The 144179-nt window shown below is 44.6% G+C and overlaps 4 protein-coding genes across 6 annotated transcripts in view; all 4 read right to left on the bottom strand.

Annotated features, from left to right (window-relative positions):
- Window positions 1-18882: 18882 nt before the first annotated feature.
- Window positions 18883-24554, bottom strand: AREG (amphiregulin). Its single transcript, XM_086464579.1, has 6 exons — window positions 24538-24554; window positions 24442-24506; window positions 24139-24321; window positions 21350-21533; window positions 20739-20897; window positions 18883-18970 (listed from the first exon to the last, which is right to left on the bottom strand). Exons 2-6 carry the CDS (start codon window positions 24482-24484, stop codon window positions 18883-18885), a joined length of 657 nt encoding a protein of 218 aa, XP_086320705.1. The 5' UTR covers window positions 24485-24506; window positions 24538-24554.
- A 17597-nt stretch (window positions 24555-42151) lies between these two features.
- Window positions 42152-120492, bottom strand: LOC104354133 (methylenetetrahydrofolate dehydrogenase (NADP+ dependent) 2 like). Of its 3 annotated transcripts, XM_086464162.1 has the most exons (11): window positions 120350-120492; window positions 112608-112792; window positions 111192-111314; window positions 107549-107701; window positions 106641-106748; window positions 101027-101119; window positions 94532-94657; window positions 44529-44612; window positions 43958-44081; window positions 43228-43374; window positions 42152-42212 (listed from the first exon to the last, which is right to left on the bottom strand). In XM_086464162.1, the coding sequence occupies exons 1-11, from the start codon at window positions 120490-120492 to the stop codon at window positions 42152-42154; spliced, it is 1347 nt and encodes a 448-aa protein (XP_086320288.1). The 3 variants fall into 3 exon arrangements, with proteins under 3 accessions (XP_086320288.1, XP_086320290.1, XP_086320289.1); XM_086464163.1 differs by lacking the exons at window positions 42152-42212; window positions 43228-43374; window positions 43958-44081; window positions 44529-44612 and adding an exon at window positions 86451-86563; XM_086464164.1 differs by lacking the exons at window positions 94532-94657; window positions 101027-101119; window positions 106641-106748; ... (2 more) ...; window positions 112608-112792; window positions 120350-120492 and adding an exon at window positions 51295-51340.
- EPGN (epithelial mitogen) lies at window positions 75036-82610 on the bottom strand. The gene is made up of 5 exons (XM_009960943.2): window positions 82574-82610; window positions 81983-82072; window positions 76344-76464; window positions 75432-75584; window positions 75036-75126 (listed from the first exon to the last, which is right to left on the bottom strand). The coding sequence occupies exons 1-5, from the start codon at window positions 82608-82610 to the stop codon at window positions 75072-75074; spliced, it is 456 nt and encodes a 151-aa protein (XP_009959245.1). The 3' UTR covers window positions 75036-75071.
- A 20606-nt stretch (window positions 120493-141098) lies between the features above and the next one.
- The window catches only part of LOC104352134 (alveolar macrophage chemotactic factor-like), a 3086-nt gene continuing 5 nt past the window's right edge, over window positions 141099-144179 (bottom strand). Inside the window, exons 1-4 of the mRNA XM_009958386.2 lie at window positions 144127-144179; window positions 142007-142133; window positions 141772-141855; window positions 141099-141123 (exon numbers count right to left, since the gene is read on the bottom strand). The exon at window positions 144127-144179 is cut by the window's right edge and continues 5 nt beyond it. Of these exons, the coding sequence (XP_009956688.2) occupies window positions 141099-141123; window positions 141772-141855; window positions 142007-142133; window positions 144127-144179 (289 nt within the window). The remainder of the gene's footprint in view (window positions 141124-141771; window positions 141856-142006; window positions 142134-144126) is intronic.

Below are 144179 nucleotides of genomic sequence, written 5' to 3'. Positions count from 1 at the left end.
GAGAGAACAACTTGCCACCAAAAGCTGCATCTGAAGGAAACAAGTGTGGTTGTGTAACTGGCGCCCCTGATCCCAAATGGGGCTTCAAGAGAGGATCATAAAAAAATATGAGATAGCACCTAACAGCTAGAAATACTAGAAATACAAACGCACATGCAAGCACTTATGAAGGGATGCAAGAGCTGATAGAAAAAATCAAAATGGAAAAATGCGGTTTCTTCAGGCTGAAGTGAGAGAGAAGCAGCTCTTGTCTTTCCTGTGCTAACAGTGCTGAGCTGTGCCTTAGAGCATGTCCCAGCTGAGGATCCTCAGAGCAGCTCAGCCAACATGCTTAACCAGATTTTCCACCACACCTTTGGGCTGCAGCACATTGTCATTAAATCATGCATGCCTGAAATATCTCAGTAAAGCTGGGGTAAAGGAACCAAGGGACCCATTTCTGACTTTGCTCTTCAAGCTCTGCATTGCTGCTGCTGGAGGGGTGAGGCCAGCCAGTCCCAAGCACGCAGGAAGACTGGCATCCTAGGGGGTGGCATCTCCCTGCTGTCTCTCGCTGTAAGCAAGCCCAAGCACCTCTGCAGAAGAACTCTACCATTATAGGGCAAGAAAGCGTCCAGGTCGTTGCAGTGCACACAGGGCCTTTCCTTAACTGGGTTCAGCCCGCAACACACGAATCATGTCTGCACACGTGTGGGACAGCGCGTGCAAGCATACTGAGATACGTATGCTCTATTGCTTAATTCCCTTGCAAACAGATTTCAGATGCAGAAGGGGAAAAAAACCCCAAACCCGGACAAACGCAGAGTCCTTGGCCAGTGCGGAATCTATTTGGCTTGATGACGTAAAACTACAAGAAAAAACATATGGTGACTTGTGTGCAACTTGAGAGTTAGCCTTCAGAAGCAAAGGGTGCTCTGCATGCCTTGGACAGATTCCAGTGAAGCCAAGCCCACTGCCTGTACGCACGCCTGCATTAGAACGAGAACACATGGCCTGTCCGTTCCCTCACCCATGTTCTGGATGGCCCCTCACTTCATACCACTTTTCAATCATTTCTGAAAAATTTCGGGTTCTTCCCATTCGTGGAGAAAGGGACTGGGGAATTCACGGCTCATTCTTTTCCCAGCCCAAGCCATGATTATTAATTTGTCTTATTCTCCCAAGACCCATGCAACCCTCTTGATGGAAGAGCATGAGTCTTTCTTTAGGATGAGCCCTGTCATTTCTATCAGGAGATAGTGTCTGGCACTTTCCTCATTCCTTTCTCCTGAGTAATACCTTCTCCTGTAAATAGAGAAAGGAGGGAAGGAAAAAAAGGAAGCCAAGCAATTCCTTCACTGCCTCACAAAATGTTCATATTCCCAGAATATTTGTTTGGGGCTAGTTTGAGGCAAATCAAATGGTTTCGCTTGATCAGGACCAAAGCCTTATTTCAACCTGCAGCCAGGCTGTCACAGTGCCTTTTGATCTCCTTTTTGCAGGACACTCAGACCACTTGTCGCTGTCTGGCTGCAGCACTGTAGGAAACATGGCTGGCCGTGTGGCTTGCCCCTTAGAGCAGAGGAAGGTCAGGCAGCACCGCAGCAACACTGCCACATCCAGCATGAACTAAATGCTTTGGCAACTCCAAGCAGAACCTGCTGGTGCACAAAGCACTGTTCTCCTCACGTTTCTCCAAGGTTAAGCCTGCACAGAAGCACAATTTACAGGACTGAAATCATCTGCCCTCAGCACTAAAGCATTCTCGTGCTGACATGCAGAGGTATCATTCTTGACTCTGACAGTCTCTTTAGTCTCCACCTCTCCACTATCATATTCCTTCTCTGTGGGCCGGCCTTACAGTGCTTGTTATTGCTCCACCTCAGATGTACTTGTCAGGTGGCTTCACCAAGACCCTACCAACCCTATTCCTGCCTTCCCTGCTTTTCAGTGCCATCCCGCCCTGGCTCAGAGTCTTGACATATTACCTCCACACCCAGACTCACAGCAGCTCCTCAGTGTCTTCTACTGAAACCAAGAGCCCATTTGTATCCTGCTTCTGCAGGGCTTGCTCCTCTCAGTCGCCTCTTTCCTGAGATAAGAAAATCCCGGGGATTTGCACACAGACACAATCACAGGGGAAACAAAGAACAAATGAACATCAGGACTCGGTATGCTGCAAATTGCCCAGGTAAAGCCAAAGCGCTCCAATATGAGCTTGGTTTTCTACCTGTACTTTCCTGCCTCCCCAACAGAGGAAAAAAGAACTGCCTAAAACTTTGACAGTACTTGTTATTAAGAGCTTTGGCCTCTTCGGCAATTATGTTGAATATTTAGTTACTAACTGGTATCTGTTAAGCACTTATGCTGGAGACGAGTCAAGCTGCCAGACCTTGCTGTCTCTCACAGCGGTAAAACACTACTGAGTTTGCAAGTGGTGATGGGGCCAGATCCACAATTGCAGAGCCGCATTTTCAAAAGTCTTCCGCATGGGCCCAACTCTGCCCCGTGGAGATCAGTGGGAAAACACCACAGTTAGCAACTTCAGGGTGTGCTCCAGGCTCTTGAAAATTAACCGTAGATTTCAGTATGACTTCTTCTGTCATCTGTGAAACTTGGACCAAACGATGTGGTTACACTGCACCTGTATTTTGTCTCAAAGGATCCCAAACTATTTGTAGTCACTTGTATTTTACTTTGAGGTGTGTTTGGGTGGATAAGCAGCAAGGGCAAAGCAATAGACCTAGGACCTCACTGTAAACAAAGATAGCTTCAAATCCTGTGCAGCACTGAGTGAATGAGCGGGTAGGTACCTGTGTATACCTATTTTGTGTTCTGGCCCCACTGGGCAGCCTGGAGAACTCTCACCTCACAGTGGATATTCCCCTGCCTTCTCATCCACATGAAAACACCCAAAGACAAACTCCAGGTCAAACAAAATGTCATCTTCTACTAATAACAAAACGTTCTGTTTCTTTGAGTGATTTCTTCATTTACAAGAAATGAAAAAAAAATTTCCTTTAAAATGGAACTATCATTTTTAGAACAAATAAAATATTTTTTGATTTAAAAGAGTGAAATTAGACCTTTCTGAAACATTTCTTTCTTCCTGGATGAATTTCACGGATCTGCTAGACAGTCATCCTGACCAGAAGAAAGAAAAGCAGCATGCTCCCTGAAACACCTCTGACCTGTAATCATGGTCAGAGATCAGCAGCCAGGCACTCTACCAATAACCCTGTTTGCTGATCCTAGGGTAGAATTTCCCCTGCAGAGTCTCCCCATGTGAGATTATATGTTAATAAAAGGAGAGCACTTAAAGAATTAAACTGTGTTTCTTTACCTCTAAAGCAAACACACAAGCCTTCAGATCACACCCATTGCTTCGCATACCTGAACCTTCTCACGTGAACTTTAGTACCTCCTGCAGCTGCTGTGTTAACAGCAGGGAGGTCACTCAGGGTCCACGCCGCTAACCCCTGTGCTGCACATCACACCGGCTGTGCTCGGTACGGGGCTCACGGCAGGCCGGTAAGGAAGACCAGCAAAGACAGAGCAAAGCATCCCTTTGTTGACAGTGACGGTTGCCATTTTGCGAACTCCTCAAGAGAGCCCTCACTCTGAGAAGTTTCTCCCGTCTAAGGGCAGAGGTCAGCGAACACACGGCTCATGCACACAAGCACATGTTCCTGATCTCATGGTCTTAGTCAGGCTACGTTCCTCACTGCCCAGCCAGAAGTTGATAAGTGCCACATCATAATAAACTTCTGAATTTTGGTCCATGTCCCATCAATCAGAAAAGGAGAGAAATTCCAAATAATATTGTACAGCAAAGGGAAAACCAAACAAGAAGCCCTCAAGCTATTCCCTCTCCACCACTGACTCCACAGTGGTTCTTAACCACCTCCTAGATCCCTCTACCTTCAGCATCCAAACAGCTGCTCTTAAAGCAAAATCCATTCCGAAAGGTGCCCTGGATCTCAGACACATTGAAATATGGCAGTGGAGAGAGAGTTTTTGTTTTGTTATTTATACTAAAAGACTATGAAGAGCCAGAAGGGCAAAGTCACCTCTATGTCTGTTAACTGAGGCAAAGTGACAGCCAGAGCAGCAGGCAGGTCAGATCTGCGTGCAGGACACAGTAGGTCTTGCAAATTACAAGGGTTTCCTCAGTTTGTTCCTCCTTTTCTGCTGGGAAACGGTGTCTAGGTAGAATATGAGGCCTCTGGATATCTGCCCAGGATTTCTAGATGTCCTACAGATGAGTCAGGGCATCAGATCTCCAGAAATCACAGCCATGTCTGCAACACATGTACAAACCGCCAGCCAGACTATCAATTTCTGAGTCACGGTGAGAGACAGTATCTGTGTTATTTATTTGGCTCTCCTCTGGGTGCTATGCTCTTTAAAAAAGGCAGATTGCTCAGAGGACTGGCTAGACCAAAGATAAGAAAGAGAGGTTTTGCTTTTCCTGTGGGGCAGAAGGAACAGTGCAGTTTACTGGAATCCAGAGCCAGTGAGTTGGCAGAAAGCAAGCCCCTGCAAGGACAGGCGGCAGAGTCTGTGCGTAGCGGGGAGGCATTATGGCCAATAACAGCCCTTATTTTCAACCTGCCCTTTGTACTTTTGGTTTTACTCAAGAAGTTAATTATTCTAGTTTGTGTTCTAATATAACCAGCTTTGGAGTTTTAAAGCTTTGTCGGTCTTCTTCAGAGAATGGTACTTCAGCAATGCATGTGGTGGCATTCCTTTCCACACAGACAGTATTTGCATAGTAATTAACAAGTCAACAGCCTCGGTTGTGACTGCTGCCAGATCCATACAGGTAGCTGACCCCTTCCAGTCATCACCCCCAGGAAACAGGATATGTCACAGCCTTTCCAAGGCAAATGTCTTCTCCCAGAGAAAGAAAGAAACTTTTGCAACACTCCTCTCAGTCTCTTTCCTGCCTTGAGTAAGTTGGGCCCTACAAAGACTGCAGCTGTTGTAACACAACGCGTATTGGCAAATGTCCTGTCACCCCCACCGGAATCAGCCAACCTGTGAAACACACTTGACAACCACAGGACAGCAACTTGCTTACAACGATCCAAGCGTTGCAAATCATTTGATGGCAGCACTGGCCACTGTTCCTGCATGAGTGAATTTTCTAAGTAGCTTGGGATGCAAAAGGACTTAGACACTATCTTCCCTTCAGTGCCAGCAACTCAGCGGGTATCAGGTGGCTGAACCCTTTGGAGCACCCAGCGTTGGGTGTGTTGGAAAATTTTACTGCAGTGCTTCCCCTCCATATTTAATTCATTGATGGAAACAAAAGATGGGATTTCTGTCTGTCTTCCTTTGGAGGCAAGCTAGATCCAATGCAAGGACACCAACCCACCTTTTGCATAGGTCTGCTGCTTGATGTCTCGTCACGCCTCTATCTCCCCGCCTGGATGAAGTGTCGTCCCTGGCTGCACAGCACATTACCAGGTGCTTGCAGAGTGCAGGGACTAAAAAAAAAGCCCAGGATCCTGCCTCTGATGGTGCCTAAAAGGGAGTGGGAGACCACGGATACAGAGCACTGAGCCAAGGAGCCTATAGAGTTCAGTTTCTGCCATTGTGGGTCTCGGGGTCATCTTCAGAGGGAGCCTGTACTTTTATCTTTGCAGTCAGCACCTTTCACTGGAGTTCTCCTTTCACTGGCTCTTTGATTTTAAAGCCATTTATACTCCAAGCCAATCCGTACTAAAAATAGGATACCTTACTAAGAATGGCACTGGCATTACTCACTTTCTGCCTCGTTCTCATCTCACACTACGTTGCCACACCTCCGGCTGGAGGAGTGCGCTGCAGTAATCATCCACAACTATGTGCTTCTGCGAGCAGGTTTTGAACCTTTGCCATCCTTTGGAAGCTCCCACTGTTTTTTCTTTCATGTGCTAATACAGTTCAGTGGCTTATCTCCTTTCACATCCTTGGGGCACACCTCTTCGCAGACTGTATACTGACAACCCAACCAAGTGGGAAAAACACACAGGAGACACAGCTGTCCCCCTTCCTCCCTCTTGCAATTCAGGCCAATCTGCAGTTCTCAGCTGAAAGGGATGCTGTTCCTGCTTGCATTCAGGAAGAAACAATTTGCTCTCCCTGGAAGCTACTGCCTCCTTTGGCTTTGACCATCAGCTGCTCCACTCAAACTGCTCATCAACTACTAGCAAGGAGGCTTTTGGGCTTTCCTAGTGGGAGGTACACTTTTCCAGCTCAGTTTTGCCAGATGCTGAGCATTTCTGCAGAGTATCACTCCTCCTCAACGTGTCTGGAAACCGAAAGGGTGTGGGAGGTGGGCCATACCTCTGGTCAGGTCTCCTAGCTAAATAGATCCTACAGGGGGTTCTGTTTTCTTTTGCACCATTGAGTTTTGTGCACCACTTTCAAGTGCAGGAATGCGTTTCCTCCTGCTGTCCATGTCAGAGGTGCAGCCAGTGCCAGAGCTGACTGTCATTTATTGGCTCTGATAAGGGGTTAAATATGCACAAGTAAACCTGGGCGTATGTTCATAATGCAGGTGGCAGTGATACTTTAAAGGAGGCACCTTTCTTTGTTCCCTTAATGATTCACTCATTGGGAGTGTGGGAATTAACCTATATAAATTTTTGCTACTAAGTAGATACACCTAGATCCTGAAATAGTGGATGGGTGAGAACCAGTTACAGAGACTCTACACATTGTCCTGGTAGCACAGAAAGAAACAAACCCACAACGTTAGGCTGGGAATAAATGACTGCATGGCATTTCTCACGGCAAATTCTCTTCACCTCCTGTTTTCCGGTGACTCACCAAAAATCCTACAGGGCTGCAGCAGGCACCTCTGAGAAAGGCCCAATTTGACTGAGACTTTCAACCAGGCCCTCTCTTTTGGGGCTAAACTCTGACCGCTGGAACTGTGCATGGGTGTAACTGATATGGGTTGGACTCAGCAGTGAGCACAGGCAGCCACACTTCGGTGGCACACCAGCACTGGGAGGCAGGTGTGAGATTGCATCGGGAAGCCGATATGAAAAGGGAAGCTGCAGCTTACAGCTCCTCAGCTGGGAGGTGGAGAAGCAGCAGATTTGTATTTGGGGCACCTCACTAACGCAGAATGTGTCTCTCTCCCACCTAGCTAGAGGAGGAAAGAAACCTTTCTGGGAGGCTGCACAGAGTGGGTTGAAATCTCCAGGCTAACTCCTGTGCTCCTGGTATTTTCTGATTTTCTTGGAAGAACCTTTAAGGCTCAATTAGCAAGAGGTGATCAGTCTAAGATTCTTTACATAGGACAGAGCGATCCTGGTTTATCCACTGGAGGTTATAAATTACATTAGCATCTGAGGAGCTGTGCGGGCTGATGGAAGCATGAGGCAATGGTCAATGCCCTGTTGCTGGTTTCCTACAGCTTTGAAAGGAGGTCACATAGTGCTACTGTTTCCAGTGTGATGAGGTCTTGGTTGCTTAATCTCTTCAAGGTAGGCTCCATAGGGTGAGGTAACACCCCAGACACTGCGAAACCTGCCTGCAACTTGCCGGCATGTCCAGCCAACCTTCCCCTTGCAGCAACAGCCAAGAGGACACCGCTTCGGATGAAATGCAGGGAAGAGCTTAGAGAGCACAAGCCTGAAGGAGACAGCAAAAAGGCCCAGGAGAGGCATCGCCATCACACTGCAGTTGGGCTGAGACATGAGAGAAGTGCTATTACCTAATGGGACCCTTAACGGTCGCAAGTGAATCACAAAGTTAGAAATGCGCACACAGAGCTGAGTCTCAAGGGAGATCCTGCAACGGTCAGGTCTTTGTTCATGCCAGGGGTGAATTCCCCACTTAGCTGTGCTGATTCTCTGAGAAGGCATAGTGCATCTCAGAGATCTGACAAAGGGTGGTGAGAAAAGGATGCTTAAAGGCGTGAAGCACCTCCCATCTCAGCTTCCTAAGGAAGGGAAAGCAGAGGGTTGGGTTTCCTGGGGAAACACGCTGCAACTCACAGCTCAGAGGGACACATGTATTGGAGGGAGCAGCTATTCACACTCACAGCAGTACCACACTGCCTACAGGACAGTGACTACAACAAGGAGGAACAAGAGGTACCAGGAGGCTATACTCCGGGCAGGATAAACCCTTTCTGGCAGGGCAGCACAGAGAAAAAAAACCACCTCCAGTGGCTCTCTCCCGCCCAGTAGTGGGGGACTTGGCAGTGTTAACGGTTGGACTTGATGATCTTCAAGGTCCTTTCCAACCTGAATGATTCTATGATTCTGTGATTGTGCTTGGTGACCCCAATTACATCGGCCAGGCCTCTGAGCTGCAATTAGCCACGTGAGCCACAGCAGTGTATCTGCGGGCTGCGAGTGAGCGTCTTCTGGGACGCCAGGCAGACATGCCACACCAGGTCACGGCAGAAGGCGTGTGGGCACAGCAACCCAATGCAAAGCACTCTCTTGTGTGGCATATCCTGTTTCTCCCCAAGACATCTACAAGGTCACCAGCTTAGCCACGCTCGTGGGTGATCCCATCTGTTTAATCAATGTTCTCTGTGCTACGAAGCCATCCCAGATGCTTTGCATTGGAGACAGCTTCTCCAATAGTAATTAGCAAGGCAGGGGGTTGAAGAAGCAATTGTCAGGCTTCTTTTTGCATAGGTCGTGGCATTAGAATCATAGAATGCAGCAAACTGCCTCCCCCCACCCCGTGTTTCCTCCTCCCCTGGTAACTGTGAGCCTCCCTACACTTTGCTTTGGGAGCTACTGCATAGGACTATTTCACAAACAGGCCTGAGGGTTAGTCTGCTGCCTGTCCTACTTCCTTCAGAGCACCTGAGATCAGCTGGGCTGGAATGTCTGCCCAATATCACGCGCCCGTGGTGCCTGGATGGGAAATGGAAACTTACTGACTGAGGTTGAAGATGGCTTCTCACTCACAGTCTCGGGCTCCCAGCTTAAGCTGTGTTACAGCTGGCAGATGGGCCTCCCAAATCATGACGTTGACTCTAAAAATCAAGAGAGGAAATAAAGTCAGTCCTGCTATCTTCAAAAGTCTTTAGGGTAACATTTGGGTCATTCACTGAGCTTCATCCCTTCTGGTCCTAGGGGCTATAAATGTCCTTGCTTAAAATAGGTATGTGGAACTTTAGGTTCTCAGGCCATGCCTCCATGCCAGGAGCCAGTCCTTTGTGCAATACACCATTAAGCATCACCAGGGACTGGGCCCCTGAAGGGATTACCTCATCTAGTCCTCCACAGAACCAGGCAATTGTAGGTACTTGGATTTGATGTGCATACCTACAAATATGTGTACAAAATACTTTAAGCTCCTCCAGAGCTTCATACTGAAACACTGTTAATATAAAAGACCAAAAACTACAACTGTTTCCTCCCTGAAGCACCATCGCTGATGGAAAGGTTCACAGTGAAGTCACGAGTGCTGATAACCCCGCACAAAGCAGTTGGTCTGAGACAACCTTTCTGAAAGGCTAAAGTGCTTTCCATAAAGTTATCAGTATCATCAGCTGTTAATCAGCACAGACCAATTGATTTCATCTTCCACTAAACAAGGGCCTGGCTCATCCTTGTTTTGGTAGATGCTCACCTGTGATAGTTCTGTAGCCGCGACAGTGGAAGATAGTACAGCTTGGTAGCATCGCTGGTGCTGTTTCACCACCATTTCACTCTGTCACTGGGCTTGAAGCCCAGGGAAGGGTTAATCCCTTCCCTGCTTTTGCCAGGTAACAGCTGTTCTACTTTCAGGATCCCTGGATCACCCAGGCTTTGGTGAGGTAAGTGGATGTCCTGTGGGAGGAGCTTTGGGAAAACCAGTCAGGACTGGTCCCGCCAGCCCCGGGAGCATTCCTGCTCCCATGCTGATGCAACTGGATCCAATCTCCTGGCAGACCAGCTGGCTGCTTTCCGAAGAGCTCCCTCCAGACTGGCTCGCATGCTGAGACCACACCGGGGATGGCTGTGACGAAATGTGAGCGAGGGGACGAAAGGCTTTTGGCCTTCATTAAAGTTGGGAACGCTTGATGAAGATAATGCTTGGTATTAATTGGCTCCTCCCAAGAAAACACGAGATGCCTTGTTTTGCTGCGAGTTTCTATTCTGTGGAGCATCTCCCCAGCACCAGCGAGACTGTGGATGTTGAATCATAGTGTTGAACCGTAGCGCAATCACTTGGGATGTATGAGTGGGGTTCATTTAGAGACTGTGGTGCAACGTCAGTGTGAGACAGTAAAGCACAGAGTTATTTCAGTGGCAACACTCATCCTACTCCCACTCGGGATTCAATGTGTAACAGCTTTATGTGACATGCTCTGCAGCAAAGCGTGTACTTCAATGTATCCTGGAGGTGAAATAGCTGAACAGTGAGCGCAGCTTAACTACACTCCAGAACCAGGTAAAACCAGAAACAGGATTGTAACAGAGAGAAAGATGCAAATTCAAACCATGTGTTTAAACTATATTCCAGATGCACTGGGAAGGCCTCAGTTACCTGAACGAAAGCAGCTATTAGCACAGGCCAAGATAATCTTGACAAAGAGAATTATGAAATGCTTTAATCACGTCTTAAAGCAGAACTTTTCAGACCCCAGCAAAAGGATGGGATCTTCTGGGCACTGCTGTTTTCCTTGAGCTCCCACTAAATCCATGACAAAACTCACACTGATGCTACTGGGACTGAGACTAGACAGCGCTGATGCCTAACAAGCTCCCCGCCAGCACTGTTCACCACCCCTTCCCAACTTTTCTTGAGATATTTTTGCTAACAGACACACATTGTTGAGTCTTGCATTGTTTGCCCATTAGCATTGCAGTAAGTGATTCCTTATGTAAATCATGCCAGCCCACAGAAAAACCAGTTCAATTCCAGGCTGCACTGCTGTGATGGACATAGAACAGAGGAGAAGAAGTGCTAATGATTTTTTTCCCCCTTTTTTTTTTTTAATAGAAAACCAAGGATCAGGTATAAAAGCAGTCATTGCACATCTTCCACTGCAAGCAGGATTACCCTTGCATCTGCAGAGAGACTACTCCAAATACAAAATTCCCCTGGCTATCTATTTGCAAGTGCCATCACTGAGCTTGTATGTACAACAGCAGTTTCTGTGCACCTAATTAAAGGTTTGAAACTGATGAGCATTTCTGTCTGTGGACTTCATGTCTTCTTTCAAATCTTAATGGCAACACCTGTTTTCTATGTGGCATCTCGAAAACTTAAAGACCATAAATGTGACCCAGAAAAATAAGGTGCAGCCAGGCTAAGGGGATCCTTTTCTTCTTACTGCTGCTGCTAATACAAGCTTCTCAAAAGCCTGGGAATGGTTTCTGGTTTTATCCACGTCGCAGCGTGCATCGCTGCGTCAGTACCTCGTCAAGCCTCTCCCCCACTGCAGACAGGTAAGAGGTGCTTACTGCTGAGCCCACAAAAGGCACTGAAACACTGGCACCATGGTACGCACTCACACAGCACAGGGGCCATTCCTTACTTTGCCTTAATACTCCTTGCTATGCCTTTCCTTAATATTTGTAGTGGTATGAGAGAGGTACTGCTTGAATTTAGCACTTTAAGAGCTCCTTCACAGGCGATAACAGAGCTCACGGACGTTATCCTAGGCAAGTCTTTAAAACGGGCAGGGAAGTTACTATTTTTCCATGGCAGGGGTATTTGTGGGGAGTCCTAATGTAAAATCCTGTACTTATTCTGGCCCATTTTGCTCTACTCTGCTACTCTATCCCTCTACCTCACTGCCCCTTAGAGCTGAAATCCCAACTGCTGCTGTCTTTTTCAGGCAATATGCTAGCACTGGTGTAGAACACCTACACAGGACAAAGACACATATCTACTGTTCACATTCTTGAAAAGCTTTCATCATAAATGAGAGGGACTCAGACCTGACATGACATTTGTTGCTCTAAGCCCTGGTTTGGTTTTGCTCCGTTCTGCTCCACCCAAGAGGTGTCTGCCTTTCATCCCTGATAGTACTCATCTCCAGGCAGAGACAGGAAAGAGCCTTTTAACTGGAAGGAGCCAGATCCACAGGAGGCAGATATGGTACGAAGGCAAGGCAGACAGATATCAACGGGAGCAACACTAACTCTGTACCTATGGAAATTGCATTTGAAAGTTTCATTTGCAACTTGTTTTACCCGCATTTGCTGTGAGCACCTTTAATCATTTCTAAACTTTAATCACATCGCTTAGAAATGTGAGGGCAAAGGATGCCAGAGGAAGAGAAGCCTTGTGGCTAGAACTTGGGACAGTTACAAGGTTCAGCTCTTGTTCGACCACCAACAATTCACGTTACCATCCTAGCAGTGAAATAAGGAGTGGAATGCCAATCTGACAGCACATCATACGATCTGGACTGTCTACTGAGGTGCTCAGACCCTACACTGACAGGAGCTGTGGACACTCTGACAGAGACATTTTAAAATATTTTCATTGCTTTAGACACCTAGAAGTGCCTTCTGTTTCCACCGTTTTCTACATAGTTACCTGCAGTGCTGAAGAAATTTCATTTCCTAATCAAAAAGAATGTTAACTGATGCTAAAAGATGGGACTTCCTTATTTTGTGGAAAACTAGCAGGTTTCAAGCACCACCCATGAACTAATTCAGCCTGTAAGTGACCGCTGCCTGATGCCCAAATACAAATTCATTGCCAGCTGCGTGGGAAAATCGCACTCCAAGAAGGAAGCCATTTTCCAAGGTCTGGACCAAAGCATCAATAGGGGAGAATCCCAAGGCAGCTACAAGTCATGATGGTGGCATCTGATTTAGCGTGCGTGAAGTATGACATCTAGGATAAGACATATTGGAAATGCCGGATTAGATCAGACTCTCAGACTATTTAGCTATGCTTTTTGTCCCTAAATGCAAAGTGAACAGACTGCATCATTTCAGTCAAAAAATATTGAGCTGAGAAGTGGCTTTTTTCTCAATTATATGCAAAAAGATATGTCTGACACAGAAAGTCTATGAATGAAAATTTGTTTTTTCTCAAGAAAAACTTCTACTCTCCCTACTAGGAAAATAGATTTTGAAAGCACTTCTTTACCTTGGACTTAAGATGTCCACCTCACAGGTCTCCTTTGGTTGGAAAAGGCACAAATTCTGCTTCCTTGGCTTTGGGCCTAGATCCACAGTAAGCAAACAGTGGCTGTTTCCCTCTGACATACACAGGCGTAGCAGTCTCACGACTCATAGGCAAAGCCAGACCTGCAGTAAACGAGGATTACTCGCTGAAGGAAGGTGTAACCGGCAGAGGAACGATAGGTATGTACAGCTTTGTTCACAAAATGAGAAGGAATCAAGGTTTGCTTGTTAAAGGCCATCTGACCCTTCCGTCCACTGATCTCCCTCAAGTGAACACACTCCAGCACTGACACCGACAACGGGCCCTTGCTCCTTGAGCACGCTCTCTCCCTGCAATCAGTTGTCACCACGAACGCAAAGCCATCACTTCCTATCAAAGATAACGCCTCAAGAGCCAAGTGATTGCAGGATTGTTAACTGAAGCGAGACATACCGTTAGCGCATCGAGAAAAGCTCTTCAAAAAGAGGCAAGCATTTGCCTCAGTTAACAACCTTGCTTTTAGATCTGTTTGCTCACGTAGTTTACTGAAGTATTTGTCATGCAAACAGGCTAGGCAAGTATATTGATATAAAAAACACCCAAAGTTATTTTAAGCACACAAAACTTTAAACCAGTTACTGGAAATGGCATCAAACAACTCAAAGGCGGATTTAGGCAAACGACTGCACAACGTCTACCTGCAGCCACCGCCAGTACAAACACCTTCATAGATGTCTGTGTATATCCAGATTTACCGAGGAAAAGAAAACACCTTAAACTCATACCTTTTCATTACTACAGAGAGCTGGCCTTCCAGCAGGCCAAGATTCACAGTAACATCTGCTGCTGCTCTGAAGGGCATAATTGGGAGGAGGGCAGGAGGAGGGAAGCAAAGCCCCAAAGTAGACAGGAAGCTACTGTGGTCCCAGGCAACTGCAAAACACTCAAAAGCTCCATAAACATGGAATAGAGAAAACCACCGTGCAGTGCTATGGGTTTTTGTACTAAATGCAATTACTACGGACAACAAAACATTTGGGAGAGAGGAAGGAATTGTGCAAGCAGACATGACCCTCACATTACCAGAATTCCTGGATACTGATCTGGATACAGAAAATATCTTGCAAAATCAGCCGTGTGTGCAGAAAATTGTGCAAGAACATCAGGCTACTCTTCCAGGTCTCAGCTGAGGCAGCTGCAAGTGTCAAGGACACAGCAGCTCTCTTGTCAAAGTAGCATTGCCACTGGAAGGCCAAGAAAAATCTGGAGGCACAACTTACTAATAAGACACGGTGCCAGAAAACCAGGCACACTTAACAGAAGGTGAGGGGAGCAGGTAAAAGCCAAATGATCTACCTATACTGAAGAGGAGACCTGGCTGTGCAGGATCAACAGTAAAAATTATCTTTGGCCTTGCCCTGCAGCAGATCAGATTTGCTTGTCACACAATTGTAGCATCCTTGGACAGCAACAGACTTCAAGACATATAGTTTCACCCATCAGTTGTGTGGGGTTTTTTTAAGCAACCAAGCCACTGGACACTGTAGGTCTTGATGGTGCCTGTGCATCAAATTTACATTAGGAAGCTGGCAGCAAGCTGTTATTAGTCAGGGCCATAGCTCAAGTAGAAAACATTACTGCTTGCTAGAAGTTATAACTGGACAACATAACCAAGGCAAATTTTTTTTAAATGCAAAGTTGTACAACAGTTTTGAATCTACATTGATGTGTGTCATTCCTGGACAGGGAGATATGCCCTCAATTCCTTGCACTAAATTTCTCAAAAAGGAATTCCCTCAGCAAACACAGAAAACATTTTACAGTGCTCAGCAAGCCACTGCAGGGAAAACGGGAAGTTCCCTGCCTAGCACAAGACAGCAGTCATCTCTCGGGCACAGAAAAGCTCTGCAAGCAAGCACTATAGCAATGCTGGATCTGATTGACCCATAGCAAAAGCTTTCTCTACAAGGGAGTTGCTGGCTGCCCTGCCTCTCAGAAAATCAGGCTGTAACCTAAACCCCCTTAGAGAAGAACAAGTTTTCTACGAAGCCCACCCTCCACTGTTTCCAGACTTTCAGCTAAGGAGACTCAGCAATGATTTTCCTTCCTGATTACTGACATGAGTTCAAGTCCAAGCCAGGACACCGGTTGATGCTCAAGTTTTCAAGAGTCCAGCCTCCCAGAAAAAGCGCATCTGGGCCTCTCCAGTTCCTAACTGCCTACTTTTAGAAAACACCCTCCAGTCCACTCAGTAACCAGAGTATGAAAAATACCCAACAGGTGGAATTTACAAGTTACACTAGCAGCTTCGCTCGTATCAGGCTTTCAAGCTAGGCACAGGGAAGAGGGGAAACCAGATCAGTTTTCTATGCCAACATTTGTTTAGCCTATCAAGTAAAAGACACCTGATATTTACTCCAGAAAAAAGACCAGAGATAGAAGAGTCTGTAAGTTGTCTCACAGTTTTCAAAGGGGAGTTGTAATCCATCCCCAGTCTCACTAGGCTATGGCTTGGTTATGGCTGAGATTGAGCTTGTTTACTCCAAAGCAAAAAGCTTGGCATGACTGATAGAAATAGCTTTTCTTGCCAGAGCTCTAATAGCAAATGTCTGTGGAAAAGTCTCTTGGAGAAGTGCTGTTTACTTTGGTAATGAAGCAAGTTCCCTGGAATGAAGTCTTGCAATCTTCCCAAGAGATGTTGCAATACATTTACCTGTACCGCAGCTACACACCATACTGGCTACTCTCAGAGTCTGAGAGCTACTGGGCTAGCTTGGAAGGGCAAGACAAATGCATCTCAGCTATGCTGGACAGGACTAGGCTCTACTCCTGCACAGGGTACGCAGCTTGGGTCCTAATTAAAACTGGTTGGGTTTTTTGGCTGTTTTTTAAAATTCTTCTCTGCTTCAAGCTAAGCCACATCCAGCAACGCATCTTGAAGATGCTTTTGAGAAAATGGCCTCAAAACAAGGTTCTCAATCATTTTAATTGTTTCTTTAAAGCCAAACTCACACCCTTGACACTCATTTTTCAGCCTTTCTGAACTTAGACCCCAGCTCACTGCTAGGAGTGTTTAGAGGGAACATCAGCACACAGTTGGACTATTAACTACCTGGGGAAGAAAAACTCAAGGTGGACTGTAGAGGCCAAGGCTCCCTTCCTCTGCAGGGAGTCACTGGCCTAAGGCTATTCTGCTTTTCCTCATTTAAGACCATGTTTCAAGCCACTGCCCGAATTTTCTCCGACCACACAGAGATGAAAGGCTCTCCCCTCTCCAATATTCACAGCTCAAGTCCAGTGCACAGGGGCTACTTGTTTGCTCAAACTTCAGTTTGACACTTTGCTTCCAATGAGGTGGCTCCCTTACTCCCCCCAGTCCATTAACTAAAAGATTCCTTGGTAGTGGAATTAAATGGACTTACTACCGAAAGAGGTACTCACATTTGCACAACTTTGTTTACAAACAACCTGAACTCTTGTGAGAGCACCAAGCTCATACTTCACACATGGCTGTAGTTCTTCACAGCTATACTTTCTGCTCTATAGTGTTGAAATTCCTGCTTTGAGGAGAAACCAAGCCCTAATTTCAGGTGTTTACATGTACTCCCAAGAGCAAGAAAAAAAAATCTTACCATGATTAGGTTATGTAAAAAGTTTAATTATAAAATAAATAAGTTTGTTATGGAAACATTAAATATTAAATACAGTAATAAATATTTACACATTTACAGTTATGACTTGACAATTACTGGTGTTTCTCTGCTACCAGAAGAATTTTGCTCTGTTTATACAGAACACATTCACTCTTCCAAGAAGAAACTGAACTCAAATAATACTCTGTGCTCAAGACTGCATGGACAGTCCAAGAAACCAAGGACGCTTGGGTCAGAAAAGCTTGAGGTAAGTTTAGTTCTTCGCACCAGAAGGTAGAGCACAAGAGACCACTGCTTGCAGCATGTCAGTGCATGAATTTAATTCTTCAAAGGAACAGGTTCTTGGTCAAGGTTCAACTGACTGGATCTGACGTGAAGCATTTTACACATTAAGTGCTGCTTAAAGCAGCATCGAGTAACTGGTTAACAGAAGTAGCTTCGTGCTTCTAACAGATGGGTCCCAGCTTATCAGCTTGTTTGAGCATGGATCTTTTCTTTCAGATACAGAGCTTCAGATCTTGCATTTACTGTCTCAGCATCCTGAGGAGACTAATTTTAACTCCGGCTAGCACACATGCAACTGGATAGCTCCACTCACACAACGAGTCCTACTGAATTCAGAGGGATTACTTTCCACACACACAGTAACAGAACCCAGGTGTGGCTGACAAAGATCTGTCACCAACACACTGCAAGTCAGAACTAGAGATGAAGTTCTTTGAAGGTGATATCAACAGGGTGCACAGTGACAGCAGAAATACGTTTTTCACCCACTGAGGTCTTAAGGAGAGAAGCCATCCCAAGCTCTTCCCTTTTTCACTTTGGGAGAGGGAAGGGAATTTTATCCCCTCCATCCATTCCTGAAAGCTGCGACAAGCTCTCTCCCTTAGAGTTAGAGCTGCCAAAGGACACTTGCTATCAGAAGAAAGTCCATCCACACAACAGCAGACTGGAGCTCCAGCACCGATACAGAGGGCTCAGTAGCAGTAGTCTCCAACAGGTCCTCTATCCCATAGTGGCAGCTCCTTCCACATGATTGTGCCAAGATATAGCGGTAACTGTCCTCCCCAGCAAGCGATTCAGCAGCAAGTGGCATGTTGATGTCTCCTTGCAGCAGCCTCTGTCTTGATGAATCAGGGCTTAGTGGCAACAGCTCCAGCCCAGAGTGTCCAGGTGGATGTGTCAGGTAGCCAGAAGTACCCTGCAGCTTGGCAGTGGCCACGTCAGAATTGTTCTGTAAGGGGTAGACCCAGGCACGTTAATCACCACCCAAGACACGCGCACTCTGCGGTAAAACCACATCAAACCTACATCTGAAGCAGGTAGGTTAAGGATGAGCACACACCCAAGGACACTCTGCTAGATACTCTTCAGCTTCAAGCAAGCTTTGAGCAAAACACTCCAGTTATCACTGGACAAAGCTGGACAAGATCTGTAGCTGACATGTGACAAAGCAAAACTGAGTTCTGCCAGAAGTTCTCAGGACTATCCTTTATAATTTCCTCCTTCAGCTTGTAGCATAACTCCTTTTCAATAAGGGTCCTTCAGTCTGCTGTTAGGTACACTCTTGCTCAGAAGAGACCAACTTGCTTGCTCATTAAAATCCACTAGATTTCTCCCAGGAGGGATCCACCTAGGCCAAGGAGCTTTGGCACTCAGTTGCTACGACAGTATGAAACTCAACTGAGAGGCTATCTACGGTGCTCACAGAATTGGCAGCTTTGTCTTGGTCTACAGCCTCTAAGCACCAGAAATTTCCTGATACCTTGCAAAGAAGGCATGAAAATGCTCAGCACTGCTCTTACAAGAGGCGATGATTCACTTGGCTGCTGCACCATCTTCCATGATGGAAGTCTACCATGGTTTCTTGCACTAAACCTGCCTCTGCCCAGATATTAGGGAGTTTTTCTTTGTAAGTCCACTTATCTCAGCAGAGCTTCCTTTCCTCACTTTTTCTTTAAGACAGCAACCAGAAAGTTAACAGAGCTGTTGAAGAACTTGCACAACTCAGGTGGTTTTGAGAAATCAGAGCCAGTCATTCTATATGTAATCTACGTGTTTCGAGGCATTTCAAGTGTTAAAATATGCATGCAATTCCCATATGGGTAACTGGAACCTGGAAGGACTGGAAGGCATTTCAAGTCAGTTTTCATACCTGCTTTCTCCTCATTTACACACCAACATGGCCATTTCTGTTTTCTTGTCGAAGTTTTTTCCTTTCTTCTTTCTCTTCATACCGAGGACACTTTTTCCTGACCCTGTGGAATTATGGCATGTTAGAAGTCATTTTGAACCCTGATGTATATCCTGTCGTCACCAGTCCCCATGTCCTCTGCAGCATTTAGACTCATGTGCTTTGAATCCTCAAGCAACTCCTCAGCACCAGGAAGTTTCAAGCAAGTTAGTTTTTAAACATTAAGCATCAAGCAGTACTTGACAACAAAATCAAGGGGGCCCCCAACTTAGGCACTGGCAGTTTTTCTTTGCAGAGCCAGGGTTTCTTGGCTTAAGCCCAGTTAGGTTGCAAGATGAAGAGGGTTTATTGCTGGAACTGAGCATAAGCACCAGGAGACTTTCTGGGGGACGGACTTCCAGGTGGCTTTAACAAACAGCTGCAAAGACCTGACTGCCTTCCTTCTCCTCCCGCCACAGCCCTGTGGACTTCAAACATCTCAAGTCCCTTGTCCCCTTGATGTGTCCTTTGAACACATCATAGGCAAGTTCCTTACTGATTTTCTCCTAATTTCTCCAGTCTTTTCTAGTGACTGTTCCTATTAGACCATCTAGTTTCTCTGGGTGAAGGTATAGATTAATGAATCACATGCTTCAAGCCTGTGAGGGTTCAGAGCATGAAACAAATGCAACCCTATTCCATGGCTTGCTCCAGAAACTAGCCATGATCATTTGCTCTTACAGCACTACAGAACTGGTTATCTCTCCTAGCAGCAAGGAGTAAGGCAGTGTTCAGAGAACAAGTGTTCATCCCAGCATTCCTCAAGTTCAGATCTAAATATGAAGCAACAGTGAAGTGACAAATGCACACCTTGTTTCCTGAATTGCAGGGAAGGGTACAGCACGTACCCAATTCAGTTGATGTACTTCATCAAGATCTAAAATTAGACTGAACTTTTGAGCTTCACCTACAACATCCCAAGCCCTAGTGTGGTAAGATGCAGTGTCAGAACTGGAGAACAGCTCCGATACTCAGGACACGCTGGAGCTGGGCTTCCCGTACTGACAACCTAACCTCAGCACAACCTCCAGGTGAAAACGCCGGCACAAAACAAAAGGCAGAGGTGGGTGTAAGCTGCTGTGTACTGATTTTTAGCAGGTACAAAGAAGAGTTTGATATATGGCTTGAAACATGTAGCCAGGAAAGCTCTTTTAATTTATTCCCAACAGGTCCCCAGACTCTGATTACCCACCACACTGCACTGTCAGCAGTTGGTTAGGCTGGAATGATTGCTCCCTCCATCTTAAAAGCAAGAAGTACAGTATTTGGGACTGACAGCATTTCTTTCCCCATTTCCTTTGCTCCCCTCCCCCCCATGTAAGTATTTAAGCCCAGCAACCTCCATTAATGAACGGACAGTTGGAGTGCCCTTTCCTTCCCTCCAGCTGTGTACCCAGCTGTTGGGTAATAGCCACGCATGCGGCTGTTGCATTACTGCTTGCAGGCTTCTCCACAAGGATTAGGGAAGGCACTGCTGTGTCAGCACTAATGCTCCTCCTCCACTTCCTGCTAATGTTCTGCAGCACTAACCATCCTGTGGCAGCAAGAGCAGAAAGGCCCTTGTTGTAAACTGTAAGGGTCACAGGCTGCCCACAGCCAATGGCCAGAAAGGGTAAGGAAACAGTCACTTATGAACTTCTCAGACCTTACTTCTACCCTGTGGGATAAGAACTCAGCCCTTTTGGATGACTGGCACACATGTCATTCAGATGAGCCACACACATTTTGAGGCTACTGTACACAAGCCCCGCTCACGCTTAAGCTAGACAGACACAAAGGAGCATAATACTTACTGCACTATCACAATGATAAGTACAGTAATGAAGCTGATGCTTGAGAGCAGGACAGCTACCACTACCAACACAGTCTTCGAGTAGTCTGCCACATCATTCTTCCTTTGAGTCTTCATGAACTGTTCACCACAGCGCTCACCAAAAAAATCCTGATGACACCTGCAAGTAAACAGTAACACAAGTTCTTATCAGCTCCAGTGCTGTCTGGAGCCAAGGACACCCACACACATTTGAACCTGACTTAGACATCTTCAGAGTTTCCCATGAATCTCAAAATGCTCGCTTCAGAGCGTGTTCATGAAATACAGTCACTGCTCTAGCACAAGGTTTGTCAGCATTTCAACAAGTTGAGATTAGTTTGGGCGTGATGTTCCAGGAAGACACGCCTTTTCATTCTTTTGGTTTGAGTTTATGACCAACTGATGAGTTCAGTGGCTTGTTATGCATCTCAGATTCCATCACCACTTAATTTACATGGCAGAAAGATTCTCAGTCAAAATACGGCAGGAGATGGATCTATGCCAAGTTGACACTGATTTTTTTCCTCTGAGCCCTCGCACGCCACCGGCTCACGCCCATCACACCTAACTCGCAAGGCACAAGAAACTTACTTGCAGGTCACCATCTGGAGATGTTCTAGGTATATGCATTCACCATGGATGCAAAAGTTTTTGTATTCCATTTCACAGGGAGTCCCTTTCTTTTTGTTTTTCCCTTTGTTTTTCTTCCTTCTTGATTTGCCGACATTCTTTTCACCCCCCCTCTTTGTTGGCTTGGGTTTAACCACAGGTTCAACTGAAAAAAGGACAAGATGACTCAGTCTAGCAAAGCTGAAAAGCTAGGTTCTGTGAAAACTGAATTACAGAATTTGGCGAGGGGTAGGGGGATGGTCACTGCAGGAGAACCTGTGACCAGGAAGCATAGGATGCAAGTGAGCATGCGGCTGGGCATTTCACACCCACCACAAAGGCAGCAAGCTTAGAAGCTCAGTAAGCACAACTCTGTCACCATTAAGTCCTGTGCAATGCAGATCAAAAGCAGTAGGAGCAGATATGCTGAGAGCACCACTGGAGATGAAGAACAGCAGAGCTGAAGGACTGACTGCAGCATCTCACAGCATAAGATACTTGAGTGAAACTGTACAGGTTCAAGCAAAGACCTGTAAAGAACACTGAGTTCATGCTGAACCAAGCCATCCACTAGTTCTATATTGACGGATACACAAGGCTAACAGCCTCCACCGCTCTAAACTCTCCATTTGCATCAGTGATGAAAGGTATTATAACGCACTAGATAGTCCAGGGCACTTGCAGAGGCAAGACAGCTAGTTATCCCAGTTAGCATACTTGTTTCTCCCAAATAACCTGCAGTGCTGTCTTCGGCAGAAGATAGTTCGTTTCCAGTTCTGCTACTTTGGGAGATGCCGAGTGCACCAAAGGAGTGAAGGCAGGACAGTCCGCAAGAGTCAGGTTATTTGTTCTCCCGCTTACTGTTGCCCCTCATTATCTCAATTAAGAGAAACCTCTAGAAGAGCATAGTTTAAAATGCCGGTGACTTAGTAGCCTTTGGATTTAAGCAAGGGCAATCATCTTCCTTTCACTGGGGAGAACAAACTGACTAAGGGTCATAAGCTCAGAGGCTGCTCCATGCAGCGGTCAAAGCTCCATAGCGTTATTTTAGAACTGGTTGGTAGAAACCATCCCTTTAGTGCTAGCCGCAAAGCAAGTCTTCTCAGTGCAGCACTGTGCTGTTCAGGAGTAACAGTTAACCAGGTGAGCTTGAACAGGTCTGAAGAACAGTAAAGCTATTTACAATACTCTTCAATTTCTCTATTGTGCTCTGCAGATCTAGTGAAAATAATTCTTGCATTAATAATATTTTACCCAGAGCACTATGCATATAGGCAATCACCACAATAGGACGTAACTGGATCCGACTGCTTCATAACCCTGTATTTCTAGTGACAAGAAGAGAACCTGCACAAAGAAACAAGGTGTAGTTCACTGTTGTCTAGACGGCTGATCATTTTAACTTCTAGAGCAACAAGCCTGGCTTGAAGTTACTTAAAAGCAAAAACGCCTTCAGCAACCAGAAGCCTGATTCAAATGTACTATGTAAACTAGGAACACGGTTCCTGCAGCAAGGTTTCCTGTCCCCATAAGTGTAAGCTTACTCCTGACAGCTGAGGCCTCTGTTCTATCCAGTTTGACTTGATATTTAGGTTCACACTTTCATAGTTGAGGCCTTTTCCATTCTTCCCTCTTCAAGGCTCAGCTTGTCAGTTTGATCTCTGTGTCCCTGTCTGCAAGCTGCATAGCCAGGAAAGCCATCTGCAGTTGAATCATAACAGCTTGAAAGCTCCACAGATAAACCTCATGCCAAGCAGAAGAGCTGGTCTACAAACCAACCACCTTTGGTAACAATTCTGGTTTCTGTGCAGTTATACAACACTTAAGTCACCAAGCCAGTAGTTTTACAGGCTGAACTGCTCAATAACGCTGACATTCCTGTTTCCCCTGGAGGTCTTCAACTCATGAAAAACTTGAGCAAGGGTCCACAAATTCCCTACACTGAGCCTCTGGAGCATGGTCCCCCTTCACCCAAGAGGTCTTTTAGCCTTATACAAGTGTCAGGGTGTTTCCGCAGGAAAAACAGTAGCCAGACCCACCCTACAGGGCAACAGCACCAGCCTACTAACATCTACTGACATTCAAATCACTTGTAGGTACCTGGCTTGTATTACAATTGCACTTCAGCCAGAACCAACAAAATCCTCCCATCCCCACAGTCAGGTGGGCTATTCAGATCTCCTCACAGCTTAACAAGTGGACAAACTACAATAAACCCACACGAGAGCTACTGACCATGAAGTACTGCCTCAAAGATGCTTAACAAACTTTTCTGCAGCCACTTAAGGGGTTTAAGTGTTTGCTTTCCCAGAAATCTTAAGTCAACTGCAACCCAAATAAGCCACCATGAGAAAACACCCTGAAAATCCTTTGAACAAGGACAACCTGATGTAAACCCCACCTTTAGGGCCAAACAGCACCCATAAGCCTCACTGATGCTTCCATGCAGGGCAGGTGGTAGCTCCGCCATGACAGCTCTCCTGTCGGGTTTATCAGGAGGGGAGCAGCACAGCAGGCAAGCAACCAGCTAACCTGCAGCTGCCACACACCCTGCTCGCACTCACTCTGTTTCCATCCCTGGCAGCCTATTTCTAACACAAGTGTCAAGCAGAAGTATGCTTTTGCTCTGCACTAAGTGCAGCAGCCTGACGAGAAAGGTAAGACACAAAGCAGCCGGTGCTCACATACAGAGAGCCCTCAGGCCCGGGGCTGCCGAGCCCATCTCTCACACCTGTCCCCGTCCTCAGGCGCCGGGAGGGCTGCTGACTCACCTCGGATCAAGTCGTCCACGATGTACTGGTGCACGGGCAGCGCCTCCTCGTACTCCTCATCCTCCTCGTAGTCGGGACCCGACACGGCCTCACCCTCGCGGGCCTCCGGCTCCCGCTGGCCAAGGCCCCCCTGCCGCTCCGGCTCTGTGGCGTTGGGCGAGGACCCGGCGACAGGCCGGCAGGCTGTGAAGGAAAAGGGGTCCATGGGCAAGGGGGCAAAGCAACCGCCGCCGCGCGACTCCCCCCTCACCCCCTCCCCTTCCCGCCCTGCGGGGTCCCCTCAGCCGCCCGCCCCACACGCACCTGCCAGCAGAGCCAGCGCGGCGATCAGCGCCACGGCGCGCATCAGCGGTTCCGGGGCGGGCGGGAAGGAGGGAGGGAAGGAGGGAGGGTGACGGCGACAACGACAGAGAGAGAGAGAGGGACGTGTGTCGCGGCGGGGCACAGCGCTCCATGAGGAGCCGCCCGCCGCCGCCGCCCGCTTTATAGGCGGCCGCCGCTCGCGCGCCTGGACGTGGAGCGGCGTCAGCGGGGCGGGGCGGGGCGGCAGGTGAGGGCGGGGAGGGCGGGCGGCGCAGGGGCCTGGGCGGGGGGTAAGGCCGCGGGGAGGGACCCGTACCGGGGGCCGGGGCCGGGGCCGGGGCGGGCGCGGCTCGGTGGTCGCTGCTCTGCGGAGCGGGGAGGCAGAGCAGAGAGGCTATTTTCCCGCAATAAACCTGGTGCTCAGCCTTCGCCCGGGTCCGAGTGCGTTTGGCTGAGCGGCGCATGAGTAACGACTGAGTAAGGAGTGGAAGGGAGGGTGGGCAGGCATCCAGGCGCGGGCAAATGTGCTCCTTGGGGGCACTTGGGCTCCTCATTGCCTCAGTAGCCCTTGGCCTTACCGCTGAGCTGTTGCATAAGAAAGCGTGAAGCAGACTTACTTTTAGGGGAGAAAACCGAGGGCAGCGGGTTGCAACGTGCTGGTGTAGGGTAGGACCCCAGAAAAGGCCTGTGGGGGGGCGAGGGCAAAGGGATCGGGTCCCTGCCACCTCGGTGCCCAGGAACGGCAGGGCGGCAATGCTGCCGAGCGTGGGTAAAGGAGGATCTGAGCGACCTTATCCTCTAACTGAGAGGGGCTGGAACACTACTTACAGCTCGGGAAGCTGACAAAGCCTTTGCTCCAGGTGGCTGGGATCCAAGTTGCTCAGTCATTAAACCTTCTCCCCTCTTCCACACACACTGAAGGAGGATGTGCGGCTCCCGGTGCTGTCTTTGCCAGGTCAATCCCAAGAAGCGATGCCCAAGAGCTCTGAAAAAGAAGTTGCCAAATCGGTTGCTCGGACCTTAACCTGCAGCAAAGACAGCCCCAGCAAACCTCCGTAAGCCCCTTTGTGCGTAGTGCAATTAAAACTGATTGTCATTAGCTGACAGCTTTACTGTTGGGGTTTTTTGTCATTGCGTTTCCCCTCGTTTCCCACGCCTTTTGTCATAGTGTCTACAGCAGAGGAAAGATGAATCCTGCTCAGCTGCTGCAGGCCTGGGACAGAGAGTGCTCGGTCCAGTGGCAGCACCGGCAGGCAGCTGCTGAGCAGCTCCTGGGCCAGAGCACAGTCATCATCTGGGGGAAGCCAGGGTCTTCAGAGGGCCCTTTCTTTCCCCCTCAGACGAGAGTTCCCTTCCCACCAGACCCCTGTAAATCCCAGGGCCTGGTGTTAGCAGAGACCGAGTGTGTGTGAGTGCCTTCTCCAAAGGCAGAGACTATGGGGTTTGGAGTCTTCTGTTGAAATGTGGGGTTGGTTATGTAAGAATGGCCAAAGGGAGGTTTGTAAACTAGGAGTTTTCCGTCCCCCCCCGCCCGCCATGCTCAAGGCCATCTTCCTCAGGGAGGCACTGCAGCTTCCCGCCTGAATTTTCTTTTTTGCAGCCGTTAAAATGAACTGTTTCTGCCAGTTTTTTATTCACTGGAAACACTTCTAATTAATTCTTTTAAGTTCAGTCCGAGGAATATACTGAGCACTGAAAATTTCAGCCCTGTGCACTGTGTGCTATGCTTGGCAAACTGCTAAGCAACTGAAAGGAGCAGCTTAGCAGGGGAAAGGTTGAATGACCCGAGTGCAATTGCCCGTGTTACCTACACTGTTTAGAGACCAAACACAGCATATCCAACGCCTGACTCACTATGTTCCTTCTCTCTTCCAATCTGCGGCTGGTGGCTCCATCTCACCGACTGGCAGCAGCGAGGAATTTGGCTTGGTGTGCTTTGAATTTGTCAGGCATTTTACCGTCTTCCTCCTGCCGCTCCTGCTTCCTTGAAGAAGGGGCAGCCTGGCATCAGCCAGCACCACTCCTTGGCATGCAGAAAACGCAGCAGGGTGGAGATGGCCACCGGCTGTGCACAGAGAAGTTCATGTGGGACATCAGGGGAGCTCTATCCAAATGGCGGTGTCTTGGCAAAGCCCTGCTTGGCTGCTTCTCCAAGAGGACACTCTCCAGAGGCCACGTGTTTCAGGACATTCCAGGTGGGATCCCACTACAAGCCCCAGCTCTGCTGTGTGCTGTCGGGGAGGAGACCTTAAGTTTGGCCGTGGCCACCTTCCAGGGCTGGAAGGACACTAGGACTCTGCCCCCAGGATGAGCTCCCAGAGGATGTCCCCAGGAGTGGTGAAAGGAGAAGAAGCCTTGAGGGGATTGCAAGGCTCACCCCCGTGGGCTGCCCCGCTGCGGCTAGGCCAGTGGGGCAGGTTGCTGGGCCAGCAAGGGCAGGGCTCATCTTTGGGAAGGTGCTGGTTCCCCATGGATGCAGAGTGCCACCTACTGAGCCACCGCTCCCGGCAGCACCCAGGGTTTTCAGGCAGGCCACCCAGGCTGGGGCTGCTGCTCCAAGTGACCTTGCCCACTCCGGCTGGTCCCTCCTGTTGGTCCCAGAGCACAGGGAGCTTCCCCAAAGGCCATCGAGCCCAATGGGGCGCAACTTAGAGATTAGCAGGGAGCCTGTGCAGGGAGCTGCACGCATGGGCACAGCCAGGGTCTTTCCTTGGCATCTGCCCTGAGCCAGACCTCGTTTTCCACGGGCTGGCAGCGCAGTGGGAGGAGATGGGCTAGTGGTACACTGCCCCGTTGTTGCTGGCAGACATGAACACCTTGGGAGCCAGGCTAGTCCTTCCGGTGCCTCAACCGTCGTTGTGCGAGCCTTGAAAACCTTCAGCGCAGCCTGGGCTCAGAGAGCACCCGATGGCACCCAGTGCAGGTGGCGCTGGTGACAACTTTTTTCACCTCTGATCTCCTTCCACATCCGTGGAATACGGCACCACGGCCACGTCAGAGGGGAGGTTTCTCTCCATCAGTCTGCGTCCCTTCTCCCCAGCTCATCTCTGAAAAACATCCCAGGGATGAAGACTGTGGCTGTTTCCTGCGTCATCTGGCTACTTGCATCCACAAGGCCACCCTGGCAAGGCCCTGATGTCCTGAGGCAGCAGTTCAGCACGTCCCACTCTGTGATGAATCCCAGCAAATTTTGCTCGCTTGACATTAATGTGCTCTCTCTCCTTTTGCTTGGCAGCTCCTGGGACCTGCTGTCCTCCTCACTGACCACGGCCTGTCACCTTGAGATGCCTGGGATGTGAAATTACACATTGTAGGCTTTGGTTTGTCCTGGCAGACCCCAGAACAACAGAGTACTCTAATTACATTTCCTTCTGCTCTAACTGTGGGGACCAGGGTGCAAAGCCACCCTGCTCTCACCCCCAACGGGGTGGCCAGCACAGCCTGTCCGTTCCCCAGCCGTGCCGTGGCAATCAGGGGCGGAGGCAGGGACTCGCCGAGGCAAAGTGACATTGATGCTGGATGCTGACAGCTGCCTGGCCTTGGCGGAGCGTGCTTGGGCATCGTGTCTTCCAGAAGAGCCCGAGTGCCAACTGCGATCTTGTTATTCACTCTCTTTACTTTTGATAAAACCCCCGAGAAATGCGTGAAGGGAAAGGAAGTATCTGAAATACCTGCCCATTAATTTTCTTCACTGACATCAAATGTTTATTTTGCAAGGGCGGGCACGGCTGACCTGGGTGTTTGAACATGAGTTATCCTTTCTCATCCATCCAGTTGAGAACAAGTGGAAAAGGGTAATGACTCAAACCGGAGTCGTGTCTGTCTGGGCAGCTCACCAGACTTTCACTTGACTTCTGATCTGCAGACAGCAGTATCTTCTGCTATCAGCAGCTCCCCCATAGGCAGGGAGGAAGCTTTGAAGTGAGACATGTGTGACTCTGGTTCCTGCTGATGTAAATCAAGATTGCTGTACTAAAGAGGATGTAGATGCGTAGCCGGGGTGTTGGGGAGGAGGGAAGGGGAAAGGCCCGGATACTGCCTTTCTGGAAATTGGTACAGATTTTGCTGGCTTCTGAGACAGGCAGGCGTTCAGGTGGACGTTCAACCCTGCCATGAAAGACCTCAGCAGGTAATTTTATTCTAAGACGGTGGCGTTCTCCCTGTGCTCCACTCCTTTCCCCAAGACTTAGGCTGAAGCAGGGATTGCATGATGTGAAATTTGTCCAGAAAGGGAATAATTTATGCACTTGTACGGCACCAGCTGTTCACCCTGGGGAAGTCTGCCCGGTGGCACGTGTTTTCAGTCACTCCACATCTGGCTGCAAGATCTTTTGGAGCATGTCTAAACAGAAAAGCAGAAAGCACAGAATCTGCTGGCCCCCATGATGACAACATCTGGATTTCTCTTTCACTGATACCAATAAAAACAGAAAGCAGTCCCCCTGAAAATCTAAGGGGTACCTTCTCAGCCAGCATACACTCCAGCAACCCCGAGTATCCCTGCTTAACCTGATGAAACATGCAGTGGTGCTAAGGAGTTTAATGCCACCAAATTGCAGTGGTCGGATTTTACACTCGCTTTCCATAGGCTCTCATCAATGGCAGGCAATGGGGAACAAGGCCTGATAATTTGCAAAATATCCTGGGCCACATCGTGGCTCCTGTTGCTGCCTGCTCACTGTCACTAGACACAGCTGAGCAGGACATGCCGGGCTCACTTTTGCTTCGGTGGAGCAGAACATGTTGCAAGCCTGTCTGGAACAGCAGTTCTGCCACGTGCTAGGCGGTTTTTTGGGAAGCTGCCTGCTGTTAGCACGTGGCCCTGGGCTTCGACTGCTCTATTTTCTACACAGCACGCACCGAGCAGCTCTCGGTGTTTGACCAAACACATCCTCCAGCGCTCACCCACTTGTTTTTGTGCAATGGCTCAATTTGCAAATGCTCGGGGGCAGATCCTGACCCCAGCAGTAATTGTAAGGGCCTGAAGCCAGGAGCTGGGCGAAGCAATACTGGATTTACAATAGAATGGGGAGCTGTCCCTCAGCTGACAATCTCCTTCTCTAACACCAAGTCCTGCCATGCTGGAGAGTACAGAAAATTGCTGCCCTTTCTTCTATTTCCTCAGGCAATTCGCAGAAACTTCCCCCAGACTCTGACGAGGGCGGGTTCATGGTCCTACCCATCCCCCCACCCCCCCCACCCCCCCCCCCGCGAAGCAGGCTCCCCACAATACCCCAATGCAAAACCACCCTCCTGACGATGCTTGCCTGATCCTATGGGACAGAAAGGAGTAGGTGCTTTAGATAGGAATCCCTAAAGAAACTGAGGCCAGAGCTCAGCTGTTGTAGTCAGTGCCCTGTACCTTCAATACAATAGTGTTTCATCTGCACTGCACAGTATTTTATATATTGAGCATACCACGTCATTGTGAGATGGGTAAAATCATACTATCATCTCTCTTTTCCATAGTGTTTCCAGGACTGCAGCCCAGCCCAGTCCCTACAGAGGAGAACACCCAGCTCATTGCTTTCCGAAGGTGTCTGTAGCTACTGCATCATTCTGCAAGTGCTCCAGAAGTACTGATCCCAAAAAGAAGAGAAAAAAAATGTTTAAATGTGGAGCTGCACTCAAGGTAGCAAAAGCTGCATGACTGCTGTTCATTAAGTTTTGGTGGTCTCCCAGCTCAATCACAGATCGCACTCGACTTTGAGAATGTGTGAAATTACGTGCTCAGTGTGGCTGGTGGAAAAATTATGTCCATGCTTGGGAAAATAGGCTTTTTTCCCTCCAGTGTCTTAGAGATCAAGCTGAAAAAGAGCCAGAGCAGAAATCTTTGTATTAAGAAAAGCCTCCACAAACTGAAATGCCACTGTGTGGTGGTTTTAAAAGCAAAAAATACCTCTAATACCTGGAACATTAGCTGTGATTCTTCTAGTTTTTTCATTCCATGCCACTTCTGGACAACCACTTTTTTGCTTACTGTAATAAAGTGACTTTCTGTAGGCACAGGTTTTTAATTATCACACGCTGACTGCAGCCTTCTTTTTAAGGAGCACTGCCTACTACAACCAGGGCAAATACAACAGCTAGTTTTAACAGTGGACAAACAATCTTTTATAGTCACAAGGCAAGGCAAACTTCCTTGAGTTGGTCTCGTACAGATGGAGCGGCAACAATTTGGGGTTATCTTTAAGGATCCCCTAAGAGGATCTTGGCCACGGGTCTGGCTGACCCAAAGCGCGTTGGCACCCATGGCAGTTGCAGTGGGTAGTTTGACTAACTGAGTTTGTTACATATCCCTTTCCTCACCTTAGTGGCTTGGGTATGAAGTCACCTTGGAGATGCGTATCACAGCTCCTTTGAAAGCACATGGCATGTGAGTAAATTATACGGTACTGTACATTTTGAGGGATTGCAGCCTCACATGAGGACTGGGAACATGTGACAGAAATAGCGTGATGTTTTCCTTCTGTGTTGCATGTTATTTCCAATAGTGTCCAGGCTAATAGAGAAATAAAGGACATGTGAGCTTTGTTTGGGAATTTTCTCCTGGAAGTGCAGCTAAAGTCTTAGCTTTTCCTTTTATAATCTTCCCTGCACATCAGTTTTTTCAACCTCATTCCCAAGCTGAGCAGCTGGTGAGGCAGGTAAACACACACAGATGAACAGAGCGTGGACATCCTCCTGCGTGAAAGGATTTAATCTCAGCAGTAAAATGCTGTGAGCTGCCTGGATCCGTGCCCTGCAGGAACCCGGGGAAATCCCCTCGGCCAAGAAGGGTCCTCTCCCATCCAAACTGAACTCTTTTTGTCCCGGCATTTTCACAAAGACACATAAAGCCCATGGCGTGAGAGAAGGGCTGCCGTTCTGTTGCTGCACGCCCATTTCTCTGCTCTGCCACATGTGGTTTGTTGGTGCTCACATCCTATCATCTGACGTGAGAACCAAACACAAATTTTAGAAACAAAAAAATGCCCCTGCTCTCATGTCCACTGCTGTTATTGAGGGTCACACACTCTGTCCGTCTCCTGCCTGATAGCAAGTGGATCCAGAGCCCCTGACTCTCTCTGATCTTAGATTAACAGGGGCAGGATGAGGAAAAGGTCAAATTCTGGCCCGGTAAGAGCAAACTGAGCAGAAATGGTGCACAAATAAGTTCTTGATTCTTCCCTGAGCCAGTGTGACTTTTGTCTGGGGCTGATCACTTGCTCCCCGTGAAAAGCCCTTTGCCTGGCTGTTGGAGGGACCCTTTACTGTCAGTCCAAGTCGCGCGCAGGTTTGTGGTGCTGAGCTCCCTGCAGCTGGAGCAGAACTAAGGGTCTTCGGCATAAGCGAGACTCACAGTGTTTCCCCTGACGCAAACGGTTTTCCTTCTGTTTCACCCCACCATCAGGAAGAGGAGGGCATCTGCCTACCTGCCTTACCACAGCTGAGTTTCTGCCTAGTGCCTTCCCATCAGAGCATCAGGTGGTAAATTTTCTTTACCTATTTGAAGTCACTTCGTATGTGAAGAAACAATGAATCACAAAGAGAAGCCTACAGCAATTAGAAACTCCTTTCCTCTCACCTTTGCCAAAGCTAGATTTTTTCCCTAGAACAAAGCCCAGGCAAGCCTTCCTACGCACAACAATGATTACGTAGATCACTCTGGATTTTGTTTTTTTCACAGGCCATGAGCAAGCAAAGCAGCTCAGGAGAACACACTATTTCACGGGCATGTTTGTTATGCTTCCTTGGAAATTCCATTGTTTGCTGGTAGTACCTGCTTTTGGCTACAAGAGCTGTGCCCTCTTGATGTTGGCTGCCTTTAGTTGTGCCAGAGTGCTAGCAAATAAGCATGCAATTTGGCAAACTAAAAAGGTGCCACCGGAATAAGTCAGTCCTGGCAGTCTCAGCATTCATTGCAGCGTGCTGAAGTAGGATCAGTGAGCGAATGCTTTGCAAGGCTGCTTCCAGTCATGCATGTCCATCTGTCAGTGAAACCTGTGCGGGCACTGCACCTCGTGTCCCCTCTTCCTTGCGTGTTGCGTGTCCCCAGCAGGCTGAAGCGTGGGGCCAGCACTTTCCCAGGAGAGGACTGCTGAGACATACCGTATGAGTAAGGTCTTGTTTGCATAAAGATTGCACACTCATGCTGTGAAGGAGGTTTCCTAGGCATGGTCTCATTTCCTTCTGTAGGTAGGTTTGCCTTCTTGTAGGAAAAACCCTATTCTTGAAGCCCTTGAACAGAAACCAGTTTACATTGGCACACCACAACACCGTCCTGGCATGTTTGGGTCCACCCAAGTCTGACTGTGTGGAGGCACACTCTGCACCTGTGAAGCAGAACCAAGCATCCGCTTTGAGTTGGATTCAGCTATCCCACTCGAGGTGAGCTGTGCTTTGCTGACAAGAGGTCTCATTCCATTCCTAAAAGGCTTTTCAATGTCTCCGATGCACCAGTGTCCGCATGGCTCCTCCTCTCCTTGTGGGCTTCCCCCATGAGGAGATCCTGGTAGTGAGAGGGATTTGTACCAAAATCAGCTGCCTGGCAGTGAAAGAGATCATTGTCTCTATTCCCTCTCGCCTGGGTGATGCTGTTCTGAGCTACAGAAGGGCAGGATGGATTTATCTGACCCAGGGACTCCTTTAATATACAAGCTTTTGGTAACAGGATTTCTGCCCCTCTGCCCCCACCCAGTGTCTTCTGAAATCTTTATTCAAGGTTTACCTGCTTCACTGATAATGAATGATCTCATTCATTTTTAACTCCGGGAAGTTATTCCCAAGCTTGATGAAGTTCCCTGGAATGAATGTGTTTCTATGTAAAAACAGAGAAAAATCAATGGCACCTGACTACACTTAAATTATTTTAGGATTTAAAGACATATTGTCTTAACGTGCACGAAATAGGGTCACTAAACATTGCAGCCAGAAAACCATTTTTCCTCCACATTAGAAGAGTTGTGGCAAATAAAATAAAAAACATTTAAAAGAAGGGGCTGAGCTGAAAAAATGCACAAGACTGTATGAAAATTGAGAAATGGCCGTACAGTGTCAGTTCAAGAGTCATGTTTCTAGTATCCTGACCTCTAGGAATGCCAAATTCTTCATTTCACAGGTGTTATGCACTACAACATCAAGCAACACAGCAAGCAAACATTAAATGTGTCGGAAGAAACTGAAAGGAGGAGAGCCGAGGCTGCTCTGGGCCCTACTGACCTACAACAAGCAGCCTCGCACTCAACTTTAGAAATGCCTCTGCAAAAGTGATATTCATGCAGGCTCTGTCCCCTCCCCGCTGCTAAATGCAGAGTCAATATTCTCACAGTGTGCACCCGCAGAGGCAGAGCTGTCATGCCCAGCCCTTAGCCCTCCTGGGGCGGTTGCTCTCACCCCCACAGACCTTCCCCAAAGTCCGACCCCGGGTCTCTGTGAGGTTTTTCAGACTGATGGGGCTTTGCCTGTTAGTCCGGGCACCACGTACCCATCTTGCCATCTCTGTGCTCCGCGGCGCTGCTGAACCGGCTGTCCCTCACCTGGCGATCCCAGGAGCCAGAACTTTGGTGCAGTGAGTGGGGTGTAAAGGCAGCCCCTCCAGGACCCCTGAGCTCTGGTGCTGGAAACGGTGACTCCCTGCTGCATCGCAGGTGAAAATCTGCAAGGGACACAGACAGGCAAAGCATCACTTCATCAGTAAAGGAAGGGGAGTCCGAGGGACAGCTTTCTGTGACACAGCTCCACACCCCACGCTAGGAGAGCCACAAACTGCACACGTGCCGTTTCCTTATCACCCACGACTGCCAAATTACTGCCTCGGCAATCAGAGATCTTGCCATCCTGGGTGTCCGTTGGTGGGCTAAATGCATCAGGGCTGAGGTCATTGCCAAATCCCTGGGAGGACATGGTGACTCTTGCATTCTCAGACCATGAGCTTGAGCAGCTCGTTTTGAAGTTGATGAATTTGCAGGAAGGGCGGCTGTGGGGTGAATAAAATCCATCATATCACTTGACATCACTTCCAGCCTCCGCCGAAGGCAGGCCAAGGTTCAGGGTAGCTGCAGCTCCAAGGGACAAGGCTGACAAAAAAATATGCTCGGTGGCTGCATAGCGCTTCAGCAGCTGATGCCAGCCTTTGGTTTGGAAAGAAAGGACGGCTTTGCTGGTAAATGTCAGGAAACTGAGCCTTGCAGTAATGATTAGTCACTCTAAGGACAGCACACACAAGGAAAGGTGAGAGCCTTCTAGAGATGCTGAGCATTGTAGATCAGGACTGACCAAAGCCACATGTTGGCCCCTTTGGGGAACTCTGGCTTTCCAGCTTGCATTTCTATTCCAAAACAGGGCATCACACCAAAAAAGTCATAATTATTTTTTCCATGTTGGGGTTGGCAATGCTCCAAGTTTTGCAATAAGAAAATGCTGAAAGCCCTAATTTCCACTTTTTTTGATTCATACAAAAATATCAGTTTTCACAAACTCAGAACGTTCTCTGCTGTTTTGAGGATAAACACAGAACGCTGCTTTTCCACAGGAAATTTCCGAGCTAATGCCCCACAGCAGGGAAGCTGCGCTCCCACCCTTCTCAGTCCCTCCTGAACCAAGTCCAATATCTGAGCCCCAGGCACGTCAGCGTAGGATGACACTCGTGATGCCCCACACAAAGAAATCAGCATTTGGAAGTGGGGGGTGTATTCTTCGAGGTGACCACTAGGTGGGAACGAAACCAGTGCCAGAGATGTGGGGCACTGGACCATTCACGAATACTGACTGATGAACGCATTTTTTCCCCCTCTGCTTAATTTAAGCTCATAGGAACAAAAACCGTGGACGAGTTGAAAAAATCCAGCGAGTTTTGACTAGTGGTGAACTGGCTGAGATGAAACATCCCAGTTCAGTTATCCCAGCAGAAGGAAAAACTAAAGAAATAGGTGAATACATTGGGAGAAGAAGCAATCCCAAGTCAGATTACTTGCTCGCTTCAGAACCTGTACTTTCCATGAGAAAAATCCTTCGTGTGGAAAAATTTCCAGCGAAACTTTGCTGCAGAAAGAGCACCCTGCATCTCCACGAGTGGAGCGGCTGTCTTGCCTGGCTATGTCAGCTGTCTGCACAGGGATGTCGTCGTGGAGGCAATGGCTGAGGAGGAATTCCATGAGTCAGGACAAAGGAGCAGTGACCACAGCATTGCCTGGGCCAGGGGGACTGCTCAGAGCAGCGGGAGGCTGGCCAGGGAAGCCAGCAGCACTGGTAGCCCTGACAGCAACCTTTTCCTGGCTGAGCCTCTGCAGCTGATGAGGGGGGTTTAGGAGCACCCTTTTCTGAGGGTTCTTCCCATTTCAAAGACAAACACATTACTAGCAAGAAGGAGAGGAGCTGGTTAGAAACCAGGCTGCCTGAAAAGGATGGCTTGGACTCACCCTGCTGGGTTTTCCAGCCGTTGTAAATCCAGACTGGTTTCTGACATTTGACCTTCCTCCTTTAAATGCTCCTGAATTCCTGGTGAGCTTTCTACAGGGACTGAACCTCGCTGTGCCTTGCCCTGTTGTCTCAATGATGTTTGGTCTTGGCACAGGTGGGATGAGCAGGTGGACCTCCTGAATGAGCTCCAAAAGTCTGGGAAGCCACAGGTGCACTAACTTAGTGAGGTACCGAGTTCTCCTGTTTCCTCCTGACTTCACTACTGTGTCCTTTTTACAGTCAAAAGTCTCACCATCTTTTCTTGCCCTCATCTAAACCCTGTTCTTCCCTGATTCTCCATCCCCTTATTACAACTCTTCAGTCTGGTTTCCACCAGTGACCTGAAGGCTTATTCCCCTGTTGTTGTGTGTATCCAGATGGATATCCATCTCCCATCAGCTAGTCTTCTCTCCTGAAATTACCTCTATTTCCCCACCTCTACCACCTAAATGACAGCAGTTCTGGGAGAGGCAGCTAAACTGGCTTCTCTTCCTCATTTGCTTGGCTTGTACAACTGCCTCGGCTTCCCGTTATAATGAAGGGCATCACCAACCAGCCTGACAAACCAGAATAGAAAGAGCCACTATCACAGGACCCCTGGAGACCACTGACAAATGCCTATGGACAAATAGTGGTTCCCAGCTGGGGCTGGTACCTGTTCACTATTGCATCTTGTCTCCTAAATTCCTCCTGGGTTGTCCTATAAAGAGGCTGATGCCCTCCAGTGACTGGGTCAGAAGGATCAGACTGGCATCCATCAGGGTAGGGCAGAGAGATTTCTCAATATTTTTTGATCAGTTGTTTTAATCTCCCAGTTTGCTGGGAAAGCTTTTAATCATACAGGATGGAATTATATAATGGGAGTGTTGGAGTAATTCAGGTTTGGCACCAGCTTTATTAAAATAATGATGACTATTTGTGCAAGACCAAACTTCTACAGTCACTGATGGAACACCTTCCATCCATCCATCCATCCTTTCTTCCCTCCTTCCATCTGTTCATCAGTCTGTCCATCCATCCATCCAACCATCCTTTCTTCATCATAAACAAAGGATGACTGCTACTGACCCAGCCCAGATTTGCAATGAGTGTGTGATCTGTGCGTCTTTCCAGGCCATTTAACCTCCTCTCTCCTCCCTGTGCTCCATACCTGCCCTCCTCAGGAGCAGCCCCGAGATGAGATGCCAGACGCACTGTGCAATCCGAGGCTTGCCTCAGTGGGGACTAGGACCAGTTGTCCAAACGTCCTCCGCCTCTGTGATGTAACCCAAGACCGTCACGGAGGCTTCCTTCAGCTCTCGGCAAACCTGTGGCATGACCGGCTGACGCACTCCAAGGAAACCCGCTGAGGGGGACACATGACTCACAAAGGGCTGAGATTTCCAAAGCACTTCTAGTGACATTACCGTGAAGCACGCAACAGGCAAGACGGCACCTGGAGAAAGAGAGGTCAGCCTCCCAAGTTAAATGCATTGCCATGTCATCTGTTGTGTGGGCCACCGATGAAGAGTGTACTGAAGGAGGTTTGGTTGTAACCCCTGCGGTAGCCACGGACGTTGTGGTAGTGGTAACGCCAGGTTTGGTAACAGTGGGCACACCACAGATGCTGAAAAAGTTTCTCCCTTGAGAAGTGGTAATGTGATGGATGGCTTCAGTTACCATGACTACTGCCATTCTGATCTCTTTGCAGTTTTGTGGCTGGCTGCTACTTTTGGGAAGATTTTTCTTCTAATGCCTTGTTAAAAAAGGTCGGGTATGTTGTGACCAGGGGAAATATTAACACCAGTACCATTTGCACAAAAGCATAGCATTTCAGAGAGTTTACAGTAAGCTTTACTGCCAAAAAGCACCATCCTTCCACAGAGCACTAAGGGAGGAGTTGTTGCCATTGCTTTCTAGGTCAGACAGCCCCAAGCTTGAAAGCAAGCATTGGTTGTCCTTTGCCTGAATCCCAAGAGGCTGGAATGGGCTTCAGATAAAATACACAGATCTGTGGGCAAGAACCCCACAGCAGGAGCGGGATGGGGTAAGTTTTAAAATGATAGGGAGGTGTCAAATGGAGCACGACTGCAGCTGATGGGAGCTGTGGTTGCCCAGTCCTCCAGAGAGCTGCCAGCAAAAGTGTCCCAGGCAGAGAAACTGCAGAGTGATATGCTGGTGGCCCTGAGGACATGTAGATGGCTGCAGTATCAGGTGGGTCTCTCCAGTACTGGTCTCTAGCCCCTGTCCCCGCCTGTTTCATGCACCTACTCTGTCATGATGCAGTCTGACACTGGGAGAAGTGCCCTGGCAGGAGCCTGTTAACGCTCGTGCAGGAGGCGAAGCCGCTTGGTGAGGAAGGCCTGGGCAGGGCAACCTTGGAGGCACATCGCAGGCACTCTTGCCAGCAGAGAGTTGCAGCCAGAGGTGACTCTGATGGTGGGCGGTGCGGGTGAGGAAGAGCTGCAGCAGAGGGACGGAGGTGGTGCCAGCAGAAACCATGGAAAGAATGAGGGAGGTTCACTCTCTGAGACAGATTATTTGGGGTGTGTCATCAGGACCCGGCTGCGTGGCTGCTGGACTGACAATCTACATCCAGCCGGCCCAAGCTGTTGAGGTGGCAGGCTGGTATGTGGCCCCAAGCTTTTCAGTTGCTCAATCATGTGCAGGAGTGAGAAAAACACAGGGTCTGGAAGCGCTGTTATGGGCTGGGAGTAAGATGAGCAACAGGATAGGTGGAGAAAGCCCAAGCCAAATCAAGACAGTCAGCTAAATGTTAAGACAGATAGAAAAAACCAAACAAATCCTGCACAGGCCTGAAAGTGGACTATTCATCTTAGATTTATCTGACCCAAATAGCTAAAGGCATGATAAACCCCAGGCTGTGGCTGTAACTGCAATTTAAAACTTCTGCAAGTGCAGCAATGGGGATGTGGACCCAAGCGCTGCCACAGAAAGATGCATCTTTAGCTACTGTGGCTGCTCAGGTACAGAGGTGCTGGCAGCAAGCAGGGCAGGGGTAGAATCTGAAGCCTTTTGGCCTCCAGAGCTCTAGTAATGTGACCTCAGATACATGGAGTCATCATTTACAAAAGGTGGGATGGGAGGACGGAGTCCCCCTTTGACATGCTCCTGCCAAGTGGAGCAGAGGAGCAGAAAGGACAGCGTGTGGGAGTCGGAGTAGAAGCATGGCCAGGCTGTGTGTGCCTCTGGGCCAAGTCTCTCCAGGGAGACTAGGAAAAGTTTCTGGAGGATGAACAGGGACCGGGCAGAGCAGCTCACGGACAGGCGGGGAAGCCTGAGGGGGAAACAAAGATGCGTCACCATGTACCCTAAATGGGTCACAGCAAGAATGGAAGAAGGCTCCAAGAATTGATTTTTATCCCATCTTCCCACTGGGAATGGCTGCACTAACAATGAGGTGGGGGTTGCCATTAGCTGTCACCAGTCACCTGGCAGAACAGGTTCCTGTGTGACAACTGGATTACAGAAGGAGAGAGGAAGTGAAAAGCTGAAGAGCAGCTAATAAGGGCCCTGTGACACAGAGTTAACCCAGGTAACTGGGAATGCCCAGCGATCCCCTTCTAACTCGATGCTGAAGGGAGACACAGGGAAATGACCAGGCAGACCACGGTAAAATCTGTACTGACCAGACCCATCTTAAACATTGACTGACCCACAGTAAGGGCTGGATAAGGACTGGTCTGTAGCACTGCCAAAAAACGAGGGCTTAAGTTATCTCAGAAGATGGCAGAAGGCAGCCACAGGCTACCTGCACAGACCCAGCAAGTCGAGCATACAGGATAACCCAGTGTTTGAAGAAGATGAATAAGATATCCCACGGTCAGATCAACACAGGCGGTTCTGTGATAAGACCTCAATTCAAACAGCAAGAGCCAGCTTGCCTGCAGCCATAAGGACACGCGAAGGGGGTCCCTCCTACCCCTACGTTGCCATACTTGATCCGGAAGATTTTCTTGTCTTTAGTCAATGTTGCTTGGCCAAGCTTTCCTCCTGAGAAGTGGCAATGAGCAAAGCATTGCTTACTTTGGCTGAGCAGGCCTAGGTCTTGACTGCGTTTTGTTTACCTGCAGGCCTGCAGCAGGCAGAAGTGACATTGCAGCTGCAACATTCAGAAGCTGGTGGTATACCTGCCAGAGAAAGACAAAGACAGCAGCGTGTGCTAGAAGGTCTGTGGTGAACGCAGCAGAGTGAGCAGCACGGAGAGAAACTGAATGCCAGGCCATGGCCTTGCAACCAGAGCTCACATAGAGCAGCCCAGAGCACCTGAGCTCTCCTGCTGTGTGTTGCTGGAGCAATCTATCATGCGTAACGTGGGTCTGCTCAGATCACACCTTTGTTTTGATAAGCAGACGTTCCTCCTCCTCATCACCTCATGCACTCCCCACTGGGGAGAGAAGTGCCATGAAAACTGGAGGATTCTGGGCAGAGCTGTTTCATCATACCCCAGGTCTGCCTGACCACACCTTTGCTGTGGTTGGTGCTTGTCAGAGGAAAGACAGCGGGGAAAGTAAGTCCAAGCCAGGAAGCGGGTATCAAGCTGGGAAAAAAAGCAGAGCTATCATTTCACATGACTCATCTTCTCCAAAGAGAGGGGTATAGGCCATGTGGCCACAGCAGAGCACATGGGCAAGCCTTTCCCACCTTGCCTTCCAGCCCCAACTGCAGGGATGCTCCTGGGTTCCCATTCACAGCCTCTCTTCTCCGGACACGAGACCAACAGCTACATTCCCAAAGACCACCCCTGGCCGAATGAATTGTCAGAGCCAGCCTCCTTCTGCCGAAGTGCTGCGTGTGTGTGTGCAGACAAGCTCACAGCTTCCCTTTCACAGCAGGTCACAGACAGGCTTTCCTCTACAGGATGCTGCAAGGCAGATTTAAGCCCTGCTACCTACAAGCTCAGCTGAAAACTGTTACCGGAAAACACATAGCAGAAAATCAAGGAAAGTCACTTTTGAGAATAAGATCCCCCCTTTCATTTGCTTGATCTCAAGAGCATCAAATAGAGGAGGGCAGGTTAAGGAGAGAGGGAAAGAGCCAGTTTATTCCTCCATGAGGGCCTCTGGCTGGCTGAGCGCTTCTGAAATAGCACTCGCACTTTGTGATGCCTCAGGTCCCACCACCCTTCATACAAAGATCCTGTTCCACAAGTCAAGATATCACAGGTCTCACACCCATAAACACCAGGCAACGCTGGCTGATGCAGCTTGCAGACCTCTGGCAAAGACCAGGAATGATGTAAAGATTGTGCTTTCTTTCACGTCTTCTGAAAGTGAGAAGCAATGGGATTAATAGGGATGGTTCCAATGCCGCAAGAATCTTCCCTCTTCACAGGGAGCCAGACTCAGGGTACAGCAAAATGCAGCGGGCTATTCTATCATTATTTTATGCCAACAAGATATCTACATGAAGCCCAAACTCAAAAACTTTCTTCTTCCCTGCTCCCAACTGTACGACAGACACTATGGCAGGAACACTACAGGGAGGACTTGAGTGCCGGCACTGGTTCTGAGGGAGGTTTCTTCTGTAGCTACGCTCATACCCTGAGCTGCCATGTGTGACTGTGTTCAGCTGCAGAGACTGATCAACTTGCTGTGCTGCCTCCCTGCTGTAAAACAAAATACACCCAGCACACCCTTCCTGAGGGTGTGGATGAGCGGAGATCCATGCTGCTGTCATGCAGTACATGCTGGATAAAAGCACAGAATTGTCAGAAGGGACCTTAAAGATCTGCACTCTTTCTTCCTGTAAGTCTTCCTCCAATTACGCCAGCTAATTGCTATGTTCCCTAGAACTATGGTGCATTGATACATATTATTAGCAATACTATGGTTTGTCTCTCCAAAAATAACTGCTGGGGCTTCAAACATCCTGCTCAGCCAAGCCATGACAAGTCTCACGTCAGTCAAACCACACAGACATTTTGAATTTGTCTAGAACTTTTATTTCAAGGAGTAGAATTGTTTTGAGCATATTCACAAGAATAAATATAAAATTACTCTTCAGAGTAAGCAGATGAGATTTTATAAAAATATATCTCTATCCCACAGAACCACTTAGGTTGGGTTCTCATTAGGAAATATTATTTAATAAAAAAATAAAACACTGAAAATAAAATGCTTGACCTATACTGATTGGATCACCAAACAATTGAAATCTTTAAAAGGATATAAATATTGTAAATATTGTTAATAAAAATAACATTTAAATAGATAGGAAGCCACTGAGTCCATCCAGATGAACAGAACACTGTAGGAAGCCAACATTTCTTCTACAGGGCACCAACTTCCTTGTATTCGCTGGTGTTAGTTTGTCTCTTCTTGCTCCGGTACCTGGAAGTAGAGAAGAGAAGCGTGAGTTCTGGAAAGCCAGTTGTTCCAAACGGCTTTTTGGGGAGCAAAGGGAGGAAGGGGGTGAAGGAAGAAAAAAAAAAAAATGCTGTATGACCTCCTCATGCTTGTTTTAAATCTCTAGCAGCTAGGCTCTGCGCTCATTTCCAGGTCTGAGATAACTTGCATGCAGAGTCTCTTTTCTCAGCTCTTCACTGAAGATTTCACATCTGCATTAAAGTCTTGCTGCTGGTACTAGGCTTGTCTTTGAGAAATCCTGCTGGATCCTTCCCTGCAATAGGGCTGAGCACCCTAACCAACTAGGCCACCTGTTTGAGACGATGCGCCATCGAGTCTTCAGGTAGGGAAGAGGAATTACAGTGGTTACCAGCTAGTTATGAGATCTGTGAAGCTGAGTTCTCCCTCTGGGGGTTATTCTACCTTCTCAGCTCTCTGACAGCTGCTTACTATTACTTCTCAGCCTGAAGAATGATTCCTGCTGCTTGTGGGTCTGTTAATGGAGAAGACTACTGTCCTCCATGGTAAAGCTGATAAGCTGATAAGGCAATGCTCATGATATCACAGTCAACCCAGTAAGATTTTTGCAGATAAGCAAATTAACTAGTATTAAGCTAGCTGCTCTCCAGTTCCTGATGACTGGGGAAATGGCATTACCAAGAAAAGGAACTAACAATTTTCCTATTCCCTGTCTGCAATCTCCTTCACCCTAACACACCCTCTAAGACAGATGCGAGCTAACCTATACAGTCCTCCATCAGGGTTAAAAGGCATCTGAGGGTGCCGTTGCCCAGCCTGCAATTTGGGTTATGCGATGCAGTCAGTATCCTTCCTTTTTTGAACACTTCACTGAGTGCAGGCTAGCAGGTCTGTATATCAAATGGTCTCCACGCAGTCAAGTGAGTGTAGGTAACCCAGTCTTCCTGGGGGTACTCAGCAGACATCTTACTACACATACAGCTGACTCGCCTTCCCAAGCCACGAAGAAAAACTTTCTTACCTTCTGCAGATGTAGTAGCTTGCAATAGAGACAGCGATGAGGAAAAGCAGAACTGCGATAACTGTCAGTGCCACATACTCCTTACTGAGGGGTTGTCTGACAAGTTCTGAATGCACACATCGGACACCAGAGAAGCCTACGTCACACCTAAGGATAAGAGAGGCAAAATTAGAGACATCACTGTGGGGTTACACTGTAGCAGTCCACAAAGCATGCTATACTGCTGGCCTGCTCTTTTCTCTGGGACAAGCAATTTGAACTGATCTAACTCAAGCCCGTGTGGTCCTAGAAACGGCTGCAAATTCTTCAAGTAAACAAGAACTACCCTTAAAAATGCCTAGACGGTCTTTATTTTGTAGGCTGAATCAAAGGAGAGACCTTGTTGCTTTGCCTGAGATCTGGATCTCACACTACTGTAAATACAGATGAACAGGGAAGCACATCACAACAAGTGCCCCAAGTTTAAGCTGGGTTGGTGACTAATTTCAGGTGTCTAAGACTCTCACCCGTGTTTCACTGGAGCCAGCACATGTGCTTAACACTTGCTTAAATACGGATGAGGTGTATTATAGATGTACTGCTCTCCTTCAAGTTTTTGTGAGCGTTTAAATGCTTTGCTGGATTGATGTTCCAGCTAAGTGTCAACAGCATCAAGATCAAGGGCCACGCACGGTTCATCTCAAAGCCCACCTCAGGGAGGTCTGCAGGACGCATGGCGCCCTGTCCGTACCTGCAATAGTGCTCATCCAAGTCCACTATGTACACGCACTGTCCGTGGAAGCAGTAGTCTTTCATTTCAGGCTTGCATCTAGTTATCCCAACTTGAGCCACACGTGGACTGTTCTCTGTCTGGACTGCAAGCAGATTTCATTAGCATCTCAGCAGTTTTATTTCCCCATTGTATTTCTCAAACAGTGTAAAAGCTTCACAAGTACGACTAACAGTCTCGCTACCAAGAGACCTCCAAGGCAGTAGGCATTAAAGCAGGCGAGCGTAGAGAACAGGGAGAGGATTTTCCCAGGCCAGAGTTATATTGATTTTCCCTTTGGGAGTTCCACAGAAGCTATTTCTGCTTTTACAGCAGAGTTCTCACCTGAGACAGAGCTCTTCTGCTGAGAAAGAAATATTAAAGGAAATGCAGGCTAAAAAATGGGTTTTGTTCAACAATGCTAAGCGCTTTGCAGGATGTTGGCAATGTTGCTCAACAGAAAAATGGTTTCCAAGAGCATCTCACTGAGGCCGCCAGGAAGATGGGAACCAAAGACTTGTTATTTACAATGAGAGCTGTGCAATATACTCACTTAGTGCTGTCGTGCAGTTTTCCATTTCACCAGGCCCACATAACGGGATCACTGTTGTGCCCAGGACTGATTGCAACAGGTAACCTGCAAGAGAATAAAAAGAGTCAAAACTAGGTGCTTTTCAAGTATAGTTAAGTATTTCAGCTGGTGTAGTCACTCAGTTAATACAAGAACAACAGAAGCTTTTTATCTTAGTAGAAAAAAAGAACAGTGTCGTAAGCTCAAAAAAATATAGGTCTGAGAGATATGCTGCCCATATTATATAAGGCAGCCCAAAGAAACAGCTCTGAAATACAAACTTCCAATGTAGAACAGAGATCAAACAGAAACTGGGTGTCTGTGACCACCTCTTACCCACACTGAGTGAAACTGGGCAGGAACAGACTTGGAGAGATCGCACGGGAGACGCAGAAATTAAGCAAACTCTGATTATGTTAGGTTTCCGACTAGTTTGGCATGGCACCTATGCAAGGGACACAGCCAGGGTTCCACAATTAGGCACGACAATCCAGCATTCCTTGCAGGAGGAGTTCTTTTGGTGATCAAAGTCAGATGTCCTTGAGCCACAACAGTCCACGGGCAGAGAATTTCCTAGGACTCAGCAAGTCAGTGCAGCTGCTGAGTCAGCACACCAGGTCAGTGCTGAGCCAGGCTCAGCACCCCACTGCTGGCTTCAGAGACCACATACTGCTTGAGGTAGGCTGAACACAAAAGCTGCTCTTTATCAGCAGCGAGCTTCCTCAGCCCTCTACTTGAAGTAACCACCCCGAAAGGCTGGACAGTTCCTACACTAACACTCACTGGAGTTTTTCAGTTAAACGCCCACTTGCAAAGACAGCTAGCACAGATACCAAACCCTCTTCATCCGGTCACTGGGCTGGAGAGGTTACCTATTGCTTTACAGATCCCGGGCCAGGGTTACCTATCTCAGCACAACCCCAGAAGTAAACAGGTACATTTCTGTCCTTCCTTTGACATCCACACTACAGAAACCCGCAGCTCAGCAGGTTTGATGCGGGTGCCAGACACAATAAGAGACTGCATCACGCAGGCTGAGGCGTTTGGCTGCCAGAGCAGCGGCTGCATTTCCTTGCCTTCCTTTCTCTCAGAAATTCAGCTTATAAAGCATTTTGATATCTTCTGGGCTGTACAGTGCTGCACAGGCACAACTTTCAGGTACTCTACTTGTTAAACAAATTTCCAAGCAGGATTTGAAGGCCAACACAAGTACTTGTAGCTTCACAGCTATCGCATGAGAAACAGCCAATGTTTGTCCCAGCTGGCCATAAAATCCACTTGGCTAACACTCCTGCTGTGGTCACAAACTAACCTGCTCGTGAACTGCTTAGTCATCAGCCCCATTCCACAGAAGTCTTTAATTTGTGTCTTTGGGCTGTTTGCCTCTATTAACTTGTCAGTTCATGCATGTCTAATGGAGGGAGTGTGCCTTCATAATTTCTTGATCACTCTAATTCAACTCCAGTTATTAGAAAGTTTCATTACATCTCAGAGTTAAATCTAGTAGTGATTTATGGACTTCCTGCAGCTCATCTATTTCTGGGTGATTAGTAGGCTTCCTTTAAGCTTTGTTACAGCTAGATACAAAACCAGCAGGAATACCCATCTTAGAGGGACAGGGGGTTTGTGTTTATATTTCTTTAGAAAACACGATTCCTTCTCCTTACCTCCCTCCCCCCCACATTCCTTGCAAAGCTAGTAAGCCAGCTTTCCACCAAGCTTTAGAAGAAAGGACAAAGATTAGGTCCACCAAAGTGAGAGCCACCGTAACAGACCAATGATGATCTCGACTTCATAGAATCATGGAAGGTTTTGGGTCAGAAGGTACCTTTTCAGATCAGTCCAACCCCCTGCCATGGGCAGGGACACCTTCCACTAGACCAGGTTGCTCCAAGCCCCATCCAGCCTGGCCTTGAACACTGTCAGGGAGTGGGCAGCCACAGCCTCTCTGGGCAACCGGTTCCAGTGCCTCACCACTCTTACAGTAAGGAATTTCTTCCTAAGATCTGATCTAAATCTCCCCTCTTTCAGATTGAGACCGTTACCCCTCATCCCATCACTACCCTCCCTGATGAAGAGTCCCCCCCCCACCTTTCCTGTAGCCCCCTTTCAGCACTGGAAGGCTGCTGTAAGGTCTCCCCGGAGCCTTCTCTTCTCCAGGCTGAACAACCCCAACTCTCTCAGCCTGTCCCCACAGGGGAGGTGCTCCAGCCCCCTGAGCATCTTTGCGGCCCTGCTCTGGACTCAGAAGACTAAGCTGGAGACATCTGCACCTGCTAGCAGGACCCAGCAGGACCTGCCTTTCCCTCCAATGGGGCAGGACCAGCATGTTTATTTTCAAGGTGGGATTTTTCTCTTTTTTTTTTTTTTTTTTTTTTTTTGCAACAGCACTGTGCTCACTACAGATTTCATAAGGAGAAGTTTAATACTTCTGTAAGGCCAATTTGAGTCACCATGACATAACGTTTGAATGTTTGAAGGATGAGGCCATCAGCTGAGAGATGGTGGCAGCTGAGTTACTGCTACAATGGCCGGCTTTGAGCTTCAGCCAGGGACCCGTGTCTCAAATGATGCTGGGAAAAGAAGTTTTACCAAGTCAGTCCTTCTTCCCAGGAACTAGAGGGACATTTCAGGAGTGCTCCATGGACTAAGCTGCTCCGTGCCAAGACACAGGACAGCTCCGTCCCACTACGTATACACCATCTCACTGCAAGAAGGGAGCCTGAAATCCAGAGACTAGTGAGAATTAGTGATGCGAGGCCCTGTCTTGTTCCCCACATACTGATGGTATCACCTCTGTGTGACGTGCTATGGCCAGATTTGGTCTGGGGGCCACACAACAGTAATGAACAGAAGTCAAGGCAAACTATGCTAAAGGTACCAGAGACATCTGCTTCTATTCTACTTAGTTAAGCAGATGGATTAAGCTAGCTGACAATCCCTTTTAGCCTATGTAGTGCTGTTTCAGCTGGCATACCTCCTTGATCCGAGCATAATCTGAGCAGTTGCTTTTTAATCTAAAGTTCCCAGTTTGAGAGTTACCAGAACCTGGCTTTTGCATCTGAGAAACTCAAACCTAGGCACATGGAAGAGATGGATCAGCTCTTCTCTTTGCTCCAGGAGGCAGCACTGCTTTGCAGCTAGAACAAAGGCAAAAACTCAGACACCTGTGAGAGACAAATTAAAAATAACCCCCTCCTCCAACACCAAACAAAGGCTTGCCCCATTCCAGCCACGCACAACAACTGATAGCCTCCTCCGCCTGACTGCAGGCCAGAAAGGCTGGAGCACAGGCATGAATATTTGCTGACACCCAGCAGTACCTTCTGCATTCGGGCAAAGTTCTTCCTGCTCCTCACTCTTACATTTTGCCCTTTCCCCCATGCACATATTTCTCCTCTGACGTCAATGGGAGGGCAATCCTGCAGGAGGATAAGGGATCCATGTACAGCAATGGCAAAGGAGAGCCTTTCCCAGAATAATTATCAGATGGTGTATACCAAACATAGAACCTGGGAGAGGTAGTTATATTTTTACTCCTTCGCTATTCACTAAGCAAATACTCTACAGGGCACGAGATAACAGTAATGAGTTGGTGGATATTCATGTGTGCCTCGCAGGAATGCGAGTGCTACACTTATTGCTACACCACTAGCACGCACACGCAATACCATCTGGTACTGCAGGTGTTCCTGTGAGGTTAACACTGATAGCAGTGGCCATTACTCGAGCAGGAATAATGCTGCTGTTTAGTCGTCCTTCCGTGACGGATGAAAGGAAAACGAGGGACAGAGACTGGCTGCCTTCGCTTCCTGCAGCCTTCATCAGAGATGACATGCAAGGGCTAATTATTAGTTCATCCACTGAAAGCCCGCTATAGTTTCCAGTTACAGGATGACTGCTACGGATGAAGGATGCACAAACAGGACACACATAACTGAGAACTCGTCTCTTCGCAAGATTTACACCCATTTTAAAGCGAACCTGTCAGGTTTCTGGGAGGTCAATCATCATTTGAGCTGGCTTTGCCCGTCACCGAGATCACTTGTCTCGTACCAGTTCATCTGAAGAAGACACCATGACGCTACTTCACATTTGGCATCTCTGTGGTCTCTCTGCCACCGCGGTAGCGCCTACACTTTCCAGGGGAGTTGCCCTTTCAAAGCAATGCCAAGTGCAGAGGTGTGCAGGTGACATGCACCTGGAGGATCTCAGCCCATTTTAACTCTAGAGACAGATCAAGGTGGATCCCCGTCACCTGATTTTGGACACTCAGAGCACCACTGACTGCCTAAGGCCTTCTTTGTGTCCTATTGGCTTTGTGAGCATTGCTATTACCACCATTTAACTCTAGTGCATCGCTTTCCTTCTCTCTGCTGCTAACCTCCCTGGCTAGCCGCAGAAGTTTGCGGGCCATCTCAGACAAAGCAACCCGCCTCAAGGCTACGTGGGAGGCCGCGTTTTAGGTGAGGATCACAGAAGTGTAGAGTTAGCCTGGAAAGGCTTGCAAACAGCTCACTCATATTCACAGTTTGGCTGTGTGGTCTCTTTGTGTGTGGCCTGTTGTCTAAATGGAGGCCCCTGATGTGATGCTACTGAGAGACAGGCTCAAATAAATGCCCTTTAGGGCAACTGGACCGAAGTGTCTATACATGTTTCTAGGACATTGCATCCAGGTTTCCCCCTCTTATGCTTTGTACCCATGACTCCAGAACTGCCGACTCAAAATCACGGATGCCCAGGACCAGGTCAGAGCAGCAATAAGGCAGCCCTGGAAACACCAGCCTGTTATGGGAAGACTATCGCTCTGAAAATTGCTACAGGCCCACAAGATCATCTTTGGCACTGTGCCAGGACTTACCCTTAAGCAGAGATAATGCAGATAATTACGTATTGTGTGCACCTAGTCATGTCAGCACTGCTTCCACCCCTGTGGAGGCCTACGCCCCTGTGCTTGGGCCACTCTGCTTTCCACTGCATGTGTGGGGGAGCAGGTCCCTACACCACAGAAGCCAAGTCTGCTTGCAGCCAGACACCTCGGCCATTGACATTTTCCACATCTCCAGACTGAACAGTCTTTATGTTCAGCTCACTTCTGATGGCCAGACAAATGTGATGCAGGAAAACACAAGGTCAGCAGCTCCTGAAACTGCCCAGTGAGTCTGGAGATCCACGCCCTGCCTTCCCCACTGAGTGGGCATTACAGGGACTGCAAGGAGACCAGTGCCAAGGCTCCTGCAGTAACGCATGGAAAAGGGAGGGCCTGGGCTTAGCTCCATCATCGCCACACCACTGCGTGGCTGGCACAGCATTGTGGCTCTTCGGGGGTGAGTGATGGCTCTCTCCCACCACTACCTTTCTGCTGCACAGTCACCAAGCCCATGATAGCCAGGATATGAAGCTGACAATGACTGCCACTTCAGTTTGGCTTCAGCCATTCAGCAGGGAACTTCCTGAAGTCTGGCATTAACACCAGCTACAGACAGTCTTCCCAGCTTCTGCCAGTGGCACTGAGTTCTGCTTACACTACTGACCTGGGAGGGAAAGGCAGTAAAGTGCTCCTGCCACTCGTTATGATGCCATGTAGCTATGACTAATCAACCCCCTACTATTAGATTTTGTGCCTGCCCCGGAAATAAATAAATCTGTATACAAATCCATGAAGACATACCAGTTCCTTCCAGTGCCAGTTTTGTGCAAAGCATGGTTGAGTCATGGTGTTTAGCCTGCTTTCCTGGCAAGTAAGATGCTGTGCAGCAGCTGATCCATAAGCTATTATGGAAATACCTGGCCAAGATGAAAAACACTGCCACGCTGCAGTGGGCTTAGCATATGGGGGAATATCTGCCCCAAAAGAGAAGTCTGAGGAACTTCCCCCATTGACTGCAACTCTGAGCCCAACATCATCAGCGTGAGAAGCTGCTTGGTCATTAAAGCAGCACACGAATGCCCCAGGTCTCAGTCCTGCCTCAAATGTTGGCTGCCCACACAGTTCGAGTCGCCTCACAGGGTTGACTCTTGGCAGTCACTGCCTGTCCCAGTGGAGGTGTGTGGCCAGGATCAGCACCCAGGTTCCAGGACTCCTGATGCTCTAAGGGTACATGCGTTCACTTCGGACTTTCAGGTAGCTTGTAATGTCATGCAATAGAGTGATACACTCCCAGTGAGGATGTGAAGTGTCAAGCAGAGGGAGGCCACAACCTGTTTTGTTACCATAAGGAAGTCTCTGCTGCCGTGGGGATTCACCTGCTGAGCTCACCCAGAGCACAGCCAGGGTGCAGGCAGCAGGTGCAGACTACAAACAAGACAGGTCAAGGTGAAAGAGAACAGATTGCATTGCTTTGAGAAGACTGTGCTGCAAGCAGAGTTGGTGACAAGGAAAATGAACTTCCACCTTCACTCAGTTGCAGGACACACCTGGGCATCGCACAAGCAACAGAAGTCCCACAACAGCATGCTACAGAGTAAGACCCGTGTGTTCCGCTCCCCAACTCATACAGCCACCCAGGTACACCCGTCCCTGCCCGTGACTTCACCCTGGAGAAGAAACACGCCGGTTTCACCTGAAGGCAAACTGAGCTTTATGTTTTGCCAGAGATTTCCCAGCAGCTAGAGAATGCCCCAGCCCCGCGACTAGGCGCCCGATCCCCTCTGGGCCCGGCCAGCCCCCGCCTCAGGGCGGTGGGCAAGAAGAGCCGCATGCCCGCCGGAGCGGGGCGCAGAGCTGGCGGCGGCCCCCGGCACTCACCCAGGAAGAGCAGCAGGCTGCGGACCCACAGACAGCCGGCGTCCATCGCCCTCGCGTCCTCGGGGAGCAGACGAGGAGGAAGGAAGGGAGGAAGAAGAGGCAGGCGGCTGCGGCGGAGCAGCGGGAGCGGTGTGGGTGCCGGCCGCGCCGCCCCGAACCTTTATGGGCCGGCGGGAGAGGCGGGGCGTCGCTCGCCGGTGATGAAACCCCGGCTCGGCTCGGGCAGGTGCCCGGCCCCGGCCGCCTCGCTTCCTGCCCCCCGCCCTCGGCGGGCCGTGCCGCCCCCGGCGGGCAGGGGCGGGCGCCCTCCCCGGCCCCCCTTGCGCCCGGGGGCGATGCCCCGACGGCAAGCAGGAGGGTGCACCCCGGCCCGCCTGCCCCAGCGCTTCGGCGCAACACGCCCCTGCCTGACCCCTCCGGGCCCATCCGACTGTACTTGTGTCAGCAAGCATCACTGCAAAGAGGGCGTGGGGGCCTAGAAGCACCTGGACCCCCTGGGCCACCTGGCCAAGGCGCTGATGGCCGGGACTTCGCGGGGCAATGGATGCCCTCGGCTGACTGCCCAGCCTCGGCACCGCTGCCTTCTGCTGGCCCCCCTGCATCGGTGCGGGGCTCGGCCGGTGCAGCGCCCTGGTGGGCGCTGCCATTGCACCACCACGAGTGCTGCCAGCCCGGGAACTATGGTTTGGAAAACACCTCAGGGCCAGCGGCCAGAAGCTTGCTGCCTTCCCTAATCTCCCATCTCTCAGCATTTCTGAAGTGACCCTCGGCACTGCTGGCAGGAGGCCTCGCTGCCAGGGGCAGAAATGGTCTGTTAAGTTACAGTGCGGGCCGCAGGAATGCCAGCACCTGACCCAGCATGCCGGCCGCCCACTGCGGTCTCAAGGTCAGAGGGTGCTTACACCGCGTTGCCCCTCCAGCCCTTGGCCTTGTCACAGCCCAGCAGCAGATTTTTCAGCTACTTAGACAGCAATCAACTAGTTACAGCACTCTGTCACTATGTTAGGCAAGGCCTCATTCACTGCTTACATCCCATCATTGGATAGCTGAGGGATGCCCCTTCCCCACCCCCCAAATCTCTCCTGTATGCCCTGAAATAAAAAGTGTGTTCTATCTAAACAATCTGCTTAGCCAGGGCGGTTATTTCTTTTCCTTTTAAAGCAAAAAACTTCTTCCTCTGCCTTACCGTCAAAAAAGGCAAGGTGATACCCAATTTATTGCAGAACTGATAAGCCTATCTCACAGTCTAAGGAATTTGTGTATTGATAGTGAGGTGCAGCTCAATAGTTGATGACTCAAGTATCCATAGTTTCTCTATTTTATAAGCTGTTATTGATACAAGAGAGTTAATCGTAGGAGATACCACTGAATACTACATTTCCATGTTCAGACTGCAATTGTAAGTAATAAACACATTAATTCAGGGAGCTGGAATAGATCTGATACTTACAAATCATAGTCCTCCTCATTTTGGGAGCAGTTTCTTAGGTCTACAGAAGCATGGAGATGCTGAAATAAAAAAAGGCAATGTGTTACTATAGAGTTGTATGTCAGCACCATTTATTAATTACCCAAATGCCATGAGAGTTGGCAAGATAAATGTAATAAAGATCAATGTGAAAGTAGCGTTTAGAAGTCCATCCTCCACAAGTGATTGAGATATGACAGAGCCAGAATCTTTTTCTAAGTCCCCTTCCCCCCTGCTCTAGCATCAGGGTCATGGCTTACTCCCATACCATCAGTATACCGCTTTAAGATTAGCAGATGGCAGCTTTTTTTGATGCCATATGACTGTTTTCATTGCTTCTTTAATTTGGGCTGATCCCCTTTATTAAGGATTTTATTGTCTGCTCCTTCAGGGATCATAATGAGTTAAGGAAGGAATTGTGATGATTAGTAAAGCATTTCTGTGTGTGGGCACACAGATGGCTTAAAAAGCAGCATCACTGTAGAACTTCCACTTTATAATTAATTTCACCCTTAAATTCCTGCATGATTTATCCTCTGAAAGAAAGCATTTAATTATAGTCTTGTACCGGTATCCAGATACCAAGTAACGCTGACACAATTGGAGCAATTCATTGGAATTTCCTCTTTCAGATTTGAATATATGGAAAACAAGTATCATACGCACATCTTTGTTTCATCTTTCTGTGATGTTCTTTGTCTCGTGGTATGTGATGCCGCATCTGGCATCCTCGCTTGTGGCTTTCGCCATCCTCTCCTCCACGTGGAGGCTGCCTCTTTGAGTAAGGTTGATACACACCTTCAGAGCTAATTTTCCAAGAGGCTATTCACACTGAGCCGTGCCTTCCTGCACCGATAGGTTCGCTGTAAGGTAGATTCATTGCATCCCACAGATCTGCGTACAGAGCGACATGTCTGTACAACAGAAATAAGAAGCAGCCCTGATTGGGCAACAGAGCATCACGGCTGCCTTTCAGCTATGGCCTCAATTTCAGCTGGGGTGAACTGGCATGCCCAAGTCAAGTCAATGGTGGATTTATGCCACTTGGCCTCAGGCTGGCGGGTAGCCCCCAGAATGCTTTGACACTTCAGGATACTGTTCTTTACAAAGCGTAACAGGTATATGAAGAAATACCTTAATTTGTGCAAAAGACTTACTTTCTTTTATTACTTTGCAATGGCTTAATAACCATCTTTAAAGAAAACTCTATTTACAAAGTACATAGGCTCAACCCAAGTCCATGTTGTGCTTAATCCTCTTTCCATGTCACAGACATTCGTCTGTCTTCTTTTCGGACAGAGCAACAGATTCATAGCAGTGATTATTCAAGGGTATGGACTAAGATTTGTCTATTAGTTTATCAATCAGTGACGACACAGAGGATTTTCTACAAACAATGTACACTTTTCAGCTTACGGAAGAAAAAAATACAGGTTAAATGTACATTTTTCTGTGCTTGAAAATACTTTTCCTCATGGTGATTTGCTGCAGAAGAATACATGTGTATGTAGCAATCAACTGCTACTTTATGTATGTGTTTTCATGTAACTGAAGCCATACCTGACAAGTGCCTATACTACTTACTTTAGCTGCTTTCTGTAGGACTTGTGTCCAGTTTTACACATTGCCCTTGTGGGGACGGATCTGCATTGTTTTTGTCTGTCGAGAATAAGACTTACTTGCAAAATCAACAATTTGTTAGAAAGCATTTTTGAAACTGGAAGAAAATAATTCCTAGTCTTGCACTGAAGCAGCCGGCACTGTTACACACGCACACAAAGTAACAAAAAGCAACATTTTCACAAATTCTTCGTAAAATCAGCCAGCATCTTTTAAGACAGCACAAGTGACTATGTCAGTGTGTGTAAGACAAATTTTTATATACAGCAAGCTTTCACTGTGCAGCATGAGGGATCCTAAACATATACTCTCAAAAGATCAGACTGCTAATTGGAGTTCAGCTCACTTGACAGCATTTTCATTTGAACTACAGAAGACTGATATTAAGTGTGAAAATCATAAATGGTAAAAAGCATGGGGCTCACATGTGAGCTCAAATTCCCTAAGAAGGGAATATATTTAACCGGGATACATAGATGAGAGAGTCCACAGGAAATGGAGTAAGGAAAACCCTTGAGCCAAACTTACTCCATATAAAGGTCAGTTTCAAGTCTGCCATGGATGTGAGGGATTCATTAGGTCAGATGTTCTTAAACAACAGGCTCTCCCATGAACTATGGGAGTTCACAACGCTGCCCCCAAGGCTGAAAGTGGCTGATGCTTTTTCCAGTAAATGCAGGGTGAGGTCAAAGCTACCGGACAACACAGATGTTCTGCTGTTTTTTAAAAAAAAAATATTTCCCCAAATTCACTGATTTCTTAGCCAACTTCTCAGGTCAGCATTAACTAGCAATTTAAAAAGGAGAGAAAAAAACTCAAACAGCTAATTCCCGTCTATCTCAACATGTCTCAGAAGATGGAGATAAGAAGGTGGACAGATCTGCCAGTTCATGCTGGATTGCTCCCTACAGGGCAGTTTTTAAAGCTTCGTTCTTCTGGCTTGTATGACATTTCCATTACTCTCCCCTGGGCAACTCCTGAACGGCTCAACACATCTCACTGGCAGGAAGAGCTTCATAATTCTCAGCTGGTGTTTTCCCTTTCCTAATTACAGCTCAGTGCTCCATGCTAAGTGATTTCTTAGCCTCCGAGGGGTTTGTAGCTTTTTTCATTTGTGGAGTCTTTTCACGGCTTCTGCCTTTACTTGCTGCTAAACAAACCTGTGCACACATTTTATCTGTACCCCTGTAAAGGCTGTTATCAAACCAAGCCCCTCCCATATCACTGCCCATATATCTAGTAATTGTTTTTCCTTGCTCCAAGTGATTCGTTAAGAATATAAGAAGGACCAAGGTGGAAGAAAAGTGGTTTTCTCCACAGCATGCAGCAGGTTGCAAGCAAGCTGGGAGAAGAACACCAGCCCCTTACCCATCGGTCCTGTGTGCTGTTCAGTCCATAGGCACCTCTTTCGAGTTTATGAAGTCATCTCTTCAACAGCATGTTTCATTCTCCAGGAAGATGAGAGTTAACCTGAGAGACAGAACACATGCAAACATGAAGACTGCCCCCTCTGATCGTTAACCATGCATACACACGGGTGCGCAGCATTTAGATCCCCGACTGCTGCCAATGTAACTGAAATAGCTATGTGAAAGCGTGCTCCTGGTGCTGGAGCACGTGGTCCATCTGCTCGATAGCTCTGCCCGGAGAGCTACATCCATCTCGGGACAGTGAAATGACAGCAAGAACCACCACTGTGGGGATTGGTGTGACTCAGCAGACACTCACCAGCTCCTGTCAGGCTTTCACTACAACAGTTGAGCTTGGCTATGGGCTCTCCACCACTACCTTCCATCCCTCTCCTGTCTCCTCTATCTGGACAGCTGGTGCTAGCGTGGAAATGACAAGAAGATGACACTCTGCATATAAGCACCACTGTCAGAGGGAAGGCAAGACCTGCCTCGGGCTGGAGCAGGGCCAGCCTCTAAGACCTGCGCTAAAGCTTAAACAATAGATGGTGCACCTTGGCAGTCAGCTGAGCGGTTAAGCAGGCCTCAGCCACAGAGGCTGCAACCCCTTTGGCAAGCGTATTTTGCCCCTTTCACTGATGCAGGGGGTGAGGGGATAAAAGCAGGGCAAGAGCAGAGCAAAGGCTGACTTGCACGCTATTTCCCAGCCCCAGAGTTCCTCGGCTTGGCCTGCTGAATAGGAAGAAGCAGCACTAAGCTGTGACTCGCCCTGTGCTCCAGGCCCTGCACTGCCACCGGGACTTCAGTCACCCGCAGACTTCACATTTTGGCTGCGACTTAGTGATGACTGTCACCTGCATGCCAGCCATGCGCAAGGGGAGCTGGGGCACCCTTGACACGAGGAATGTGTCATTAGGGATGATGGAGTAAACAGCAATTCACCTGAAACCAGCTTAGCCAGCACATGTTCCAGAAACCAAATCTAGCAAAGAGGCATGGGTCCACGGTGTTTTTGTTTGGCCTGGTAACTAGCACTAGGCATGGGAGCAGATACACTTAGTGGAATTCCCCCAGCCACTAGCATTATGGGACACTCCCATTACTGTTCTGATAATTAGTGTTAATCATTACTATTACTGAAGTGACCAAAAAAAAAAAGACTGTCAGGATCAGGCCTTTATTGTGCCGGCTGTTGTCATGCAGAGGTGATGAGACAGCCGGCCCCAGGGAACCTATAAAAACAGGTGCCCAATTCATCACTACAGTCCTATTTCAAACTAGGACGCTGTGGTCCGCAATGAAGCGCCCCTACGACTCGAGCAAAAATAAGCCATGGCACTCCAGCTGGCTCGCCTCAGCTCGGAGCCAGGCTGTTGATATCGCGCTCCCTGTCTGCTGAGATGCAGCTAGAAGGGAAAGAAACTGATCAGGAATCCTTTGGGGTCGCAACACTCAACAAGGGGTTCCCTTCCTGTGTTTTCCCTGTCTAGGCCTAACCGGCTATAAAAGTCCATATTCTTTGATCTCCAGCGAGTTTAGTACCACCAACTCCTGCGAGCCAACCATGAGTCACATGGTATGCGGAAACCTCTGGGGTTTGGTTTGGGAATGACCAAGGCTACGTGAAATCATCTTCTAGTCACCTTCTCTTCCCATCCACAGTCTGAACATGTCCTGCGGTACCCAAGCCTCCCTAGACACCAGTCCTAGGTCACACACTGAAGAAATGCATTAGCCAGTTTAGCCACAGACTGGGTACCAACAGGGAGCCCCTGGGAAAGACTGCAGGCCTCTGCGGGGCTGAGAAGGGCAGAGCTAGCTTCAGCACAGGTGGAAACTATCTGCCTGCAACATTCATTTTTTCCTCCCACACATGCAGGTCTGGCTGCTAGCAGGTCTGGGAAAGCAGACAGACCCCAGTTTTCTGGTCAGGGTTGGTTGTTCCCCAAGCCATCTTGGGACTGCAGGCTAGATTCCTCCCTGACTAAAAAGCAAAACAAAACATGTGTGTTTCCCTGCTCTCTCAGCAAGGAGTTGCGGGTTTGCCCAAGGGCCAAGGGGAGGTAAAGGCTCAGGCCTAACCCCCAGGCCACGTCCCCCTGGACTCATCCCTACCTCTCCACCCATGGGTAGGGAGGATGCTGGTCACCTGCTGGGTGCAAGGGAGATGGGATGAGGAGGGTAATCTGCAGCTGGATGTCCTGGGGGAGAGGTGCCTACAGCCGGTTGGCTGACTGTGACACTTCCATGGATAACTCCTCTGTGTGGTATGGAAACATCAACCCCTCATCCTCATTCTTGCAGCCTGATGTTATTTAAGAGATGCAGGAGATTTCCTTTATGACACTTAGAGCGCATGCGTGTAAATCAAGTGGGACAGGACAAAGGCCAGGGCTGGGTTTAATTAGAGTGGTGTCTGCTATTAAATTAAGAACAGCACGAAGCTAGGGCTGGCAGTTCTTGATCAATGCTCCTGCAGCTGGGATCTCTGTCCTTCAGAGATGGAAAAAAGGCCTACGGATAAGGGTCAATTAGACAAAGCTGCCGAACACAAGTTAGGTCTCTGAACCCAGGACTTTCAAAGGAAATAGGCATCCCTGGAAACTACTTTTTTTGTAAGACTCTGAACAGAAGCTGCACACAGATGCTCAGGATGAGACACTTCTGGCTTCTGACTTGCAGCATGCCTACAGCAGAGGTCACCCCTTCATACATAACACACTCATGTTCCAGCTCCACGCCCGGATTAATCTACCCTGCCCAAACCAAGCTCACCAGCAGCCTGACATCAACTGAAACAAAGACCATTGAGTTAACGTAGGAGATGACCTGTCTTAGGTGAAACATGTCAGACGTGAGAGCCTGTGCAGAACATGGCTCAGCTCTTTTGTCTCCATCCCAGCTTCTCAGCTCTTCCCCCTGTTTTGTTCTTGTAACATTCCCCTTTGTGAACTAGGAGAGAGATTTCCAGGAAGGGCTGCTGTATGCAAAGCTAATTACCCATCTTTCCAAATCAACCACTTTAAGGGGCGCATAGGTTAACTAAACTAAGAAAGAGGTCTCTGTGCAAGTCTCTTTCCCCTCTCCCCTAGAGCATTCTTACGCAATATGCTGCACACCGCTGCATGCAATTGATTACATTGGGGCAGCTTTGATTACCATGTCATGTATCATCAGAGCTGCTGACTGCATTGCATACGTTGGAATTGTCTTTTACGTAGATTTAAATAATATTGGAGCTTTTGAGCAACGGCCTTCAATTGTTTATATGGTTTTCATAAACAGGATATTAACAATTTGTAAATATCCTGTTGGAAATCCCTCAGTTGCACTTGCAAGCTCACAACAGACCAGTTTGATATATGCCCATTTAGTGTCTCTCTACTAAAACTTCACTGGTAACATTGCACAACTGTTCCTGACCGCAACAATTGCCTCTAATTGTACGTACCAATGCTTCTACTTCATGGCTTCTACAAATTGTTTGTGGAGTTGGTACATCTCTAAGGCATTTGCTGGGGAACTATACATCACGGAATTGTTATTTTCCATAAGCTTATGCTGTGTAGCTCTCATTCAGGCAGAGAAAGCAAGGGAATTACACTGCTCTGAATTCTTGTTGCTACGTCTTACCTAGAGGTAGGATTTTTTTCCACTGTGTATAAACTTCCACTCCAGATGAATTAAAATGGTGACACACATGTGCACAGAGACAAACCTAAAATTTTCTTGGGAATTCCTTCAGTGTTGCAAAATAGGATGTTTTCATGGTCAATAATTAGATACCTGTCCATAACCCTGCAAGTTTTCTGCAGTAAATCCAAAAATACCTTTCAAAAAGAAGTCGCAACACTAACCTCACATGTTTTAGCAGTTCACCTCAGGACACATCCTCTCAGCAGAGTTAGAGAGAGGCCCGAAGTTCCTTCTAAACTAAATACTGTATTCAAAGCAGTGCATGCCTACCTTGGTTGGCACATGTTTAACTGACTAGGTGGCTAGCTCTGGGGGATGAAGGAGTTGCCTTCAGGCAGAGGGAAGCTCCAGCTTGGAAGCTAACAGAAGAACAACAGTAAGAACTCTTGGTGCAGGAGAAGTAGAAGCACCGAGTTGTGTCACTCCTAATCCACGTGTCCAACCCACTACTGGGAAGGCACTGATGCAAAGTAGTCTGACAGTATGTCCTCAGCTCCAAAACAAGTGCCTTAAAGAACTGTAACTCCAGGCTACAAATGTGCTAGAATAAGGTCAGATACCAGTAAAGCATTCAAGAAATAATAGCTGACCCAACCTTAAATACTATTTGGGCAGGTGAGGGAGTCCTCATAAGAACATGTATTGTTGCTGTCTCCAAACATGTTGCATGTAAAAGAGATAGTCTCAGCTACCTGGTGCCCTTTGAAGTTAAGAGCTATTACTTACCAAACCACTGGGGTCTGCACATCACACAGGTCCTAACACTGTCCCCATGGATTTCAATGCTTCTCTGAGTCAAGCTGGTTTCCCCCAGCTCTCACACCCATATCCCTGTCAGACCAGAAAACATATATGGCCTCCCATCCAAGATGCTATCTCCCACACAGTGATACTCAGTCAAGCCATGCACTGCAGTAAAAGCTGTCTGTCCGAGCCAGTCCAGCCTACTGTCCTCGCTGAAGATAGTTCTGAAGGTAAAGAGGGTACAGCTCACCATGCTGGACTCTTTAGAAGGGCCATGACAGCTATGTCTCTGTCCCTGAACTGCGGCTGTATTGTATTCCCCAGCCTCATAGGCTCTTCTTTTGCAAAGCGCTCCCATTCCTCTAGTGGCATGTGCAGCATGCGGCAATCCTCACTGGCTACTAGCTGGGCCCACTCTAAACCCCAACCTTTCTCTTACCCTTGTTCCCATCCAGATGCTGCATAGCTCATCACCCAGCCATGTCTCCTCTGTCACCAGCACATTTCCATCCTCTCCCGTCTCCCAGTTCCAATCCTCTACAGCCACCACCCTCATTTGCTGCTTTGTCTGATCACAATCCTGAACAGCAACTGGGAGAACGGCAGTGCATAAAGCCAAGATTGCCTGGCACAAAATACACACTAGCACCTGCTGGTCTTACAAAGATTTTTCTTCCCAACAGTCCTCAGTATATATCAGAAAAGGCACTGGACTTGCAAGTCCTATTCATCCTACACAAAAATCCAGGGAGACCGAGGTAAGCTTTCCTACGTTTCACAACCTTCCCATTCTGCATCTCCTCCCCCATGCACACACACTTCCCCCAGACTTTGGTAAAAAGGACATGAGTCATATGCTGTGTCACAAGCAAAAAAAAAAAAACAACCAACAACCCCCCCCCCCCCCAAAAAACCCCAACACCTAAAACGTGTCTCATTTCAGTCTGATTCCCAGAATAACTTCAGTGAGGCTGGTGTCACCAAAACCTTCTCAGACAGGACACCATTTTCATCTCCTCTCCTCCTATGACGGTCACTCGGGTGAAAGGAATGGGAGGGTAGGAGAGACTGCTCCTGACATACTCTGAGCCACTAAGAGCAGCCTTTGCCCTGGCTGCAAGAGCTGCCTGGGCTGTACCGTCGTGGGGACAGTCTCCTCTGGTGTCATTCCTGCTGCCACCACAAGTGGGAAATGTTGGGCTTGTTTTTCACACCTCTAACCCATCATTAGCACCACCTGAACATAGACAACCGCATCTGAAAAAGCAGTTCACTGTAAAGAAAAAGATCATAAACTTTTTCTTTTATTTAAAACAACGAGGAAAAGGCAGTGGTGTGAATTCCTGACGCTACTTGTTCTAAGGTAAATCACCGTGTATTGCACTATGAACTCAGCTGGGCTCCAGATAGCTTTGCAGATAAAGCAGGAGGAAACTGTAACTTACACCCACTACAAGTGTATCTACAGCTAAGGAATGAGATAACTAAATGCCCTTGGGGAAATATGGGAGGCATTTAAAGCATAAAAATTGCTTACCTTTCCCTTACCAGGTAGGCAGATAAACACAAATGCCTCTGTTCAATAGTGCCTGCCAGTCTGATGCAAGCCCTCAAAAGCAAAGGAAATTAAGGCTCAGAGGCAGCCATGGTGCAAGGATGTGCAACCCCGATGACAGAACATTCTCCATCAGCTCAAAAATAAATGGCTCTGGAGAACTGCACGAGTTGGCAGAGATCATGGGCAAAGTGAGCACGAGAGGGCAGAGGCTGGTGCTTCCATGCTTGACACAGAGGCCTGGGTGTTTCACAAAGGCATTCCCAGCTTACCAGGTGCTGCGCTGCATTCAGGCTTTCAGTCACGTGGCTATTGGGATAGACACTGCTTACCGCATGCTAAGAGAGGGTGGGAGCAATTTGCTTTACTGGTCTTGCCAAAAGCCTCTATTAGTATATGTTATGAAAGCTCCAGAGGCACAAAACATTTCTAAACCCACTTTATTAAAATTAGTAACACCCGAAACTCCCCCCAGTTGTTTATGGATGGCAGTGCTGAAGGAGGCAAGCAGCAAAAGCAAAAGAGGAGACATAGCCTTCCCTTTCTCTGCAGCGTGATGGGCCAGGGGAGTCTCCATATAATTTCAGCTGGCTGCTGAAAGCCTGCCTGCTTCAAGCCTGCCTCCTTCCCCCACAGTGCATTTCAAGGGTGAGATTGGGTTTTGATCTACAGACACAGAGTGTTACTTAAGGACTAGGTATTGGTTTACGATCCCCCAGCACCTATGAACTACCCTCACAGTCTGTGATACTGTGGCATCCCTGTAGCTATTTTGATACTCTGAGGCATGCACAGTGTCTGCGACTTACCGAATGCACGTGCGGAGGCAGAGACCTGAACCTGCATCTCCCATGATCCCAAGTCCTGCCCTTCTCACAGATCGCTTCCTCCGTGGATGGTGAGCTGGAGTAGCACTGGCTGCCTCCCAGACTCCTTTTCCTGATGCTACAGCCCCGATCCGTGCTGCAGGAGAACTGAAATTTAAAGCTGACCATGGAGAGAGGTTTAAGGGTGACATACCTGTCAGGCCACTATACTCAAATGTGATGACCACTTTGTCCCTTGGGCCTATTTACTCTGCAAGTTGGGACATGCCAGATCCTGTGCACAGTGGTGTTGGCGAACCAACCCATGCTTTTTTACCTTTGCTGCTTTCTCACCCTTAGCACAAGCCAAATAAACTTTTAGCTTATGTCTTGCACCCAGGTAGCTTGTTGCTTTAGAAGAGAGACAGGAAATTTATAAGGTCTACAGTCTGGGACAGCCCCATGTGTGAGCTCAAGCTTCTGAAATAGCAGGCCTCCCGAAGCTGATGTAAATGTCTTTTGTACCATCTAATTCCTCGTGATATGTGGAAACCTTTGCCTGGATTTCTTTGGCAGTGACTTGCATTAAATCATATGGAATTCTAAGTTTGTACTACTTCTATTAATCACCATTTTTGCATTCTGCATAGGACCATAAACCTTGGGGGAATTTAACGTGTGGACTAAAGATTTTGTGCACAATATGAAGGTTGTGCAGGCCTGATCTGCCTATTTCTGCATACGGATCTGCTACTGCACTACAGCAGAGTCCCCCACTCCACACACTCATACGGGGCTCAGGAGGGGACAGAGCAGGGCGCACATGGGATCCAGTTCTCCCCTAAGCTGCTGGATTTGGGGTTTGTTTGGGTTGGGTTTTTTTTGTTTGTTTTGTTTGGTAACTGAGTTCTTTCAAGGATAACAGGCTGTTTTCTGCAGGGCTTTCCGCACATGTACTGATCTGTGTGAATCTCAGTTCTAGGTTAACAAAGATTATTTTGATGAGAAATAAAAGACAAACTTGTGTTCAACATTACCAAAACACCTGAAATCCAAGTCAGACCTGACTGCATCAGCACAAGGTGTGGTATGCACATTTAAGTCAGAGATTTTCTATCATACACATGGGACACCTTTGTCAACATCTGACTATATATTTCCATGTCAACTAGATACTGATCACAGAAAATAACAGAGATTCTGTGTGTGGCAGCAGACAGCTAAAGTGCTGAAGGAAGAATGAGCAAATAAGAAAGCAGTGCACGTTCTTAAAATGAATGTATTCAAATGTTTCGAAGACAAAGGGAATTTGGCCCATATCGGTGTCATGTTTTCTTTCAGTAGAAACAAACACAACTATTTGTATTGAGGGAGAGAAGCACTCTCACTTTAATTGGCTTAAATTATGGATAATGCACACAGTCTCCACAAGTCCTGTGGTAGGCATGAAGAACTGACTGATCGCTGACACAAAAATCCTTGAAACTACAAAAAGTCTAATTCCCACTGCTGTCAGGTGTTACTTCACAAGTCACTGCTCAAAGTTGACAACGTTACTTCTGCTACAATTTCATCTGCATGAACAGGAGAGGCAGGGGCCCAAACATGACAGATGCCCCCAGATTCTCCTGTGTCACAGGAACCACCAGCCACTTGCGGTCTGCTCCAAAGCCTCATGAAGTTGATGCAAAAAAGCCCAGGATTTCAACAGGCTCTGTCCAAACTGTGCCCATATACAGCCAAGTGCCCCCGAGTTTTCTCCTCCACCCAGGGTTTTTTAACCTTCCAGTAATATTCAAAGCACACTTACATTTATGAGTTGCTGTTACTGAATACACGTTGGCTTGTATCTCTCACCTTGCTCTTCTTATATATCATGGTACTTCTTATTAAAGAAAACACCACAAACAAATGGGAACTTCTGAGAATTCCATGGCACTCAAAAGACATGAACGCCAGAAGAGACATAAACCCAAGGACTCTGAACGTGCAAGTAGTCTAAGTCTGCATCCACTTAATTCAACAGATGTTTTACCATAGCCTGCAGCAGGGCTTGGAGTTAGGCCAGAGCTAATTGGGAAAATCACAGATCCCTACTTTATGATTAATTCTCTTGAAAAGCCTTCAGTGGAAGGATTCAACTGCTACATTTCTCAAATACTTGATAGTTTAAAAAGCAACCAAACTAACCCTACTAGGAGTCACCTTAAATACGCCTTTAAAGACCTTCCAGGCTGCAGTTTGAATATGGTACCTGAATTACAAGAGGGTACTGGACAAGTTTACAGTGGCACCCCACACAGGGGTATCTTCCCTCTGCCTCTATGAACTGAGGCGGTCAAACCAGAGTAGGCACGTCCTGAGTAACAGGAGAGAAAAGCAGGGACAGCAGACTCCATCTTTCCTCCCAACCCCATGACACCTCTTGCGTTTTTTTTCTCACCAGGGTGCACCTCAGCCCTCGGCAGAGCTCAGAACCAGGGTTAAAATGCTCCTTTTCAGCTCCCCCCTGTGCCCCGTTGAAGGGCATAGTCTCCGTGCTGAGTAAACCTAGCTGTTTTCCTTCTGGAGCAAGGCCCTTGCTCTTGGTGGGAAGAGGGGACATCTGCTTTGGGTAAGCCAGGAAGGACAAACCTGAAAGGAGCCAGGCTGGATCAGAAGGAAAGGGTCAGGAAGGAATGCTAGAGGCCACATAACTTAGCCCCACTACCTCCAAACTCCTTATTGTTTCGTTGATGTCATGGCCATTTCTGTGCAGGCCTCAGAGCGTGTGTCTGGTGTGAGGTTATGCCCTTTGCCTGCGTCACTCCCCATTCTTCTTGGGAACAATCAGGAAGAAACTCCTGGTGTTTCTTGGCTCCTGCACACATTTTTCATGCACAGGGGAGCACCTAGCCCATAGAGAACATTTTTTTTCTGCTGTAATCTTGATGGAAAAAGTAGTTAGTGATGGAGGAAGGAATTCGGGAGATGGCTGAGAAGTGCCCGAGGGAGGAGAACTTTCAAATGTATTTGCACATGAGAAGTCATGAGCGTGCCACCAGAAAAGTCAAGAGAAGTATTAACAAGGCAAGGGGAAAGAGCGAGAGAGTTTCCTGTCTTTCAGCTCCTCGCGAGTCCTGCGTTTCAGTGTGCCGGTTCACTCTGGTAAGCCGAGACTGCCTGAAAGGGCACTTCTCAGAGTGACAGCAGACACCACAGAAGTCATCCATGGGCAGTTAGAGCTATACAATTACTTTTAGCTGGAAAAAACACCATGCTTTAACCTCTAGCTGTGGGGCACGCACAGGAACTCACACAAATGACAGCCAAGTACAAGAGCACACAGTGAGCTACAGGCACTGCCGTAACAGGGCTAACTTTGTGTCTGCTTGGTGACCAGAGCAAAATCAGATGTGCCTTTGTTCAATCAGATCCTTTACATCACCAGCCCATGAACTACTGAAAAGGAATCTGCAACACAACTACTAAAGCCACCTCTACTGCTGGCACCTGTGTTCACTTAACAAGGGCCCACACATCCAGAACGCCAAGTTAAGAGCTGTTGTTTCAGGCTAAGCTCAGCTGTGCCTGCTCACGCTTGCCTAGGGGCTACGACAAGCTGTTCAGATGCAAAAGCATAATCAGGAAATCAGAACACAGCTGAGAGGCCACTGCAATGAGACACGCATCTCCTGTGACTTTCCACAGATCTTACTCTGCCATTAGTGGAACTAGCCTGCTATTCCCAAACGTAGCTCTCGGTCTTGAACTTGGTTTTGCTTTGAAATACTCCACCCTGTTTACTTTGACTTGTTTTACAGGATCAGGTTGGAAATGACTGATTTTATAGGTTCATTAAACAGTACCTTTCACCAGGCTCAACTTGCCTTCGTCTTTTTGTTCACCATTATCTTGAAATTCACGGTTCTGCACCTCACCTCCGCCCTGAGAATACGGCAGCAAGAGAAATTAGCAGAAACTCCCACTTGAAGGTTTTCACAGCCACTAGTCTGTTACAGTCATCAGGTACCAAAGGACTTGCTCCTGTGTGTGGACCCAGGTCTGATCTCAAGTTGAACAGAATGATTAGGCCCTGTAGCCCAATCAAATGGGAACTGGGCATTCAATTATTTCCCTTGCTGGGTAAGAAAAATAACAGTATAAAGACAGGCTGGCTTCTAGCTCTGCATTCTCCACTGCAAGGGAAATTCTCAGCAGTCACAGATCAACGCCAACACTGCTAACATCAGTGAGGCCGCATTCATTGAAAGCGGCCAAGATTGGGACGAACGCATACCTAAGCCCTGTTCATCTGGACACAGGGCAGACACAACGTCCTGTTCAGAAGTGCAGCTGCAGCATCTGCCTTCCCACTCCTGCCAACAGCTCCTCTCCCTTCCCACATCTCCAACGATGATAAATCCCAGCTTGCCAAGCTCCAGTGCTTGCACTGCTAGAGACAAAAGGCAGATTAAGCTGCCAAAGTCCACCAAGTGTTATGCCAGAGCTCCAAAGACTTCTACCCAAAGAATCTACACTTTAGATGCTAAAATCACAAACACAGATAAGGCCACTTGGGGGCCTCCTTGTGTTTCTCTTCCCGAACAGCATCCCTCCAATAAACACACACAAACATGGAATGCTGTAGCCTTGAAAAGAGCAGAAAAGGCACAAAAACTCTTAGCCAAATACTGCATGTTCTGGCTACATGGCACGGCCTGTAACTCAAGGTCCCCCCTTGCTGTTCCTGCCTGTCACTGACTCATCTCAGCCTGCTTCACCCACCCAATGGGTGGCTGCTGGGCTGCCTGGCTCGCAAAGCAGGGATGCACCAAGGTGCCCAGGTCCTCCCTGTTACGTAAAGCTGTCACAGCTACCTGCGAGGCCGATCTGTTGCCCCGCAACCTTTAAATTCTGAATTAGTATCTATTAAGACAGCTTCCTGGAACAGTGCTCATATTCAAATCTGCTGCCGGGCCCTGTCAAACGGCTGGCAGAAGTCAATAAAATGCAGTTCATCATGGGATTTCCCTAACTATGGGACACAAACAGACTTAGTCTTACGTACAGAAATGATGTCAAACAAATTAGCTTTGCCCAAGTTAGTCAGACGCTCTTGCAAAGCATGGCCCTGTTCTCTCATGTCTCAACCCTGGCTGTGCTATTGTTCGACGGAGCTATGGAGAGGCATCTTCACACACCAGTCTTGAACACGCAAGAAGGGTTCTTGCATTCCCTCCTCCCCCAAACAAAAAAACCTGAACAACAATCTAAAAAGCAAAGAGTGTAACATATTTCACAGAATGACAAGAGCTCTAACACTCTTGTCCCTGGAGCTCTAACACTCTTGTCCCTGGATCACAACGTGGCTCCTCACCTTGGGAAGCTGAAGGTGATGGCAGATCAATTTGCAAGTAGCAACTCCAAAGACTGGGCTTTCGGGAGCAATTCAGGCAGCAGGTACGGACACTCAACTCAGGACTCACAGAGGGCACCCTGCCTAGGAAGCTTTCCCGCGCTGGCCACCTCAGGCTGGCTCTCCATCAGCCTGTCTCTAACTGGCCGACGGCAATGCTGCCAGGCTGCGTTTTGGTCAGGCATGACCAGGAAACACGGCTTAACACCTGAATGTCAGGTATTCAAAGTACAGCAAACTGTATTTTTGCTTATTAAAGGACAAAACACTGTTAAAAAAAAAAATGCCATTAGGGAATCTTTACAAGGAAACTTTTTTGCCAACACTCACCAGACAAATGCAATGTGAAGTTTTCATTAAAAATTAGCGTTTAAGTGGTTTGATGTTAGACACAGAATCCAAACTTCACATCTGGATGCCTCTGACCTTTTTATGTGCTGGAGAACTGAGCCCAGATCTACAGCTCTTTCACAGGTAACCTTAGTTCCACAACATGGCAAAACCCCCACAAACCATCAGATGGAAAACTCTCCCAAAATAGCTATGCAAGACATGCCTCGACTCCCAAATTCAGCTCATCCTGAACTCCTCCAGCCAATAAGCATTTAGAACAGTTTTTACCCTGATCTGTCTGTGAAATTTTGTCTCATGGACTATTTTTATGTTTAAATAAAAAAAAAAAAAAATCAGAATTTTAATTTGACTCGAAGAACCTAACAATTGGTTCTGACCACCTGTACAACAGCCTCTATACTGTGATGTGAACTGTTGCTTCTACGTGGATGTGGACCATAACTAATCTTTAAAAATCAGCTACACTGAAAACTCCACAACAGAAGTCGTCTGAGTGTGATGCCGATTTTTGTGTCACTTGCTGTGTACATTTTGACTTCCTTTTCCATGTGAGTATTTATGAATTTGAAGCCCCAGCAAGACGGACAAAAAGATTTAGACTTTGGTGCTACTGATTTCTTTCCTACCACCAATGTCCACCAAATCCAGCACATGGCAACTTGGCTTTCTTTCCAGGCCTTAGGCCTCTACTGTTTCCCTTAAATATAAAGGGAAAATGTTGGTCTGCAAACCAGAGAAAAGCAGTCACCTAGATCCTGGAGGACTAGGCCAAAGGCCCAGGGTCTATGCCAATGTCTGGCATCATGCAACTTAGATAAAGCAACTCACCCTCTTCTGTGCCTCTGTTTCCTCTTGTATCATTTCATCTGGCCTCCTAGAAAGAGGCATTCACCTCTTCTCCCTGCAGTTATCTAACCTCTCCTTGAGGGGTCTGCCAGCCCACATAGGCACTGGGCTTACACACCAAACCAAACTCTGCTCCCAACAAAAAACAGTCTGTACCCCAGCAGCCACGTGACAGCGTGCTCTTCCCACCTGCGCAGCAAGCAGCAAAAGGGGCCTGGCTTAGCAGTGCTCCCAGCAACAGCGCAGCATTTCCCTCTTCTGCACAGATCAGTGGTGTCAGCTGTGCTGTGACACACCATCAGCCTGCTAAGAGCTGCTTCTTACAGAACCTGCTCTTGCTCCCATTCAATTCAGAGAGAGCAGGAGCAGCCCAAAGTCATCATAATACAAGATTTTATTGCTGTCATGATAATTAATGACTACTTACACTGAGCTTTTAATGAGTACCTGCACTTTTTTGTTTGTTTGTTTGTTTAACTGGGTCGTAAAGAAGGAGTCCCAAATGATTTCCTGGATTTATAGTACAACAGAGACCTCTACAGGCGTCTCCCTCTTTAGAGCAAGGCTAACGTGACCTGTGTGAGCAGCCATGCATTGCTGCATGTGCCATCAGAGCTCTGCACGGCAGAAAGACCACGGCCTGCTAAGCTGCACAGACAGCATTTTCAGTCCCTCAGTCAAGTTGCTCACTGGTACCTTCGGGCCACTGATGTGACACCTTGAAATGCAAGTAATAACCAGAGCATTTTTCCCCACTCCTCATTTTTCAGGCTTCTTTTCCTAGAAGCTGGATCAGGCTACCCCACTGCCATGAAGCATTTCCATGTCAGGAGCTACTGCAACGAGCAAGTATCAAAGACCCAACCTATGATGGGCTGGAGTTGATTGAATACAGCCCTCTGATTATGTATCTGCATGACGCAAATAGTCTTATTTCAAACACTTACATTTTGTCATGATACTTCTTTGAATAGCTCCAAAAGTTAAAACACAAGCAAAAAAAAAAAAGGCACTCACATGATACAAGACACAGAGTTGAATATTCAGAAGAAACTCATGCTGTTTGCCATCAAACTTTCATTTTACCAAGACTGATCCTTCTTTCCCCTCTCAGTACTGCTAGTGTTACTGATCTACTATAGAAACATTTCTTACAAGAACTCAAAGGAGCAGAAGAATGATCTACTGGCTATAGCGCTACGAGCAGGTTGGAAAAGTCTGATGCCTCTCCTTCGTGGGACTCTAATCCCCAACCACCCGTCTTAATTCTCCACAGCACATCATCCCCAAAGCACTGCCTTACCTCACAGGGATGGTCTAAAGACAAAACCATTGTGGACTGCAAGCTTCAGGGGTCATGGGAGCTATTCGGAACCTAGTTATTAAACCAATTAATTTGACAAGTTAGCCTTCTCTTTATGGGATGCTTTTCCAACTACAGTGTATTTCACAGACCAGAAATTAAATAAAACATATACTAGATGCAAAGAATGACAAAGCCATAAATTTTTTCTGAGAGCCATGTGATTTTGGGGGTGTTTGATTTTTTTTTTGTTTGCATTTTTTGCATGAAGTCCAGAGTCACTAGCAAGTAACCAGTTTCACAGCTTGTGCTTAGGACACAACCCAGTACTTACACTCAGACCGTATTCTAGTTAGCCTTGTGCTAGCCACATGACAACAAATCAGTTTTTTACTTTTAATATGCACTAAAAGAAGCTGGGTTGCCACACTGAGTGGGAAGGACCAGAAACCCTCCTGCGTTATTACACAAAACATACTCTTGGTTACTGAGCGTAAGAGAAAAACTTCTCTGAGGGAAAACTGTCTCCTACCTACCTACCTGCCACCAGGCCTCTAAGACCTTCTTCAGGAGCCTCTGGCCCTGTCTGCACTTCACTGCCTGGCCATCGGACTAGACGGACCAGTGGCCTGGCTGCTCCTGTGCCCCTGCAGCTCAGATGGCTAAATCGTCCATGTGCGATCACAGGCACCGCTGTTAACCCACAGTGCACCCTATCAGGCAGGCAGGACAAGACCACTACCTACTCCAACCATTAGGCATCAACTTCCTTATACTGCTTTCCAAGATAAAAGCAGTATTTGCAAAGGACAGTCATCTTTTCCATAGGCTTGCATCTCACCAATTTAAACAGACCTTGCTGGGATCAGGTAAACTGCAGGCCACCCACGCACTTCAATAGAAAAATACTGTTGAATTCAGGAGAGGTACTCAAGTCACAGCCAAGCATTTGTGACAAAGTACACTGGTGTGGCGACTGCTGATGCCAGTGAAGCAGGCAGAGGGCTGGGTGGCTCAAGGGCAACTAGGCTTGAGAAGTGCGCTGCAGGAAAGGCCAGTGTGGTTCCACCAGCCAGGATCACACACAGGGCAAGTGCTCTGTCCTTCGGAAAGGCAGGTCCCAGTCTTTAACGTGTCTCTCCCTCTTGGCCCTGCTGAACTGGTACCCCAATAAAGCTAATGCAGGACTGCCTAAAAGCCACACAAACACAGGGTCTCCTCTTGAAATTACAGTTTTTGGCACGTGCAGCTAATAGGAAGCAGAAGCTTACGACTGTTAATTATGCCATTAAAGGAGTCTGAGCCTGATAAACGAGCCAGGAAAGATGATCTTGATCCTCTGACAGGCCAGTTCTGCAGGAAATTCAGCACCGTAAGCAGCAACACGCCATACTTGCCCAGTAGCATCTGTCACTTATCAAGGCAGGGCTCAGCACGGCTGACTCCACGAAGCAATCTGAGGCAACAGAGACTTCCTCAGCCAGGTCACTGCATCAAACAGCAGAGTGATTCATTCATGCAGTGATGCCTCAAACACAGCTTGGGCCTGATGAAATACCTCAAAACTGCAATGACAACACTTCTCCCACACAGCCTATAGCCTGTAAACACCGCAGACTGATGGAGAAAGCTGTCATCTGTGTTGGTGCCATCAGATGTCCAAGAAGCTGGTAACCTGTTTCAAGGTTCAGCACAAAGGGCGTACAGCATCCAGGTGGTGAGGAACCCATTTCTGGAAGCCTCAATACCACTTGGAAAATGGAAACGAAAATAAAACAAAGATCTCCTTTTCCCTCCTTCTTCCAATCTTTGTCTTTCCATTTTATTCTCATTCTGCCCTTAGACAAAGTCTCATTTTGCATGGCACAGACTCATCTGGTGTTTCACTCTCAAGCTTTTCTTCCACTATCAGAAAAACCTCAGTAAACTTTCACTGTCAGCCCTTCCAAAGCTGCCTTGGACCAGAAAGCAAACTAGAAAAAAAAAAAAAGTCACTATTTAGTCTCCTGCTAAATTGTGGCCTTGAAATAAACCTCCCTTTCCAGTCATGTTTAACCAAACATTAAAAAAAGGAAGTCACCATGTGTTTCTATAGGTACAGAGTGTCTCACTGCAATAAGTAAACACTTTTGAAGAAGCACTCGCACATCCTGCAAGGCACCTGCTTGGCCACTGGTATATGATGGGTGTCAAAAAAAGTCAGTAAGAGAACATGCAAATGGTTAAAACCTGACAGCTTTCTTTGGACAAGTGAAAGTCCAGTTGTTCAAACTCCAGCCCTTAGAGCTCCTTTAACAACTGCACATACACCCTGAGCAAGCTGTGTTACTGTGCGCGTCCGCTCTGAGACAGAGCCTCTGTGGTGCACAAGGTTGGTCCTCTAGAAGCGAATGCAACACTCTCAATGTGCACACAGGACCAGACAACTCACTGCGGAGGAGATTCACACTCAAGTGACAAAAGCTTTGAGGCTTTCCATCCTTTAGCTCACCTAGCTCTAAAATTTTCTCCAAGATCCATGAGAAAGATCTCTCACCTGTGTTTTCCTGATGATACACATTTGTAAAAGCTATTTCTGTTCAGTCTGTATGGTGTGCGCAAGGGGTGAAGGGTGGTTTTTGCGTGTCTGCGTGTGGATTTGCAGACTGTAATTCCCATCTAATTGCACTCTCACTACAGAAAACATCAGGGCAGCTACTGGAAGCTGACTAGAAAATCATGAAGAGCAGAATTTGTCTCTCAGTGGATACTAACAAGGTCAGAAGAGAGGAAAGGAGCAAACAATACAGCAATCTGAAGATTCAACTTGAGATGAAGAAAACAAAGGCTGAAAGTTAGAAAATGAGCTCAGTGCCTCTTACAAAACGCTCACGTCAATGCGTAGAGGAAAGGTCTGTCTGCATCCAGCTCCTCACCAACAATCCTTTCTGTGTATGCATGCGTCGCACGCTCCAGTCTGTTGCACAGGGACTCCAACCAAACAGTGTGTGACCTGCTCTTTTATTTATTCGTATCAAATGGAGAGCCAAGACGACTCAGCTACTGACCAGGAACCCCCTGTGTGAGAAGCCCACTGGACTTCAGACCACTCGAGTGCCAAATGTACATTTACCCTTTCAAACATCAGTCTTTCATACACATTTCAGCATTATCATTGTAGTCTCACAAATACACAGGGTTTTTCCAACAAATGGCATGCATCCAGTTGGGCAAATTAACTCACATAACAGAGAAACTGAGCTTTCCAACAGGGCACCTAAATTTAGGAGCCTATATCATCCCACAAATCCAAAGTACCTAACTGCCTTTTTCCTGTAGATGACCAAGCACAGCAGATGCGTCTACAACATGCAACAGCTGAAATGAAAATCTCTTTGAGCCATCTCCAGTCTCATTGGCACCAGCAAACACTCCAGCTGTCCACGAGAAGTCACAGTGCCACTGTCTTCAGAACCAATTTTCTTCCCTTTTCCTTGAATAAGATCTTTTTACCTTTGCAATTCTTCGTAGACAAGATTAATAAAAACAAGCATCTGATATGTAACCTGTTTGTCCAGGGCAGAACAAAATCTCTACGGTCATTTCTTTCTTACTTGAGTAGTCACATTGTGCACACAATGTGAAAATGGAATAAAGAGAGTCTGTTTCCTGGGGAAAGCTACACTGAAGTTTCATAAAAAAAATGTCAGCTTCTCTAGCAACTGAAGTCTTGTGCTGAAATCACGGTGCAGCAAGGTAATGTTGTGTCTGAAGTTCCGTGAATCTGATGAGCTGCTATACGATGTTATGGAAGAGTAGAGTTCTTTGTCATGAGCACACTCAATAATCCAGGTTAAGAAAGATGTCCAGTTCCTTTGCTTATGAAAATAGTATGAACTTGCCATGCCCAGAGGTGTCAAGATCTCATTTTCCAAGAATTGCTTACTCTCTGTTCCTAGGTTTAAGTAAGCTTTTGAGAACCATCCATTTTCCTCAGTCCAAAGCATTTTATGATTTTGTCCTTTATGGCCACAGCAGCCTGCACTTCGCTTAGCACACTGAAGAGAACTGCTGTGTTGGAAGAGGGCTGCTTATCCACACACACAGGCAGCAGACACTGAAATCAGAACCCAAACGGTTTCTTGTCAGCACATGATGTTCAGAATACAACTCCATTGCGAGACAGGTTGTGCTTTTCCTCCAGAGGAAGAAAAGAGAAGGAAAAAAATAATAAAAAGATAGAAAAAGACAGGAGCAAAACACTGTACTAGGGCTTGAAATGACTGAAAACAGCTAAAACCAACTAGTCCTCCCCTCAGCAAATACCAATCACAGGAGAGCACTGAGAGGGCTGCCAGTTTCCTTAGCTGTTCGGACCTGCCCAGCTAGCGACCTTTACTAAAAAGAGGAAGTCCTTCTTCAAAAGCGAACGGAGCCCGTCAGTTCTGCAGGAGTTTCTTTTACGCACTCGCTCTGTCATTCCCTTCATTTCATCTTATCAGCGAGGCTGGGGTACCTGCCAGATGGCGCGGGGTGGCCTTCCCAGCAGAACTTCCTCTCGGTTACAGGCGAATTGGCAAGTGTCCCAACGCCAGATCTTCACAACGCCGTCTCGCCCATGCAGACTTTGTAGGGTGATTTCAATTTCCTGCATCTAAAATGGACAACATCATGTGATTTAATCAGACAAATCTAAAACCACAGCAGCCTGAACAGAACCTAAATCTAATTGCCTAACTCATTTAGGCAGCCCCAAGGAAACCCATGTTTCAGGCAATTGCACCATTTGCCAACTGGCAGATCGGAAAGCAGAGGTACAGAGCATCAGCTCCTTTAAGATCACACCACCAATCAATAATGGGCAAGAGCACGCTCCCAGTGCCCTCAAAACTCTGCACACTGTTTCTTCCTGCCCACTGTTATTCAGATGAATATAAACAGGTTACCTATCCCCCATACCTCTTTCTTACGTAGCAGTAGATGATAGCAAGTATCCCGCTCGTCAGTATTCCTATACCAATTCCCACAGCAATGTAGCGTTCGTAAGAATTATGTGCATATGAATTTAGCGTTAAATGTTCGCACCTCTCGCCATTATAACCTGCGAGGCACCTGCAAAATAAATATACACCATGCAAAAATTACTCAGAACTTCTTACGCTTTGTATTTCAGAAACACGTTGGTTTTCATCAATTTTAAACAATTTAGAACAAGTCTAGACGAGGATGGGCTGAATCTGATGCTCAGTCAGAACCTCTTCACTCCACCAAGACTACCAGTTGCCCCAGTCTATCTAGTTTAAAGCTAGCTCAATACTGCAGTCACAGCAGCAAATGCAGTCTAAACATACCCTCATCACAGAGGGTGTGGACGAAGAGCACTGTGCTCTGCTGATCCTCAGCTGCTATAACGTCTCCAAAGGCCAAAGCTGCCCAGCATGGACCCTAGAAAATTTTAGGGGCACCACAGTCCTGATAGACATGTACACAGCTGCGGAATAAGGGAGTTGCAGCTGACATCTTGGAAGATCCTACCCGCTTCCTTGTGCCCACTGTGAAAACCTACTTATTCCTCTACTACTTATTCTAGCACCAGTTACGATTTGAGATGCCATCATGGCAGTGACCTACAAAGCTGTGACTTTTCCCTCTGCCTTCCTTAGTATCACACTAGCACAGCACTACTGCCTCGTTAACAGTCCTGAGCCACCATAGCACTCAAGCCGTGCCAAACTTCAAGTTTGCAAATACTTGACTGGCACTTGAAAGCCATGCTCTGCTGGAAATTAGTCACATGACATTAGCAACATGTAGGAGACATGCCACTGTCGTTATTTTGTAAGAAGAACACTTAAAAGCAGCATTCTTTACTTGCATATGGGTTTCCTCAGTTCGCTGTGGAAAGCACAGAGCCCATTGATACAATAGCTGTGGTGTTCTTCAAGACATGTCTGCATAAGCTTCAAGAGCTTTGGCTGCTCTGTGTAGTCAACTGTGAAAGGGGAAAAAGTCAAGTTACATTCAGGAAAAAAAAAACATTGTTTGCATATACTTTCACAACTCAAGTAGAACGGACATTGCCTACAGAAGACACTTAATACAGATTTACTGTGATATTCTTGTGACCAGATGCAAACACTGCTAAGAGGAACAAGCTTCTAAGACCTTCCAGCACAGCTTTAGAGAAAGGACAAACTGTAAATAAGTTACTTGCTCTTGAGAAGCGTGTATAAATATGATCATAGGAGATTCACCCCAGCTAACATCAGCACCATCCAACCTGCAATCCAATGAGAAAAAACATCCCAGGAATACCAGGGGTTTAGGACACAATGAGAGCATTGAATTATTCTCAGTATGCTTCTCAGTCTGAAATCAATTATCAGTTAACTCCTTTTTTCTTTTCCCCATCACAAGACAAACTATTGCATTTCCAATGCTGCTGCCTGCCAGCTCCGCAGCTACGATCGCTCCCTCCCTCAGTTCTCCACAGTTAATGTTAGCAGAGTATCCCATTACGCTTGCAAGCACCCAAGACTGCCTGGAAGGTCTGTCCGTGCAAAAGCATGCTCCATGACTATTAAGTTTCTGAACTTGTGCAAAACTATATGCAACCAGGTCAGTAAGCAGGCTTCTGCTTTCAAAGCACAGAAAATTACTACCTCATTGCCAGCCATGGCGGCTCAAATGGGAATAAAGGAGAAGTCAAAACTGTTCTCGGGGATCTTGTATCCATGTGACATATGGACAGAAGAGCACTTGAGCCCAGGAGCGAGGCACCCTGCTGTGCAGGAGGGCAGAGCCAGCAGGAGGCTGCAGCATGGGAGCAGGGGTGCGGCAAGTGAAGAGAAAGCTCAAAAGCTTCACCACCAAAGCAAGTATCTGTTTGAACCGGTCTCTCTACTCAGTTACAGGAATTGCTGGTGGGGTGGGGTGTCCAAGCCATGTCTTACTATTTCAGGGGACTGTTTTAGTGACAGCTGAAGGTGATTTCCTAACCGAGTGTATGTCAACACTAGCTTTCAGTGTGACCACAAGAACAACAACAACATGCGGGAAGGTGACAAGGTCGGCTCAGAGTGACTAAATGGTATAGGAAGAAGAAACCTTCCTTTCTAACTGCTGAATCAAGGTCTGGAGATACTACATTGATGGAACCATTCTCATAGATGTAAGCCTCTAGCTGTCCTGGCAGGCAATTTGAGATTCCACGACACACTTTTCAGCAGTCACACCACCAACCCCCCAGATCAAATTCCAGTTTGAGTCATTTAATGGCAGGAATCCCCTGTGTGCTCAACTAAGCGATTTTTTCTTCATCCTTTATGTAGCTTCATCACAGAGATGACAAGCAATGGTAAACAGCTGCTCTACTCTACACCCGCATGTTAAAGCAATTCACAGCTTCACTTGTGAATCATGTGGTTTGGACACCTAAGAGGCATGATGCTATCACTGTTATTCAGATCAAACAACACTACTTTGAAAATAGTGCCCCCTCAAACCTGACAGAGTAACCAGAGTTCCAGCTTATCAAGAGACCTAGAGAGAACAAGTAACAATTCCGGTCTGCTTGAAAAAAGAACATGCCGGTGTACTATGCTTTCACGGGAAAAACTACAGAGGTGGAAAAAGCACATCTTGCTTTAAAACAAACTTCTTTGGGCTGAGAAAAGGGCATCTTTTCCAATCTTGTAAGGAAAAAAATCACAAGTTTCTCTTCACACTCTGGAGATGGCAGACCTAAAGCTGGAAACGCAATGCTAGGAACTATAAATCAAACCCAGAGTTTCGGCTTAGCAATGAAGCAACAATACACACACGCCGAAGGATATGCCAAGGCTGAGGCCCTATCTCTACTGCACACTACGATGCAGCAGGGCAGTACCTGAAGCGGGTCGCAGGGCGGCTTGGCACGCAGCATCCCCTAGCAGGCAGCCCCATCCTACCACAGCTAGGCCGTCCCCACGTACTGAAAACAGAACGGCATCCGTGCTGCAGCAGTCCCCGTGCAGGGCAGACACACCCATAGCCTTGAACCACACACTCTGCACAGGAAGAAGTTGGCGCTGGCTACATGTGAGCTCTAGTACCGAGCTCTGGCTCTTTTCTGGCTGGCTCTGGGAACGCTGACGACAAGCTCCGGGGACAGGCTTGTTGGCCGAGAGCACAGTCAGCCCAGGATCAGGCCTTGGAGGGACAGATTTAAGGAAGAGAAGAAGAACTTATGAAAGGACAGATTTCAGGAAGAAAAGACAGATTTTATGATGAGAGATGGATGATACTGTTTTCTGCACAGGAGGGCTGCACGATGCTCACTGCTGGGGAAGGCACAATGGAAAACGAAGCACGTGGTAAGCACAGCTGCAGGCTCGACATGCCAAGGAGATCCAGGATGCAGGGAAGAGTTTCAGAAAATCGGCAATGGTGCATTCATGCTTCCCCCATGCCTCTCCTCAAACACTTAGGCACCAACTGTTTTGAATCACCATTTCAGCACAAAGGGGGCTGAAGAGTGCACTACAAAACCACCAAACATAACCACTCAACAGCATCCTTGAATTGGTGTTTCCTGCCACCCAAAGTCCTACTCTTCTACCAGGCCCTGAGAAGGTGTCTACTGCAGAGGTTTAATATTTCACTTATATCTCTGCCATAGGGAGGAAAAAAAAAAAAAAAAGGAAGGTACAAATCTTCATGTCAGAGGCATGAAATCCCCAGCCACCTCTACTCAAACTTCCACCAGCTGGATTCATACAGCCAGAACATCCCTCCTCATTCATCCCACTGCTGCCGAGAGGTGGCAGCCTCCCATCTACCAACGGCTGGAAGAAACCTCCCTTCATGCAGGTACGCGAAACCTCTTCCCCCGAGTCCCATGAAAGTTAGTATTGTCATTGGAAACAAAGGCCAGCCTAGAGCAGAAGCCTGCTTAGAAAGCATTTGAGACAAATGCCTTGCTTCATAGGTGACAGACGGACAATGAATTCCTCCCTCACTGTCAGCAGCAAGAGCTTTGTCCATTGTGGGCTGCCGATGTTAAGTGTACACACAAAAATTCTAAGTGCTAATTATTCTGACACTGCAAAAGTACAAACGACCTCTGAAAGAACGATGAGTCTTGAAAACAGAAAGAACTGTTTTCTAACCCATCCCAGAGCATTACGCTAATTCATATCATATTATCCATCTAGATACTAAACAAGCTGTTGAATAAACACATACATGTGCCCTTTCATGTCACGTGAGGAAAGAAAAGCACATGCTGTGTAAGCACTTGACAGTTGCCTGTAACTGAGTCATTCAAACAGATACACTCGACAAGATCTGACATGAAATCAAAACTACAGGTATTTGGAAGCCTGGGCATGCCAAAACTGACAGACCGGCAACAAAGAGTCAGCCACTAAGACCATGACAGCTCAGCCTTCCAGTATGGTGCATCTGGGAGGAACAGGAGAGTCAGAAAGGGGAGAGAGGGAAGGGGTCAGCCCCAGGTTCAGGGCCTCCCTTACAGACTGCACAGAAGCAGCAGCTCACGGCAATGAGGGGATCTCATTTTTTCCCCAGTAAAACGAAGCCCTTCCCTACTCCTAGCTGCCCATTTTGTTACGAAGGCTCCTCTTCAGCCCAAACAGCCTCAGAAGTTTTGTCCCTGCAGTGTCAGCTCCCAGCCAGGCATCCTCTCCATAACCTTTTCCCCCCCCCCGGCTGATCACTGAACCTAACATTTCCTAGCCCCAGCACTGGTGATGAGTAAAGCTTATGTAACATTAAATAAGGAAATAGGACATGATGTGGTAAATAGGAGGTAAATAGAGTGCGCAGAAATTAACAATTTTCCACAAACTGCACCTCAGTCCCCAGAGGACTCGCAATTCCACAAAAAAATGCCAGTTTCTCCAGTGATACTTAACCAGGAATTCATTTTCTTAGGATCTAGCATTACTGAACCTTGTTTATAAACCTTACTATAAACTTAACTTGCACAGGAATAGGAGCTACAAGAAAAATTGAGAAATACAGGCAGTTTCTTTAGTGACTCTACGCATTTCTTTTCAATCTTCTTTCTGGAAATGCTGTTTTCTAACTTTCCAGTGGCTTTGGTCCACCACAACACTTTTAACTACCTGTGTAAACATGTGCTTGAATGGTTGTGAATTTGCTCCTACTTTTGAGAGGAACACACTCTCAACTAAAAGCACTGGCATTTAGTTGACTTGCACTTCCCATGAAGGGAGACTATTATAGACACGGCTGTGTCCCTGTAAATAAGCCTCTTATTTGTTGAAACACAACCTGTAACTCCTGCTTTCTAGAAATAATACAAACAGGGTACTCAACGAGTCACAACATATTCTACTTCATTATACTCCTGTTTGCTGTATGCAACTCCGGAAGAATCGTATCACACACAAACCCACTAAACCAGACCACAGTGCTGTGCTGATAAATCCAACTACTGCAGTCAAAAATCAACATCTTCTTGACTCCGCACACTTATGTATACATATAGGTATTATATATATTTTACATACATATACATGAAACCCACACATATAGCATATGTACACATGAAAGTAGATACATCTACAACACTGTACCACTATGACAAATTAGACACAAAAACCACCAAAAAAAGAACAGTTTGACTTGTTACGAGAAAAAAACTTATGGATCTACTAAAACAAGCTTGTAAGACATCCTGTGATGACTTACCATTAACAGAGGATGATTTGTATGCATATTTATGTTCTTTTTAAAGTACAAAGACGTTAGTAAGAATCACAGTTAAAATCCTTTCCTCCTTTACTGACCTGCCAAAACCTCAGTTCCACATCGCACAGTTCTCCAAAAGTAATGACATCACTAGCACCTGAAGTAACATCAAGAATGCAGCTCGCAGGATAAACACAGCGCTCTGGTCTCAGATGTTGGCAGGCAAACAGCTTGAGTTCACATTTCAGTCAGAAAAGAAAAAGAAAGAATAGAGAGAGCTAGCACTCTGAAGAGAGCTGTGGAAGCTGCGATAGCCGAAAGCAAAACTGCAACAAAGAAAGAAACTACTGAGTAACAGTAATAAGAGGCATCACTTGACATTAGGCTTGCTGCATTCTCGCTTGCGTGCATAAAGATTCACACTGAAGACAGATAGAAACCAAGCAGCAGCTAGAAGTAACAGAAACAGCCATGAGAAACGCAGATCGTCTACCCCCATTAGCCCTAAAATATCTTCTTCAAATTGTGACTGACTTTGGATAAGTGATCCTTCAGCTGGTCAATGCTGAGCCTACCCGAGCTGAGTGGCAGCTACTACTTCAGGGAGGTTTTTAAGGCTCCATGAAGAAAGCAGCTCATCTCATAAATGAAAGACACACAAAATTCAACAGTGTCCAAGTGATAGCAGCATTGTCGCAGCTATCATCTTAACAGATTTTGATACTGGTTTTGTTTTTTTTTTTTTTTTAAGTGACAGATTAATAGAGACAAACAGAACAAAAAAGAAGTACCTTCAGTGTTGTTTTTTGTCCAATTATTCCGTAAGTCTGTGCTGAGTGATGAAACAGTAATAGCTGACTCTTCACTCAGTGCCCCCATTGCTGTGTAATGCAAATAGATGCTTACTGTAACAGAAAAACTCAGTATATCTATTCAAAGTTCATTTCAGCCAGAAAACACATACCCACTTTATAAAATTCTGACACAATGCACCAATAACATTTCATTTAAAACATTCTTGCCTCAAACTTCCTTTTGTACAGCACAAGTACAATTGTGGGGCAACAAACTACTGTTTGCAGATTTCCAAAAATACATATCCATTCTGTTCTCCATTCTACTATCTTATGCAATGTATGACACAGATACCTGTAATATAGTACAATGTTACACCTATTTACCACTCTAAGTATCTTCGTTTCAAAGAGTCTAAATTATACCCTATCAGTTAGAATTTCATCCAGGTTTGAAATTGCTAAAGCAATTCTGCTTCGCAATGTCTTTGCATGCTTCCCACCCCTACTGCTTGTTTCAGAAAGAGGGAACTATTGTTCAACAAAGCCTTGTACCTTACGACATTGAAAAGCCTCCTTCAAACCTACCTTTCAGCAAAATATAGATCAGCATTCCAAATGCCATGGCAAGGAGCTGCTTTAACACCTTCTCAGCTCTTCTTTCCAGATGGCTCGCTTGTTCTGCTTATCTGTGCTCCTGTGTTTTCTCTTGCACTTATATGCCATGTAGCGTCATCTGCTGTTCTCACCAATCAAAAAAAGGTGCAACTGGCAACAACCTCAACCCCCAGGGCAACCACACATTTATTTAGGAAACTGCTATTATCTTGCAATGGGATCAGGTTTTCTTTTGAAACCCTGGTTTCCTATTACCTGTGGGCATAATCGTGCATGCAAAGATACAGTTTTCAAGAGAGAGCTGGTATCTGCCAGAGCAGATCAATGAAATACGGCGAAACAGAGGTGAGTGCAACGAGAAGTGATGCGTTGTGAAAAACGTGATCTCTTTTCCCTTAACAACTCAGGTTTTGTGTTATTTCCAGGAGGACAGCCAGCATCCAGGATGCCACTCTGGAGTTCAGGGTCCAGGGACGAGCCCCTGCTTTGCTCATACTCCTTCCTTGGTCCTCCCAGCATCTCAGTTCCCTGCCATCCAGAAGAGGAACTGCGAGAACAGCTGGTGCCAAGATTAGGATGTGATCAGACACAAAGATAACGGATCTCCATCAGTGACTGCCAGCAAGAGGCCTTTGATCACAGGCTCTGGCGAGCCCAGGTAGCATGCTATCACTTTTCATTCAGCCCTCCCATGCGCACAACGCTCGGAAGCAAGGCAGGCCACCAGCCCTGCATGAGGCCAGGGATTGCTGGCCGCAGCTACGTGTGGTCGTGCAGGGCAGAAGTTGAAAGCTGACAAAGTGCAGGCACCGAGAAAACAGACTGAAAGAGCAGGTAAGCCGTTGCCCCCTCTGTTAGGCTATCCCTTCATTACTGCTGCCACTGTAGTGTCATAAAAGCCCATTTCTACCTTTTCAAGGAAGTGAGTGTGCATCCTGGGAACAATCATACTTTTTACATAAAGTGTTGGTAGGTCTCTAAGACATACCTGTCATACACATTTCTTATACTAAGTCACTCTCCACAGCCCCAAACGCTGTTCAACTTCCCAGGTCACAGGCAGCTTGGAACTAGTAGGACTGGTCTCCCTGAAGGGTACTTACGTAGTCAGACATACTAGAGCAACTCATCAGAAAGGCTCAGTTCAGTAAAATACTCACACATCAATAACCTGACTCTCACCAAAGGAGAGCTACACACTTCACCCCAGCAACAACTTTTGCTTTCTCAACTGTGCAACAAAAACATTTCACCATTTTTTATATTTTAAAACCAAAAATCTTCTGATCAATGCTGTAGAAAGTCCAGTCAGCTCTACGCTGCACTCTCCTCAGTGATCTGTAGGATTAAATCTAACCACATGTCAAGGGAAAAACACAAGCTAGTTATGCACATTTTAATTAAGCGTTCCCCTGCTCATGGACTGCATTCCAGGAGGCTTTTCCCTTCCTTTGCTATCCTGAATTGCTGTATGCCTGCCTGCACACTGATCGAATGCAGCTTGCGCACTCCCCGGATTGACAGGAGCGTTTATGCCTACTTGGATGACCTCTGCTATCAGTCCTAAGCTGGACTAAGTCTCATGAGTCTTGCTTTCAACAAACATCTACACAATGGGAGCTTAATCCAGCTTGAATCCGAGAGGTGGCTTTGTCATTAGGCAATATGGCTGGGTGCGGTAGGCCTGTGAGAAGGCTTCAGTGGATAAGGCCGTGCCTCTGTCTGCCACAGGGCGTTTGTGCTTGGACCGGACTTGACCAGGTCTGGCACACAAGCATGCTTTTTGGGTTGGTTAATAGGCCCTTCCCTCTGGATGCTCTTTCTGGTTGTTCTCCCAGTGCAGAATACTCTCACAGCTGTGTCTGGCAGCTCTGAAAATAGCACACTGTCGAGTGAAACCTCCATCTCACTGGCTTTTGTGTTTTGCTAACCCATCCACCACAGGCGAAAAGCGAAAAAGCTTAAGATGCACAACAAACTTTGTAGGACATGAAAGAGGCAGACTCACTCAAGCGACATAAGCAAAACACTGTAAACTGTTATTCTGCCAAAAAAATGCAGAGATGATTATTGTTAAATTGAAGAGAACAAACACAAATCTAGAACAGCACTGTAAACAGATGAAAAAAGTAACAACTGAATATGCAGACCTCCATGCGCTCCACTGTTAACACACTGATAAAAAAAAGAAAGCACACAACCACCCCCAAAACTATTAAAATGTTTCACCAAGACTAACATAACAGTGAACGAGTTTTATTCCATCTTAGTTAATGATGGGTTGATCAGTCTAAGAATTATCTCCCTAGGCACCTTGATCCACCTAATATTTATGCTACCGCTTAAATTTAAACAGATAAACAAAGGTCTGCACTGTTGGCACTATATGTTTAGTAATGATTCTGTCAACCTCTTCTGTAAGCACTGCATTAAACAAACCTCCCGGAAAGTCCACCACAAGAACAACTGGCACAGTAAGTGATGCTCCACCTTCTTTCTTTTATTACAGTAAATGCATTTCTTTACTACTGCCGTTACACATTTAGCTGCCGTGCTTTTTTTTCTTCCCCTTTCAAGTTATCCATAGCCCACTGGCAAACATCTATGGCTCTTGATGAAAATAAAAGTTATGCCCACTGAGATAAAAACATGAAGATAAAAGTCCAAACTGGCTCCCACTGACTTCAGTGGGAATTGGTGTAGGCTCTTCATGTCAACAGTGCACACACTCAGTTCAACTGGCATCTCAGCAGTAACACCACTCCAGCTTTCACACTGCATGAGATAGTCTAGGTCCATCTTGGATCTAAAATTTTTAGGAACAGAAACATATTGACCTTCACCTATATTAGTCCTCTCTAAGCAGCAAAACATTGAAGCCAAGGATTCACAGGGCTGAATTAAAAAATCTCTTCATGCAGTTTCAGAAAACAAGAGAACAATTAAATGTCTTAAACTTCCAACACAAATATTTTAACAGGGATCAACTTTTGGTTTTGTCTTCCTCTTCCCCCCCCACCCCTCCTCATGATACATAATGTACATACATAGTAGTTTTAACTACATTTACCTAATTAAAGCCCGATCCAGCCCAGTCATCTATTCAGGTGTTTTTTGTGGGAAGAGGGTATTATGCACCAAACCATCTTGTCAAACAAATCCAGACATGGAAGGAAAATAATTCTGGCCTCAATTCTAGCTACTTATTCATGCATACTTCTTGCATATGTTTAAGGTCAGAATTTCACCAGCATTCAACCTTACTCGACTATTTTAAAACATGTACTGAACATTTGTATTCATGTCAACATTACTGCCTGGCAGCTGAAACGTCAGTCTTTTACTCCTTTCAGATTCAAGACTGCTGCTCTCTCTAGGTGTTTTAAAACAAAAATATTTCAAGACTTCAAACTACATCCAGCATGCTTCATGACCTCAGAGCACAAACCACATTTTAAAAAGTTATCTAGCACATTGAAATTTAGTTTTTGTACTGTTTGATCAAAACTGAGGGTCCCAAGAGCTTAAAAGGCCTTGGTAATTGCACCCATCCCAGATACACAGGTAGATTCGTAATTCATGCTTCCTTCTTCCTTTTCGCACACATCACTGACCACCACCAACATATCTGCGCAAGCTGCATTCTCCAATCCATTTTTGCTCACAATAAGTCACTAAGAGGTAACACAAAGTATTTTAACATTTTGTAAACCACCAGGTTTAGCGTACTTTACATGAAAAAATAAATACAATGTAGAAATAAATATTTTTGTAGTATAAAATATATGTTTTGTGTATTGATAAATAGAACAACTTGGGATTCTTCTTCCAAGGTAGCCCGCTTGCTCTAGTAAATGAGCTTTTTAGCAACTATGAGTGTGTTCTTCAGAAGCATTGCAACAGTCATAGGTCCTACCCCTCCTGGCACTGGAGTGATAAAGCCAGCCTTCTTCTTCACTTCTAAGAGAAAACAGAAAAAGGTATTGACTGAGAATGTTTCCAAAAACTTGGTTTATTTTCCTTCAGTTGCCCACATATGCCTGACTGGCAATGAGCATACAGGACTGCAGCTTGTCAAATACTGGCGAATACGCAAAAAGTTAAGGCAGAATCTTACTACAGCCACAACAGAACACAGTCAGGATCGGGGCTGCAAGGCAGTTTTCTTCACCCAAATATTATTACCCAGGGGCTAGTTCTGGGGCATGGTTTCACAACCTGTTCAAGCTGATCTACCTGCAGCAGGCTGCCCTTTCCTCACGGGAGGAACACACACTCACGTAGCCTGTGGTCAGACAGATAGAAAGTTAATCCCGCCAAATTCTTTTGGTAAGGGGCAGCTTTTCGTAAGGGGCAGTTTTTCACTGTTTGACTTGGCTGGGCAGGGCAGGGCGACTCCAGGATGGCTGCACAGTCTCGCGTTACACCCATCTGCCAGCTGTGATGCTGCACCCTCAACATCCAGGAGAGCCACGGAAGCTGGGGCTCTCATTCTGCGGGTAAAGAGAAGACTTCCAAACTGTGCGCGTTCCTGAGGAGCAGCATGCAGAGCAGGAGTCTGCTGTGACTATCAAAATCAACAGCCTCTTTCCCTGACTCTGGCTTATGCCTTCTAACAAAGACATTTTACAATCACAAAGGGGAACTCAAAACCACAGAGGGAGAAAGTACCATTACCTGGTTGATATTTTTTTTCCTGCCTCACAATATGAGCAAAGAACAAAACCAAGAGCTGTCTTAAAGGAGAAAGAGATTCTAGTAGCAAAATTCCCATTGCAACTTCAGCCATAACCACTCGGCTCCTCCAAAGAAGACTCTTTTCTTTTTTTAAAAACAGTGTTACGAGGGTGCCTATAGTGAACTAGGATCCAGAGGCGCAGATCTTCCTGAACCCTCAAACAGACAGGAAACTCTTACAGCTGAATTAGCTCCAACCATGAACCATGTTAGACTATCCAAAGTTAGTACACACCTTGAATGCTTGTCTTAAAAGGTAAATATGTACCAACTTTTTTTTTTTAAGCATTTAAACGAACAACTGTCAAGTTAACCTCTTTGTATGAGGAATTACTATAACATAGCAATAAATCCTGACTTGATGTTGTTATCTACTGCACAAAATGCAATCAACCAGAATTGCAGGTTACCTGAAAAGGAATTATATGCAACCGGCTGGGAATTCATTGCATGACAAACTGTAATGAGCAGTTATTTGCTAATAATGGTTAGTACAAATGCCATATTACTAACTTGATTACCACAGAGGTTTTCTTCTCAAGTGCCACTGTGAGAGGTTTTTTGTTTGTTAGTTTGGGGTTTTTTTTTGCATACACAGAAGAAAACTGAGCAAGCAAAACTCTGACACAAGCACATACGTTTCCACTGAAGTCACTACAAAGCAGGACCTATACTTGGCTATGAGAACAGATTGATGGATTGTCAACTAGGCACCCTGATTCTGAACAAACAATAAAACTTGCTCCTCTTTAACTGTATTCAGCTTGAATATACATTGTGCTTTACTACTGAGAATAACAAGGTCTCACAAAAGAAACATTACAAGAGAACTTGAAGAGCTGAATTTGTTTGGGGTTTTTTTTGTTTGTTTGTTTTGACAGAATATTTACTAGATTTTAAGGGAGGGTAAATGAAATAAAAAAATCCACTGTCTGAACTCCCCAAGACAGGGACCTCACAAGACCATCTGCAGAAGTTAATGGTTAATATGTCACTGAACTGAAGAGCAGAAGATTAAGCTTCATTGGGAGGGTTTTAATTACTCAGTTGACTGGTACCACCAGATATAATGGTAAAATATTTAGAAAGGTAAACAAATTGCAATGTGGGTGGTTTTTTTTTTAACATGTAAATCGTAACAAATGAATTAGGATCTCACATGACAGTTATTAATATTCTCAAACACAAATAATTTGTCGTTTTAATAGTTATACTATTTTGAACTACCTACCATTTGAGATTGGTATTTACGGTTAATACAGTTACTACAAATTCCCAGATTAATGTCATAATTATTGAAATGTACCCACATCTGAAGTAAACACAGTAATTAACATAGAAAATATTTCAGGCATTTTAAACTGAACTAAGCATGTTTCCATGGCAATGTTACAGAGCTCTTTTTGCGGTATTATTCAAACTACTATCTTACTTACAAAGAGGTACAATCCACACCTGGACCATGCCTTACGTAAAGAAAGCCTTCTAATGAATATCATGTACAACCTTCATTGCCTCTAGTGTTAGTAACCACGCTCAGCAGTAAACACACAGTGCACCGTTTTCACAAGTCGCTGGGGAATTTCTCTACCCATACTCCATCATTATGGAAATCCCTGCGGGTCAATGTGGCAGAAGACCTATTTTGTATCAGTTAGCATAAAACCACCCAGATAACTTATTCACAAAAGCTGATCCACATTTTTAAATGCACAACAGGTGTCTAAGTTGGGGAAACCACCTTCTGATAAGTTTCCATCTGTAAGAGTAAATACAGGTATGGTGAATGCAATTTTCCAAGATTAATGCCAGCAACCAAAGGGGGAAAAATAACTTGGCCCTCAAAAGCGTAAATTGATTTTCCTTTCCTCGTAAAGTATAGTAGGCCAAAGCACAGTTCCAAGACATCATTTCAGTGTGACTGATCTCACATGGGCCCAGAAGGTGCTGCTCTGTGGGCTCCTTCACAACATCTTGTTTCTGCTTCTCAGGTATAGCGTAACTTGGTTCCTAACTTTAACTCTGCTTTCTCGACACGCATGCTGCTCGCCCAGGCATTTCTCTGCCAATGTGGAAAATGTTGGCATGCAAATTAGGTGCCTATGGGGGAGGAGCTGCTATTTTGCAGCTTCTGTAGAACCTTAAAAATCTTCCTTTGATTCTTCAGAAGAAATGAAATGTAGATTGTTTCCTTGAAAAACAGGATCCACTGCTTTGGAAACAGCCCTTCATTCCTAGGTTCCTTTAAAGCTAAGGACATCAGACACCTAGTAGGGTTAATCACACAAACCAAGGGCAAGTCTCAACCTGAAGGCAGTTCTGGGTCTGGTGCATCTGCGTTAAGTGATGCAGAGTAATTCCTGCCTAAGCACTGTTTCCACACAGCTTTATTAGTCGCTGTAAAACTACTCTGGATCACTGCATCCCTGCATAAGCGCAAATCACGTGCTCAGCAATCATGGTAGATATCCCATGTTCTGCTCTATGCATTCTGGGATTCTTCTCACTATGCACTGTGGGATATCAACCAGCAATCATCTACCCCACTTCTCACAGCTCCTTCTTGTTGATGTTATCCCTACGTCTCTTACTGCAGCTATTTTAACAGTACTGTAATTCTAATAGTGCATACATCTTTCTTCCTCCAGTACCTCTAAGAGCCAAGCAACAGAGGCATCTTGGGCAGAAAAATCCAGCATAAAATTATGCACAAAGACAGGTGGATGGGATCATGCTGTAGCCTTGGGACAATAAGCAGCGGCAGCAGAAATGCAAGGTATCAAAGATTACTTCGACCCCCGCATAACACGCTCTCCTGTAGCGGAGTACCTACCCTTGGCCATCCAGCAGCTCACTGTCACCACTGGCAATCAGTCACTCTGGCCTTCTGGCTAGCACAGCCTAATGCTAACACTCTTATTTATTTCTTGCGCTATTGGAGTGTAACAATAGGCAATGCTTCCCCTGATTTCTGCAGAGAAGCAATATGGTGACAAGATTACACTGGCTGGACTTTTACTAACTGCAGAATGAATGCCAGGTCTTCAAAATCAACGGAGAAAGTAACTAACAAAAGCTACAGCAAAAGCAGCCAAACATCCACATTCTGTTTTCGTGACCGCTGTTTGGAAAAAGCTGCACAGAGAGATAATTTGGAAAGGATTCAATAATCTGAAGAGAAGCCTACAGCCTGGAAGGTAACACAATGAATGCAAAATGGCAGCAAACAACTGTCAGAAGCAGCTGCTGTCACAAAGCCTGTGTTTCGCACAAACTGCAGCTAAGATACCAGTGCAGGACCACCATTTCCATTACGAAATGGGATTCGAAGATTATCTTGGCAAACCTCTTAAACCACGTGAGCATGTTTTAAGAAACATTGCCCGTTACTTTATAGTCATTAGTCCTGTGGCTGATGAGGACAGGATACATTTCCTTGTTTTTCATTCAACTGATTCTTTCCTTTTTGGTACCCTTGGTCTATCCAGAAATGGTATGTGAATCTGGTCTATTCTCCACCTTAAAAATATTCAACATACCATATCCCTGGTTTCCCTGCATTCACTATGTACAATTATCCCTCATTAAAAAAAATTCCTAACATACGCCCATCACCCTTCACCATATTGACCGTTTGTTGAGGCACTCTTTCCTGGGAACCCCACCCTGCTCCTGGTGGCACCCATTTTCCAGAATCTCTTTTACATTGCCTACACTGTGCACAACAGACGTGTCAGGAGAACGGTTTTCATTTATAAACCCCTCTGCTGATATCGCAACTACATCACCTATGAAGGTCTTAAAGGATTTCTTTTCTACATAGGCATCCAACAAAGACTCAAACCCCAGCATTACTGTCTGCTTGTCAAAGATATGGGAGGAATCATAACGAAATACAGGCAGCATTTAAAGCAAATCCTACTCAAGTTCCATACACTTTGGTTTCATGGTCATTTCCAGTTCCAGTTTCAAAGGTTAGCTACTACATTTGTGTGTTACTATCCTGCTCTACCAGTCACTCCTGGAAATGGTGCTCCACCCAGAAAAGCCGTTCCAGTTAAATGCTTTAAGTTGTTGCTTTATTTCATGTTCCTGGTCCTTGTAGCCCTCCTCCCCCCTCAGCTGTGGCAACAAAAGCCTTATAAAACAGGGCCAAGTACACCCACACGTGCATTACCCTGTTCATAGAAACATGTCTCTGATTCTGTGACTGAAACTTGCTGCCTGGAAGTAACTAGAACAGCACTGGCAACAACCTAAGGATGCCACTGCTTCTCCTCCTCCCTGTCACTTCACCCTCCCTCTTGTGCCCCCTCCCTTGTATCTTGGCAAATTCTTAACATAAATGGGGGCCAACTGGACATGCTGTGCTGATTATATATGGAGAGATGCACACGCAGTTTAAGGTATCCCAGCAATATCAGGCTAGGTACCTCAGCACTTCGCAGCTGACTCCACATGCATTGTGTTTTCCTCTCTTGTTCTTTTAGACACCTTGGAACTGCATAGTAAATTACTCCGGACAAAAAATATCCCTTTTCTGAGGCGGACACAGTTTTGAGTGTCAAAATAAAGAGGACACATGGGGATGGGGGAAATCAGAAACACTGTTTAAAGACATTCCGTAACACAGCCTGGGATTTTTGCACAAAATCAACGGTTAAGCCTGACAAACACAGAGGTACCCCAACACCATCGCTACAAAGCCAACCATTGTAGCAGCTGTAATAGTTACACACACAAGTCTGATACTGCTAAATTTTTGTAAGAAAACTAAACAACCTTTTTTGCTCCTCCTCATGTACTGGAGTTTAACGGGCAGCCAAAGCATGTTCCTCGGCTTGAGGGTGTACACACACGTACAGCAGCATATGCCAATGGCCAGTCCTCAGCCTGCTGTGGGAAGCACAGTCAAGGGCAAGGTCTCTGGCTGTGAGTGACTGCATGCAACTCTGCTGCCTACAGCAGAAGTGGACATGACTCAAACAAATGCAGATTTTAGAGCCTATTTCAAAACTTCAAAACTCATTTTTTGAGCAGCTATCAAATTCTCTCCGCCTGGGGTAGGAATTTTTTCCTCCAGGAATTCCTTACATTGAATTTAGTAATAAACAACATTAAAAAAAAATAATGAAAGGTCATCCTTTGGTTGTTAAACAGATAAAAATAAACTTTAGTGTCTAACCTACCCCCTAGACATTAGAAGAGGGCATCTAAGTACTGCTAGGATATGACTACTGAATCAAAACACTTTCCACCCATCTAATAAACATAATTTCCACTACAGGAGATACTCAGTCAGATGACCTGCTGAAGTAAGCCACTTCCATCTATTTCTTATGAATCAAATTTAACCTCCGATTGCCCAGTTAAACCTATGCTCTCCCCACAGCCACATTTTTCTACTTAAAGAAGTGAGTGATGAGACAAGAGGTATTGGTGGGCTACAAGATGTTGAACAGGTGCTGTATGTCACGCCAGCCATTTGGGTACCTGGCCTTAACCTGCAAAAATAATTTTTATTTCAGCTTAAACATAACTTCAGTCAAGTGACCAAACAGAGGAAAAGGCTAAAATGATTTGCTACACGAATACGCTAGCTTGTTCCATTTCTTAACTGCCAAATCAAATACTTGGCAAGGGTGATTTACTTCTCAGTATTTAGAACTGTATACACTGAGACTTTTTTTTGTTGTTAGAGATTTAGTCAAACTTTCACCGATACCAGTGAACCAACAACAATTTCCCTTTGGCAATGCACAGTGAAATGCTACTTGCAACTGTAGTGGCATAATCCAAGTTGAAGTTCCTCCCTCTTTTTTGGATCTTCCCTCCCCCCAGGTCAAATCCTGAGAACAACCCACAGCAGACATGACGAGACATATACAGCGCATTGCTGAAACTCTGAATCACAGCCTTGCCATTGAATCTACACCTATATTACATTCAGAAGGTCTCACATTTAAACAAAGAAAAGATACAATTTCATGTGTCTCAAAGTTACAGCTTTTTTCCTCCCATACCTGCTAGAGCAAACAAAAAAATCCTGAAAATTCTCTGTACTTCAGTTCTGAAAACAGAAAACATAACCTTTTACTTGTGATAGCACAGGTAGGATAACCAACCAAACAAAAAAAAGTAGTTGTACTCTAGAAGTATTTTTCCACTGGAGCTCTATTACACACTTACAGTTATGCATTTCCAAATGCACACAGAGATGATCTCCTAGCTGCACTCATATGGGTAATTTCGTTAACTTTAACAAACAGGAATAATGTATGATGAGTAAAAGAAGCAGAAGCTAAGGGAATGATGTAATTACGAACACATACAGCTGGCTAGAAACATTTGGAATATAATTAAGCTTTGAGACATTATGCCAGCCAACATGTTAATAACTGTGAAAAAACCTGTGGGTGATTTTCATACTTATCAAAATAAGGAACTGTTGAGAACCATTAATAATGTGGGTAAACGCTGTCTAAGCTTCCCACACTCAACTCTCAACTGCAACAATCCTGCTATTCCAGTCTGGAGCTCCTCCAGAGCACAGATATTTAATCAAGTTACATTGTGAACTTGCTCTGCAACACATTAAAGACAAAAAGATCAATATGTAACACCAATTTTTATCTGTTAGACTTGTCTGGACCAAGATTTTCAACAGCTTAAGATGAACCCACATTAAACCTTAACGTAAAGGATACTTCTAAAGCAGAAGTTCACATTTCCACATACGAGTGTAGAGTGAAGGCATCAAAGGAGCCTTGAGAAGCTGAAGGATAATATTATCTGCTATTAATAGAGGGAGATCCTATACTTGTGAACAAGAGCAGAAATTGGTTTTATTGCTTAGTCTTGAAACGCTTCACAGACTCACAAAGGATTAAAGAAAACTGAAGACAAGCATCTTCTGCCACAATACTGCCATAAGAGCTCATCTGCATCTCTTAAAGGTTGCTGGTATGTGTAATTAAAAGTAACACTTCCTCTCTTAAATAACATGCCATTTCTTAAGAGCAGATATACAAACATACAATTTGTTTTCTTATTTAAGTAAATAAACTAGGAAAAATTCCTGCAAGTGTCATCTCTTTGAGACACTAGCTATTTGAAACATTTATGATGAGTGAATCCCACAAACTTCAACACATTTATCCAACAGGTTTGTATAAAGAGTGTTTCACTGACCTTCAAAGTCCACATCCCCGACCAATTTGGTCTTTCCTGTAAGAGGATCGTGGATACGGTTGATGCCTACGTCAATCACAGCTGCACCTTCTTTGACCATATCCACTGTAACCAGCTTTGGGATACCTGGAATCACCAAGATATATTTGATTAACATAGCCAAGTAGTCTTAGGTCGGCCATCAGTTTCAAACTACATCAAGGGGTGGGCATGCACGTGTATGTACGCACAAAAAAGAAGGTAACACTTTCACTTCAATTTTTCTTGATACATCACACACAGAAAATAATCATTCCTCAGTTTCACATAAACTTTGTAACTGTAAGAAAAGGTGGTAATTGTTCATTTGACTAAATATTTCCAGCTAAACCTGCTGTCAAACATAGCCAACATGACCTCCGTAAAGAAAGTACTTGCTGGTTTGCGGCAGTAAGTCCCTTTCATAGCAATTCCAAAGAGAAGCTGGACAATGAAAAGATGCTCTGCAAGTCACAAGAAGCCATTAGGCCTGTCAGAGGTCTGCCGATCCAGAAATACTGCCAATGGCGAAGCAATCTGTGTGCGTTACCTCCACAGCATTTTCTTTAATCTTTGCTTTTTTAGTATCGGTATTGGATTTGTGTTACTCTTGACTTCTCTGACTTCTCATATATTTTGTTAGCTGCACAGCACTTCAAGCAGTTAAATAATGAACATGTACTATGTGAAATACCTTTGCTACAAAAAATATGCTAGCATGCTGAGAGAATCTGATTTATCCTGCCATCTTATCTTTGATTCCTGTCATTTATAAGCAACAGATAGATGACAAGAAAAAAATAAAACGGCCAGCTCAGATCTATCCATAATAAACAGCATCAGCACAATCTGTAGGTGAGAAGCAACTGCCTTTCAAGTCAAACTTTCTCCCCCTGATCTTCTCATAAGTGAGCAAGAAAAACGTACTGGATGGAAAACCCATTGGGTAATTATACCTGGAAAAGAACCTCCAATGGTACTTTACGGAAAGGAAAGCGTGTGTGGAGGGAGGACCAGAGAGGCCAGATGTTCATTTATGATGTCACTGGCACGATGGTAGAGAACGCTTTTTATTTAGTAGAGGCACTTTTTATTTAGTAGGTGCAGATCACACAAAGCTGGAAAGAACTTTAAACAGATCAGCTAAGATTTCAAGTGCCACTGGGAAAAAAAGGAGCAAAGCATCAAAAATCATTTGACAGTCAACAGGGAGAAAGGAAAGACACCACATTTACATACAAATAATTACCCCTCACAAAGGCAAGACAGCAAAACACTGGTTAGGCAGTTTTGTTTTGTTTCTTTTTTCCCAAAAAAAGAATTTGGGATTAGATCAACTGAACACAGACACAGTCACGCTACCGCAAGACACACACAGAAGTCCTAATCTGTTCAACATATGACATCAGCTGGGATACTATATTCTCTCTGTGGGTGCTAGACTTCTCCTATCTGTCCATCCACATCTCTATGAAACACCGAGAACAAAGAGGATTATAAGGAAACCGTGCAAAGAATTAAATACCTTTTAGATCTCATGACAGCCTTCAAGGACATTAAATACTTTTGCCACAAGAAGAGGAACTATGATTTTTTTCCATATCCATGATCAATGTGACACAAATTAACAGACTTAAGTGTTTCCCTTTCTGCGCTGTTCAGAACTTTTTAACCACAAGAGCAGAGGAACGTTGAAGCAAGTAGGCTGAGGAGCAAATAAAGAGGTCTCTATCACCAATGATCCGAAAAAGCAGACTGAACTAGAATGTAAAAGAGATCATTTTGCTGCACTAGTATGGACTAGATGGGCTTTCAAAAGACCATTCTTGCCTTGCTCTTCTACCATTTCCACATAGATGCAGTAAAGGGGAAACGGAAAGACCTCCTACATTCAAATGTTACTTATGTGCAGAAGACACTGCTCTGCCTCTTGCACTCCTTCGAGACGAAGCAATTGACACTTAGCAAACACATTTACCAAAATTTGTTCAAGGGTGGAGGAAGGCAGCCTGAGACTGAATCTGGGATAACTGAGGCTTTTCTATGTGAAGTTTCTACTACTACTACAAAAAAGAAAAAAACCAACCCAAAGCAGAAGTTATGCAATGGGATTGGGTTTGGTTCAAGAAACACTCAACTAATAAGCAATTTTAACGACACTGGCAACCCCAGCGCAAGACACCGATCTCTCATGGGGGAGCTTCTACAAAACACCATGTCCTGCTACTCATGGCAAACTGGGCTACCTTCCCCGCTTGACCATAGAGGCCCTTGCCTCAGCACTACACACCATCATCTCTCGGTGGACTACATCTGCGTGGTGTCCTGGGGTACAATTTTTTTGCTATTAAGAAACTCCAGCATCTTGGCATTCATCACAAAGATGTTCAACAGTCAGGAGCCAGAAAACCTAAAAGGCCACTTCAAGTTCCAGAGAAAAAGCTGAGCCAATGGCTATATGTTTCCATTCTGCACAGCTGAGCTACCTATATACATAGCAACAGACACCAAAACAGTTATTTAGGTATTGAAACAACTTAAGTACAGAAATGACACCCAAATTACACACAAAATCTGACCTGCGTCCTACCAAAGGAAGTGGCAAAACACCATTTTCTAAGGCAGTAGGCGTGGACAGCAAATGTCTTCCACTTGTAAAGATCACTGCCACACGGGATTTCAAACTGCAGGCAGCACCGCACATTTACTTTGAGGAGATCGATCTAATCTAGCTTCTACAACGTGCTGAAGCTAGAGGTAAGGCTTCTCTGGCATGCCAACAGCTCCACTTGATGCACAGAAAAGACCTCCCTTTCAAGGACAGGAGTTCAGTAGGATCCCTCTCTGCAGACAGCAATTTTAATTACAAGAAAGGCTATCTTCAAACAAGCATGCTAGCACTGCTTTACAAACAGCAGCATCATGCATGACCAGGTATCTGAAAGTTTATGCCTGGACAGTCACAACAAATGAAGCATCTCCCGGAACGTGAGACCAAAGTCACTGCATGCTGTCCAAGAGCTGAGAATACGAAGTCCTTACACATCATCCACGTTAGCCTATCACACCTTAATTAGAACAGCAGCAATCTTTTCTCTGCATTCACTTTAAACGACTTCCTACATTTCTTTCCTACCATGCAACCTCCAACTTTGAGTGTCAGGAAACTCCAGCTTCAAAATTACAATTCACTTTCTTGAGAAATTCTGTCAGTTCTATGTTCTGTGAGGAATGTTCATACTAGTAAGAATATCTCCAAAGGGGAAGTCTAAGCTCCCCTCTCCCCACCAAAGCAGCTTTCTCACAGGTGGAGAGTAGAAAAAAGGGAAAAGAAAGCAAACCTGTACGGTTTGAGATTGTACTCTACTGGAGGTAAGCGCTGGTATACGAGGGCTTTGGCTTCATTTAAAGTGCTGGATCGCAGCCAGCTTTTCATTTAGATACAGGAAAGCCAAGAACTTTCCTAGCTCTCCATTTCTCACTCCCCCATAGGACACAAGCTTGAAACTCTGCTTCTAGTGTTGAGCAAGCCAAGACCTCAAATTCTTTCCTATGCCATTTGATAACATCTGGCTGCGTGTACTTCATCACACTCTTATGCAATCAGTTTCAAGCTCGCTGGTAATTGGATAATGCCTCAGCCTTATGGGGTAAGTGATCTGTGTGTGATAGGGATGGAACCATATTAACGGAAGCTGCACAGTTACACCCTTTGTAAAATGGTTTGATAATAGGCCAAATACTTAATAGCAACAAATAAACTAACCCCCAAACCAAATGAGCAGATCTATTTACTTAAGCCTACTTTACATACCAAGTAGGAAGAGATAAGTGTTAGAGCAGATTCCTAAAATGCAGTAACTGAAGAATGTGGGAAAATCTTTCCTTGGTGAATTTTGTAGAAAATGATGAATCACGTTTTAAACAAAAGAGAAACAAAGCCCCACCTAATCCCAGATTAGGTACAAGGACCATAAATTAGCCAACTCCTGACGAAGCTAACCAGCCACTATCTGAATAATATCAGCAATTCCTATACAAAAGGACAACAGATTATGTCCTGAGGGACAGAACAAGTAGCCCCAGAAGAATTTCATCTGGCATTGGGCACCCCCGTTCCTTCTCCTCTTTACCCCCTCTCCAAACCTAGCAGGCAGATGAGTCTTCTCTTTCAAGGCAGACTGGAAAGCCAAGACAGCAGAAGCAGCAGGTTGACTAGTCAAAGACTGCCTGCTGCCTCCATCACCGCCCTGGAAGTACCGTGAGACTACGAGCACCACAGGTAAAGCTGCACTTTTCTACTACGGGTTCGGGCAAAAAAGAACAGACTCCATGGGATGCCTGTACAGGCAGGGCTAGCAGGCCAGGATACGAAAGGCTGCAGCGGGATGCAAAGTGCCCGGTGTGCTTACGAGGAAACATTATACTTTGGCTAGAACTGCAAAAGCTGTGTGGTATTGAAAGAGTTTAGAAAGCTCCATCCAGAAGCAGAGACATGGATTTTAGGAAGTGGTAGGCTGGACAAGAGCAGCATTGTTGGAACTTCTGATGCAAGTAGCTGGGAGGGAACGAGGGAAGAAATAAACTGCAGGGACAGCTACAATCAAAGTAGGTAGGAAAACCGGGGTCCCAAGTTTGGGGGCGAATGAGAGACAACATATGAAGATGGGTATTCTTAAACTCAAGAGTCAAAACAGAAGCACCTGATTTGAACATTATGAAAGCCATGAATGCAAGTGAAGAGAAAGCTCCGAACAGAGAGAGTGTCACTTCAGAATGAACAGACCTACTGCAACAAGTCACTAAATGGGGAGCCAGAATGTGGATGGTTCTTCTAAAAATATTACACAGGAAGAGGAAAATGAGAATAGGAATCTTGGTCTTATATGCAGACACAAGCAAAAAGCTGTTTTCCATTTGCACATCCTGCAGAGTGACCTATGACAGCAGCTGTTTCTACCTGGAAGGGTAGAAGTTACCTTTTTTGCAACGCTCACCGAACAGGTCACACATTCTGGGAATGCATGATCCCAAAGGTACAACGTGCACACTTCTCAAGTAAAAGGAGGAACCTTAGAGGGATTCCACTTTTCTAAAGTGTAATCTTCCCCAGAGCACCCACTGGGGCAGGGCTGCACACTGTTTGCACAATCTAGCCTTAGGTTTTTTCATCATTCCAAGTATATCTCATATCGCGTCATGAGTGTTGTATCGTGCTCCCAGTACACACGACACGGGGAAAATAATGTGAAAAACAAACGTGGGTGAACTGCTACTGAACTGTTTAACTACAAGCCTAACTGATGACATACTACATTCAGCATAAAAATCAGAAGCAATGATTACACTGGAAGCCATGAATTTAGATCAAAAGTGACTAGTTTACGCCCAGTTAGCACAGACATTATCATCTTTCCTTCACACTGCGTGAATTCTGGTCAGGCCCACAGCAGAGCAATCACATGTGGGACACCTGAGCTGTTTCTTGCTCCTGACCTGGCATAGGAAAGAGATAGTGCAGTTCAGCGCTGAAGCAAAGGGCATCTCACCCAAGAGGAAGTCAGGAACTTCAGACAGGTACCTATCTGTCTTCGTCTAGAAAATAAGTAGGCAAGACTCTGGTCTTGAGGATGATGAAGAGGGAGGAAGGGAGAAAAGAGGAAAGGCACAACAAAAGGAGGATATCCTCAGCTGTAATGGGACACAGAATTTTACTAAGGTTTTTACTAAGTTGAATTGTTTGGTTTTGGGTTTTTAAGTTAGTTTATATTTCTATTTATAATTGCTGTAAACAAAACCCCAAAGTTGCTCAGAAGCTCAGAGTTCTGCTTGTTTCTTTGTTCTAGACTAGTCAAACTGCAAGTATTTCACTCTATGCTGCTTTTAGAACATAGACACTGATCTTTCAGACCCCTTCCTCTAGGCGATTCTCCTTGTCTCCCTCTTTACATGATAATCATAAAAGAAAAAAATCAAATAAAAATTCAGCCATTAATAACATACGTTACCAAAACTACCAGTTAATTTGGCAAGGTTGCCCTTAATTCTAACAGTAAGGGAATGATACCATTGTTTTATGAATGCAGCCTCCAGCTGATTTAAAGAAACTCTCCTGTCAAAATTTATATGACTCATGATTTTTGCACTGCACAGAGAATGTTTTAATTTACATAATTATACCTGTATAAACTATGCACTGACTGGCTCCCAATCTTGAGTTCACCCTCAAGTCTCCCTAAGGGAAAGGTGTCACATGTGACGAGAAACAGTTTATGAGTCTGCAAATGTGAAGGGCAAGAACAAAGAGCCAAATCACTTGCTCTTCTCACAACAAGAAATCCTACTTACTGCAACACCCTCAGCAAGCACGAGCACCAATTATTTGGTGAAACAGCTAGTAGTGCCACCAAAACAGACACCCAAGTCTACTTTTTAGGTTTTAAACGTTATGCCTGGAGTATTAACAACTAGCATTACCTGCAGCTACTATTACAATGTCAGCGAGTTGTGTGTGGATCTTGAGCTGCTCTTTTGGTGTGTGTCTGTGAGTAATGGTCACTGTAGCATCACCTGAAATGAAAGAGATTATAAATTAATTGATCATATTCACATATAAAATGCCTGTACAGCATTTACTTTCAGGTGCAAATGACTGACTTTGGTACATTAACAACAGAAGAGATGATCATCAGATTTGTCTTGGGATGCATCACTGATGTCAGCATAGGCAGAACGTTCACAACACTTGCTGTTCACATGTAGGAAAAAAAAATTCTCACAGGATGAATTCATTTATACACCATGGACGAACTTATTCCTTCATTAGCTTCATCACGTGTAGTGGAACTACACAGAGAAAATCCAGCGCAGAATCCAGTGTCTACCTTATTAAGCACAATTTGTATAGTGTGCCACAAGACTCAGCTGTTTGTCACAAACTAAAGCTTCAAGGACAAGATCACCACGTCCGGATCTCTGTCCTCATCCATGTTCGTCTTTCATCTGTTCTGAAGCTCCCTAGAGGGAAGACCACCACAGTCTTCCCTGTACCTGTCACCTAACTTCATAACAGTGTTTTCCTTGAGTCAAAGTTTAGTTTTTGGCCTGTATTTTTGCCAAATTTTGAACCCTCAAGGAAAAATTCAGTTTAGTGAAGTGGCACTATTTCTTACTGATACTCCCTCTCTCAAGAATTAACATGGCTGATAATCTGGTCAACAACAGGGGATGACAACTGAGGATCTTCTCTTTGTAGAGCCTGACTGAGTAGGGATGAGTCTAGCAGCTATGACGACAGGGACACCCCTACGCAGAGGGTCTTTGCTTAGAAACCCTGCTGACCAATAACTGCATACAAAGCTCAGACAGCAAAATCCCTCTCAACTGCAACGCTACCAGATTTCATCAGAGAGAGGCATTCCTGAACATACAGGCAGAACATAATCAACAGTAGCATCAGTATCTACAAAATTCCAATTGGCTGGATCTGAGAAGGTTTAACCACTTAAGAAATCCATACATTCAATGCACATGTTTTTCCACATACTCAAAGCATTCCAATTCATCATTTTATGTAGCTCAAGCTCAACGACAGGAATGCCAAAAACTGGACAAAAAAGGTGCTCAGATTTTTGCAGGTACCTTAGTATCTCTTATCTCCTGGTAAAAGAAAAACAGGTGAACCCTTACATCACACCAGAGTAGGAAGTGTTTGAAGTCACCACAAACAGAAGCACACATCCTTTTGGGCTCAAAACTCAAAAAGATCTGGGGCTTGCTCCTGCATGTATCCACATTTCTTGGCAAGAGGCTACAAATAAACCCTCCCAGTAAGACATGAAAAACCTTGTGTGGTTTGATGGAGATACTGAGAAGAGACCACTACACACAAAACAAATTGTCATGGGGATAGGGACTGAAGTCTCACACTGCATCCAACAGTAAGCGTGGTGATCCCTCAAGGCCTGCCCAAGAAAACAAAGATAACCGCGATCAAAGGAGACTCTTCCCAATGCTTTCCCTGTCGACTATTTGCACTGCACAGTGTTCAGGTGTTACAACCCCCCAATCTCCACCTTCCACTCATCATAGACTCCTAAGCCACATTATTAACCATTAAACTAGAAGTTTTTGCTATCTCAGACGTTACCACCACATCTGCTTCCTCTGGAATGTGTCTGACTGATCTAATCTGTGCCTCTCATCTCATTAACTCTCTTCCTCAACCATCTCATCTTCAACCTGTCTGTGCTCTGACTTCTCTGCTCTTTCCCCTCATCTTTGATCCCTCTTCTCCTTCAGTCTCTATAGTGCACTATCGTCTCCTCAAAGACAAGCAGATCACGACATTTTCAGATTATGAGAACAGAAGGGTACAGATGTGCATAAGCAATTCCATAAAACAAGGGGAATTGCTGGAAGTTAGAAGTCTCTCACCAACTTTCTATGTCTTCCCATGAATTTAAGTGCATCAAGAGCTTAGACAACTAATTGTCTTTAAAATATCTCCACAGTAACTCTTCTTGTGACAGTAACATCCCAGCCAGTACATAAAACTTGCATGTCGAGATTCCCTTGGCTTTTTTCCTTGAATACCTTTGGGATCATGAAATAACAACTCATGCAGACAAAACAATTGGAGCAGGACTGAAGTATTACTCATTGATACTCCTCATTTTGCTAATCTAAAGCAGCATGTCTCTAGCTGCTGACTGGTTCTACGTAGGCCACACACGTGCTCTTTGAAGTGAGCAGCATGCAGGCTGTATAGATGGTCGGAGTTTTCCTGCTTTGGAGACTTCATTCTCCAAACATACTAACAGCACATCACTTTGCTGCCTGTAGAAGAACCATGCCTATTCTTTGATGTGACACACTTCCCTTTTCTTGGTTAATGCTCCATCAATCACACTAAAATTTAGCGACTCTCTGAAGGGCCATCCTTCACACATGAAAGGCAAATAGACTTACCACCCAACTTCGGAAAGAAAGGCTTGAATAAAATAGAGGAGTTTTCTGATAACTATTTTAAACAGAAAAAGGAGGATGTCTTGCCCAAAATCAAATTGTTACTTCCAAAAATACATACATAATGAGATTCTTTTGACCTCTTATCCTGTACTCCGCAGAGTCACTGAGAAAAACCAGTGCATAAAATCCAAAGCTGCAAATACTCACACCTTCTGAGAAATAAAATCAGTGCTATATTCTCATCAAGATTTTAGTGAGGAAATGCGTCTGTAGTCAGCTCCCGAAACCAAGTAATTGCTCTCAATACCAAAAAAAGAAAGGAGAAGAAAAAAAAAAAAGGACAAAAAAAGCACGCCCCCACCTTCAGAACAGCAGTTCAGAAGCTTACAGCCACCTCAGAAAGGGCAGGTTTTTCCATTTATTTGCAATTATACCAAACCAGAAAATAAACAACTATTGTAACACTGCTACTTCTGCTGAAAGAGAAGTATATTTAGCAATTCAGTTTCTGCGTGATACTGTCGAGTCAATTCACTAGCTTATAAAAGAGACAGTCTCTGAACCTGCCTACACAAAACACAATTTACCTTGTAAGGGTTCAGTTTTCCCATCTGATCAGATATTGCCACCTGCAGGACATCATGCTTTCTACATACAAAACATCACAGATTAAGATAGACCTGTTCTGTTCATAAACTGTAAAAAAACCAACTAAAACCTACAACAAAAATGAAGAAAAAAGTATCACACACATACCTTGCATCACTTCTCAATAAAAATTATTTAATTGCATCAGCCCAAATGCTGATAAAACCTATCCTGACTGATAACCCGAGAAAGTTCTCTTTCAGCACTTAACTGTACGTCTTGCCTGGTCCCCATCCCTCTCAATAAAATAAATAAATAAATAAAAAGAATAAAAAAAGTTTCCACTTCATTTGTATTAGCACGTTAAAATTGTTCTAAACATGTGCTTAAGAAGCAGCCTGCCTTAGTTTGGTAAAAATAAAGTCAGCAACTCCGACATGGAATTTTCAGCTCCAAAACATACTTCATCTAGGAACTTCATACACTTGCTAAAGCTACCTCACCTTGTATCCTAACAGACGTCTGATCATAATCACAAATTTTGCCCTGCTATTAGCCACTAAGAAAACCTGTGGAAAGGATTATTCTGTTTAAGCTATTTTTTTTATTATGTTCACATTTCCAGTCTTTCCTTTAGCTCCACCTCCTTTATCTCAATATACTTCAGCTTTATGCATTCTCTTTCACTGTCTATCTCTGCTTTATCTCAACTGCCTGCAGTTCCTTCTCTGTCACGATGCATCCAGAAATTCTGATAGACATTGAGGTAAAGCTGAAACCACCACCTAGTCTGCCTTCCCTTCCACACGCCATCCAGGCTGGGCTCTGGATGCCGAAAGCAGAAGCAGAGAAGAAAGCTAACTGCAGAAGACCAACCAGACCTTCAAGGACAGCCCAACCTGTGAGTCAGGAACGAAAACTATGCTAGACTAGGTCAGCTACAAAAGCATTTATCACCACATACACGGCAAATACATACTTAATGCTAATTTACTGTGGAAGAAGTACAACTGTTCCTTTGTTTTCTCACTGCCAGCTGCTTTATACTCTATACTACCACTTGGTGGGACGGAAAACAAGAAAAACTACCTTAAAAATAAATCCGTTTCTTCCGAATAAGCAAAGATAACTTCAACGAGTAAACTCTTTCTACATCTAATTTCAGTGTCATCGTCAGTAAAGGAATATCCAAACTTTTTTTGTCCCTTGACACACACAGCACCAACAACAACGCCAGTAAATAGAGCTGCCACTGAAGTAATGTGTAACATGGCAGGAATCAGAACAGATGACCGTGAAGCACAACAAAATTCATTCACAGGCCAACAAACAAGTTGTACTACCAGGCAGTCAAGTAAGAACTACAAACCCAGGACACGAGTGAGCAAAACTGAGCCACAAATCCCACTAACTCAAAAACTGAAAGCTATGAAACAATACTTAGTTACAGCTAAAAAGCATCCATGCAACTGCTGTGGGTTTTTTAACATGTTGCCAAAAGAATCCTAAGTTTCCTCATTTCCAACTGAGAAATATGCAAGTAGTTTGCAACATAACTCTGTGGTGCATGAAGCCTATTTCAAACACCGAACTGCATGGCCAGTAATACATAAAACCCACCATTTGCAGCAAATGGCAAAAATGCTACTAATTTTCATGGGAATGGGGATGAGATCAGGAGTATGCACTGATGGTAATTACAATTCAAACAGTGAGAGAAGTTTCAAATAGCAACTTTCCCACAGAAGCTGAATGGAAAAAACAACTCTATGATTAGTAAGAAGCTTTTCGTGCTTTATTATATTAATAACAGATTTCACTCCACTCCTATTAAATATGCCTGGGATTAAACATTCACGTTTACCTCATTTGCGCACATCACCTTGGCAGTTTCTAACATCAAAATTTTAAATTATATTTGTTTTTCTTTCTACAGCAGAATTATAGCAGCACATGCATGCTTCTGTAATTAGAATTACTTAAAAATATTTCCCTTACAACCCCCAATTTCCAGGGGGATATAAACTGCACTGCAGAAAAATCCCCCAGGCCAACGTGTAATACCACAGAGCTCACACTGGAAAGTTATTTCGTTGGTCACCTGGCTATTTTCATAAACACCACCTAACTAACACAGCACAACACAGGAATCACGTCATATATTTTTCTATATACGTGTGTGTGTGCGTGCGCATGAAAAACTTGAAATAAGTATTAGGTAGGCATGAGGATAAGGCATATAGCTATACTACTTCACAGAAACATCACATGAACCTCTGTGACTCTTTAAGACCACATCGCCAGGTATTATTCTCAACGTTCAGTGCTAATCATGTTTAAACAGCAGCTGTTTCAAATGGAAACTGCTCTCCTGAGAATACATCAGGAAATATATTGGCAAACTTATTTCCTTGCTCTGGTTGCAAATACTGTACAAGAGACAAAAGCTTTCTTTTCTTAACTGAATCCTCTGGTCAGCTTTACTTTAATGATTTCACAAATGGAAACATTAAAACAACATTGATAGACTTACCTCCAGGCCTTTCATGCTCTCCGTCACTATGTAAAAGCATGGAAATAGGCATTCCAACATTCTTAGATCTTCCAGCTACAACAACATTTTTCCCAAATGTTTGTATTCCTTACAGGAAAACAAAACAAAACCACAAAAAAAACCAAACCAAACCAAACAAAAAAAGAAAAAAGAAAACTATCAAAAAATTATATTCTGGTATTTTTATACCTAAACCCTTCTTCTCAGTCCCCAAGATATAATTATTTGCTGTTGTGGACTTCTGACATCAACATGACTTGAAAATCCACAAGGCTGAATCTGAGGGCTGAATCCACAAAACAACTTTCAGCTTCCACATTGGAGAAACAGAACTGGCAACTCATGCAGGTTATCTGAATCACCCTTTGGAGGGACTTAATTTCTCTTCTCTGACCACAAAGGGAAATGGAAGCTCTTACGTCTACCAATAGGAACATGTATATTATACTTATAAAATGACAACTATTGAATATATGTGTATTCTTTTCCCCTTCTAGTTCTGGATTAAATGTCCCCATTTTTATTGTTCTTTCTTTCCCATTCCCCAGAAGAACTTAAGCATTCAAATCTTTTATTTGATAAATAATCAGGAGGTCAACAATATCATAGAAAGTTCCTTGCAACATTCTAAAGTGCAGAAAATAAGTTACTGAAGTGTTTCACCAAGTATTCCACGCTGACTACCGTCTACACTTAATTAATAGTTGTGCTTCTGGCAAAAGATCTCATCTATTTGGCACCTCCTTATTATTTAGATTAATCCTCTAAATGTTTGTTCTTCAATCAGCCCAATACATTTAGATAACCTACACCTTTTAACTCACACCTGACTTTACCCCTCATTCATCTTCCAAGATAAAAAGTTTTGCTACAGTTCAGTGTCTTACCTGTCCGTTTTATAATTTCCCACACGGCAGCAGCAGTGGCAGGTATTATTGAGGGCTGATCAAGACACAGACGTCCAATATTCATAATATGAAACCCATCCACATCCTTTTCAGGTGCGATAGCGTTACAAACTGTTCGTTCATCTATGTGATCTAGGAAATGCATTGCTTTCAAATTACAGTTCTTTCACTTGCCAGGTGTCATCAATACTATCTGAATCATTTCACAGAGAAACACACAAGTTCCTTCTAGCTAGAGTAATCATTATTATTCATTATGAATGAACTACACTCCCTCTCTAACGGCAGCAGTTACAACTTCACCTTTTAAAGTTATCTACTGAAAATTAAATGATTCTGTTTATGATACTAACAATACAACAGATTCAGTCACAATAGGAAAGGCTGATACTCAGCTGAGAACAATGACTTAGTAACCCCAAAAACAAAGGTTTAAGTAAGACACTTCAGAGTCACTTCTGCATTCTGGAAGCGCTGATTATCAAGTGGCTCGAAAAAAAAAAAAATCATAGGAGAAAAGTTATTGTGCATGTTACTTGTCTCTAAGATCACAAAGGACATTTGACCTAAGTTTTCAACAAATGTACCGAAACCTCAGGCTGAAATAGCTTTGCAGGTCTAGCTTTCACTTTTCTTTTTATAACAACACAACTGTTTTCAGTAATTTGCTAACTAGTAGGATCAAAATATACCCTACTTCACTGGAAAACTGTGAGAACGTATTAAACTGTTTGATATTGATGAGCTCAAAACACTAAGTATGGCTTAAAAGACGATACCCACACACAATTTCTCATATTTATTTGCAATGAACATTTCTCATATGCAGTATTTGTAGGGGACAGGTCTGCAACTGCTTAATGCTTTTACTGCATAAACATTGGCACTGATGATGAAAAAACCCATGCGTTAGCCAGTCCTACCTCTGCAAAGCTACACACCCAAGTATAAAGCGTGCATACGTGAAGAGATTATAGAGGAACAGCTCTACAAAACATCCCCATACTGAGCCAGAAACCAAACTTTAACAAATGTATTTACCAGCAATACGTCAGTCACAGTTTTAGAATGACAGAATAGTTTGAGTTGGAAGGGACCTTTAAAGGTTGTCTAGTCCAATCCCCCCCTGCAGTGAGCAGGGACATTTTAGTCTATTGCTTCACTGTTTAGTAACATCACAAACCGCTTCCAGGATTACACTTTCAGCTTTACTTACATCTCAGAATGACTATTTTTTTTGCATCTTTTACATAACGACACAACGCCCATTCCAGGCTAGATCCCAAACAGAACTCTGTGGCTGTGAGGCGATATATCCCAATGTCCAATTCAGGGAGCGTAATGGGATGTTTAAAAAAGCCAAATAAAGGGAAACAAGTATTGATAATGAAATTCAGACATTCCCAGAAAAATATTTTATAGACATATATAGGATGTTTGAATTTCATAGTAGCTTCCCAGAAATAGACAGATGCAGATATGTTCATGTAAAAGGGAAAGAAATCATTCTTCATGTAAATAAAAAAAGAATTTTGGAAAATGAGCTAACTTAGCTTTCTGCCCTTCTGTTTTCCTCCGTTCCTCTGGAGGAAAAGAAATAATTCAGTAACCAGAGTTATAGCTGACATCTATTATGGAAAGAACTTCCCGAACATTTTCCGTTCATGGTAACTTAGATATTTAACTTCACTACACAGACAATGCAATATTGAAAAAGATCTGCTATTGATTAAATTACTCTAAGGTTTTTACTAAGGCAGGCAACAGCCAGGCTTCAACCTAGCAAGTTTTATAGGTTAGAGGAACGCTAATTAGTCTTCATGTAGTTCCCATGACAGGCATACTGTAGCTCTTAAAAGGAATCTTCAACCAATTACTTTAGGGCTTAAACATTTAAGTGCTCTAACATCAGACATTTGAACTGACACAACTATAATCATCTGCAGTTGTTGTTTTGTTTTTTTTTTTTTTCCCTCAGATGTTGAAGAGGTGTAAATTCACTAAGTTTCAAGACTTATGTCTGTTGTTGAATTATGGATCAATGAAGGCAGCAGACAGCTCCAGAGCAGACTGTAATGGCCTGATATCCTCCACATTAAAAAAGTGCATTTCTGCAACTCGTACCCAACAATTTTACCAAGCACCCACACAAGTAAGACAAGTGACACACGACACCTCCCGTTTTGGGGGAACACAACACAACAGTGGACTGGGAGTCCAGTGGATGAGTCAGTTTCCTTTGCTACATGGCTTCAGACAGAAAGATTTCCATCCCTAGGCTGCCAGTGCTCCATCTTTCACATGAATTCTTACTACTGAAACGAAAATTTGCTACATCACCTGTTTCTCCTACTGTTCTTACTGGGAGAGGTGTTTGTTCAAAGTAAACTGACCACATTCCATGAGCTCTCAGCGTTCCTTACTCGGTGTACAAGATTTCAGTCTCCTTACTTGGGTTATACTCCCACCTTGTGGCCAACTTATTTCAACAAGTGGCCAATTTCAGTTAGCTTTCGCGTAACACGAAGCACAAAACTTCCTCATCACGAATGCTGATGTTTATTACATATGCAAACAAAGCGTCTCTTCCTCTATAACGCTCAGCACCTGATCCGATTTTTGTTGTTTCATAGATAAGAAATAAAGGCAGCGAGAACTGTCTGAAAGTAAAGACCAAGACTAAAAATAAGAGTGGAAACGAAGAGCTTACCTAGAAACAAAGCTTCAGCTTAACCATCATCAGCTATACTTATAAACAGTAACCCCTGGAGTCCCAGCTAGCGCTAGAAAACATTCTCATACATGCCGAAAAGATGCTTCTACCCTTCAGAGCACACTGTATAAACGTATGACAAAAGACAACATTTGGAAACACAGAGCCAGAAGAAACCTAACACACCAGTCAACTTATTGCAATGACTCTAGTCATTTAGTTACCTCTCCATCAGGATGCACAGTGGTTTAACGAAGTTGACTTAGTAGATTTACATGAAAACTGCGAGTTTTATCACTGCCAAAATACCGTTTTGCTAGCTACTGCCAGGTGGTATTTCAGTGAGATTTTACTACAAATTAGGAGAAGGGGAATAAAAAGCAGGAATATAGTGGAGGCTCTTAGGATCTTATCACAAAGCTCACCTGGAACATTAGGGACAGCATAGAAGACACAAAGAAATGTTTAAGGCAAAACCTGGAATCACTGTGAGAAAGACCGCTAGATAGCTAACTTGGCGTGATACAGAGAATGAAAATACAGCAAAGGTCTTGGAGTTCAAGGCAAAACAGTGCAACACGTTAAAAAACAAACAAACAAAAAAAGAAATAAACTGGATAAAGTGTGTGTGGAGGGAAATTTCTTGAAATAACATTCTGACAACTTCAGAAGAGGCACGGTTGACAAAGCCATTGTGAAATGATTCTCACAATTTCATTCGCCTTTTTGTTTAAAACGAACTGCAGGCTAGTATACAACAAAAAAAATGTAACACCTCAACTAGTCCTTCATTATGCATGTCCTCTTTCAAGAGATTCTTACGTCACTAAGACACACCTGAACCCCAAACTGTCAAACTCTTTCCTCTTACATTGACTGTACACGAAGAGAGGGACAAATGTCACCTACCTGGGAGAGGCAGCTGAACTAATAAACCACTAACTGTTTGATCCTTGTTGAGTTTTACCATCGTATCTAAGAGTTCTTCCTGAGAAATGTCTTTAGGCCTCAGTATGATCTCACTAGAAATGCCTGATAAAAACCAAAAAACAGAAGACACATATTAGTATCAGGAAATTTATCTATGGACAGCTTAGTCATTTTGTCTAAGAATCTGTCTGATGCTTAATGGAGGACTTGCTAAAAAATTCTGCTTTTGCTGTCTGGTCTTTAATGCTGTATTTCTAGATATCAACTACAATCATATAACAAAACGTACAGAAAAAACCATAAATCTATAGCTGGACACAGTATCTCCAAAATTAAACAACAGTTTAGAAACAGTTGGAAAATAAAGCATGTAACTTTTCTCCAAATGTGCTCTTGAGAACGACAATCAGAACTGAACAGATAAAGCTACGCTAGCATTACTGGTATTTTATCTGATAGCTTTGCTACTTCTGTGGGACAAAATGCATTATTAGAAAAGAAAAATTTTCAAGTTACTTCACAAGATGGCAGCTTCACTGATAGCAACAACTGAAGTTCCCTATTTAGACTATGGTACTCTTTCATCTGGAGATGAGATGTTGTAGTGACTGGGCTTTATCCCGGGCAACCAGGCACTTCGCTTTACTGTTTGATTTCATTATGTCTGAAATTTTGCCCTTCAACCTCAGAGCTGTGAAGCCTTGGTTTTGGATTGGCTTGCCTGGCTCTACTGGGGATGTAAAGCATTCAACAGGACAGATATTCCGTGAGATACAGCAGATGCACATGAAGACTGACTTTATGAAGACAAAGGCTCTTCTCAGTATCTTCCTGTGAAATGGGGTACTTAATCACTGTTCCCATCAATTCTGGGGTAGTAGGGTTTGCCACCACAGTTGGAGGTGGGTTGAAAAACCCACATATAAAAGAAGCAACCTAACAAGTACTGAGGAAGCAAGCTCTTAAGCAAATATTTCACATTCAAAAATAATCAGTGTCTTACAGAAATTACTAAAATCTGACATAATTTTTCTCTGACTATCTTTATTCACCAAGCCTCTCAAAGACAGTTAAGACATTTGACTGTCAAAAACCTTCTCCAGTGCTCTCCTTTAGTCTCCAGTTTCTAACGGTAAGGGTGCAATCTGTTTTCCTAACAACACTTCAAGATGCAGAATTCAACTTACGGCTACCATTCATGTGTCATTAAAACTACGTTCTTCACATGTCAATGCAACTTCTTTTCTTTAGGTTCACCAGAGAAGATAAGGAAGAAAACAGGGTAAAAGTAAATTAAGATACAAAGCAGGTTCCCCACTGCTTTTTTTATTTTTTATTTTTAAGTAACAGTATCTTGTTCTTACCAAAGCATCTTTTATATTACATAACACATACCTACAGCTGCAGCTGCTTTTATCTTGTGTCTGACATAGATATGACTAGCTGGATTGTCTCCTACTAATATGACAGTGAGATGAGGTCTCTTGTTTCCAAAGGATATCCACGACTCTACATCCCTTTGAACTTCTTTCAAAACTTGTTTAGCAAGCTTTGTCCCTGAGATAATGGTTGCTTCATCACTATAAAGACAAAAAGATATACAATATTTAGGTCTAAAATTTCACAAACAAGACACTTCCAAGTGTGTGATCTACCACGTTAAACACTCATAAATGCTTTGATTAGTTGATTTGCTAGTATTTAAAATATTATTTGCAAAACACTAACGCACTACAAATCCACTGGGGGAGAGAAGTGTTTCCCCACTGCCTTATTTGAAGAGCAGGAACGTGCCATCAGTGCGCAGGGAAGAAGAGCTCACCTGCCACATCCCTCCTTCCCAACACATGTAGACATAGGACAACCACAAGACCACCCAAAATCACAGGCTATCTATGGTATTATACAAAGAAATCACCTAAACTTAAGCCCTACATCTGTCTGATACATGAAGAAAGCTAGTCTACACTTCAGGTTACTGAAGAACGGTTCTATGAGGACTCTGCTGCACAGCAAAGAGCAAGATCCAGAAAAATGTATTTTTGGGTATCGGAAATAATAGTATCCAACCCTCTAACTTCTACTACTGCTGAACCCCTTCAAATAAATGAACAGCTTGTAAGCAGTCATGTGACAACCTCCAAAATGTATCTTAAACCAAAGTTTATTTCAAATGGTGTACGAGGTAAACCTTAATGGTGCTACAGAGGCACCACAGAATGGAATGAAGCCAAATTCCTTTCTTAACCTCACAAGCCCTATCCTCACCCTTGAATGCCACTTTGGTGACAGTAACAGTAAGACTTACCCTTTGGGAAAGCTCTCCATGTCTTTTATCAACCTCCCATGCTCCCCTCACCAGCTAACTGCTCAAAGACCAAGTGCATCTTGACGGAGCTCTTGACGGAACAGTAGCTCCTCAAGCACTATTTCATTCAGGTCTTCCAAGTGTCAGCTTTATCTTACCTTGATTCTTCTCCTAGTCTCTGGAGTCTTCTCCGAATTCCTGCCCATCTGCTCGCTGTGAGCAAGCATAGGTGCTCCTCACCTCGTACGTGTCCATGGGACACATTCCACCACAGTTCAAGCTTTTATCTACACTGCTTCCTTCACTAATTGACCCTCTCATCTTCCCAAAGAAACTCCAAGAATCCTAACATGGTACAGTGGACAAGTTCACTGCTCTCCTAGTGAGCACAACTGTGCAGCACTAACGCTGATGGTTCATCAGCTCCCAACCAAAGACCGTCAGCTGATTACTGGATCTTTCTTACCAGAAAGCCTGAGAGGCTTTCCTCTCTGCAAACATCCTTCACTTCCTCCTTTGAGATGAAGAGCTTGACATGTATATACACATACAGATTGCAACCCTTGCTTTGAATTGAATAAATTAATTCAACACAACTACCACTTACACTGACAGTTTAGCAAGGACTCCAGATGAGTTCTAATGACACCAACAAGCTGTCATTATTTTAAAAACAAACAAACAAAAAGAGAGAGAAAAAAAAACCCACAGTGCCTAGTATTAAAAAAAAAAAAAAAAAAAAAGAAAGAAAAACAAACACAATCTTCTGAGAACTATTTATCCGACTGTTTTTCAGGAAAGCAAAGTCTTAGAAATACAGTTAGCACACAAAAAACATTTATACTCTGTTTCTTTCAATTTTACATCAGCCTTAGCTACTTCCAAGCACAAGTTTCTGAACTGTTTAACAAAGTATATAAAGAAAAATTAAGCCAACAGATGTGGGTTTATTCCTTTCCTGTATGGCCTGCTCTGCACATAATTATTTTCACAGATTCTCTCTCTCACCTTCATGATTTATGTTTTACCTATACAAGCCTTTGGCACAAGGCACTTATCTCCATGTGCTCATTATGCCAAATAAGTAATTAATGCTCACCTGTGTAGCACTGCCATATGCACTTAAGAATACAATGACTTAACAATATTTTGGTGCCAAAAAATATTTTCCATCCATATGAACGTGTACTGTATTTCTATTTTTACTCTAAATGCATTGCCAAAGGCTAAGTTTTCCTGATCTTTAAACGAACGATTTTAAATGCATGCCTCTTCCTTAAAACCTAGTCACAGACTCATTAAGTTTTCAAGATGTGTCCTCACTTAAATATGACCATTCTCACCTCATCACGTTCTGCCTTCTCTGTGATCCAAGGATCAAAAACAAAGCAATGAAGAGAAAACCAGTGCTAAAAAGACAAAACCACATACACTCACAGAAATACAGAAGAAAAAAAAAACTCACACACACATACACACACGTATGCTACAAGGTAAGACAAAAAGCATGTAATACATCTCAGCCAGGAGGTGCTGCACAAAGGCTCTTCAACCCCTGGATCTTTCTGAAGGCACCAGTTAAGTTCAACAAGCCTCAGCAAAGTCAATTGTAAAAGACAAAAACTTGCCTGAAAACAGAAACATTTCAAGTTAAGACTACTCTGAAAAATTAATACTCTGGGGCCGCCCAGGTATAGAAGATCAAAACGATTCCAGGTTAGTTCACGTACACAAAAGAAAATGAGTACAATTATACCTTAGCAAGAAGTTATGGGATGGCCCTGCTTTAAAAGTGCTACCCTCTTCTGGCATCCCAACAGCTAAATAGATACTTTGAGAAGTCAAGGTATCGATGCACAGAGTAGCCCTATTTTTCATACTTGTAACTTAAAGGTGCTGGGAAGAGAGATCATTAACAGCATGTACATTTATGGCAATTGTTTACCAAAGCGACTCCAGGTCTCAAGGAGAATCTCAATGAAGACAAATCACAGGGAAAAGAAATCTTAAGATAAAACTTTCGGCCTTTGCTTTGGAGACTGACCACGAACCATAGAGCAATTGAAATTACCCAACAGTCACAAAATGGAGTCGTGAAAGGTCAGCTTTATATCTTACAGAGGTACAGATAAAAGGCCTGTCAAGTTACAGGTGCACTGTTTGCACTGTTCCCTCTTTTAAAGAAGGAAAGAGCGGCCAATAACCTGACTCACGCCACACCCCCGCCCCCCCCCCCCCCCCCCCCCCAGTTTAATTATTTGTTTAAGGCCAGAAAGCTTCCCCCATCACCTGCTTGTAGCTGATGATCACACACATCTGTCTTGAGCTGCTCAGGCTCAACCACACCTAGTTTACCAACATCAGCACAATGCCACTAATGCAAATCTCTTTTGGAACACAGCTAACAATTTTTGTAATGGTTCAGAAACCAAGTGTCCCAGCTGTCCTGAGTCCAAGCTATGAAAAGCACTCCGCGCACCTGCTAGGTTAACTCTGCGTTGAAAAGTGCCATCGCTGTAACCAAGCTGTATATATCGCTACTGCAAGAACCACTACTTAGGTTGGAAAGGTCATAATTTCTTACATGTTTCCTAACAGAAGTTTTCACATAGATTAGGAAACTCACATCACCTTCATATATAGCAAACAGTTTTGCCCCAAATTGGCCAGCACCTGAATTTTTACAAGTCCAAGGCCAAAACCGAGGGGAAAACAAACAATACATTACTTAAAATACTATTATTTTAAAATATTACCACAAACACTTAGTGTTCCCACTTAACCATATGCATTTCAGTAACACAAATTGAAACTTCAACAGGTGGTACAAGTGAAGACAATCTAGAAATGTCCTAAAGGGAATTACTTCAGTCTTGATGACCATTTATCTCAGCTGCTCATCATCACAGCAAGACAACATACCGTTCTTCCTATGAGAGATTTTAATAAATTTAATTAAATCTCCGTAATTAATTACTTTATTCTTACACCTTGTGTTTGGCTACTTCAACTTTTGTTGCTTGAACCTTGCTCAACACATAAAATAAGCAAAGTACGTCCATTTTCTAGGAAGACAGCAGTATTTATCATTTCTCTTGATCATTAGTTCTAGTGGGTTTACAATTTCATCTAGAATTTTAAGACAAGGGCACAAATCCAGTACATCGTGGAAACATGAATTACCTATTGTGTAACAGAAGCATGGTTTTCACTCCCAAGAAAAAAAAAAAAAGGCTGGTTCGGTATTAAGAGAATAAAAGCTTCACACCCTTCAGCAGTAATCTTTTTCTTTGCCTGACTACCCTGAACATCCAGAACTAAAGCATTTCAACACTCTCTGCAAATACATACGCTTGAAGGTTTAATGTGTATCTGTACACAAACGTGTTTAACACCGACGTTTAGTATGTGTTGAGTCAGTTTTCCATGATGAAAGTAGTTCAAAGTAATTTTCAAAAACAATAAAGCATTCTGGGTTTCTGTTAAAATCGGACTGGTTTTCAAAGTGCTGCAAGTCTGATCAGTCAGGGTTTCTTTCTGTACCATATTCTGGGGGATGAACAAAGCCACACCTAGAACAACTTTCGGGGGGAAAAAAACCAAATACTGCTTCCTGAGATGGTCTAAGACCAGGTTTGCATTCTGTATCTATTATAACAAACTACGCAAACGGAGTAAAATGATGTATGATTCATGTGTTGTGGTATTAATAAGATGCATTTGCCTGTTTATCAGCATACTGAACCATGAGAAATGTTTAACAATTCAACCCATGGGGAACACATCTAAAAGACAGCAGACAGCATATTTTTTTTGGAGACACTTGTTTAAACTTTACAGACACATGGACGGTAGAACACTAAGGATTTTGAAATACTACCCTAACAGCTGGCATAAAAAATGCACAGTGGTGAGTTCTGAAACTTCTTTCCTCTGCTAGTCTTTAAGATATAAGAAAAAATACTCCTCGAAGTATGAACAAACTGCCAGGAGCATCATCCCACCCATAACATAGTTCATCCATTTCTTGAAAATAACTCTTGATTAAATAAGATGATATTTGGAAACAGACAGTTGCTGCCAGCGCTTCTGGGAAAAAAAACAACTCTACACATTTTAACTGCACCCAAAACACGACCACCATCTTCTCCCTATTACCTATGAAGTTACTGAAAGAAACGTGTTTAAATACCAGTACCTAAAAAGCAGAAACCATTCCAGTTTCTAAATACTTAAACCAAAACAAATCAGGCAGCAATGCATTGTCATTTAGCATTCCAAACAGAGAAGTTTCTAGTTCTCCTCCTTCCACGATTGTTCTGTCCTTCATGACTCCAAAAACTACCTTCCCAAAAGTAAGAAAATAGTTGCACTAACATCACCTTTTATGTAACACAGTTGATTTCTTATGAAGTATATTTCACCAAGAATCTACTTTCTGCTACACAGTCACTATCTATCCATACACATTTTTAAAGCCTCTGGATTTACTCAACAGCCATTAAAGCTTTGAGCATTTCTCCAGGTGCAGTAAATAAGGTGCTGAGAGTTTATCAGGGAGAGATGAAGCAGCAGCACACACACACACACCCCTGCTGCACAAAATATACTGAAATCCAGCAACTTCAATTCTAGCAACCTCCTGAGCAACCAGTTTAAGTAAAACAAAGGTCACCTTGACAACACTCGTAACTTCCTGAATTTAAATGTCATTTGTCTTCTATGCATCAACGCCAACTTTCATATGGGAAATAAATACCAAGAATACTTCACTACAACTCAGTAGATACCATCACATCTGTTGTTTGGACCTTTGTAACCCTGTCTCAGCAAAACCACCCAGTTATAATACTAACTCTCACAGAAGGAAAAAAAAAAAAAGCAAGCTTTAAGTATATAGCTAAGGAGAAACTTCCAATACCTGCGTTGCACTATAATGCTCTTCAAAGTCTTTTATTCACTTGTTAAAAAGACTGCATATACAACTTCCTCATATAAGGAAGTTTTTCACAACTGTCAAACATAAATATAGCAAATACTATAATATGTTGATGCTTCCTACCTTTAGAATCCAGATAGTTTAAGTCCTTCAACGGAAATATTATACAGAACTATGCAAAAAAGTAAAGCATCAGCTGTACAGAAAGGTCACACTGCAGCAAGCTATTCAAGATACTGAAATTAAGAAGTGAATTATTATTTTAAATTTTATCCACGTGAACAACCTGACCAGGTGTAATGACAGATTTAATATGTGTTACTACGCCATCCTGTCCCACTATCATGCTACCCTCATGGATGCTCTTATTCTGAACCCTGTGTGAGTTTACAACAGAACAATTCACCTACTGAATCTTTCCTGTTAGTGCATCCAGTGACTTGCAGGACATTACAGAAACAAAGATGTCAGCTGCCAGTTTAGGTCAAAAAGCCCAAAATCTTACGGGGCATCACAAACGGGATCTTCTCAGTCCCATACATACCACATGAAAACCTCTGTAAAAATCATTATCACAGGAGCATCTACTTTTCACAGAACTGGAAAAACAGTTACTAGCACCAACGAACAGCAGCAGGCATGCGCTGTTCCAGAAATACAGCTGTTTGTGCCAAAACCAGCAGGGTCAAATCCTCTGTTGTACAGGACATACAGAACATCCAGGAGGTCAGATGCTTATTTCAGTTGCCACAGTATGGCTTCCTAACCTTTTCATGTTTGAAAACACAAAACAAAGACATGCTTTCAGTGCAGGCTACCTGTGATCCCCTGAGCAGAGTAAACTTTCAGGTCAGTGTTTACCACAACTCTAGCACAAACGAAACGGCTGACAGGCAACAGCTCAGCTGCAACCCTCCCATCCACACCCAGGCAAGTGCTGGTCACTGCCATGCTGCCACACCGACAGGAAAGGATCAGGCCAGCCAGCACCTTAAGTGAAACATGCCGGGTACCTGTGTCAGGACGCCGGTCCCTGCTGTGGCAGCGTGCATCCTGCTCGCCCGAGGGATCTAGGCTCCCAGCAAACATCGGCAGGCCCAGGCCTGCTGCAGTGCTACATGAGATGCAGTGTGACCATATGGGGTTAAGTATTACTATTCTAATTTACTTTTATTTTAAAATTAGGGGTTTTTTTAAATTTAGTTATTTTTTCAAGAACAAAGGAGCACCACTGTACCACACCACCTGCCTTGCTGAGGACAGTGAGGCAGACGCCACAGGGCTGTCACCATCACACGTCCCTTCGTACAGACAGCAATATTCTTCAGCTAAGATAAAAATACTCGCCTACAAACCACCAGCAAAAATAACCAGAGATGCCAAAAAATTAATATATGTAGTAATTCTGTGTAAATCAACCGAGAGGCTCTTTAAGGTACCGGCCGCAAACAAACGCTTCACAGACAGCCTTCCCTCGGGGAGGCGGCAGCAAGGCCACACCACAGGGCCTCCCCCGCTCCACTGCGCCCTTCAAATCCCCCACCGGATCAACAACGCCCATGCCGCTGCCCCCCCGCCCTCCCTCCCGGTACCTCTGTCCGCTCGCACCGACCCCGCGGAGCCTCGTTTTCCCGGGGAGAACCGCCGTTCAGCCGGGGCCCGGGGGCACCCACCCCGCACGCAGCCGGCGAGGGAGCGGGCTCTGCCGCCACCTCCCACCCCCCTAACTCCCCTCAGGCGTTTGGCGCCCACTCGGCGGCGGCAGCGCGCGCGGCGCCCGCCCGACCTCGCCATTCCCCACAACGCTGCCCACCGCCCCGGGAAGAGGAGGAGGAGGAGGAGTAAGGGAGTGAGGATGAAGATGAAGATGCCTCGAGCCGTGCGGCGTACCTGGCGGCGCTGCGAGGGGAGCTGCTGGTGCTGCAGGCGGCCCGGGGCGCCGGGCGTGAGAGGGCTCGCCATCTCCTCAGCGGCGCCAAGCCCGGGCGCAGCACGGAGGAGGAAGAAGAGGAGAAGGCGGTCGCCGCCGCCATGTCGGTCCCCACGGACGGAAGCGCCTCCGCAACCAAGCGACGAAAGGAGGGGCCAGGGCAAATAGCGGGCTTGGGGCCGCGGCGGGGCGGGGCGCGTTGCTGAGGGCCGGGCGGAGCTGCCGGTCGCTGTGACAGCAATAGCGGGCCTGAGGGACGAGGCGATACACAGCCCGCCAAAATTGAAAGGGCGGCGGCGGCGCCTCTAGGGAACGCGCATCTGTGGGCAGGCCACTAGCCGTGTGAGGGCCCGGGGCTGGCAGACGGCGCCCAGGGCTGGCAGACCGCGCGGGTTTGTGCGCGGAGAGGGCGAGCGGCGAGCGGCGCAGCCCCTGCCCGCCCCCCCAGGCCGTGCCGCCCTGCAGCGCCGCGGGGGATTGCGGCAGGAACCTCTGCAGGGGTTGGCGCGAAGGGGGGGGGGGGGGCTTCGTTTGCGTCCTTCGATTCGCGTGAGCTTGCCTTCCCGCCACAGTGTGGTATGGGCAAAGGCGGCAGCGAGTCAGAGCTGTGCAGACAAGCCTCGATGCCCTTCGCAGTTCGCAGCTGCACCTCGTGTTTTCCCATGAGCTTTCCTGCAACTCACATCTTGCCGCTTTGTCTCGTGTTTGACGGCAGACTTTTCACTAAAAAGTGTGGGAAAAGTTCCACTGCAGAGGGAAAGAAGAAAACAAACCGAGATCTGAAATAGCATGTACAAGGCATGCCAAAATAATGATGGAAACCTTACCTGCAATACTGAGCCTACTGACAGTTCAAAAATTCCTTTATGAAGCTGGCAAAAGCTTTGAAAAGATGCAACAGATTACGGAGGCTGCAGTTTCTGCTATCGTACTGGCAGATTTTTTGATCAGATAGGCGTTGGCATAAGGAACATGGCTCAGCTGCTTCCACAGACAGTGTACATACTACTTTTTCTTGACTTGTCTTCCTAGAATCTTACTCTCTTCCAGTCTTGTAGATCTTCTGTAAATCTTCCCCTTTAGATTGCCATCTTATTTTATACATGGTAGCTACACCTAACTTTACACATCATCTAGCATGTATGTACTGCATTAATTATAAAGCTTTTTTTAAAAAAAGGACACTTACCCAAGATTCATTCACAGTTATATATGCAGTCCCCTACTCTTACGATTATTTCTTGTTACTATGCTGTTTGGAGAAAGATGAACACGTGAGGATATAGGAAGTCCTGTGAAAACTTACAGTCTTGAACAAATAGTAGATCTTTAAGATAGAACAAAGATCTTCAAATGCTCACCTATCCTATCCAGCTTCTAAAGAACTGAAGATTATGAATGTACATTGAATATTTAAGCTCATTTATATAAAATGTAGCTGGTTTTTGAATGCTATTTTTTTAGGACTGTGGTATCAATGGTTCCATAAAAACAGAGATGTTCGAATATGGGTAGACTGGCACTTTATGTGGTGGTGGGAGAAAGAATTGCGAGTAATCCTGAAAAAGGGAGTGGGTTACTTGAAGGAGGTATATGTATTTTACAAAGAATAGGCAAGTTATTAAAGAAAAGCTGAAGAGAGTGACAGAAAACATGATCAGAAAAAGAAAAAAAAACAGTAGTCTTAAAAATTTGTATTACAGAGAAGACAATTCTGTGAAAAGTTTCTTTTTGTCTAGGATGAAAAAGGTTGTCCACTTTATTTTTTTTATGCAAGGTTTGTGTACTTGACTACAAAACTTTGAGTTGCTGTTGTTAAAATTTTCCACAAATGGAACGTCCACCACAGATTTTTTTCTACCAAATTAGCACACTAGAAAAAAGCAGTTGTATTATAAATGGTTGTGATAAAGTTTTCTGTGCAAATTGTGACTGAAGAACTGCTTTTGCTTCAAAAGCAGATCAGCTACAAAATCTTTGACAAATGTAAGCAAGTGTATTCTTACAGTCGGTGATGCTGAAAACAACAACAAAAAATTACCCATTATCTTTTAGGCAAGCTCACCTTTTGTACCACCTGGATTCCTGCCATTCATACTAACCCCCACTAAAAACGGGTTTTCATTAATATGAGGATGAAACCTTTTTTCTTGACCTGAGTTAACTGCTTAGGTTTTTAGATCCCATTCAAGTTTGGAACTTAAATATCACAACTTTAAAAACAAGCAAAACACCACCACATTTGAAATGTAGCTTCCACACCAATCAAATTGCACCTTGCACAAATTTAAGCTATGTGTAGTTGTGCACATATAAAAAAATGCTACTAATAGCAGTCACTCACACCAAACTAATATACTGCCTTTTCATATCGCTTGTGGAAAAAACAAGCTGAAAGCTCACCACTGCTATAATGACAATGTTTATCAGTTTGCAGAGCATAGCCTGTAAGAAGTGACGATGTTACTATTGCTCAAGACCTGCTGAATACATCGCATAGAAAAATCTTATGAAAATACTACAATAATATGTAACAGTACGCATATGATCCACAAAAAAGCACTGATGAAATTGGTACAAGGGATAAAGCTGAAAATAGGCAATTTGGTTTTTGTAACACTTAAAGCAGAGTTAGGCACTGAGAGCTATGAAGAAAGTGAGTATTCTTAACAGGGTGTTTCAGAGTCTGTCACACTTGGAGTATTTTCATGTGCATATGATAAAGGACTGTAGTTATAAAATACTGTCTTGGGCAATAACAATCCCATCAACTTAGAATTATCTCTTAATAATTATTTGTGTGTGAAGAAGTCAAACACACTTGTTTGGTAAGGAGCATTGTTCTCTCCTTGTGAAAACCTGTATCAGGAAATGTTCCTTTACAAATAATTTTGTGAGTAATTTCTTTTTAGATCCTGGGAGAATATTATGTCTTTCTGTCCACTTCTCCACTTTTTTCTTCTCTGTTTTGCCTTCCCAGCTGCTGGAAGGTGTACATTTGTATGAGACAAAGAAGGCAAGAAGAGGTGAACCACCTCATATTTTTCAGCCTTAGTTTAAGGAAAAAAAAAGGAATCTTAGTTTAGGAAAATAAAAAGTTTGAGAAAAATGTCGTTTAAGAAAAAAACTTGTTACCCTTGGGAAGCTTTGAATTTTGGGAAATTTATTTGCCGGGCTTTTTTTAGTTCGTAGCAGCCCTACTCCCACCCCACTCTCAGGCTCTGTTTTCAAGGGACACCAGGACTGGGGATGAACATAGTATCTGAACGAACATGTCACCGTATTTTAAGAAATCCCGCTCAAGATCCCATGTTCTTGCACATTTCAGCTCCGTAGTCTGCCTTCCGCGGCAAGCAGCTGCTGGTGAAACCCGTGTGCCCGTGGCCCGTGCCTGCCGGGAAGCGCCCAGCGACAGCCCGGGCTGGGCCTTCACCTCGCGCGGAGGCAGCAGGGCTGCGGCTGCGTTAGGCCAAGTACCGCGGCAAGCGCTCGCCTTCCCTGGTCAGCGCTGCCGCATGGAAAGTAGCCACCAGGAGGCCCTCATCCCCCGCGGCAGTCTGCCTCGCACCCACCCGCCTGCTGCCCGCGGGAAACGGGCTTGGGAAGCAGGCGTTGGGATTGGGGGGTGTGACGGGCGTTAGCGACGGCCTTGGCTCCATCTGTCGTGGTTCTGAAATGTAAAACAAGAGCCTCCCATCATTCACTTGTTATAATACCGTATTTTCCCTTAGGACCTGCTCCCGGATGATGGTGGCAGGGAAACAGAGGGGCACAAGTTCAGTTTACCGCAGCTCTCAGCTGAAATAGAAAAGACCTATTAAATTGTTCTGTAGGGAGTGAGAGAACTAGATTCAAGATGGAAGTTCATATTTAAGATCTTGACAAGAAAGACAGATGTCAAAGCACAAGCGATCTTTTAAAAACACTTTTCCTATGCTTTTCATGCAACAATGCTACCAGTCAACACTGTGTGTTTAGAAAAATCTCGGCTCAAATATGCAGTTTTAAGGCACGAACTGAAGAATTAAATACCCAGTCAAGTCTGTTTTAGTGAGCGTTTTTAATCTTAGTTATTTTGGCATCCCTTTCTACAGATGTGAAGGCAGTAAATGAATGCTGTCAGAGTGCTGAAGTTTATGCATAGATGCATTTTAAATTAATAACTAGCATTTATTGTCTGGCTTGGTCTGACTATGAAACATCTTATGTGAGCGCAGCGTTGGAAGCGCTGATGTGAGTTAGGCAGATTGTGTCATTCAGTAACAGTGCGTTGTATTTCTACAGAGGTCCTAAATACTGAACGTGGTTTTTTGTCCGCTTTCTCTATCGTGATCAAAATTAATTAAGGTTTTCCTTTTCTCTTCACTCTGTGTTACTGTTGCGCTTTAAAGAACCTGATAGCGGAAACAATAGAAAGTACCTTTTTATTTGAAAAAGGAAAATTCTAGCATTTGGTGTGGGATCGAATTTGGAGCAAAGATTCTGGTATTATTTTTAAGAAGTAAGCGAAATAGGAATCATTGACCACAGGGATAAATATTTATAATCCCTTTCACAAATTCTATCGGATCCTTAAATGCATGTTTTCGTGGAGAAACAAGGAAGTAATTTTGATTTGATTTTAAATGAAACAACAGTTTGTGTTATTACAAAATAATTGGTAGACAGTAATGTTAATAGTAACAGCTAGTCCTAAATGGTAACAAGCTCCAAATTCTGTAATGTATTTGCAGAAGTATACAGTATTTTGACTTTTTTGTTATTTTAGTTAAATTATTAGTTAAACTAACCAAATAGTCTATTTGAATTGCTTTAAATGTAAAATATGCTGTAAGTTGAAGCAGATTCTACTGAAACGGTGTCATTTCCCAGTCAAGTTTAGATCAGTTAAATGTGTAATAGTCAGGTGTATTTGCTCTGACATGACTCTTCTTGAATACTGTGACTCATAGAACTCTGCACGAGTGAAAATGAGGTATCTAGTTGGTGCTTGAGCTCTTTGCTATGAGTACAACATCAGGGAACATGGATTTTCAGCCTTGGGAAGCTTCTCTTAAGCTTGATTGACATATCTTAATTGCATTTATATTCTCTTTTAGATTATTCTAAAATAATCATTAAGAATTGTAAACGTTGCCAAGACTTTCAGCATGTAATTTAACCACACATTACAAATTGTGTCTGATAAAGGGATCTTCCGGTGGATCTTACAATAAAGCTTATTCTACTGAAAAAAGAAAACCACAATTGGAAGTTATTTTCCTGATAACATACATCAGCAAAACATAAAACCAGTATGTTGCTTTTACTTTGTTATGCAGATACAATTAGCACCACTACTGAAGGCAGCAGATGTCTTCATGAGTTTAAGACAAAGTAAATCCACACTGAAGTTCCCAGCAAACCCATACTGGTTATTTGCATGTCGCTTGCAGAATTATTCTTCAGTTGACTTTGTTTTAGATAGGTCTGCTCTCTACATGACTCATTTGTAGACAATCCCACAAAGTAACTTCTCTCCAGTTCGCCTAAGTAAAAAAATGTGGAAATTAGATTAAGTTAGGTCATGATTTTCCATATGGTTTTCACGATAAAAATTCAGAAATTATGTTGTATTGCTAATGTTATCTATATGAGCCTTTCAAAGCTCATGGCATTTTCGTTATTGAAAATGTGTGTTGTCCCAAATCTTACTGAAAATTATATAGACTCCAGAATAGCTGTCAACTGCATATTACAGTTGCTATTCCCTTATGTATCTTCACAATTTCACCATCCTTCTTTGCGGGGAATTAGAGACGTAGCAGCAGTAATGTGCCGCTTGGCGCACAGTTTTGTTTCTGTCCAATTGCGAGTTGAAATTCTCTGCCTTTCCATCCCTGATGTTTTGTTCTGTGTTTTTTCTTTCAGGCAAGGACAGATGGTTCCCACCCAAGTTTTCATTCTGGGGGCTGGAGAGGTGCGTTGTTCTGGGTGATCGGTGGAATACTGGCATTTATGGCTGAGGTGAGCAGCTGGTTGAACATTATAAGCAGGGCTGTAAAGGGCTGAAAATTGCCTGGGGAAAAGCTACAAACACCGTGGGGGAAGGCAGAGGTAGATTTGTGATAGGTTGTTCTGAGCACCTGCCTTTCTGGAAGACGAGTTTATGTGCTGATGGGGGTTGGTAAATTGGTATGCAGGCTTTGGGTGTGTTACTGTTGGAGAGCCTGTGTGCTGGCAGCCATTTAGGATCAGCAGGAGAATTACAGGAAAAAAGCTTAAATGAGTCTGTGAAAGTATGTAGTTGATCTTGGGTCTTGTCCCTTGGAGAGAAGGGAATGGGAGAAAATGTACAAAGAAATGCCTCAAAATGTTCTGGTTTAAGTGTAGAAAGAAAAAGGGTCCATTTTACGTGATGGTGTAGTAATAAAAATCTAGTTTATGATGAGGAGTGCAGTGTTCCTGGAAAACAGTAGATGCTGGTCAAAATGAAAGTGCAAGTAGAAGTTAGAAAAATCTGGCATGTTCTGTTAACATGGTTTGGCAAAGAATAAATAGGCCTTTTAAAAGCAAGCCCATGTTCAATGCATTTTGCTGGATCTGAATTTGTTTGCTTTCCCTGTAGTTTTTAAAAACTTTGCTAACATAATTGTGTTTTCCTTGCTGTGTAAACCGGACACTTTGTGACTTTAATTTGGATTTTATTACAGATGGAATTTAAAGGTAATATTGAATGAGGAAGAGAGGACTAGCAGGCTTGTTGAAATAGGCATATTGTATTTATAGACTGTATTATATTTATTGTTCCGATATTACAGGAACTGTGTTATTCTGGAAAGTGACAGGAAATCAGCACTTTATTGAAAGGTCACTAATAGAATAGAAGTTACAGAAGTATGTATGCAAGACATCCTAAAAATAGATATTGGAGATATCAACAATCCATTGAAGAGAAGGATCAACTGTAGTTACCAAGTACAGCGTCTTAACTGGGATTATGCATTTAGCATGGATATAGGAAGTGAAGCTGTGCTGCTAGCAGGTAAGAGTATGAAGGAGATTCTGGGCTAACTTGAAAGGCCAGATTTATGCTGACACGTGAGCCAGAAATGATAAAAACAAATTCATCCTTAGGATAAATCTCTTAAGTCAGTAGGAGAGCTTTATTTACGGTACCAGATGTTTCGCATAGAAAACCTGCATCCTGTTTCTTTTTTGTGCAAAGCCGTTTCTGCACAGGGCATAAGAACCTGCTTTTTATTCTTGAAATACAGTGCCTTTGCTGACAGTGTGTTCAGCTACTTCATTCAAATAGTACTGGCAAAAAAACCCCAAAGCCTTTAATAATTGTTGCTGGCTTGGCAAGTGAGTTTGCACTCTTTCTGTGTGGAAGAGGATAGTGAACTTTATCTATGGAGCAAGATTCTTAACTGTGCCTTTGCTGAAGTAGGTGTTCCTCTATTTTTAATGCTAAATGGACTATACTTTTCAAGAAAATTTCCCGGCCTCCCACCGTGGTCATTACAAACAACTGACATGTTATTCAGATGGTAATAATAGTCGTCTTTGAGTACCCTCATAGTCTAAGCAATTCTGATTTCTTCACGAAGGCATTCTGCTTCCACAGCCTGCAGCTATGGAGTGCAAAGCAATTTCCTAGCCATTCCTCTAAATATCTTACAAACGTTTTCAGTTCATCAAGTTTATTACGATACAGCACAAAGACTATTATGCTAATCACTGAAAGCTGGAACTTTATATGGAAACCCTCTTTCCAGTTCCACTTTTTATGCCAAGAAAAATAGTTGCAAGGGTTAAATCCAGTTTTAACTTGCAACAACAGGCTTAATGTGACTGTACATTTGACTCTGTAGGCATTTATCGTAAGCATTTAGGGTACTGACAAGCTTAACTTTCCTCCTGCTTAATATTTTAAAATTTCAAAGAACTGATGACAAAAAGTGCTAAGTCCCATGAGGACTTTAAAAAAAGGAGAGGCTTTTGATGTGTCTTGTTTTATTAGTATTTCTTGGGCAATATAATTCCATGCTGAAAATTGGGTGGAAGGCAAAAATCCAGAGTTGCACAAGAAGATATTTCCATTGCTGTTTTAGTACATTGACTTGCAATCTGAAGAAAAACATGACATAGAGCAGGAGGGAAGAATTGTGTCAGTTTTCACTGATCCCCAGTTTTCATAATGTTTAAAATGGGCATCTCTTTCAGGAGGTAAGTTAGATCTTTTGGCTCTTGAGAAAACTCAGTTGTTATCAGTCTTTTAGTCCTAGTCTTTGTTGTGCACCGAGCAGTGAAAGTGAAAATTCTTCCTTGGAGATTTGTGATTTTGCGAATATCTGCTGCTCTCTGGTCAGGTGAAGCCAGTTGTAGCTCTCTCTGGAATCCATGCTATTCCCGAGACAGACATGTTGCAACACGACCGTGTGCTAACGGTGGTTTCTGATAGACACCATTCCCTGGAGGAGAACTATTACGTGTGCAGATGCACTAAAGTCTGTTGAGTGGTGGCCAGTGCAGGCAGGACTTTCTCAAGGTTGCGGAGAGGGAGCAGTAATTTCAGATCACCTGTAAATACCAGGAAGGAAATGGCGGGAGGGAAAGGGAAGAACATATTTCATACAATCTATCCATGGGTGTGTTTTGGCACTGCCAAGGTTGGGGTCAGGGGTTGCTTACTTACAGCAATTCCCTAGTGCCGGTGAAGGAGGCAGGTTTTCATACACCTGAGTTTGCTCTGCCCTGGTTCATCAAAATGCGAAGTGCTTTGTCATTGCAATGCAGTAAGACAGCACCTATCCCTGTGCCTGTTCTCCACAAGAGAGATGAGGAGGGTAAGGGATAAATCCAACTTCTAATAATGGTAAACTGCAGAGCACGGTACATGGGACTTTCATAAGAACGGCTGCTTTGGGTAAGACTGGAGATCCATCCAGCCCAGCTCCTGTCCTGAATGGTAGCCAAAAACTTACTTCTAGGAAAGAAGACAAGAATAGATGGGGCGCGTGACAGTGGTTGTCCAGAATTGCTCCTGTGCTGCCAATGATTTGTGTTTCATGGACTGCCCGAACTAGGTAACAATCTTGGGATTTTTTGCTGTATGTCTGCACTTTATCCGCACGAGAGTCTTGTAAGCTCTTAATATTTACGACATCCTTTGCAATGACTTAGCTACAAGTTATGTGATTACCACCTTCCTTTGGTTTCCAGCCTGGTTGCTGCAGTCAGGCAGCTGACTGTGTCTGTGCAGCCCTGAGGCATTAACACACAAGAGATCAAAGTGGGTTGCTTGGTGTACTGGCTTTTCAGTATAAATATCTTCATGGAGTATTGCTCTGTATAGGATGCACTTCCTTCTCCAGTCCCTTAGAGTGTCACAATGCTCTCCCAGGGGAGCCTTATTTGTCACTCCAACCTAAAGTGCCAGATTTTGGGCCTTTCTGCCCCTCACACAATAATCCAAGAGAACATTCATCGCTCTGGCATGCCCTGTGGAATCTCTATCTCAGTAAATCCAATGTGGAAAAATTTATCTGTATTGCACCCCAAATACTTTCAAGCAAACCACTCGAGGGCAAACCAAATGAGAAATAAGTAAATAGCAGGATGCACAAAGAGTAGGAGCAGGTATTTTATTTTGTAATTGTTTCTGTCTTGCTGTATTTGTCATAACCACATAACACCGGACACAAACGTATCAGGATTTAGTGGCTGTAGTAATGATGTAACTGGCACTGATCCGGTAGAGTAATGGGACCAGTTCTGTTTTACTGTGTCTGCTGAACCTGGGGTGTGTGCGTTGCTGTGACAGCTACGTCCACTGAACGTTTTGTGCATGAATCAAGCCACTTCGTAGCAGACAAATGGGACAGAACAGGGAACTGAGGCTGTTACCATTATAGAAAAGCCTCTGATTATGTTTCTGTGCAGTAATATTCAAATATTAATAAGCTTAGGAAGCCGGTTCTTTCTTTTTACTGCTGAAGTGTTTTCGTCTAGAGCAGATACTGAGAGGGGTAGTCCTAAGCAGCTCTTTGCCTGTGTATCCTCTTAGGCCAGCATCAGTCACATGTGCTGCATTTGGATTGAGGAAAGGCTGATTTTGAGTGAACTATGAAGTAGTTTTTAGCTGTTCAGCATAAGGAACTTTCGTTAATGCTCATCCAGTCCTGGTTTTGTCGCCAAAGTAGGTTCAAAATGCAGAGAGCCTGTTAAATTTTAAAGAGGGTTTGTCACTTCAGCCAGGGTTTGAAGCGACATGTCTGAATATGAGCTCACACATGTTTCTTATGACTTTGGAAAGAACAGATGGATGCTCAGCTCTTTGGAAAACACTGGTGTTATTCATAGGACCCCATTTTGTATTCTAGGATTGTACCTCCATCCTCACCTCAGTGCTGAAGGTGCAGGTGGAGCAGAAAAGGTAATAAAGCTGTGGTTCTGAATATATACTGTCATGGTTTTAGTTTGAATAATGATTTCCTAATCAATGGTGGCCTGTAATCTGGAAATTATTATTAGATGCCATTTAATAGACAGCGATGTTGAAATACGTGAACTCTACAGTGCTATCGCCTACACTGCCAGGATATGCGTAAAACTTATGCCAGGATACTTTGTCACTGCTACAAACTTACAGAGTATGAATGTCAGGATAAAGATGGTCGTTGAGGCAAAAGTTGGGAACATAAGTCATGTTAGCAAGTTCTGTTTTCTAGGTTTGAGTCTCAGTGTGAGGTGGAAAAATGGGGGGGGGGGGCCTGTATTTTTTTATTACAAGGGATGTTGACAAATTATTTGACTGTATTTGGATGTAAGCAGTTATGTGAATCTTTTACGTTGCTGTCCGTGTTTACTGGCTTGTGTGGGTGGGAATAATCCATTAAACACAGCAGGGAATTTGCTGTGGAGAATGGCTGAACTCCTTAAAGACTGTTCCTGCCTTACAGGGCAAGAGTTAGCTGTAATACTAAGGTCAGCCATGTGATTTGGTGCCATTTGTGGGCTTAAGTTTAAAGTGCTGGGGTTTTCTACGTTGAAGCGCAACACTAAGAAATATGAACTGTAATGGGAAATTTGGGGCAAGGTTGTATGTTGGGGTAGATTAACTAAGCTTAGTGGAATTCATATTCATAAAGGTTCATAAGTTTGCGAAACAAAATAATGAACAGGCACATTTACATGGGTGTGCGTTCTCTGCGTGGTTTAAAAATATTACATGTGGAGAGAACTGTTTATAACATGAGCTATTTATTTTAAATCTCTTCTGAGAATTAATTAGATACATTCTGAAATGACCAACCTAATTTACACAGTCTGACCGCAGTGTGTATTCCCGAAAAACAGGTATCAATCACCTACGCAATGTTCACCTCCAGCCAGCTATGCTATAACTGGGTGCACTTTTCTTGATACTCTAAAACTTGTTTGTTTCATTATCCATGACTTTGACCATCTAAGTTCTCTGTTCAGTGCATGGTTTGATACAGGTTTAAACTGTTAACGCGCAGCAGCAAATGTAGGCTTCTTTACAATAGCTACCCTACAAGCTAGTTAGATAAGAATTCACCGTTCAATTTTATTTCGAATATCCTGACAGATTGCTGGAAAAAAAGTTCAGGTCACACTGATTAAGCTAATTAACAATACCAATAACAATTTACTTCGGTCCCTAAAAACTCATGAAGATGGCTCCAGCCCTCTCATTGCCTGGAGGGCTTAGCTGGCTAGGAGGACAGCAGTATTGCTGCACCTCTTCTCCTTCGCACCTCAGCCTTCCAACCTGTGCCAAGCTTCTGGATCTCGAGGAGTAGCCGAGAATGTCATTGCCCAATAGCTCCTCCAGCAGAAGGTGTGGTAGCTCTTTTAATCTACTGCGAGTTACACTAGAGGTATTATTTTAAATCACCTTCTTCAGCCTTGCCAACTTTTTGGTAGTGGTACAGCTTTTGAATAAAGGGTTGTCAAAGCTACTTGCAAAATCCTTTCAGTTTCCTCTTGAGAAGGCAAGGGCAGACACAACTGCACCACGAGGCAGCTCTAGCAGCATAATTATGGGGACATAAGCCCTAACATGCAGATAAGCTTTTAACTAGAGGACTTCCAGTAAGTGAGGTAGGTGCGCTGGCAGGAAAAAAAGTGCTCCTTGCAGATCTGCATTCTTCACTGTGGCTTCTCGCAGCAGTTTTCCAGGGGATGCAAGCAGTGCAAGGTTGGCACTTTCCCTCACACACAGGTTTCTTTGTCTTAGGCAGTTCCCAGTATAATGTTTTGGGAGAAAGAGCACTTTTTGAAGAGTCTGCTTTCACATTACAATTTGAGTTACATAGCTGTGTTCCTAAACCATTTTTTTACCATTCTGAATACAGATAAAACTTAATGTTTGCTGTTATGGAAAAAAGTCTTTTCCCTTTCCCTATACCATTAAAACCTTAAGATTTTTTATGCCACTCTTTTATATCATTTAGCAGTATGAAGGACATCAATCTGAATTGCAGCTGCTTCAGCTGACCTGAATGTCAGGCAAAGGGTTTTAGGCACCTGTAAAGGTAAGAATGATATTGGTATAATTTATTTGGCTCGATAGGAACTTAGCCAGAAAGGAAATGGATTCTTAGTGTCTGAAACCATCTGAAATTTCCAACATGATTTTTTTTCCCTGAATTTGAAGCATACATGCTGTGAAAATACAGCAGGCCTGTGCATTGTATGTCATGTCCGCAGTCTTGTTCCTGGCCCTGTCTTTAGTGCATGTGGTGCCCTGGTCGCCTCTGGGAGGGAATAAAAAAATTGGTTTCATTTATTGTTTGTGCTTGAGTTCTAAAAATATATTTACAGGTTTTTAATGTCCCTGTAGGTGCTGAGGCAGAAGATGATAATTATTTTTTGAAGCTGTTAGCCATTATATAGAATTTTGATGAATCTGTCCCTCTTTGAATTGATACCCTTCAAGAGGATTATCTAAAGCTTCAGACAGCAACCCCCTGAAATGCTGAGCCAGCCTAAGATTTTCATCTCCTTAAGTTCCAAAAAGATGCCAGACTTTAATGTCCGTGTCTAATAGTGCTGTGAAAATGTTACTTTTTTTGAAAGTGACACTTTGCTTGTCTGAACAGGGAAACGTGAAGTCAAACTAGAATGGTATAATTGTAATGTTAAGAATTGCACTGGTGTTGCAGTAGATGTGAACGCTGGCCTTTTCTTATTTGCGAAATGGTAAGAATGAACTGAAACAAGTAATTCGTATTTCAGAATAAGTGCCCTCAGCAAGTTTTACCACTGAATTCTATTCATATTTTAAATTCATAACCTATGAATTCTCTTAGCCACATAGATTCTACTGGTTTCCTGTCTGACTTAGCCATTTATGTGCTTACATCACTTCTGCAGATGGTATTTACTCTACAAAATGTTTGAGGATATTTGGAACATTTCATCTCAAATCACACTTATTTTTCATCTTCATTTCCCAAACCATCTCCTTGCTAGGTTGTTGGGTTTTTTTTTTTCCTAGGTAGGTTTTAAAGGTCTGTCTGCTCTGATGTTGTTCGTTTCAGTCTTTCTCATTTTTCATCTAACCACAGCATTACCAGGGGGATATGTGTGTGTGGGGGGGGGGGGGGGCGGTACTTGTGCTTTCAGAGAAAACAGCTTATCTGTTATTGAAAAGATGTGACTAAAACTTTCCATACATAAAAATCTTCCAGAATGAGCATGAGGACAATCTCATCTCAAAAAAAAATTTGTCTAAGAGCACTCCCACAGAAAAGTAGAATTTAGGGAGAGATGACAGTGAAGCTTCATTATAATGTGCTACCCAGCTCCAGCCCAGTAGTGAGTTTAAGGAATATAATGCCTTCCTACCTTTGCAATATGCTATTATTCATGTGCCATGGAAGGAAAATGTTGCTAATAGTGAAGAGATGATGACTAGTAAATGGGGTGTGTCTTTGGAAAAACCCTGAAGTGAAAAATTGCTATTGCACACGAGTAGAGAGAACTGGTATTTTCCATAGTTCAGTAAGCCATTCATAGGAACCACAAATGAGTTCATCCATGGGACAAGTACTTGGATATATGGCAGTCATGAGGCAAAAGCAGCTGCAGGCTACATTCACCTGTAGTGTAATTGTTTTGGCTGCAGTGGAGTGACTTCTAGCTTGAACTTTTGTGTTTAATATCAGTGTAAATATGAAGTTTGAGACTCTTTTCTAATGATGCCGGTGTAACTTGCCACACCTTGTGACTGAGATATGGAATATGTAAGGTGGGGCGGGATAGAAAGTCATTGGAAAAGTAGGCAAATAATTCAGATCATGGGATAAATCTCATGAGATTTAAGGAATCTGAAATTACAGTCTTTGCCATAGCACACCTGCTGAAGAAGAGCTCTAGGGGAGTCTTTCTCGTTAGCACCAGACTCCCACCCTTTAACTACACAACTTTTGTTTGCAGGATTTGAAAACAGACTGATAATGTGGAAAGATTGTTCAAGCAGCAAAGGCCCATTGCTGTTTTGTACAGAATAGAGTGCTAAGGCACAGTTCTGGTGCAAAACAAAAAGGAGTGCAAAACAAGACTTTGCCGTAGTGCAACCCGAATGCAATCCTTCTCTTAGAAAACCTTGTGTGTCAGAGTAAGAATAAAAATAAATGAGAACAGATGTTTGGTGGATATGTACATCTTGTTGTGTCCTTTATTGTATTTCTCAATAAGAACTATTTTTACCATTTCTTCTTGCTGGATGGTATGAAAAAAATACAGTGGAAGAGTTTTCACATTATCAGGGTGTTCTGTTTTGCTGACAAGACATTTTTTGTGTCTGCAGGAAAGATTCCTGAATGTGGTAATTTCCTGATTTAAAGAACTGGGAGGACAATCCTGCAACAGCGTATGGCTTCAGAAGGGAGGAGACTTTGGTCACAGTTCTGGGATACTTATGACTTCAGTTTCCCCATCGTTAAGCTGAGGGTAATAATAGGTCATTACCTCCTGTACAGCGGAGACTCAGTTCCTCACTGAACAAGGCTCTAAAGTTAAGAAAAGTATTTTTTGGCTCTTACTGATCTGGGTGGAACTCCGTTGTTGTACAACTGTGACAGAGTGACAGGTGGCCTGCAGTACACAGTGGTTTGAGAGTCTTGTTCTTGAGGTGCATCCTGAGCTTTCTGTCAAAAAAGTACAAAGCTCTACAGGACAGTTAAATAACCTAGGTATTTTCACTAAATAAGGAAATACGGAGGTGGCATGCTGAAGGCTTTACGGTCCATATACTTATTTCTCCCACATAAAGTAGTTGGTCTAATAAAGGTATTATCATTACAAGTAAGTCTAATAAAGATATTATCATAACCAAGAAATCTCGTCTTGCTGACCAGGGGACCTTTGCTGTCTTGTGGCTTAGAATGAAGCACTGGACATTTCAAACCCCAAGTGCTCGTATTCATAGTATCAACATGGCTAGAAAAAAATGTACGTTTCTTTTCTGATTTTGACTCTGCATATGGTTGAAGAATTGCATGCGTATTCACCATTTTAATTTAATACGGAAAGCAGGGTATTCATATTTAGTGTGCCACAAGCCTCACTGGTGAGTTTTTATGAATATACTATTTTTTTTGCAGTGAATCAGTGTTTCCCACGTAATTTCCTACATCTGGCATCAGAATGGCACGTTTCGCTCTGACACATGAGACACTGGTAATCATTTAGAGTGCCCAAACTAGTGTTGCAATGAGTCAGGCCAGTGCAGACAGGAGCAGGAAGATTCCACACCCTCTAAGGAATCTTTACTATTTCATTATTTTCCAGATTTCCTTTTTTTTCCCCTAATCCTTCTTTTTCTTCCTTTTAGTCTGGACTAGTCCAGCTGCTTTCCCCTTTGGATCAATTTTTCACATTCATCTCCTCTTCAGCTGTTCTAAGAAACATTTATATCTTTCTCTGGAACTTGTATTATCTGAGCTGGGAAATAACATGTAGCTGGGAAGTACAGCGCCCTAGAATTAGAAGGCTCGTGTGAAGCTTGTGGAAGGAGGGAAGGAGGCTACAGTTAACTTTAGGGATTTGATCTCAAGACTTGCGCAAGAGCTTTTAATGCAGAATTATTGTTGCTTTCATTCTCATTAACTGGATCCATTTCAGAATGCTGACCCGATTCCTTTGCAGATAACTCACAACTTTTGCAGTGACCGCACTAAGCCTTTTGAGTGCAGAGATCTTCTAGTGACCACTTACTCCTGTTTTTCGTAGACCAATCTCTCCTGTAATTCCCTGAGAAAGAACCATAAAGCAGCTCACCTTATTGAAACCTCAAGATATTCAAAGACAGCACAGACTGCAACAACAATGAGGATGCAGCATCCCACAAAGCACATTTTAACTGGTCCAGTCTGATTGCGATCTCACCCTGGTGCTATGCACTGGTTGGCACGCTCCCGCAGCAGTGCTTACTGTGGTGGCCGGTCTTGCATAAAGTTGGCTTGAGGAACAAGAAAAATGCTGGGACAAGAAGTGCAGAATTCGGACTCTGCAGCTACCTTCCTGTAAAAATTGTGGCAGTACAGGAGTGATGCTGTATTTCAGGCTCCTCAATAGCCCTGTTGGCAGCAGTGTAATGTATGTTTTTGTTGGCACTATTTAGTATCTGTGTTAGCAAGTGTCTGAGGAGCTGTGGCTGATTGTTGACAGTCACCACACCAATTTACTCAGCACCAATATTATCTCATAACTTGGTCTTGTTTTCTGGTGGTTTCAGCTCAGTAACAACATTATTACATTACTCAGAATGCACAGATGGAAAAGATGCACCGAGATGGTGACTGTCTGAATGAGGACAATTTGTTTCATATTTATCATTGGCTTTTTATAACCCTGGATCAAGAAAATGCTTCATGAGAATTCTAATTTGCTGGTTTTGAAAAAACAAACAGACCAAACCACAACTAAAAACCACCAGCCATCTTTTCTGCTTGAAAAGATTTGTCCTTAGGAAAGATATTTATTTCCTCCCCACCCAAGATGGAGAAGAATGTCAGTGAAATTATTGCATACAGACACAAAACTATTTTGTCAAATCACTTCAAAATTGAGTAAAAAGAGATGAAAGTCTACCTGTGATGCTTTTAACACCTGAACTTTTTTGTGTTTAAAGGGACTGACCTTTAATTCGGTATGTCCTGTTGGCTGCTACTGTACACACAGTATGACTGCCTGGGGAAAGCCCTTTTCACTGGCTTTCAGGAACAGAGGACAAAGCAACAGGCCATCAAGGGCTGAGTCCTCATTCGCTGCTGAATTAACACTGATAAATGCGTATGTGAATCATATTTATTTGGGTGATGGTTCCAGAAACAAGGAACCCAGTTCAAATCAGTGGAAGACGTTTCTGCAGTTTATGGGACATGGTTAATTCAAGCATAATTTATGCACCAGTTCTAACACAATTCTGATATGCAGTGGTGGTGTGATCTTCCAAGACTACAGTTACTCTTTCTCGTCATGCTGTGAAGTTTCTAAATCATCCTTCCACAGTGGAAATTATAGTTTCCTTTTTTTCTTGCTGACGTTGCTATTTCTATGGTCAATCTAGGATATGAGATCAGCGTGGGGACTGGAAGGTTGTTTCACAAAGTATGCTGAGTCAAACCACTCTGTTTTGCCTCCTTTGTTTCATTTGCTGTATAGGGGAGATTTCATCAGCTGCTCACAAAACACAGGCCAGCAGGGCCCTTATTTTGTGTCCTGGAGATGCTATGACATTGCAGGGCCTTAGGACAAAAGAGCATAAACAGTTGCATCACATCTCGTTACAGCTTCATCTAAAACAGTATCTTGACACTCCTACTGACCAATGGAGAATGCTTGGGAAAGAATAGGGAAAATGTGTAAAGATACTTTACACTATTACCTTTGCTCTGTACTTTACCAGATGCCAGGAATTTGAAGTTGAGGAACTTTCTGAGCCAAAGACGGCATCTTTGATCTTGAACAGGCCTTACAGGATTTTCCCCCATTAGTCTACTCACTGCCTGAACACCTGGAAGCATGTAATATCCACAAACAGGTGTAGCAAAGAATCCCACAGTTTAACGATTCGTTGTCGGAAGAACACATTCCTTCAGTTTTTGATGAACCTGCCACCTGCTACCTTCATTTTTTGCCCTGTTTTTCCACTAGGTTGGAATCAGTGATCGATCATTCCTTGTTCTCCTTAAGAACGCCATTTACAGCATTACAGAATTCACGTTCCGTCATCTCTTTTCCAGGCTAAAAAGACCTATTCTGCTTACTTGTTTCTCATCCTATGACTCTTATTAACGTTGTTTTCCTCTGAACTTTGTGTCGTTCTACCATACACATGTCCTTCCTTTTCCCTTCCTCCCATAGCTAGCCGGATCACCTCCCATGTCCTTTCAGACTTGGATACTCCAAAACTATTAGGGTGGTTTGGCTTGTACTTTTTCTGATTTGTAATACAATCGCTGCCTGGTGATCAAAGGGCCATCATACTGCCTCCGCTGATATCCAGTTGTTTGTCCGGACGACCATCAACAGTGCAATTAAACTGCCATGCAAGCAAGCGTAACAATCCATGGGTTTGAAATTAGGAATTATCATTTCGTCGCAAGATTAATATTGTACCTGAAAGATGATTATTTACGTTTGAGAAAGAATAGCTTGAATCAAAGAAGAGAACAACTGTGAGGGTGATTAGAAGACTGAAGTATTTCTACTCTGCAAAGAGATAAAGGGTTTACCCTGTCGAAAAAGACTATAGGGGCTGTTTACAGAGGCATTATTGGAGAAGGAAGGGAAGACCTATTTATTCAGAGGGACTGCAGTGGAAAAACATCGAGAGAGGTTAATTAATTCTGGGCAAAGGTAGACTGGAAGTTAGAAGAACTTTTTAGGTATTTCAGGAGTAATGTTTCTGCAGGACTTTTTGCAATGGCAGATGTGAGGGCAGGAACCTTAAATCTTTTTAGGTGATGCCCCAGAGAGGGGCAATGACATTTGGCCAGCAGGTGTGTTTTCGTTTCCTAGAGGCTCGGAAGGAGATTTATTTGCTGTTTCTCTGCATCGTATTTATGTTGCATTAATCCTCTGTGCCAGTGCAGTCACTGGCTCTCTGCAGAGACAAAAATTTGATTCTGAGATAACAATTTGGGTTTAGCATAGAGACCAAAATTGTGTCTGTCAGACATTTTTCATTGTCAGCTCATATGCGTATTATGTATATAACGTGCATAGGTACTCCCGGTACCAACTCGATATGAGTGTGCTCTTGGCAAAGTAAACTGATCAAAAAAGCTACCTTATTTCATTTAAAACTGAAAGAAATATTGTTGTAAGCCAAACACTGATAAGAAGATCAACAGTTTTGTTTCTAATTGACTAGATCAGCGTCTTTTTCAATATATTTGGAAGAAAATTCTTCTTGTAGAAAATACTTACTTTTTTAGTTATCTGTAAGTGCGAGGTCTTAATGGCAAATCTGGCTTGGTTTGGTTTTGTTTGGTTTGTTCTCTCACTCATTAAGTAGCCAGGTAGTCCTTAAATAGCTTCATGCTGCACAGCTGACATCATCTCAAATGTGTTCGGAGACCCAGTGTTAGCATTCAGTGATGATCTCTTGCGTACAGAACTAAAAATGCACGTGTGTTTACATGGGGAACCAGCGCTTTTAATTTTGAAAACAAGATAGTATTCAAATATGTTATTTAAAGGGAAAAATGTATTTTAGCAAAACTGTCATTACTGAAAATGTATCTAAAATCTTGTTTATTTTCTTGTAAAAACAGACATAGCAATGGAGAATATTACCTACAGTCTTGTTGTGCTTCTTGTAAATTTTTATTTACTTTTCAGCCCCTGGTGCACTATGAGTAAACCCTAACAATGGTTTGCAGGTGGCAAAACTCTGAGCATGTTTAAAAACACAAAAGATATTTCACACATGTTTTCTCCACATTTCATTTATGAAAAGTTGTATTGATGGCTTCTAAAAACCTTTTTTATGGAAGAGTTCTTGTGGCAGTGATAGCTTGGTGACAAAACCAGAATTGCTATGACTCCACTGTTTTAAGATTAGAGGTATATTCAATATGCATAAGACCAAAACCCCACAATTTTTAAACACTGAAATCTTACAGCATTTGCTTCACTTCATTGACCATATTGCCTCTAAGCAAGGTTTTTATTGATATCAAGAAATTCCTTTTTCCCTTTCTTTTTAGTTTTATGGTTTTTTCTTTCAGAAAGAATTTCATTTGGTTAATATTTCTTTACAGTGAAAACTACAGCCCTCTTAAACTAGACAAAACTGTACTTCGTAGTCCTTCACAATGAAGCTTGGAGATGATTTGATATAAATAACAGATCAGTGAATGCCGAATCCTTGGTGTTGCTAAACCTGTGCAGGGGTTTCCGACTGACCCAAGCAAGGCCAGGGTTTGGTTAGGATGCTGCTTTAAATGCCTCTGCAGTTAAGCACCATGGCAAATTTTGCCATTAAATACCAGAGTCTGCTGGTGTTGGGAGAGCTTACTGAGCCCAGCAGTTCCCTTATGCAGGTAAACAGTGTGCACGGAGAGCAGTGGGGACAGAAGATGCTAGAGTGAAATTGTGAATACTCTTGACGCTGGAGACATTTAAAGGCTAGTGGCATTTCTGTGCGGCTTTCTCTTGCTTGCAGAGATGCTTCTGCTTCCTTTAGTGATGCCGCTTCTTGGATGAGCTGTAATACAGTTATTGCAGTGAATTACAGCAGGCACAAAACAGTGAGATGAACTTACAAGCATCAAAACCAGACAAAAACAGATTAATTTTTAGAGGAAAATGGAAGAATTATTTTCTTTTTTTGTTACATTTTAGTTGAATGTTTGTTTAAGTTGCCCTAGGGGGAAGTAATTTGAAACTATTCTAGAATAAGTTTACCCAGATAGCTATTGTGTGTACTTTCTCTCTGAGGCGCAAGAGAAGCTTGTCCTAATGATTGTCTTGCCTTTTGGGCAGACTGTTTGGCGTAGGGCAGTGCTAGACAACACTTCTGTATTGCTACGAAGGCTGTTCCTCCAGAAACCTCTAACATTGCGCTTGGCAGTGTGGAGCTGAATGCAACCCCGAGGAACCCTGGATCAACCATTTGGGAAGTTGACACAGAACAGTTTGTTTGTTTTAAATTACTGAGACATGTCGGGTAGGCCTTGTTTCTGCCTTGTGCAAAGATCAACTAAATCTAGTCCTCCTGTATTCCTAGCCCTGCGCAACTTAAATGAGCCTCAGAGAAAGAGCGCTGAAGATTGCAGGCACGTTGATGTTTATAATGGAGAAAATACAACCTTTGGTGGAATAATTCCTGTTACTAGGTAATCCTGGCAATTACCTGTGGAGAATCCTGTTAATTATCATCTTCACCCATTTGGCCTGGGGATCTAAACAGATTTGCTGGCTGTTCTTCAGTGTTGCTCTGCAGAGGAATGAACATTTCACTTTAGTTATTACTGGCACCTGAGGAGGTCAGAGGAGGGTGCAGGTTATAGAAGATTATAAGCCTAAAGGCTGCCAACTCTTCAGCATTCATTAAGCCATAACTTCTCGTGCCTGCTGACTTTACTTACATGATTTCCACAGCGTTACAGTGTGGGCCCTTGGGAATGATTTCTACGTTGGCCAGGTGCTTTGGTAACACTAGTCCTGTGACAGTCTGGATGCAGTGACACCGCAGCTCTGCTGCCAGCATCGTCTCTGTGAGGAAAGGAAAGAGAAGCTTATAATGTCTGCAACTGAACCAAACAGACAATGAAAATATTAATTAGAGAAAGCAGAAGGGATAAAAAGTTCATGCCTTGAGGTATAAATGGGTTGCTATTCATGGGTTTAAGGTAGTAAGTTCACTGAGCAAGAACAGGGCATTTGAGATCTGCAGACTTCGTACAACTAACAATTTATAAGTTTCCATTATTTTGGCGTCCCACACCATCAAGTGCAATGAAAGGGTACTGGAACTGTGGGGCTTCTATCTTATGAGAGGAAGAAAAAGCCAGCTGAAGAGGCAGACAGCTACTCCCCATGAACACAGCCTGGAGGCGAAACCTGTTTGCGCTAAAATTCTACACTGGTACCTGGTGTGAAAAAGCCACGAAAATACTCAGCTCAGAAGCTTAATCAAGATGCTAGGAAAGGTGTGAGGGCCTCTGAGGAAGCAACTCTTGGTAAGTACTAGGACCAAGAAACCAAACAACCTTTGGGATGGAGTTTGGCTAAATGATGCTACACATTGTACGGCACCCAAGTCCGTGGACTGTATTTTCTGTTGCCTGACAGTCCTTCCAGACCCACATTGCCCTTCTGAAGCAAAAAAAAAATGTTATCCCGGCTTTAGGGACTGAGCCCAGAGCACCAGAGAGGTGATACAAGTTATCCAAGATGACAAGCTGTCAAGCCCAGGGCTTTCTCAGCTCCACCCACTGCAGACACTGGGATATCTTTTTCAAGTTAGTTTTCAAGTCAGATATCACAGGTTAAAATGCACAGTCTCAACTCTCACATTTGTCCATTTTGCCTACTAAGGCAAGCTGCATCTTCAGCTTGAAATTCCTGACATCTGGACTGTGGAATATATTGAAAGAGGAGATTTGGTACTTTGAGGGCAGTATCAACAAGAAGCAAAGAGAAGCTCCAGATAAATGGATGTGAGGCACACGGACACTCTCGTTGGGATGAGTAGGGCTGCAGGAGCCAAAATCCCAGTCAGTGCATCAGCCCTCTCCTACAGTGGGTAGTCTTGACATCCCTTCAGACCAAACAGCGAACCCCTTTACCTCACCCTGTGCTGGTTCTTGTGCCTTGATATGATCATCCACCTGTTTTCCTTCTTCACTTACTTCTGCCTGGCTGAATCTGCTGGTGCTTCTTTTGGCTGACCAACACCTCCCTACCTACCTGACAGCAAGCAGAAACAAATGGACTCGAAAGTCAAGCATTGGGAAGCACAGGGCGTTGCAGCAGAGCAGCAATGTCCCATCTGCAGGCTCAAGAGAAGAAAATGAGATTCCCAAAGGCTGTGCCAGAGATTCACTGCAGGTGCATGTAATGTTAGTCTGGCCTGGAGGTTGGCCACATCCAGCTCTGTTCTAGCTCAGGAGAGACTGCACATGTGTGTCATCCCAACGTGAAGCCAGGATGCAGTAGGAGCAAGCATCCACATGGTGCTGAGGCTTGGAAGCATTCCAGACCCCTAAGCTTGGCATACTTTCTGCCCACAAAATGCTTTTTGGACTTTCCCAGGAGAATTTGAGATTTTTTACCCTCATGCTTCTCAGGAAAGAGCTCTAACAGGCGGCTGTTGATTAGAAATAGATTGATTCAAGCTAAGTTGAATATTCCAAGCTTTCATTTCAGGGCCTGTTTTCATTAAAGCAGCATGAAAAGCGATAACGATACAATATGCCACACAGTTATTGCAGGCCGTCACTTCTGAGGCCTTGGCTGTAGTCTCATTTTGCTCAGCCTATTTAAGGGACAAGTTCACCAATGTCAGTGAAATCTCCACCAACAGAAGAATAATAGGAGACAAGAAATAGGCCTGCTCTGACAGTCCATGAATATGTTTTTCTTGACCTGCTGTCTCAAAGAAAGTGTGGGATGGAAGTCCTACACACCTTGAAAACATTCTGTTTAGCTAAACCGTATTGCGGAAGAATTGTAATACAAAGGAAAATAAATTGAATTTTCTTACCAGGAAAGCTGCCCATAAAAGAGAGAATCAGGAGGGAGATGAGAGTCTTGCTA

The sequence above is a fragment of the Leptosomus discolor genome, chromosome 4 (genome assembly GCF_034619465.1).
Source record: "Leptosomus discolor isolate bLepDis1 chromosome 4, bLepDis1.hap2, whole genome shotgun sequence".
NCBI lineage: Eukaryota > Metazoa > Chordata > Aves > Leptosomiformes > Leptosomidae > Leptosomus > Leptosomus discolor.
Note: the sequence above shows the minus strand (reverse complement) of the source record. Positions and strands in the feature narration are given on the sequence as shown.

Coding starts and splice junctions, on each gene's coding strand:
- LOC104354133 (XM_086464162.1), bottom strand. CDS start 120,492: ATGGCGGCGGCGACCGCCTTCTCCTCTTCTTCCTCCTCCGTGCTGCGC. Junction 44,613..94,531: donor CGGGGATGTGGACTTTGAAG/GTCAGTGAAACA, acceptor ATTCTCTTGCAG/GTTACCTGTTGCAATCAGTC. Junction 43,375..43,957: donor TTGGATGAGCACTATTGCAG/GTACGGACAGGG, acceptor TCTTATCCTTAG/GTGTGACGTAGGCTTCTCTG.
- AREG (XM_086464579.1), bottom strand. CDS start 24,484: ATGCGCGCCGTGGCGCTGATCGCCGCGCTGGCTCTGCTGGCAG. Junction 21,534..24,138: donor CGTGGACGACTTGATCCGAG/GTGAGTCAGCAG, acceptor TCCTTTTTTCAG/TTGAACCTGTGGTTAAACCC. Junction 18,971..20,738: donor CTTATCATTGTGATAGTGCA/GTAAGTATTATG, acceptor ATAATTCCACAG/GGTCAGGAAAAAGTGTCCTC.
- EPGN (XM_009960943.2), bottom strand. CDS start 82,610: ATGGCATTTGGAATGCTGATCTATATTTTGCTGAAAG. Junction 75,585..76,343: donor CTGAGGAAACCCATATGCAA/GTAAAGAATGCT, acceptor TTTATTTTGCAG/GTGCCTCGCAGGTTATAATG. Junction 75,127..75,431: donor TACTGCTACGTAAGAAAGAG/GTATGGGGGATA, acceptor TGTCCATTTTAG/ATGCAGGAAATTGAAATCAC.